Below are 113,347 nucleotides of genomic sequence, written 5' to 3' on the forward strand. Positions count from 1 at the left end.
GTTACAGTTTAACATCCCTTGTTACAGTGCTTTAGGATCCCTGGTTACATTGGTGTAGGATCCCTGGTTACAGTGGTTTAGGATCCCTGGTTTCAGTGGTTTAGGATCCCTGGTTACAGTGGTTTTGGATCCCTGGTTTCAGTGGAACCCCCCTTGTGCTCCCTGGTGTCTCCCCCCAGCCCCAGCCCCTTTTCCCGCAGTGGGGACACAGAGGCCAGGCCTGGCTGTGGCACCAGAGGGCAGGGCCAGAGGGCTGCCCTGTGTGTGCCCTGTGCCAGCCCTGCAGGGCAGCAGTGCCCAGAGATGCCCTGACATCCCCAGCACCCAGCCAGCTCTGCTCCTGCTGCCATCCCAGGGAGCTCCATCTGCTCCTCCAGACAGCTCAACCCAGGGTTCCTCCCAAGGGTTTTTATATTTCTGTGGTTCTTGGTGAGCCCTGGAGTGGGAAAATCCCTGCTGAGTTTGGTCTGGGCTGCAGAGAGCCCCACAGGCCCTGCCCAGAGAGTCCCTGCCCTTTAGGTGGCTGGCAAGGAATAATTTGCTTTTTATTACACACAAGCACTTCTACAAATTCCTGAACCCAGCCTTTTGGTCAAAAGTTCCAACCTGAAACCCCTTGCAGGATTTTTTTTAAATCAAAGCAGCTACTCTGATTTTTTTAAAATTTTTTTTTCATGGCAGAAAAGGCAGCAAATCTCTAGGCTACCTGCTAGGGAAGAAAAAGCAGGCACCATATGCAATGTAGCTCTTGCTCTAGCTCAAAAATGCCGAACTCTGGGAGAGAATTCGTCCCACCAAACGCCCACTAAGCACATTTTTTAAATCTGGTTTCTCAGCCTTTCGGGAAAGGAGAAGCAAAATCTTCTTGCCTGCTGGAACTGGGCCCCATTTCATGAAATTAAATGGCTAAGGAGGGAAAAAAAAAAAAATATATCCAAGGCAAAGATGCTATTCTCAACAAAGGAAACAGTATATGCAACAGCTTCTGCAGCATTCCTGCAACATGATGTCTTTCCCTGCAGAGTCTCAGTCAGGATTGATTGTCTGAGCAGAGAATTGCTCGATTCAGGCAGGCTTAGGGCACACTTCCTGAAGTGTTTGCTGAAAGGATGAAGAGCTGGGCATCTGTGTGTTTAAATCTATAATCATGGCTTGTTCTGCCCCAGAGAGGACAGCTGGGGTTGGGGCTCTCAGGGCTGGGGATGAAGGCAGCAGTGCCCAGCTCGGGGTCAGGATTGGATGGCACAGCTCTGGAGGGACAGTCTGTGACAAAGGGGAGGTGGCATTGCTCCCAGAGGGGGAGCAGCACTCCTGCTGCCCTGATGGGCTCTCACTTGGGTGCAAGTCAGTGGGTGCCTCCCATTTGGGTTCTCTTTTATCCCAGGTGTTTTTCCAGGTGATGTGTGGGTTGTGTTTGAACTCCTGGGGTGTTTGGTGGCACTGCTGCTGTGAGCTGTCCCTGCCCCCCCAGCCCTTGCTGCCCTCCTGCTCAGGGGTGCTCTGCTGATTGGGCTGATTTGGCTGGAATTTGGGTGAATTTGCCCCACTCTGGGGGGTTCTGGAGGAAGGTGGGAGCTGGCACCAACCTCAGAGCTGAGAGGTGCTGCAGAAGGGCCCTGCGAGGAGCTGTGCTGTGACCAGGGGTCCTCTGGGAGATGCTGAGCAGGGAGGGGAGGGTCCAGGAGCCAGGTGACCTGGGGCACTGCCACTTGTGTCCCTCCTGCTCCCCAGGCAGTGGCCTTGGGGCAGCAGAAATGATGCTCTGCCTGTCCCCCTCCTAGTGCAAGCCCGAGAAACCCACAGCAGGGCCAGACCTGGAGCCCTCAGCCCCAAACCTGTTTTCTGTCAGCTGAGGCTGTGCCAGGAGGGAATGGAATCTCTTCTAGGAAAACCCCCAGAGAAAAGCTGTGAGAGCAGCTAGGAATCCCTGCAGTGCCCAAATGTGAACCCACAGCCAAGGCTGAGGGACATCCTGAGCATCTCCTGCTGCTTTGGGCTCCCTCCATAAATCCTGGGGGTGTCCAGGCAGGTATCACCGTGCCTCTGTGTCCCTGGCTCACCCCATGGGCATTTTTCCTCAGAGGTGACACACTGGGGACAGTCCTGGCATGGCAGGTGCAGCTGGGCAGAGCTGCAGGGTTTTGGTGGGCTCTGCTCTGCCCCTGGCCCGTGAGGAGCTGTCCCCCAGCCCCTCAGGCAGTGCCTTTGTGCCAGGGAGGGGCACAGGAGCACGGGCATCGCCTGGGCACGGAGCTTCTTGCTTATAAATTAACTGCAAGTCACCAAGGGTCAGCTCCTTTTTGCTCTATTGTGCATGAAAAGTTCAGGGAGGTCGAGCAAAGAGTGAGAGATGTTTTTTTCCTGGAGAGTTTTCTGCCTATCCAGTAGCCCTGTGCCCTCTCTTAGTGCTTCATTTCAAGGGAATAGCTCCTAAGTAGAGACTTAAGAAGTTGGTCCTATTTTTAGGAGGTGACAGAGGCAGTAAATGCAAGATTTGTCTTGGTTTGGTTTGGTTTGGTTTTCCCATGAGCTCCTAAAATGTAAAATATTATCAACTGCTGCATTTGCAAGTGGCCTTTCAGTCATTGCCCTGCCTGGGGAATCAGTAACAGGTGAAGGAGCTGGAAGCAGGGCCAGATGAGCTCCTCTGTTTGTGTTTCTCACTTGTCATCTGCTCCCCAAAGAGCTCCCAGAGGTCAAACTGTTCTGTCTGCCTGCTTTGTCTGCCACTGAGAGCTTTCCTGGGAAAAGCTGGGCTTTGGGCAGCCCCAGCCCTGGTTTTCTCCCCCAGATGCCTCCCAGTTCTGACAGATTTGCCTTGGCTGCTTTTCACAGGGCTCAGGAGAAACCCTCCTGCCAGCAAATGTGGGGGGGTTGTTTTTTTTTTTTTCTCTGTCATCTCTTCCTCAGAATTTTCTTCTTCCTTCTGGGGAGGATTTCTCAGTCTCCCAGAATTTGTCATGTGGTGTTTGTGTCTCATGAAATGCACTCTCCTGGCTTGTGGGAATGCTGCTGCCTCTGATCCCAGAGCTGGGGCTGTGGGAATGGGGCAAGGCAGATCAGGAATTCAGGGATTCAGGGATGGGTTTGGGAATGGTGCAGAGGCTGATCAGGGATAAAGGCGTGGGAATGGTGCAAGGCAGATCAGGGGTTCAGGGATGGGTTGGGAATGGGGCAAGGCAGATCAGGGATTCAGGGATGGGTTTGGGAATGGTGCAGAGGCTGATCAGGGATAAAGGCGTGGGAATGGTGCAAGGCAGATGTCAGGGGTTCAGGGATGGGTTTGGGAATGGGGCAAGGCAGATGAGGGGTTCAGGGATGGGTTGGGAATGGTGCAAGGCAGATGTCAGGGATTCAGGAATTCAGGGATTCAGGGGTGGGTTTGGGAATGGGCACCATCTCTCCTGCCTGCCCAGTGCCCCTTGGCTAAACATGGGTCAGTCTGTACCTCCCAGGAGCACAGGGCGTGGAAAGCCAGGGGGGTCAGGGGTAACCCTGGCAGGTGGTGCACTCTGGGTTGGTTTGTTTGGGTCTCCAGAGCAGGCTCTGATCCCAAACCTTTCCTCTCTGGGGAAGCTGATTCCGGAGTTTGAGGCCAGCCTGGAGTGGATGAGTGTCCCCAGCTCCTGGGTCACACACACTGCCACTTCCCCTGTGGTGGCTGCTCATCACCACAGGGACACTGGGAGCCTCCCCAAGGAGAAGGGGAAGGGGAGAGGAGTTTCCCCAAGTGTTTAATTTATTTATTTTATCAATATATTTCTCAGAAACAATGCTCCTTTTCCAGGGAGTCACAGTTTGCAGATCTCCAGGTTTCCTGTCAGGAATTCCTATTCACCCCCTGAAAATCCTTGTCCCCAGTGAGCCTGGCACTGGTACCCAGCACCCCGAGGCTGGATCCAGCCCTTCCCAAGATCAGCCTGTTGCACTCAAAGTCCTTCTGCTTTCCTTGCCTTACTGAAATAACAATTTGCTTTTACATAATGTTCCTAAAACCTCCTGGGTGAGCCTTAGCTGACCCTGCTGGAGGCTCAGGCCTGTGCCTGCTCTGCAGATGAAGGAGGGAGGGCAGGAGGAGGACACCAAATTTCTGAAGGTCACACAGCAAAGCAGGAGCAGAGCTCAGGCTGCAGTTCCCTCCTGCTCCTTCCCTCCCGCTCCAGGCACTGGCACACAGCTCTGAGAGTCCAAATTAAGAGATTATAATGCATAATCCACACTGGTGTGCCAAGAATTCTCTAAATCATATTACACTGTCACATAAAATGATGACTCATTTGGTAACACAGCCCACAACCAGTTCCTTTATGTTAAAATTACGTGGACAAGACTGGGTTTAAAAAGAAGAAGGAGAGCTTGTTGTGTGTGTAGTGAATGCTGAGTTATAGATGCTTTCATGGATGTTATTTTGGCTGATGCTGAAGGAGCATTTGTGAGCCTGTTTGTTGACAGTGGTGCTGGGACCAGAGATGCTGACATCCCACTAACAATAATAGGAACTGCCTCTGTTTGTTTCTAAATTGGAATTTCTTCCTTCCATGGGCCCAGCCCACCCTCCACCCCCACAGGAGGAAAGGGCACTGCTCTGGGGCTGGCAAGGGAGCATCTCCCAGCAGGGCTGGAGCTTCTGGGCTGCAGGGATGGCCCCTGGGCCATCGTGGCCAGGAGCCCCTCTCCTCCCCACACCCTGGGAAGGTGGAGAGGAAGCACCTTTGTTTGTCTAAAGCATGGAGGGTGTGGAATTAGCCCAGTTACACTTTTCCCAGGTAAAGGTTCTGTCACCAAGTCTCCCCTTTGCTGCCTCTGCTCTCCTTGTTCCTCCCTGCATCATCATCCTCGCTGCCAGCCCAGCTCCTGCCCTTGCTGGCAGCCTCTGCTGCTGTTTGGGGACTGTCATTATCCTTCCCAAAGCCACTGGGGACGTGGCTGTGAGTGACACTGAGCTGTGCTGTGCTTTCACCACTTCCTTTTCCTCTCTCTGCCTGGGCTTTAATTCCTGTAGCTGAGGAATCCGTGGCCAAATCCCTTCCTGCCAGGAATGCCCACACATTCCTCAGCTCAGAGCTACTCTGGCATCTTGTCAGAGGTGGCTTCTGCATCCCCTGTGTGGCTGGCACATGTCACAGCCTGCACCCTGAGCAGAGAACCCTGTCAGGGCGGGTGCTCGCTGCTCCTCTGGACATCTGACCACAAAATCCATCCATCCATCCATCCATCCATCCATCCATCCATCCATCCATCCATCCATCCATCCATCCATCCATCCATCCATCCATCCATCCATCCATCCATCCATCCATCCATCCATCCATCCATCCATCCATCCATCCATCCATCCATCCATCCATCCATCCCTGCAGGCTTCCCTTGCCTGGCTGCACCACATCCTGTGGGTCAGCTCTGGCCCAGCAGCACTCTGCCCTATATTCCACAAAGTGGTTTAATGTCCCACTTTTGGGTAAATAAGCCAAATCTCCAGCAGGCTCTGAGGGCAAGGATCAGGAAACAGCTTCAGCCTCTGCGTACTCAAGGCCAGTTCAAGAAGCTCCTTGCAAGATTTTCCTCCTGTTGTGCTGGAAGCTCCTGCTTCCCTTCATTTCTTAGAGGGGAAAAAAAGAGTCAGAACCAGTTTGGGAGTGTGACCTGTGGAGACCCTGAGCATCCTGTGCTGGTGCTGGGAGCAGGGGAGGGCAGGAATTGCTGTCAGCAGTCGGGAGGCGTGGGGGGCAGGAGGGCTTTGTGTGGTGCTGCAGGATGCTCTGTACATGCATCCCTCCGAAACAAATACTTCTTTAAGTGTGTGTGATGGGAATTCAAGTTTTTTTTTTCCTTTTTTTCCTCCACTCATCTCCAAGTAGGAGAGAGGCTTATTAGTACTCTCCTTCCATAGGCAAGATGCGGAGGCTGGGAAGTTGTGAGACGAGTTACATTTGCTCTGATCAGGCAAATCTGCTCTCTCCTGGACAGTCCCTTCAGCCAGAAGGAGGAGGAGAGAAAGCACAAGGTGCTGGCAGGAGCTCTAGGGAAGCTCACAGAACCACCCAGCACAGCCAGGGCAATGAACTCGTGTCAGGAGGAAGGAATTGTGTCCATGCTGAATGAGCACCTGTTGAGGAAGATGTGTTGAATGTCACTGGTGTGCATTCAGAGGAGCTGCACTCTCTTGGCCATGGTGCTGTTTGCAAGCTGGAGGGGCATTTTGGGCTGGGACAGTCCCCTGGTGTCTTTTTTAGGGCATTTTCCATCTGCAGCCTCTGAGAATTCCCAGGGAGCTCCTGCTAAGCAGGGGAAGGGAAGGGAGGTTTCAGGGTGAGGTGTGATGGAAGGGAAGGAGTTTTGGGCAGCCTCAGAGCTCCAGGCAGATGGAGCTGGAAGAGAAATGGATGCTCTGAGCATCTCCTCAGATTGAGTCACAGAGCAAGGAAAGGATCCAGAGCTGAGGGTGCAGGGTGTGAAACGGGAGCAGCTGGCAGTGCCCGGGCTGTGCAGCAGGGCTGGGCACAGCTCTGCCAGCAGGAATCTGCTCTTTGGGAAGGACAGGTAACTCTGGGAGCTGCCCAGGATTTCCCTGTGAACGGGACCGGGCTGGCCAGCTGGAGAGTGGAGGAGCAGAGCTGTGTTTGTGGAGGCAGCCGGGAGCAGGGCTCTGCTGGCCAGGGAAGGTGATCCCACCCTGAACTGGGATCTGGGACAGAGGAGACTCCCCTGGAGGGCAGGAGGGCTCCCTGACCCACAGACAGACGGATTTCTCGGGGTTTTATCTCGCTGTTGCTGGAGGAGCCGAGCCTGTCATTATTTACTGCCATCTGCTAGAGACACGAGTGGCAGCTGCTCCCAGTGATACCTTACAGCTCACAGCGGCTCTCAGCCCCCAAAACTCGAGCCCCCGGGGGATTTACAAAGACAATGAAACCCATCTGATGCCGTAAGGAGAGTTACTCCTCGGGCTGGTAACAATCAGAGGAAATTTAGCTGTTCCTTGCAAACTATTTGCATGTCTGGGAACATTACATTTATACAAACGTGTTTATATCACTGCTAATATTTCCCTCTCTGAGAGGCCTGGCCTGTGTGGGTGCTTAGAGGAGGGTTTGTGTCAGATTCCTGTCTGCGACAAACCTCAAGTGGAATTCATCACATTTTTGATTCAGGAAGAAATTTGTCTCTCTTTTCCTTTTTTTTTTTGGTCCATTTTGAAAGGCCTGGGTACACACCCTGCACAGTGAGATTTAGAAGTGATTACAGTGAGCTGGGAAGCAGCTGTCTGACATCAGTGGGATACAGAAAGCCTCCCAAAGACTTTTTCCTTTGCATAACATTATCCTGATCAGACTCCACTGATCCCACTAAGATGAATTTGTTCTGGAGAGCAATAGAAAATGCAGAGGGAGAAGCCACTAAAATGTGGGTAGCTAAAAGTATCCAGTCCTGCATGCTGGATCCAGCTCGGTTTTGTGGCTGCTCCAGAGCTCTGCTCCCCATGGCCAAGCTGTGACCTTGTACAAATCTCCTGGGTTCTCTGTGGCTTGGTTTCATCCCTCAGGAAATAAGGATATTGTCACTCACCTTATCTGCAAAACGGTTTGAGGTCTAGTGGTGAGCATTGCTGGGCAGGAGCTTAGGTGAGATTACAGATTTGTATTTCTGGGAGTGCAGAGAGCAGAGCAGATGCCAGCTGTGTGTGTGTGCAGGTCAGGCTGTGCCAGGCAGGGAAGGGGATTGCTCCAGAGGCACACAGAGGAGATTGCTCAGGTGTGTTGTGATCAAAAGTTATCAAAACTTGCTGGAGCAGAAAGAATCTTAAAATGCTAATGAGCTTTTGTCTGTGGAGCCTTGCTTGGGGCAGTTTCTGCTCTTCTCCAGGCTGACTTGGCAGTGCTGCTCAGGCCCTGCTCAGTGCCCAGTCCTGGCTCTCTTTTCCTCTCTCTTTCTGGGGAGGGTGAAAATCCTCCTTGCTGAACCATTCCCCAGGAGTGTTGTTTTGCACTGTAAGAAGAAAGTTATTTTAACAAACTCTCAATTTTTACAATGCCAGGAGCAGGAGCGCTGCTTGCACTCCTGCAGGCAACCTCCATGTCCCAAGGATGTGCATTTCCATTTTATTGTCTTCTATTTTTACCCCGTTTTGGGCAGGAGGAAGGGCCGGGCCGCCCTTGGGACGGGCAGTGTGTGGGCTGGTGTGGCCGGGGTGTGGCAGGAGGGACAGGGACAGGGACAGGGAGGTGGCACCCAGCCCGCACATGGCACACACATGAGCAGCCCCCGGCTGTGCGGAACCGGCTGCTGCCGCCGGCTTTGAAGGCGAACTGAAGCCCTAAAATAACAAGTGCCACTCCCTGCTGAGGGAAAGCAGCCGCGATTAGCGAAGCCTCCCATTGCCCGCTGTCTGGTGACACCAGGACTTTCCCCTCTGTGGCAAGAGGGTGACATTGCCGCCCTCCCCTTGTCCCCGAAGAGGAGCACTGGGCTCCTGCTGCCCTCTGAGAGCTCCTGCAGCAAAGGGAGTGGGAGACATGTGCTAACCTAAGGAGACAGCAGATGGGTGCAGGCGCTTTTAAGAACAGCTGCTGGTGTCTCACTCAATAATCCCATTTTTAACAAATCCCTATGATAGCGAAAAAATGCTGGAAATTGGGTTTTTCTGTCCTCTCTCATCTCTCGAGCCACACTTGACCTGTTCAACATGATCTAGGGATTAAAGGCTTGTTATTTTAGCTTCTCTATAATAGATCAGAGGCTGATCTCTGTCGGGCTATTGAGCTACTATTCCTTGGCTCGCCCCCTCTTCCCACTTTTCCTTTTGTGTGCCAGGTTCTGTGACAGTCCAGAGATGTGACTCCTGCTAGAGGACACTTTTGCCCAACCCTGTGCACCGTGCCATCAGCCAAGGTGCTGCCTGCAGATCATTTTGGAGCTCTGAGGCTCCCAATTCTGAAGTCTTAAAACTCTGGCAGCTGGGCAGGGAGGGAAGGCTTGGCACCCTCACTTGTCAGCATCCTCACCCCTCGGGCCAGGAGGAGGGAGGGGTGGGGAATGAGCCTTGCTCTGCTCCGGGGGGGCTCCAGACGTGTTTTTGTGTCTGAGATCCGAAGGAGGGAGGCTGTGGAGCCGATGTTGTCGGTGCTGAGCTGTCGGCTGTGGGCTGAGGTGTCCTTCGTCACCGCGGTACCGCCGTGCTTCAAACTAATCACGCCTTTGCCGACACAACACTGCTGCTAATTCCCTCGGCTCCCGGGTGGGGAAGCCGTGTCACCGAGATGCAAAGTGGCTTATCCAAGGTCACCGCAAGGAAATGGCACGGAGAGGGAGAGAGCTCGGGTTTATCGGCTCCCAGTGCTCCCCAGTGCAGCTGGTGCCCTTCGGGAAGGTGTTGCTGATGGACAGGTGTGCTTGTGCCACGGGAGAAAGAGGATTCTTGATTCTTTTTTTTTTTTCCCCTAGGAGGGAGAGGCAAAACGTCCGTCGGGGGTCTCTGGGGGCTCCGGGGGAGAGCCGGGCCCTTGTTTGCCCAAATTCCGGCTGGCAGCTCCTCGGACAGGTGCCAGTGGGTGCGGCCCGGAGAGCACACCCCCGGAATGGCACCGGGACAGGGATGGGGGCAGAGCGGGACATCCCGGAGAGACACCGGGGCAGGAGCAGCGATGGGGGCAGAGCAGGACAGCCCCGGAATGGCACCGGGACAGGAGCAGCGATGGGGGCAGAGCAGCACACCCCCGGAATGGCACCGGGACAGGGATGGGGGCAGAGCGGCACATCCTGGAAAGACACCGGGGCAGGGACAGGGGGCAGAGCGTCACATCCCGGAGAGGCACCGGGGCAGCAGCAGCAGCGATGGGGGCAGAGCGGCGGCATCCGCGGCTCGGGCGGGGCGGCTCCGCGGGGCGGGGCGGGGGCGGGCGCGGAGCGGCGGCGGGAGGCGGGCGCTGTCCATGGCCCTGCGGAGCTCCGGGCGGCCCCGGGCTCCGCCGCGCCGCCGAGCGAGCGAGCGAGCGATGGGCAACACGGTGCACAAGACGCTGGCAGGTACCGGCGGGGTGCGGGGCTGCGGGCGGGGGGCGCGTCCTGCCCCGGGGATGCTGCGGGCGAGCGGCGCCGGCTGTGTCGCCCCTCTCCGGTCCGAGGCTCCCGGGGAGAAGCCGAGCGTGCCGGCAATGCCCGGAGAACCGGGCGTTTCAGGGGTTTTTCCGAGCCGCTCGCTGCCGGCGATGCGAGGCGGGCGGGGATGCTGAGCGCGGGGTGAAGCGGGGCTGATCCCGCAGCTGGAGCGGCGCTTCCCAGCCCTCGCAGCCAGTCCTTGCAGGGGATTTCTGCTTCATTTCCCCTTCTCGTTGTATTTTTTTTTTTTTAATACAACTTTTTAATGGGAAGAGAGGTTAGTAGTTCGGAGTGGCCGGGTGAAAACTGCAGCGAGGTCTGAAATGCTCGGTGGGCTGCCCTGGCTTTAAAACTGCCTTCTTAGCCAATTCTGCACTTAGACAAGAGATGTACAGATTCTTTTCCTTTGCAAGTTCGTAATGTGGGGCTCTCTCCCCCCTCGGGGAATCTGTGCATAATAAAAGCAGTTGGTCTCTATAGAATCAACAGTGTTGAATTACTGAGCCCTTGCCAGGCTGTATCTTCAGCTACTTTGCTTTTCTTCTCTTTTCTGCTCTTGCAGAGCTCCTGCATTGCATCCTTTGTACTTCAGGCTCCCATAAATAAAAAGGGTATTATTAAACTTATTTAAAGAAGCAGGAGGACCTATTGAACACATACACGTCTGCCTGTAATCAGCCAGGGAGCTGAATATAGAAATAAAGAGAGGAATAGATTAGCATTTGGATGTGCCATATATTGTCTTTGCAAAGAGAGGGTGCCTGGGACCTTCAGGGCACAAAAGAAAGCTGCTAAGCTCGTGGTTTAGCTATGAAGCAGCGATTAGATTTCTAGTTGCATCTCCTCTCGTTCTCTTTACATTTAAATGGGACATTAGCTCCTCTCACAATAAGGAAGTTTTCATTTTTTTCAATACTTCACTAACTGGCAAATAAAGGCACCGTGAGGAGTGCATGACCTTGGAGGAAATTTATTTTGCTGGTTGGCTTTTCAGCTGGGGGCACATGCAAAAAAAACTGGGAGGGGGAAAAAAAAAAAAAAAGTCAGGCTTTGGGTCAGCAGAGGTTACCCCGGTCAGGCTGGAACTTCCCGAAGGAAAAATATCTGTACCTGCCGGGCCGCGGGATCTTGCTGGGAGCTCTGTTGCAGAAGGCTGGGAGTTGTACCAGCCCTTCTGCCTGGTGCTAGAACAGTCTCTCCTGAGCAGCCTCCACATGCTCAGCCCTCCACACGTGAATTTAAAAAAAGGGATGACATCAGCTGCACCGCAGCTCCGTGATTCAGGACTTCCTCGCGGTGCTTTCAAAAGGAGTTGTTAAAGAGGAAAAGTTTGATGGGGGGATAAAAATGAAGGCTTGATTTATGGAGACCTCCCAGCTCAAACGTTTGTTCTGGTGGCCTAGAAAATCTCGGTCGTGTCCCTCCAGGTGGAGGCTGTCTGGGAGGATTGCACCGCTGGGGATGGTCCATTTGCAAACATTTGTCAAATTGCGCAAGGCAGAGCTATGCAGGACACTCGAATGCCTCTGCCGAGCGCTGGATGATGCTGGAAATGTGTCTTTTCCCCAAATTCGGTTTGCCTTTTACAAGAGCAATGACAGCCCAAAGGAGCTGTTAACCTGTGGCTGCAGAGGAGCTTTTGGATGTTTGCAGTTGGGAAGTTTATGAATGTTATGAATGTCTTTTGTCGGGTTGGACCCCATTCAGCAATTTTTCATATGAAATTGAATTTTGGATGGATTGTTTGTCTTTCATGATCCAAATGGCATTGCGGAGGGAAGCAGGTTTAGAACTGTTCTTGGAACAGTCCTTTTGAAAATTAGAAAGTTTTTCCGGAAGACTGAATGCTTGGATGAAGTCCTATTTATAAATGTGAGGGCTGTTTAGAATTACTCAACGATAATCAGTCAGAATTAAGTCTTTCCTTTTCTTGGTCCAAAATGCACCTCTTTCTTCACCCTGCAGACTGAGCAAGGCACTTTCACTCTCATTGTGACAAACAGAGGAATTGTTCTCTGTCCCATGGGCTGAAGAAACTCCTTTAAAAAACCCAAACAATCGAACAGAACATCTTCAAACTGAAATTTGTGCTAAATTGATTCAGTGCAGAATCACTTTGGTCGTTCTGTTTACCATAAATAGCTTAAGGCAGAAAAAGCCTTTTCAATGCAATCAAATGTAGAGGGAATGTGGAGGGACCTGGCTCCTGGAAAAGCCAAGCAAGCAGCAATTCAGGTTTTATACAGAAATAGCAATGCTCTTCTCAAAGAGCAGAATTCAATTGTAAATCCTATTGGAGACATCTCATTTTTATACCCGGCTTTGTCCAAATGTGCTCGAACGAACCGTTCCTGTTGCATCTCCAAACCCTCGCCCAGCCTCATCCGCGTCTCTGCACATTTCCGCGGAGCGATGCAAGAGCACACGCTATCGGTGCCCGAGGAATTCGCGCAGGCAGCTCGGGAACCTCGTGTTTGCCAAGTATCCGATGGTTCGCACGCAGTGGGCCCGGGCTGTGTCAGATTAGCAGCGAGGTTCCGAGCGGAGCGGCACCCAAACGAGTGGTGAGGCTGTGGCTAAGGAGGCAGCTCCAGAGGAGGCATGCCGAGGGAAGGGAGCTGCGATGTGTCAGATGCGCTCAACAACAGGCCTGAGGTGCTGCTGGAAGTGTCTGCTCTCTGGGTGACAGCTAAATGACACCCGACACACGCGGGTGCTGCCCCGGAGCCCTCGGGATGCTCCGGGAGCAGCTCCCGCATCTCCCGCAGGAGCAGCTCCGGCACAGGCTGGGCATGGATGTCGCTGTTTCCCTGCTCCCCTCGCCTCCCTGCCCATGGCCCGAGGTGATTTGCGGGCAGGTGGGTGAGGCACGAGTTGGTTTTGGAGGCACGGTGTTGTCCTGGCTCCTGCAGGTGATGGGCAGCGCCTGGGCTGGCCTGCAGAGCGGGCTGGCAGCTGCTGGGTCTGTGGGATTTGTGGCTCTGTGCCTGGTTTTCTGCAGGGAATCGCTCTGGAGGGGGGGGTGAGAGAGGCAGGGAGCAGCACGGAGCACCCTGGTGTCATGGATGGGGCTCCTTTCTCCAGGGGGCTCCTTCTGCAGGCTCAGGAAAGGGTTAATAACCAGTGGGAGCCGGGACGCAGCAGGGCAGGCTTGGGAGAGGGGAAAATTCCTGTGATGCAGGGAAAGCCTTGTGAGGAGCAGTGTCTGGGAGCCCGTGGTGACAGGGGAAGGTGGGCAGCTGCTGGGACACTGCAGGCAGCCAGCAGCCCAGGCACGAGTGAAGGACTTTCCACTTGGGATCCAGCTGTTGGTCCTGACCCAAATAGGGGCATTGGTATTTCACAAAGGAGCCAAATTCCCTTTTTAGAATCTGGCTGGGATCTGATTGCTGTGCTTCTCCCACAGCCTTCCTCACAACTGTGAGGAATACCAAGTATGAGTGGCATTTGTGTCTGGTAAACAGAGGGAGAATGGGGCTTGTTCTGGCACAAGTGACTTCGGTGCAAGGAATTATTTTGTATTCTTAAGGAAAAGGCTTCTCATCATTGAACCAGCCCCAACAAGGCAGAAATCCCAAGTTTAGACCTTCACCAGGCTGGTGCTCCCATCTGCCAGGCCAAACAGGGATGGTTGGAGGGTCCTGGTTACGGCAGAGCAGCAGGAATTTACTGCATGGGGGTTAAAAAAGACATTTCTGTGTATGCCTTTCCAAAATACTGATTCAGTTCTCCTCTAAGAAATGAGGAGTGAAGTCTATGCAGTGGGAAAAGATCTCTCTGCCTTTTCCAGGGGCTACAATCTCACTTGAAGGAGCACTTTTGTTTAGATTTGTTTTCTGGTCCCTCCTCCTTCAGCTGCTAGTGATGCACTGTGGGAGGAGTTCTTGTTATTGTCAGGAGTTCAGTAAATTGTTTGATTTGGCTCCAGTCTGACTTCAAGAAAACTACAAAAAAAGAAAAAAAAAAAAAACCCACTTCAGGTTGTTCTGGTTTGAGTGAAAAAGGTGCCTGTTCAGACCAGTTTTTGGTTTGGGTTTGGTTCAGTGCTGATCAACAGGGACTGCAGGTGTTCATCCAGCCCAACTTTGCCTGTTTTTCTGCATCCTTCAGGCTGGGAGTTGAGGTTCAGAGAGTCTATCACTGATTTTGATGACTCCCTGTGTGACCTTTGAGCAAGTGGCTTTATCACAGGATTGCTTTGAATGTAAGGAAGGTAGGAAACCCTGGCTCACATGGGGCTACAAGAGTTAATTAATTATGAAGCATCTCCTGGAAGAAGGTCACAGAAGTGGAAAAAAAAAATAGAAAAAACAAGATTAATTCACTGCTTTCTTAGCAGCTTTCTGCTTTTCTTCTGAAGGAAAGCTGTGAGGCTGCTCAGCCTTCTGCGGGATTTAGAGCAGGAGCAGGTGGATTGTGCACTGAGGGCTCTCTTTAACCACTGTACATGCCCCAAACTGTGCTGCAGCCAACTGGCACAATTAATTCAGCCTTTGGCACCTCGGCTCTGGGGGCTGGAGGAACAACTGTGCTCCGATCCAGGTAGGCATCCCCTCCCAGGCTGGTGTTAAATGGAGCTGTGTCGTGCCCCGTGGCCCACGGGCTGTCACACACGCTGTGCCAAGTGTGTCATTAAAGCCAGAGCTTTCCCTGCCCTCCACTGGGCACTGCTGGGCAGGTGCCCTCTCTCTTTTTTTTTTTTTTAATTTTAATTATTTATGCTCCAGAGGGGAATTGCTTTGCTGGGAATCCTGCAGCACTTTCCTTCCCCGCTTTTATTTCTTTTTATTTCTTTGGATGATTGCTGCAGGCCAGGAGGGGCTGTGTGTGTCAGCAGCTCAGCCTCCTGCAAAGGCTGAAAATCCCACCCCAGGGTCTGTCTGTGAAGGCAAAAAACCCTGGGAGAGCCCTCCCTGCAGGCAGAGGAAATCGCAGCTCCTCTCATCCGACAGCCTGTGCGAGTGCTCGGGGGTGTTCAAGGTGTTTGACTGCAGGCAGGTCTGGATGTGCGGGCATTGGTGTTTGTTTGACGGGGGAAGGCAGGCTGAGTCACTGCCAGCCTTGGGCCGGGTTTCTCTGCTCTGCCGGTCCTGCTGAGGATCCTCTCGGTGTCACATCCCTGCCTTTTCCATCAGCAATGCCAATCAGCCCCTCTGAGCTCGGGGGGATTTCACCTCCGAGGGGGGCAGCCGTGTTCTGCCGCAGGGTTTGCCTTGAAAGGAAACATTTTCCTGCTGGGCAGCATCCCGCTGTTTACAGAGCCCATCGCAGCTCCTCGGCTGCTAAATTAGGAGCAGCCTTTCCTGAGGTGGAGCTGCCCGTCCCCCTGATGGATGGGGTGGGCTCGGGAGAGGAGCAGGGAGGGACATGGGCACAGGAGAGCCCTTGAGGAGCTGCTGGCTTCGTGTGCTGCTCCATGAGATTCCCTGGAACGCAGCAGATCCCACCTGGAAGGTGTGTGGGATCCTCCAGCTCTTCCCTCTGCCTTTCCTTGGGGATGGATTTGCATGGTGGTGTGAGTTAGAACATCTGTGTTGTCTCAGCCTTCTCATGAGGCTGGAAATAGAATAAAAGTTTTTGAAATGCCCCTCAGTTACCCCATCTCCGAGTCATAATTTCCATGTTATTACCCGTGTTTATCTCCCTTCCCCTGCCCAGGGCAGTTTTTGGGGAGCAGTTTGGAGTCCTGTGCCCTGCACAGCAGCCAGACCACGGGGCTGACTCAGGACCTGCACCTTCCCCGCTCCTCAGGAGCTCCTGGGACACTTCTGGGACTCCCTGGCACCCAAATTCTCCAGACTTACCCAGAGGGCAGAGGTGCCCAGGAGTGGGGAAGGGCTCTGGGGAAGGGCCTGGCTCTGTGGCACAGCTCAGGGAAGTTCCTCTGCCTGCAGCAGCTGCAGGAAGTTTTGCTGGAGGAGGATTTCCACACTTTGTTCTGTCCTCTCCTTCAGGCAGCTCCTCCACCCTTGTCTGGTGTCACTGGCCTGTGTCCTGGAGGGCACAGAGCCTGGGCCAGTGGTTTTTGGGTGCCCTTAGTGAGGTTCTACCCCTTCTCCTTCCCACCCCACCTCTGTCCCCAGAGGGGCAGACCCTCCCAAGGCTCCCCCAGATGAGATCTGTGCCCATGGGAGGACTTTTTTTGGTGGGAAGGAGATGCTGTTTGCTCTGTGTTCTTCCCTGTCCTGGTGATGGCTGTGTTTCTTTTCCCTGTGCATGATAAAAAGAATGAATCACTGGCCCTGAGAGCTTTATTTCAGCTTACCTGTGCCAGCTTTTCCCTTCAGACCTGGGTGTCCTGTTGTCTCAATTCCTGAGTGCTGGAACATGAATTCCTGGTGTCTGAGCAGTTGGACTGGGGCTTTCGGGAGGAGGGAGGGAGGAGAAAGTGATTTCTTGCTTGTTAATTTGTTTTCCCCTCTGTGTCCAGGGAGATCTCCTCCTCTGCTTTGTGTAAGCAGGGCTTGCTTTCCACCCAGGAGGTTTTTTCTCCCTGGGTTCTTTCAGACCTCTGGCAATGGAGCAGCTCAGGAATCTCCTGCTGAGAGGATCTGACCCCAATCCTTCCCCCTCTCCAGCAAAACCATGTCTTTTTTTTCCTTTCTGCTCCCTTCTTCTGTTAGGAAACCAAATCAGAAGATAAAAAATGATTTATTGCTTCAATTGGACAGGAAGATTCCTTAAAGACAAAACCATCCAACTGCACTTCAAAGCCTTCCCAGTGCAGCTGGGAAATCACATTTAGGATTTTTTTAAGAGCTGCTGATGCTTTGAGGGGAGAAGGATGGATGGAGTTGTGTTTGTAGGGTTGTTGGCTGGATGGTTGCATGTAACAGGTTTTGTTTCTGAACTTTGCTGGTTTTACTGTGGATTTTTACATAATAATGATAATTCTGTACTTTAGGAATTCTCCTATTTTAACCATTTTCCTTTGATTGCACTCCTGATAGAAAAATGTCTAATGGTTATGTGGGAGAAATAAATAGACACATAAAAGTAAAGCTCTGGTTTTTGTTGGCTCTGTGGCAACACAGGGAAAACAATCAGTCAAGAAAGAATTCCCTCGAGCAAAAGTTTTCCATCAGGTTTCCAAATGCCAGGGAATAAAGATTTTTGATTTTTGCCCTCCTCCATAACTCAAACATTGAATCCTCCAGGCCCTGCCTGGAGAAGCCAAAGATAAAAGATAGAATATCCCATTTGGCAGCAGAAATGAAATCATTTCATTCAGGTTTATCTTGCTCTGCTCAGAGGTAGCTGGCACTGTGGCACAGCTTTCCTCAGCCTGTTATCTGCTCTGGTCCCATCGGGACACCAGCTGCTCAGCTTGATGTCTTCTGCAATTTATGGAGTGCAGTTCAGAAGTTATCTCCTCAGCTTGAAAGCACAATTCCTAATGAGGGAAAATTGCTCTTTCTTGGGGTCTCACACTTGACACGGTCGGATGGGGCTTTTTTATTTCCCTGGGAACACAAAACTCCACTCGAGGTCTGCCTGGTGTAATGTCCTGGGGTGGCTAAAATTCTGCTAAGGGGAGCAGCTCAGAGGCTGCAGTGAATTTTGGGGAGAAGGCAGGACCAGGAGTTTTGAGCATGTGCTCTCCAGAGTGCAGCCAGGCAGGTTAGCACCGATGCAAAGCCTTGGTGGAATACAATAAATAAGAGTAGTTCTATCACTGGAGATCTTAAAGAACAAGTTATTTTTATTTGTCATTCATCAGCTAGGCATGGAATGAGTAGAACTGGGCTACCAGGGCTACCAGTGGGTTTGATAATCCCTGTAGGCTCCTGGCAAAAAGCTGTGTCCCCTTGTGACCTCTTCAGGGGCTGTTCTGTGCTGGTCCTTTCCTCAGGACACCTGCAAAAACTCTTGATTGTTTTGTCCTGCCAAGTGAAAGGGTTTCCAAGAATGAGAACAGAAATCATTTCCAAGCTGGCTGTTGCTCGTAGAGATAAAGAGCCTCTTCCCCTGGTGGGTATTTCAGAATTCCAGGGGTTTTGGTGCTCTCTCCTGGATTGGAGGTGGCCTCTGCAGGGTGTCTGACCCCAGGATGCTTTTCCCACCCTGAGCTGGGCTGGGGACCTCGGATGGATGCAGGAAAACTTCACCCTGCCTTCCTCAATGATTTTAAGAGATCTTCTCCAGCCTAAACTCTGCCTCATGCCTTCAGACATATGACAAGTGCTTTATGTAAGACCTTTCAGATCCGTGGAGTTGTGCAGGGAGAGGGATTTATTTTATTTTATTTTATTTTATTTTATTTTATTTTATTTTATTTATTTTATTTTATTTTATTTTATTTTATTTATTTTATTTTATTTTATTTATTTTATTTTATTTTATTTATTTTATTTATTTTTTATTTTATTTTAGTTAATTTTATTTTATTTTATTTTAGTTAATTTATTTTATGATTTTTTTCTGGAATAAGAATTGCCTTCTTCCAAATTAGCTTAGTCTGCTGCTGACGTCACCCGCTGTGCCAGGGCCTGTGAGCTTGCCAAATTCCAGCAAGCACAGAGATGTGGCAACCAGGGATCTGCTGGCCCTGGGCACCCTGCCTGCTGCCAGAACTTCCATGTCTAGACAAAGGATGCAGCTCACCTGCAGGGCTCAGCCATCCCCTCTGTTTGTTTTGCTAGAGCACAGTCATTAAGAGATGAATTTATATTAAAGGCTTCCAAGAAATGCCTCTGCAACCCCAATGTTTATGTAAGGGAGACCGAGAAATTCATAATTTATTGAATTTGTGTGTGTTCTGCTTGGGATTATTCATTGGAGGAACATACTAAGTGATTTTTTGTATCCTAGTAACCAACTGCAGTTGCTTTTCCGTGAATAATCTTTCTAGTTTAACTTGACCAGTCAAATCTAGAAGGGAAAACTCAAATTAAATTTTCAAGGCTCAGATAGCTCTTGCAGGTGAGAGAGAACACATTTTTTTCCCCCTCATTTAACCACATAATGATCAGATTGACAGATGCTGTCTGGAGAGTTGGATTTTCCTGAGCAGAATAACAGTGGAAGTTTGACTCGTTATAAACTGAGCTTCAAAGCTTTGATTTCTTTAATATTACTAATTAATGAATTGGTTAAAATAGTCCTTTCCTCTCTCAATCTGATGGTTTCCAGGGCAGATTTTTAATAGCAATGAAGATTATTTCCCTTTTGTGGGCAGCCCAGCATTGGGGGTCTCCCATCAGCTCATGAGGACACTCTGATGGTTAATTAATAAAATGATTTGTGAATTATTTCTGCCTGCCTTGCCAGCCCTGTGTGGAACAGCTGGAGTTTATAACTTAGGAGGAGTGTGTTCACATTTTTCTTCTTCAAAATTTATTTGGATGCAAAATGAGCCCCTTTTCAAGGCCATGTTTCGAGGGGCTGTGTTTCTTTCAAAATGCCTTTTAATATTTCTCGCTCTTAGAAATGTTGAAAGCTACTTTGAGAAGCAAAACAAAAATAGGAATTTCCTTCCCAGCTCCCTGGGCGAGCTCCTCGTTGCTCCCACCCTCGTGGAGCTCCCAGCTGACCATCTCCAAGCACAGGGACATTCCTCCCTGAGAGGTCAACACCACTTCTCATTTTAAACCAAACTCTTTCCAAGGCCTCTTTTTGTACACATTCCTATTTAGTCAATGTTTACAGCCCCCTGCTAATTAACTGCACTCCTGTAAATACCAGAGTCCATGGGCATGCTGGAGGAATCCTCTCCAAACCACGTCAAGCAGCCCCAACCACTGGCTCAGATTTTCCTTGGAGATGAGATTAATGGTGTGACCAAGTTCCAGGAGGAGGGAGAAGCTTTCCCTGTGTGCCTCTGGACTGTGACTGTGCTTTCCCCCTCCCTGGTTTGCCCCTGCCTCCTTGTCTTGGACACGTGGAGCAGTCCTGCTTTCCTTGAAATGTTGGGTAGGGCAGTGCTGAGGATGGTTCTGTGCCCATTCCTGCATTTCCCTGTTCTGTGCCCATTCCTTCATTTCCCCTTTCTGTTCCCATTCCTTCATTTCCCCTTTCTGTCCCCATTCCTTCATTTCCCCTTTCTGTTCCCATTCCTTCATTTCCCTTTCTGTCCCCATTCCTTCATTTCTCCCTTTCTGTTCCCATTCCTTCATTCCCTTTCTGTTCCCATTCCTCATTTCCCTTGCTGTTCCCATTCCTTTCATTTCCCGTTCTGTTCCCATTCCTTCATTTACCCTTTCTGTTCCCATTCCTTCATTTCCCTTTCTGTTCCCATTCCTCATTTCCCCTTTTCTGCCCCATTCCCTTCATTTCCCTTTCTGTTCCCATTCCTTCATTTCTTTTCCCTTTCTGTTCCCATTCCTTCATTTCCCTTTCTGTTCCCATTCCTTCATTTCCCCTTTCTGTTCCCATTCCTTCATTTCCCTTTCTGTTCCCATTCCTGCATTTCCCTTTCTGTTCCCATTCCTTCATTTCCCTTTCTGTTCCCATTCCTTCATTTCCCTTTCTGTTCCCATTCCTGCATTTCCCTTTCTGTTCCCATTCCTTCATTTCCCCTTTCTGTTCCCATTCCTTCATTTCCCTTTCTGTGCCCATTCCTGCATTTCCCTTTCTGTTCCCATTCCTGCATTTCCCCTTTCTGCCCCCATTCCTGCATTTCCCCTTTCTGTCCCCATTCCTTCATTTCCCCTTTCTGCCCCCATTCCTGCATTTCCCTTTCTGTTCCCATTCCTTCATTTCCCTTTCTGTTCCCATTCCTTCATTTCCCTTTCTGTTCCCATTCCTTCATTTCCCCTTTCTGTTCCCATTCCTTCATTTCCCTTTCTGTTCCCATTCCTTCATTTCCCTTCTGTTCCATTCCTTCATTTCCCTTTCTGTTCCCATTCCTTCATTTCCCTTTCTGTTCCCATTCCTTCATTCCCTTTCGGTTCCCATTCCTTCATTTCCCTTTCTGTTCCCATCCTTCATTTCCCTTTCTGTTCCCATTCCTCATTTCCCCGTTCTGTTCCCATTCCTTCATTTCCCTTTCTGTTCCCATTCCTTCATTTCCCCTTTCTGTTCCCATTCCTTCATTTCCCTTTCTGTTCCCATTCCTTCATTTCCCTTTCTGTTCCCATTCCTGCATTTCCCTTTCCCATTCCTGCATTTCCCCTTTCTGTTCCCATTCCTTCATTTCCCTTTCTGTTCCCATCCTTCATTTCCCTTTCTGTCCCATTCCTTCATTTCCCTTTCTGTTCCATTCCTTCATTTCCCTTTCTGTGCCCATTCCTTCATTTCCTTTCTGTTCCCATTCCTTCTGCATTTCCCCTTTCTGCCCCCAATTCCTGCCATTTCCCCTTTCTGTCCCCATTCCTGCATTTCCCCTTTCTGCCCCCATTCCTGCATTTCCCCTTTCTGCCCCCATTCCTGCATTTCCCTTTCTATGCCCATTCCTGCATTTCCCTTTCTGTGCCCATTCCTGCATTTCCCCTTTCTTCCCCCATTCCTGCATTTCCCTTTCTATGCCCATTCCTGCATTTCCCTTTCTGTTCCCATTCCTGCATTTCCCCTTTCTGCCCCCATTCCTGCATTTCCCCTTTCTGTCCCCATTCCTGCATTTCCCCTTTCTGCCCCCATTCCTGCATTTCCCCTTTCTGTCCCCATTCCTGCATTTCCCCTTTCTGTCCCCATTCCTGCATTTCCCTTTCTGTGCCCATTCCTGCATTTCCCTTTCTGTGCCCATTCCTGTATCCTTTGTATCCTGGCTCTGTTGGGTATCTCCAGCTGTCCCTCATCACCACACTCTCAGCATCTCAGATCTCCATCCTACCCAGCCAAGGCTCTTCCCAAGCTCTCCCTGTCTTTTGGCTGACCCTGGGCTTCACAGTGGTAGTGGGAGCACTGTTAAGAATCCTCAGATTCTGGAGAGGAAGGTGCTGCTTGAACCTGAATCCCCAGCAGCAATGGGAACAAATCCTGCCTCCCAGCTCCTCATAGATCTCATTTTAAGTTCCATGAGGAGCTGCTGAGGGAGCTGGGAAGGGTCTGGAGCCCCAGGAGAGGCTGAGGGAGCTGGGAAGGGGCTCAGCCTGGAGAAAAGGAGGCTCAGGGGGATCTTCTGGCTCTGTACAGCTCCCTGACAGGAGGGGACAGCCAGGTGGGCATCCAGGAGGAGAGGGAACGGCCTCAGGCTGGGCCAGGGCAGGCTCAGGGTGGGCACAGCAGGAATTTCCCCATGGAAAGGGTGCTCAGGCACTGGAACTGCCCAGGGAGGGTTGGATCCCCATCCCTGGAGGTGGCACTCGGTGCTCTGAGCTGGGGACAGGGTGGGGATCAGGCACAGCTTGGATTTGATGATCCAGGAGGGCTTTTGCAACCAAAATGATTCTGGGATTCTTTCCTGGTTTTCCTGCAGCTCTGCTCTGATCTGGCATTTCAAAATGCTCCATGAGCAGTGAAAGCCACCACACCCAGTGTCTGATGGATTTGGAACCAGGGAAGTCCCTGCTGTGGTAACTTCAGGCTCCCTGTACATTTGGAATGCCCTTCCCAGCTCAGGATCCCAGGAAGATGATGCAAATGGGAGCTTCTGGGTGTCCTGAATTTCAAAGAACAGGAGGGACAGTGTGGAGTTGTGTTTTATTGTGGCCAGAACCCACAGAGGCTGTGAGCTGTCAACACATAATTGTGCATTTTGTGTTTGGTAGTAAAAGTTTGTTCTCCCAAAAAAAGAACAAAAAGAACTGCCCAAAGAGGAACAAATTCTTTCTCTCTTTGCAGCTTTTCAGATGTGATTTATAGGTGTGTTTTTCCAAGTAAGTCCAAACAAGGCCAGTGAATAGCTCTGAATTAGTTTGATTCTCTTAATTGGAACAAGAGACATCTGGGTGGAAATGGGAGGTTTCAGCAGCTCCTTTTTTTGTTTCATGTGGGATTTCTAATATTCCCAGTTCCACAGTTCCCGAGGAGTGCTGTTGGACTGTGCACTGGGGTTTAGAGGTGGAAATGATCAAAAAACCCCAAACCAGCTGTAACAATAACAGCTGGCAGCTCTGCAGTGAGCTGTTTGGAAGGTATTGACCAAAGGAGTTCTGCTGAACAACAGCCCAAGCTCCACATTAAAAAATGAGAAAACAGGGTGTAAATTAGGGCTTGGTACTGCCTGGACCTGGCCATTGCAGTGCTGTTTGCTCTAAAATTCACACCTTCACCCCAAGGATTCTTCCCTCTGGGGCAGGGAACAAAACAAAAAATTGTTTTTGTCATTCTCTGGCTTTTCAACAACGCAAGGAGTTGTGTCTCAACTCCTGATTGTTTTTGGTTCACCTGCCTCCATCATATTTTGGCTGTGATACCACAAAGACAGAAAGAATAAAGGGAGAAAAATGCTGATGTTGATTTAGGTGTGCTGGGTTCAAACCCCACTGGAATTAAGGTTGACACAGAGGCTTAAAAATAAACCTCTCTTGCTCAAATCCTCCTTGTGTTGAAATAACTGAGGACATTTGAGATGAAGGAAGGGGTCATGGTGTGTCCAGTAATGGTATGACTGTATTTATTTATTTTTTTTGTTTGGACAGTTTAATGTCTTGAAGTGGGTCTTGTTTCCTCTTATTATTTCCTGCAAATATCATGGAAAAGGATCTCAGAGCTGAGCCAAGTGTTGCACAACCACCTGCCTCTCAGATTGCCTTCACAGCTTAGCAGAGAAATCTGCATTTTTAAAAACCTCAGCTACGGAAAAGAGGGATGTATCTTTTTTTAGTGGGATGTTTTCCTGTCTTTCTGGACCAGAATGCTACTCTTTTTTTTTTCCTTGCTTTTTTTCTTTTTCCCTTTAAGTGTTTTTTTTTTTTTTATTATTTCTTTCTGAAGTATTTAGAAAAAAGCCCCAGCTTGTTTGCCTGAATATTTACTAAAACAGCCAACAAAATATGTGATGTTATTGTACAGGTTGGACTGTGCACGAGTTGAGTGAGGTCATCAGAAAGAGAGTTTGACCAGATTAAATTTCCTTGAAATCTCCCTGCTGGGACAGTGCTGGTTTGAGGCACCAGCCCACCAGTACAGCCCCAGGAGAGCTCCCAGTCCCACCAGTCCCACTCTCCCTCAGCCATTCCTCCAGGGAAACCAGCCTGGCAGAGGGGCAGAGCTGTGCTGTGCCCCTGATTTAATGATAACCAGTTATTGCTGTTGTTTTGCCCTGTTTTGGATTCTTTACATATTGTTTTGGAAAAGCTTAGTGGGATCGCAGCCTTTGTATATATAAAATATAGGATGATTGAGGAGCTGGCCACTGCTTTATTTAGCTTCCTCAGCCATGCATTCCTCCCCAAGTATTCTCCCCTCCTGCTGCCAGATCACTGTTTAAATTGTGTGTAAATAGAAAAGGAGCTGTGGATGCAGTTAACAAATGCTGGAAGAGAGATTTACTGGAAGAACACCTTCCCCCCTTTTCCTGGGAATTTTGGCTCCTAGGGCAGATCTAAAGCCCTCTCTGGGTGGCACTGTTAAATCTGATGGCTCTCTGGTTATCCATCCCTGTTTGGTCTGGAATAGCTCCACTGGTTTTTTCTTTTCAACTGAATTCTTTGGAGTGTAGAGAAGTTGTTATTAGGAGGAGAAAAAAAAGGGGACTCTTAGAACCACTGTGAAGAGAGATAAAGACAAAAGAAACTTCTGTAAAAGTGAGGAAGCAAGGGAAAAGAGCAGGTTTGTTCCTTTTATCTTGAGGGTTTTTTAGGGAAAAGCTGAAGGTGGAGTGAATGGCCAGGCTCTCCTTCCTGCACCTGCAGCATCGCTCCAAGTGCTGATCTCACCCTTCACAGAATCCCAGAATGGTTTGGGTTGGAAGAGAATGAAAATCACCTCATCCCACCGCCCTGCCATGAAAGGGACACCTTCACTAGCCCAGGTGCTCCTCATCTGCAGCTTTTCTTCCTCCCCAGCCCCGGAGCTGGAGGATTCCTGTGCTCTGGGGGAAGGTTTTGGTGTTTTCAGGGAGCGTGGAAATCGCAGCTCCTGGTGGAGCCTCACACGCCCCACCTGAGTCATCCACTGAACCTACCAGCCCAGCTCACGGCCTGGCCTTGCTCCAAACATGCTTTTGGGAGGTGGGGAAGGCGTGTGCATTGTGTACAGCCCAAATCCAGAGGGATGAAGATAAGGTAAACACAGCTTTTCAGGGCTTTTTTGGAGAACAATGCGTGGAAAGTGAAGCTCAGTTGCCACTATCGCTCTTCAAATCTTCTTTTTTTTAAAATTTTCCCTGTGTCACGAGCTGCCCTCGTGGTGCAGTGCCTGTCTGTAGGGGATGGGTGGGTTTCCTGCATCAGGGAGACAACGAAATTATTTCCCTTTTTGTGTTCCTGTCCAGAGGAACACATGGATGGGCTGTGGGAAGGATGTGCTGAGTCCCAGAGCCCTTTCCATCAGCGCTGCAGTGAAACCATGGCATGGAGCAGAACTGCAGCTCCGAGGATGTTCAGAGGGAATGCATGCCATCCTTCACTTTCATTAGAAGCCATTAACATTGGAATGACATGGTCACTGTTTATAAATCCCTGGAGCAGATGGCTTGGTGCTGCTGGCCAGGAGAAAAGGCTCAATGGAAAGAGGGAGGTTATTGGCATTAATGGTCCTTACGGGCTGCTCTGGCACAGGAGGAGGCTGAGGGCATGGACCATTTCAAAGTCAGGGATTATGGCAGGCACAAGCTCTTGTAACTCTTCAACAAATCCCAGTCCTGACTGGAGAAGGAGAGCACCAGAATGGAGCTTTTGAACCAGTGTGGTGGTTTGAAAACCTGAGCTGTTTATCCTCTCTGTGGGGCAGGAGCTGTCTTGGAAGTGAGAAATGAATGGGGAGGAGCTGGGGGCAAGGAGACCAAGGCAGGTTTTTTAATCTGTGAGGAATTCTCTGTGATCTTTGCTGTGCAGAGGGACCAGTCAGGAGCAGGGGATGGGTCTCAGAGAGAGCCCTGTGGTGGCCTCGAGGGGCCAGCAGCACTTCCTGACACAGGAGCTTTTTGGGGTCCCTTGGGTTGCTCTTAGGCTGGGTCTGCACTCTCACCTTGGACCCTATTTCTGTATGAATTTAGTAAATCTAAGCAGAGCCCAACCACCCCAGAGAACACGAGGGTTTTGTTCACATCTCTGCTCCTCTCTTCCCATCCTGGGGTCTCCAGCTGTGATCATTCCTCCCAGACCAGTCTTTCCAGCCTCAAGGGTTACATATCTTAATGCTCTCTCTGCTTTCTAGTGCACGTTGCCTGTTTCTAGAAAACAACAAAACCAATAAATCGCAGAAACAAATGCTTTAATGCCTGACTGACAATCACCAAGCATTTAGATTTGGAAAATATTCAGTCTTCCAACCTAGGAATGACCATTTCCAACCTAGCATTCCTCAGAAACCATTTGTGGAGTTGCTTTAAGAGCCATCAGTTGCTCCCTTCTCGCTAGGTTTGGTCACCTCCCAAAACTCCGTGATGGACTCAGAGAAGATAAAGTGAGCTGAGCAGGCCTCTGCTCTCCTCCACTTTCTAAAGAAGGTAACAGTTTTGCAGAGCCATAATACATCAAGTCAGGGGCAGGGGTTTGCTTTGCTGGTGTGTGTTGCACATGCAGCTGGTTAGTGAGAGCACGGCCCAAAAATCCCCACTCAGAGCTACGAGGAGAGTGGCTGACTGATCATTTCTGACAGGATGTTTTTATCTTTAGCCAGTAGCCAAGAGTTCCAGCGAGTTCTGCAGGATGGCTTTCACATCCCTGCCATGTCTGGGCGCTGTCTGGCTCGGGAGCGCGGCTCTGGGAGCCACACGAGCCAGGACTTGGGTGTCGAGCCCTGGAGCAGCCCGGGAGGAGCTGTGCCATTTCCAGGGCTCCTCATCCATCACACAGCTGCTTTCATCGCTTGCACTGGAGGATTTAAGCAGGGATTACAGCAGGAACCCTGCCTTCCCCCCATCCCGCTCGCTCTGTCTCGCATTAACCAGCTCGAAGAATTTCTTACGCGAGTTGCAGACTCATTGACCCAGATTCCCTAATAATACAGGGAAGAGGAGATTTTTTTTTTTTCCCGTGCTTAATCGCTGGCTTCTGTGTACACTGAGTGCTATTTATATGCAGGAGGACTAAAAGCCTGTAATAAAGATGGGGCCAACTCTGCAGCAAAATTGCTGCGTGCCCAGAGCAGGAGGCACAACAGGAGAGAGGCAGAGGTGAGTGTGGGTGGATGTTCCCATCCTTGCAGACCCAGCAGTTCTTTTTTGGGAGCAGCCCTTCCTTTTACAGCCTGATCCATCGGTATTGGTTTAGCTCAGGGCTCCCCCCTTTGCTCTGGAAATGCCTCTCCATTGAAGTCATGCACTGGCTTTCCTTGCGGGCAAAAGGGGAGGGCTCACCACCAAAAGGCAAAGCCAAGCAGAAAGAAGAGGAGAGGAGAGAGAAGGAGAGGAGAGGAGAGGAGAGGAGAGGAGAGGAGAAGGAGAGGAGAGGAGAGGAGAGGAGAGGAGAGGAGAGGAGAGGGAGTGAGAGGAGAGGAGAGGAGAGGAGGAGGAGAGGAGAGGAGGAGAGAGGCGATGAGAGGAGAGGAGAGGAGGAGGAGAGGAGAGGAGAGGAGAGGGGGAGAGGGAAGAGAGGGGCGAGGCGAGGGGAGGAGGGAGGGGGAGGAGGGCGGAGGTTACGGGGAGGCATGGGAGGAGGGAAGACCGGAGAGAGAGAAGGGTAGTGAAGAAAGGGAGGCAAAGGAGAAGAGAAGAGACGATAAGAGAAGAGAAGAGGAGAAGATAAGGAGAAGAGGATGAGGGAGGAAAGGAGAAGGAGAAAGACGAGGGAGAAGCGTAGAGGGGAAGAGAAGAGAGGGGGGAGAAGAGAGCGAGAGAGAGAGAGAGAGAGGCGGAGAGTGAGAGAGAGAGAGAAGAGAAGAGAGAGAGAGAGAGCAGAGTATATATATATATAATATATATATGGAGAGAATAATATATATATATATATAGATATATATATATGTTTATATATATATGGGAGAATATTCCTGCCAGGCTTTCCTCAGCCTCTGGGGCTCTCTAGCTTGTGGAGGATTTGCCATCAGCACTTCCCATCCTCAGAGCAGAGCTTCTGTCATGGTTTATTTTCTGCCCTGAGCCAGCTGGTGGTTCCTGGGAGAGACATGTCAGAGTTTCAGCTGCACTCCCCATCTTCTGGCTTCAATGCTGCTGCCATGAGGAGATGTTGGGATAACCAGGAGAGTTAAGGCTTGGTCTTGGCTTTGTTTCCAGGGCATCCATTTTTTTATGGGATGTGGCTGAGCTTTGGTGTGAGCTCCTCCCTGCAAGAAAAGGGTTTAAGTTGAAAGGAGCAGCAGTGCAGGAGCTCTTTTCCTGAGGACACACAGGAGGTGGAGCAGCCTGGAGAATACAGTGGGAAATGGGAGGTGGAACAAGCTGGAAATTACTGCAAGGTCCTGCTGGAGTTGCCTTTGCTGGTTTGAGAAAAAGGATCAGAACAAAAGGATTTTGCCTAATGCTGTTGGCAAATACCTCTCTGTTTTCATGGAGGTACACCTAGAAGTCCAGAATAAATATGTCATTAGCCCCTGCCTGTGAAAAAAATGGATTTTAGCATTTAGAAAAAAATCCCTCATAAAATGTTTGATTTGAAGCATTAGAGGGTTTTCTTGTGGAGACAGGCACAACTTGATTTTGTGAGCTAAAGTCAGCCCCTGTTCTCTGCCAGGGATTTTTCTGAGCTGTTCTGCAGTGAGAAATGATGTATGTCCGTGAGATATTTGCCTTGAGAGTTACCTCAGTGCCACAACACAGCTTCTTTTAATGAAAAAGTGACTTTTCTCTGGTTTTTTTCCTCCCCTCCTTCACAAGCATTTCTTCAGAAATTTCGCATTTCCTGTAATTCATCACAGGCTCTTCAGTGTCCCCTTAACACCTCAATTTCTGTGTCACTCTCTTGCAAATGAACCTTTTCTGAATTCCCTGGAAGTTTCTTTCGGGTTAGAAGACATTACATCAGAACAGGCCTCCAGACTGGTTGTGCAAACCACAGGAATTTACACAGGGGGGTTTATTAATTGAATTTTCCAGTGTTTGAGCCAGCAGGACATTCAGAAATGAGGCAGATTTTTTTTTTTTTTTTTTGTTGGATTTGGTAGCCCAGCTTTCCAAATCCACACCACTGAGAGTGGAATAGGCCACCCCAGTGCTTCCCACAGAGCTCCCTGACACATTTTCTGTATTAAAAAAAAAATGAAAGAAATGTCTAGACAGCTCACTAAATTTATATGTGAGCAGATTTGTATCTCTTGTCCTCAGAAGATAAGATTGTGTTGGAGCAGAATCCTGTTTGGTGCTGCTGGGGATGTTTGGTATTTGCAGTAACAGCCTCCCCTGCCTCTTCCAGCCTCCCAGTGGCTCCAGCAGTGGAGATGCTGAGCTGATGCCTCACGTTTCAGCTTTTATATTTTCCCATTCTGTGCTGCTTTAGTGTGCAGGTCTGAGCTTCACATCAGGGCATGGTGAGCTCTGTGCACAGAGCAGACAAAACAATTCCTGCTCCAGCTGGGCACCAAGGACAAATGATCCCAATCTCAGCCCAGGAGCACAAACCCCGTGGGCTGGAGAGAGAAAAACAAGGGTGGGACTGCCTGGGCTAAAGCTGGGCTGGGACAATGAACTGCAAGGTGGGAATGGAGCAGAGCTGATCCCAGGGAGAGACCCCGTGCCCGGCCGGGCATTTTGGGGCCATTTTGGGTCATCTTGGGTGCAGCCCTGGCTGGGCTCTGGTGCTGCCCAAGGTGGATCCATGAAGGAGATCCTTGCAATAAATCCCTGATTTATTCTGGAACTCTGTCCGGCCTCTGCTCTAGCTCAGCCTTCCCAAGGCATCAGTGGGATGAGGTCTTTGAGGATGTGCTTTGACTGGAGCACAGTGGGATTGACTGGGATTGTTTCCACCCCTCGCTGTCACGCTGTGAACTCACCTTTCCTGTCCCCACCTGTTGGGGTTTTCCTGCCACAAAGCAAAAGCCACCTGCCCCTGTCTGCAGACACTTTGTTCAGTGTGCAGCAGCAGCAGCAGCCACCTGAGCACCTGCAGGGATAGGAAGAGGTTCAGTGCAGCAGATAAAGCAGAGCCCATAAAGAAAAGCCGTGGGTGTGTTTGGTGGATTCCCTTTCGCCGGGCACGAGGCTCCAGAGATGGATTTCAGGCTGCATGCTGCAGCTTCTCAGCCTCTCTCCTGAACCTCTCAGCCTTTCTCTGAACCTTTCAGCTTTTCTCTGAACCTCTCAGCCTTTCTCTGAACCTCTCAGCCTCTCTCCTGAACCTCTCAGCCTTTCTCTGAACCTCTCAGCCTTTCTCTGCCCAAGGGCAGACCGTGCTCCCACAGCATGAGCCGTGTCTGCTGCCAGCTGTGGATGGTCCCAGTCATTTCCCCTCTCTGTGTCCACAGCCCTGTTTGGTACCAAACTGCTCCCTGGGATCCAGTGGGTCTTTTGTCATGGATTCACTTGGGAAAGGCCCTCAGGAACAGGCTGTGGGAGCCAGGGAATGTCTCTGGTGCAGACCATGGATTTACGGGTGACGCATGAGGACGCAGTGCTCTCCTCCTCCTCCTCCTCCTCCTGCTCCTGTCAGGCTGCTCTCGCTGTAGCTCTGCTCTTCTTCAGCATTATTCCCTTCTCCCCCGTTTTAGGGGTATTATTCCTGCCTGGCTTGTCAGGGCAAGTGAAGACAGGATGGATCTGGCTCGAGGTCACTCCCCAGCTGAGCAGCCTCCTCCATCCCACGCCCCAGGGAGAGCAGCAGCCTCACACAGGGCTCTGAAGCTGAATTTTGTCTGCTGCTGTCAGTGGGATTACAGTGCCACTGCAAACAAATGGATGAAAAAAAATGTTTATTTTTAGAACTGGAACCATGATAAATATGTGGAATTTGTCCAGCGTCTGCCTGCTGTACCTTTTTGAAATGCAAAGTGCATGTCTGTTAAAATACCTCTCCAAAGGTCAGCATAACCCCTGGAATGAGTGTGCTGGCCTTTTGGAAAGCAGGTGAAGCTTCAGATGAGAGCACGGCCCCCAGAACCCAAATCTGCCTCGGTGTCATCTGACACCACAAGGATATAGATGGAAATGCTGCCTTGCCAAAAGGGTTTATCCTTCAGGTTTCAGTGAAGAGCCTCTGACCATTCTTCACCTTTCACTTCAGCTTTTCCTTCCATTTTCCTGCCCTTTATATTTGCTGGTGTGTTTGAGGGACGTGCTGTGAGTGTCATGTTTGAAACTGGTGAGAGTAGGGATGAAAAACGGAAAACTGGAATAAAAAGAGGGATGGAAGCTCAAGGCATCCCTCAGTGGGTTTGTGTCCCTGGTGGTGATGCAGCCAAGCTCGCAGGGCTCAGGGGTTGAAATATTTGAGAACCTTACATTTTTCCATCCTTTTAGCTGCCCATGAGGTGGAGGAATGTTGTTACTCTCTTTTAGAGAGGGAAGTGAGGCAGAAAGAGAAGAAATTACTTGCTCCCAAGAGTTGTAGGAATCTCACAGCTGAAGGGAAAAAAAAAAAAAAGAGTTGGCGTAGCTCTTCACTGCCTGTCAGGCACCCTGGGTAGGGTGGCACTTGTGCCACGAGCTTGGCTGTCGTCATCCCACTTTTGGGTGGGAATGCACAGCCGGGAGAGGAGAGGCTCTGGAGCAATAGCAGAGGGAATAAACTCGAGCCAAACCCGTGGAAGCCAAGCTGCAAATTAGGGCAATTCAAAGGCACAATTGAAAGGCACAAACATCCTGTTGAGCTTGGAGTCCCCGGCAGCCCCTAATGAGTAAAGCACATGCCACAGCTCAGCCCCAGGCGTGTTTCAGTGGGAAAACTCTGCCTCCGTGCCTCGGGTTGTGGCAGGCTTTATTCCACAGACAGGTGTTCATGAGAATGGGGGACAGAGTTATAAATAAATTATCCCTTCATTTCCGTCCCAGCGTTTCCTATTGTTCAGCCACAATGTGCTTTCCTGTTGTTCTAAAAACAAAACAAAACGAAACAAAAAGCGCCAGACCCCGACCCCGAGTCCCCCTCTGGAAGGGTGGACCCAAAGCTGTGTTTGAAGTGGGTGCCAGTGTCCTCGCTGTCCTGTCACTCGTGCTGGTGGCACTGGCACTGCCACCTTGGTCCTCTGTGCCTTCTGAGAGGGGCAGGAGAAGAACCTGCCTGGGAGCAGTGCCAGGGGCATCACATCCCTGGCAGGAGCCTTTTCTCCATCAGGGGCTGTGGGAGAAGGCGGGTGCTGCACTGGGAGTGGGAAAGGGGATTTTGGGGATAGCAGAGAGGAGAACAAGGTCTGTCTGCCCTCCTTCCTCCTCCTGGCCAGTGTGGGGCATTGAGGCCATGGCCCTTGCCACAACAGGGGGGTTGTTTGTAACCATTTTACAAACAAGAAGCAGCTCAGTGGGTTATAAAATGGGGGTTTCTCTGCCCAGCCAGGCAGGGTGTGAGGTGGCACAGAGCCCACCCAGTCCTGCAGGAGCCCCTTGGGATCCATCCCAGCTCTGCTGGAGCCAGGTCCCACCTGCAGGGCACACATTCCATGTGTGAATGCACATGGAAAAAGGGGTGCTGTGTGGGGAGAGGCCAGGAGAGGCTTCACCCTGCCCTGTGCTGGCTGGGTCCCTGCCTGGAGCCCCCAGACCCTGGTGCCTTGGCAGCAGCTCCGTTTGTCAGGAGTGCTGACAGGCACACACACGGAGCAGCACCCACATGAGCACGGGTGGGCTGTGCTGGGAGCAGCCATTTCTGCATTTTAGCTCTTCAGCAGGCAAGGAAGGAGATTTCTCCTGGAAATACAGAAAGAAATGTCCCTTCCTGGGGAGCCCTGCTGAGCTGGGGCCTGGCCTGCAGTGCTGCTGGGAGCAGAGGTGCTGTGCTGGGCAGGGGGATTGAGCACCTGGGGAGGATTTTCCCTTCCCCATCTGCTCCAGGGCTCTTTTCCACAGCCCTAGCATGGAACTGGCACCCTCCCCTCACTGGCTGAGAGCGAGGATGTATTAATTTCCACTGGTGTTTGACAGGATTAACCATTGCACAGCGACTGTCACGTGCAGGACAGACCAAGAGACCAAACACCTTTTGATTGTTATTTATATCTTACTGCAAACAGGAGCTTTTTGCCTTTGTTGGCCTTTGACTCCTGTTCCAGATGCCTGATTTGAAGGGCTAATCCTGTGCTCAGATCTTGCTGCAACCTCTCTTCTCTTTGCTCAGTGCCTTAGTGCAGGTCCCAGCCTCTCGCTGCCCTGTCTGCTCTGGTTTTGCTCCAAAAAAAAAGCTGCCACCACTGCAGCCCTCCTGCCAGCTCGCCCAGCTGAGCTCCCAGGATCTTCTGGTGGGTTTTTTCCAACAGAGAGAAATGACAGAAAATCCTTCCCTTGTCAGGAAGCAAAGCCTGGGGTTACACACAGGGAGGGAGCAGCTTGAAGGAAGGGCCTGGCAGGTGGCTGCTAAAGCTTCAATGGCAAAAGTGTTCAGAACAATTGTGAGCATGTGATGGGGTTTTATATTTAAAAGGGTGGCTTTGGGCATTCAGGATGTGTTCCATTTTTGCTTTAAACATCTACCAAGCCAGGTGCAGAGACAGGAGGAGAGGTGGAGTGGGTGGGGAGTGGGGAGACCAAATTCCCTGGAACACCATGGTGGTGGTGGGAGCCCAGGACCTGGAGCAAGTCCCCATGTGCTCAGGGATATGCACAAGACATTGTCTCCACCTCAGGGAGCTTCTACCTAAGGTTCAGGATTCAAAGTTGAGCTTTCTTTCATTTCTGCTTCATGCCTGTGTGAAGCTCACTTTAGGTCCCAAATCTGCTTTTTTTGAAGTCAATCTCAGAATTGCTATTGACTTTAAATGCTGCAAGATCTCACCCATCAATTCTCCTTCTCCCATCTGTAGAACGAGGATGGCAGGATTTCTGTGCCATCTGCGGTGCTGTGAAGCTGAAAACAATCATCATTTATAAAGTGCTTTGAGCTCAGATGGGAGCTTCTGGGTAAAGGCAAGGATGAGATGTTCCTGAATGTGCCAGTTGCATCTGGTATCTGAGCCAGGGGCTGAGTTGAAGGTTTAGGAGGAACAGTTTGGTGTTGCAGAGGTGCTCCAGCTGCTGAATGTCTTGGAGAATTTGTGCTGGTCAGAAGTTCCTGTTAATCTTTACAAAATCAGGGCACAGAGGAGCTGGTGGCTTCATGTCCCACAAAAATCTAAAATCCATGCTGACCTTGAGCATCTGTGATTTTTAACAGCCACAATCCTCAGAGCTCCTGTCTGTGGCCACCACGTGAGTTAAAAGCACGTGCACTGCAAGGAGGAAACTCGGAGCTGCAGATGTTGGGCTTTTCTGAGGGAAATAGGAAGCATCTGATGGGAACAAAGGATGTTCCTTCCTCTCCAGCCTTGCAGGGAAGCTGCCTAACCTTGCTTGACACTTTTTTGCAGAAAGCTGAGGGCCAAACTGGGACAGCAAAGAGCAGCTTGTGGCTAAGCATGCTGTGTTAAGGTGAAATATTGAGGGGCTTGGAACACAAGCCCTGTGAGGAACAACTGAGGGAGCTTGGGGGTGTTTAGTTTGGAGAAAAGGAGATTTAGAGGTGACCTCATCACTCTCTGCAACTCCCTGAAAGGTGCCTGTGCTCAGCTGGGGTTGGGCTCTTTCTCCAGGCACAACCAGAGGACACAGTCTGAAGCTGCACCAAGGGAAATATAAGTTGGATATTAGGAAAAAGCTTTTTACAGAAAGGGTGATAAAGCTCTGGAATGTTCTACCTGGGGAGGTGGTGGAGTCCCCATCCCTGGGTGTGTTTAACAAAGCCTGGATGTGGCACTGGGTCCAGGGTTTGGGTGAGGTGCTGGGGCTGGGTTGGACTCGATGATCTCGAAGGTCTCTTCCAACCCAGTGATTCTGTGAATTCTGTGTGATTCTGTGTGAGATTCTGTGAGATTCTGATTCTGTGATTCTGTGTGATTCTGTGAATTTTATGTGATTCTGTGAATTCTGTGAGATTCTGTGATTCCGTGAGATCCTGTGAGATATTCCAGCTCTTGGCAGAGTGGTGCAAATCCCACCCAAGCTGAGCCAAACCCCGGCTGACAAAGATGTGCTCTGTCCTTTTGCAGACACGAGCCACCAGGCGCGCTCGGTGTCCAACCGGCCCTACTACAGCCTGCCCAACAGCAGCCATGAGCGGCGCTCGGTGCTGGCCGTGGCGGAGCCGCCGCGCTTCCACTCGCAGGCCAAGGGCAAGAACGTGCGGCTGGACGCGCACTCGCGCAGGGCCACGCGCAGGAACAGCTTCTGCAACGGCGTCACCTTCACCAACCGGCCCATCCACCTCTACGAGAAGGTGCGCCTCAAGCTGGTGGCCGTGCACCACGGCTGGAGCGGCGCCCTGCGCTTCGGCTTCACCATCCACGACCCCTCGCAGATGAGCTCCGAGGAGATACCAAAGTACGCCTGCCCCGACCTCGTCACCCGCCCCGGCTACTGGGCCAAGGCTCTGCCCGAGAGGTTTGCGGTCAGGGACAATATCTTGGCCTTCTGGGTGGACCGGCATGGCAGAGTCTTCTACAGTATTAACGATGAGGAGCCCATCTTGTTTCACTGTGGTATTAAAGTTTCCGGGCCTCTTTGGGCGCTCATAGACGTCTATGGGATTACCCACGAAGTGCAAATTCTAGGTGAGTGTGTCTTTGTGGCCTTTGGGCTGCTCTTCTGCTTGCTCTTTCTGGTGCTGTAGGGAAGATGCATGATCTGTGTGAGCATTTCTGTGGGACACTTAAGAAAATTAATTTGCTGTTGGTTTTGTACCGCCAATTAATCATTTTTCCTCTGCCAGCAGCAGCAATATATTCCAGAGATGGCAGTGATGGAAAGTCCTAAGGCTGCACATTATGGGAAGGGATAAATGGAAATCTTTACCTGTAATTCCACTCAGCTTTCCCTGAGCTGGATGTGCTGCTTTGGCATGGAAAAACATGGAGCAAGGTGCCAGGGACAGAGGAGACAAAAAGGGCCAGTTGTGATTTTGTTTATTCTTTCCCAGCTACCAGTTACTGCCAGTCCATTGGAGAACTTTGAGTAATTGCCCAAGAGTTTCCTGGAGCCCTTCCCCAGCCCCTCTCTCTGCTCTTGGCCGTGGTCCCACCCAGGCTGGCAGTTTGAGAGGCTGTGTTGGCACTGTGACCCTTCCCTGGCTCAGGGACATCACTCAGACCCCTGGAATCAGGTGGAGTCTGGCTGGTTTACAGCCTCTTCCTTAGGGAGGGCTGCGAGAGGGGACAAATCTGTTCCCATTAGCAAGCCCAGCTGATGGCCAGGGAATGATTTTCCTTTCGTGGCTTTTGCAGCATTGAAATTTCTAATTAATTCAGCGTTAGATGGAGTGTTTGAACTGGGCTGCACCACAGGGAACGCTTTTAAAATCCAAGAGAGTTGCCCTTTCCCAGAGGCTCCTCGGAGCTGATGGAGTTTTAACAGCCCAAGGCAGCTGCACCTGCCCCAGGGGATGGTGCTGCCAGCCTGGCATGGAGCAGGCACCAGGGATGAGCTGTGGAATGGTGAGTCCAGAGGGCAGGCAGCTCCATCACACATCCTTCTGAGCAGTGCCAATTATTTTACAGGCAAGAAGGCCACACATAAACAAGGCTTTTCCCTGTCTGCTGTGCCTCCAATGTGTAATTAAACCTCACCAGCAGCTTGTCCTGTAATTGCAGTTGTGACACACTCCAGCCTCTGGTGCTCGTCACAGAGGAGAAGGAGTGTTTGCTGTATTGGCCAAGGCAGCTGCTTCACCAGAGCTTTCCTTTCTCCTCATTAAATTGGAGTTTGAAAAATAAAATGCAGCTTCTTTCTGCTCCCCACCTCCAGTCCTGCCTGCAGCATGCAAGAGTTCCCAGTGAAAGACTCAGGCTGAGCGCACCTGTACTCTGCTGGGAGGTTTTCTTTAATAAAATACCAAACCCCCACACTGCCCCAGGAATCAGGGCCATGCTCAGCCTCCTGGGGCACCAGGGGACCTGAGTTCCTTGCTTGAGGATGTGCTTTTCTCTGCCTTGTCCTCCCAAAATGTTGTGAGTTGAGAAAATGGTGAAATACAAGTTCTGAGGCATAAAATGCATCTTTCAGGATCATGAATCACAGAATTCAGGTTTGGGCTGAAAGGGATCTTAGAGATCATCTCATTCCAGCCCCCTACCACGGGCAAGGACCCCTTCCACTATCCCAGGCTGTTCCAAGCCCTGTCCAACCTGGCCTTGGACACTTCCAGGAATGGGACATCCATCATGAAGCTTGAAAGTGTCTGACTGCTCTGTGGGGGCATTTCTTGCCATGCAAGCTGCGCTGGCTGAGAAGGAGCTGCTCCAGCCATCAGCCCACCCCAGTGGCCTCTCCTTCCTGGGTTTCTGAATGAGGCAGGTTCTGCTCTGTAGCTGCTGGGTGGATCTGGGTGTTTTTTCCTTTTTTGCCATGAGCCTGGGGATTCTCTCCACCAGGGAGAAGGCAGTGCTGGTGCTGGGCTGCTTCACCCCTCTCCATCTCTGGGTAGACCAGGAGTCATTCACCAGACACTTAAATTGCACATGCTCTGACTTTGCTCAGTGCATTAAACCTTTCAGAGTGACGTGTCCAGGCTGCCCCAGCAGGGCTGGAGGCAGCAGGGAGAATGCTCCCAAACTTTCCCACACCTTTACATCACCCCCAAGCCTGGCATGGCTCAAGTGAAAACCTGGAAAATTAATTAAGGATCAACATCCTGACTTTCCCTTTGCTGTGAATAGGGGAAAACAACCTTCTGCTTGTAAAAGCTTTCTAACACCTGCAGGAAGTAGCTTTTGTGACAAGCTCTCCATTCAAAACCTCTGCAGGGCTGTGAACACCCCTGAGATATGAGGCTTGAAATGACCTCTCTGGGACACACCTGTGCTGGACACAGGTGTAAGGCAATGCCAAGGAGTGTGGAAAGAATATCCATTCATCCTTGAGTTCATCACTTGGGGACCTGTCTTGCACAAGACCTTGGGACACCAAAATATTGAGGTTTATTTAAAAATAGTGTAACCTCAGAGCTATCAGATCCTTCTCCTCAGAAAGCTGTAGGATCACACTGGTTTACAGCTTTTCCCCATTTCCCAGTCCAGGGAGCTCCCAGATCACACAGGTGCTTTGGAACACTTGTTTTTCCTGGCTGGTGCCAGATGCAGCCACTCTGCCTGCTCCACGTGTGACTCTGCACCAGGAGCTGTTCATTAGTGGTTGACCCGTGGCTGATTTTTCCTTATGGAGTCTGTAGGCTGCAATAACAACTGTAAGCATAAAAGCAGGCAGTTTTCTCTTGACTGAAGCCTCTGTGCCTGGGTTTCTCTCACAGACAGCATGTTTGCAGAGACCATGACCACTGCCCGGCTCAGCACCGCCCGGCTCAGCACCTGCCTTCCCCAGAGCAACCACGACTCGGCCAACTTCAACAACAACGAGCTCGAGAACAACCAAGTGGTGGCCAAAATTGCAAACCTAAACCTAAGCCGGGTACCAGGACTTGGGACTGACAACCACATCATCCCCTGCTGCCCCAGCCGGAGGCAGCACGCCCAGGGAGTCCCGGCCTTCCTGGACACCGACCTGCGGTTCCACCCCACCCGTGGCCCCGACATCACCTTCTCCCAGGACAGGATGGTGGCCTGCACCAACTGGCAGGAGAGCAATAGGACTTTGGTGTTTTCTGACCGGCCTTTGCACATCGGGGAGAGCCTCTTTGTGGAAGTAGGACACCTGGGGCTGCCCTACTACGGGGCCCTCTCGTTCGGCATCACCTCTTGTGATCCGAGCACTTTGCGGACAAACGAGCTCCCGGCGGATCCGGACTTCCTCCTGGACCGTAAGGAGTACTGGGTGGTTTACAGGGCCTTCCCAGTGCTCAACAGTGGGGACATCCTCAGCTTCATGGTCCTGCCCAACGGAGAGGTGCACCACGGGGTCAACGGGGCCAGCCGGGGCATGCTCATGTGCGTGGACACCTCGCAGTCCCTCTGGGTGTTTTTTACCATCCACGGGGTGATCAACCAGCTCAAAATCCTGGGTAAGTGCAGCCAGCGGGGCACCTGGCTGGAGAAGGTTCCTGGGCCAGAAGCAGAGCTCTGGGTTTGCACTCACAGTGTTCGCTGATGGGAGGATGCAGCTCCTTGTGTTTGCAAACAAGAGTGACAAAGCACGGTGTCTGTCACAGAGATGTGTGCAGCCTCTGTGATTCCCCCAGGAAAGGATGAGGCTTGAGAGATAAAACAAGCAGCAGGCAGGGAGGCAGAGATGGCTGTGGGGGGCAGCTTTTTCTTTCAGTGGGTTGGTTTTTGAAGGGAGTCTTTATAAACAGAGGTGGTTGTGGGGGGCAGCTTCTTTTTCAGTGGATTTGTTTTAGAAGGGATTCTTTATAAACTCCCTATTCCAGCCAACAGGTATTAAACTTCTGCCTTGGTAAGGATGGTGATTTTTATGGGCACAGCTCTGGTTTAAGGCTGGACAGTAATTGCTCCTGAAGCACTGCCACAGCTCAGGGATCAGCTGGCCCTTCTGATCCATTGCTGGTGGCCAGTTCTTGCCTTTCTCCTTTCCTTCTGTGAAGGATTCCACCAGAAAAGTAGATGTTAATGACTTTGTAAATCAGGTTTTCTTCATCCAAAGCAATGGCTTTTCCCAGCTAACAGTGTGACAGCCACAGCTGGAGCCCACTGCTGCTGGGGAGAGTGGGACTGTGGGGAAATGGAAAGGCAAATATTGCATGACCTGGTGCTTGCTTCTCTGAAGCTGAACAGGCATCATACACAGGCATAACGAGGTCCAGACCCTGGGCTCACATCCAGAGTCTTGCCCTGTGTCATTACCAAGGGGCAGCATTAACTCAGCAGCTGGACTCGCCCTGAAGTGCTGTGCAGGTGGGGTGGGAGCAGCTCAGCAGGCTGAGGGGGTTTGGCCAGGCTCGGGGTGTCCCTGTGTGGGCTCAGCTCTCTCCTGTGTTCCCAGGCACGGTGCAGTCCAGCCCAGGGACGGTGTCTCCCTCAGGATCCCCCGGTGGCTCCCAGTACGACAGCGACTCAGACATGGCCTTCAGTGTCAACAGGTCCTCATCAGCCTCCGAGTCCTCGCTGGGTAAGGACAGCCAGCCCTCTGCCACAGGGGGTTACCTCTCCTGCCAGGCCAACAGAAGGAATGGGAAGGAACACAGTGCTGGGAAGGTTTTCATAGCCTGGAGAGGGGCTGTGCATCGGTTGTATCAGCCCCAGTGTGGCCAGCAGGAGTAGGGCAGGGACTGTCCCCTGTGCTGGGCACTGCTGAGGCTGCACCTCGAACCTTGCGTCCAGTTCTGGGCCACTCGAGATGAGAAAGACATGGAGGGGCTGGAGCGTGTCCAGGAGAGGGAAGGGGCTCAGCCTGGAGAAAAAGAGGCTCAGGAAGGACCTTCTGGCTCTGCACAACTCTCTGACAGGAGGGGACAGCCGGGGTGGGGAGGGGGGGAGTTGGGCTGTGCTGCCAGGGAACAGGGACAGGATGGGAGGAAACAGCATCTAGTTGCACCAGGAGTGGTTTGATTTAAATCTAAGGAATACTCTCTTTATAGAAAGGGTGGTCAGGTATTGAACAAGCATCCCAGGGAGATGGTGGAATCAGCATCCCTACAAATGTGTGGATGTGGTGCCTGCCCCCTGTGCAGAAAAGGGCTAACAGGCTCTGCCCAGAGCTGTGACTGCTGCAGGCTGGAATACACTGGGACTCAACTGGCCAAAGAACCAGGCAACGACCAAGGACATCCTTAAAACCTGCCTTAAGCGTGCCACACAGTGTCAGCTTTGCCCCATCCCGGTTGACCAAACAACCTCATTCCCCCCTTTTCTTTTGCAGTGACTGCCCCCAGCTCCCCTTTGAGCCCCCCCATCTCTCCTGTCTTCTCCCCTCCGGAGCCATCGAGCAGCAAGAACGGGGAGTGCACCGTGTGCTTTGACAGCGAGGTGGACACGGTGATCTACACCTGCGGACACATGTGCCTCTGCAACACCTGTGGTCTTAAGCTGAAGAAGCAGCTCAATGCCTGCTGCCCCATTTGCCGACGGGTCATCAAAGATGTGATTAAAATCTACCGTCCGTAGCGCCCGCCAGGGCTGCAGGAAGGGGGAGCGCCGCTAGCAAACCACGCCTTTCCGTCCCTGCTTATGGGTTATCGTGCTGGTCAGTCGTTATCCAGTGGCTCGTTATCTGTGTTTCCTTATTTGACTGCTAGGGCACAATTCAGGGAGCAAAGCTGAGGATTGTGTGGGGCCCGCCACCCGAGCCAGCTGCAAATGAGAAATTTCCCCTGCAAAGGCTCTTTTTTGCCTCCTCCTGCTGCGGGGGAGACTTGCTGGGCTGCGGGTCCGAATGGGGAGGTTGCCACTTGGGCAGTGCCAGGTGCCACTGGGCTTCCTGACCCTAAAACCCCACAGCTCTGGGCTGCTGCCAGGGGCTTGTGTTGTGGTGGAGCAAAACTGGGACAAGGCCCAGCAGGAGGGTTTCAAAGTGGACAGAAGTGATCTGGAAATGTCATGTAAGGAGAAGCAGCTCAGGCCAAATAGTGGCACAGCCAGGCTGTCACTTACTGGGGTTCTGTCCTCATGAACATGGGGCTCACAGGGACGTGGAGGAGCTGGTCTGGGCTTAGATAATGCAGATTTTTCTTTCTGTGGCAGAACAGGGACTTCTGGCCATGGAGGCTGAGAGCCAGGGAGCTGCCCTGGGGTGGCAGTGAGGGGCATGAGCCCACACAGAGCCCCTGCAGTGATGGAGCTGCAGGGAGCTGTGAGGGGCAGCTCGGGCACAGCTCTGCTGCCTTCTGAAGCCATAAACTGCACCCTCTGGGTGACAGGGGTGTGTGGATGGGCACACTGCAATCCTGGCTTGGGACACTGCAGTGCAGGGCTTTGTCACCTGCAGGCACATACCCCTGCACCTTGCTCTGCCCTCCTGGCAGGTGGCACAGCTGCCGTGTCACCAATCCTGACTGTCACCTGTGCTAGACCTTCCCCTGCAGCCAGTGCCGTGGCAGGGCTCAGCCTTCCTCCCGCCCCACCATGGGGATTCTTTGGAGGCTCTGGTGAGAAATTAATTTCTGACCTAGTCCCATCAGGCTCACCTTTATTTCTGGGGACTGTATATGCTGATTTTACCTGTTCTTTCTTTCCCAGCACAGCTCCCAGCTGCCTGCACGCTGGGTCTCAACTCTGCCTGAGACCTTATTGAGAAAAACAGGGACTATCTCACTTGGCTTTACTGAGGAGGAAAGAAAAAGGCTCTGAGGCTGAATTAGATGGTGGGAATTCAAAGGTCAATGGGTTTTGGGTGTGAGGTCAGCTGCAGGCAGCACCTGATTGTTCAGTACCAGGGCTGGTGTGAGGAGCTCAGCATCCTCCTCCCTGCTGTTCCAGCAGGAGCTGCCCTCCAGTCTCCATCCTTTGCCCATTTGCACAGCCCCTATCCTGTCCTTCAGCCCCAGCCTGGCCACTTTCCAGCTGCTTCAGGCTCATAAAGAGGGAAAAAAGATGGAAATGGGAGGATGAGAGGAGCTGTGTCCCTGCAGCTCGGTGACCGTGTGCTACCAAGTGCACAAGAACAGCTTTTCAGAAAGGTGCAATTACCACATTTTAGTCTGGAAAAAGGGAAAAAATGGAATAATAACTCCTGTGCATTTTAAGAGCTTCTGGGCACAGAGGGAGCCTGAGGGATGTCTGGCTATTCCCTCTCTCCCCCAAGGCTGTGGGTGCGTGGTGCTGCTGCCCATGCCGGGGCTTGGCTGTGCCAGGAGAGCTGGGTTTGGCTACTGGCCTGTGCCAGCCCTGTGCCAGCCCTGTGCCAGCCCTGTGCCAGCCTGTGCCATGCTGCCATCAGGGAGGGCACTGCCAGGGAGCAGCTCATCCTCCTCCTGCAGTGGGCTGTGCTCACAGGGCACCCAGAAACCTTTTGTTTTTTCCTTGGAGTGCTGATGACCATTTTTATTGAGTGTATCAAGGAGAGGCTGCTGTGACCCCTCAGCCATGGCCCTGCACGAGGGCCCAACAGCTTTGCAGAGCCCTTTTTGGAGACCTTTTTGGTGCCACTGGCTGTGCCACCACCCTCAGCAGAGCCACTGCACCTTTGACTCCCACCTTTCCCCGAGGAGGAGCCAGGGCACATTCCCTGCATCTGGAGCTTTTCTGGACCTCCCAGCTGTCGTCCAGCCCAGGGAGCAGAGGCTCTGCATTCCCTGGGATGTCCCAGCCCCACGTTGGCAGATCCAGGTCCAGCTGTGGGCAGTGGGCACAGCGGTGCCAGGGTGTGTCAGCCTGCCTGGGCACTGCCAGCCGTGGGAAGCCTTTCCCTGGGGAGGAATTCAAGGAGAGCTGTTGGAATGCCCAGCCTGGATCAAGTCTGGGCCATGCCCAGGGTGCTGTCCCAGCCCAGGGGTGCCCTTGGGTCACTGCTCACAGTGACACCAGTGCCATGAGCCCCCTTGCTCGGTGCCACCTCAGGGCCTGCATCAGCAGGGTGGCTGCAGCCTGGGTGGGGTTGTTTTGGTGTAGCTCTGTTTTGTATTTTTAAGCCAGCAAGGAGAAACACCGAATCCACCCCAGGAGCTCTTCAGGACACTTTGCAGAGGCTGAATTTTTGCTGTAGCAGCCAAAACCAGTTTGTAAGAAGGGGCAGCACCCAGTGAGGCCAGCAAGGAACCAAGAGGGATGGGAGAGCAGTGGACCTGTGGCCCTGCCTATCCAAGAGCAACAGGAATTTTCCAAAATAGGCCTCAAAAAAAAAAAAAAAAAAAAAGATTTCCAGGAAAAGGTAGCCTCTTACAGATTTCATTGTTAGTATTCGTATTGCTATTTTTTTTAAACAGTCCAATGATATATGATTTGTACAGAAGATCTGTTTGTGCCTTATAAGGGTGTCTGTGCACTTTTTATCCTTTTTAAAGCAAATTTTAAAAAGAAAAAAAAAAAAAAGATGGGGGGAGAAAACCAACACAGATCAATGGTAGTTTTATAGAATTTTGTGTTCACTGAGAATCCTGCTTTATATATATATATGTGTGTGTGTATACATATATATATATATATATAGGAGTGAAAAAGTGTTTATTTCCATGGATTTTCCCCTCCTCTCCTCCTTAACCTTGTTTAAAAATTTAAGGAAAAAAGGAAGAAAGGAAAGAGATGGGGGAACTCTTTTACCTCTCCCCCTTTCCGAGGCAGTTCCTCTCTTGTTGTTACCTTTATGATTCAATACTGTGACCTGTATTATCTTGTTGAAGCTGAATCAGATTTTGGACCTCTGTATTAGGCTTTTCAAGCAAAATTTTGGGGGGCCTGGGGAGGGAGGGCATCGCACGAGGGAGGGAGCTGCACCTCTACATGTCAGTGCTCTATAGTGTTCAGTGCTGTGTGTTTTCCTTTTGTCCATTTACCTGTTTTCCATGAATATAATTTGAGACTTGTTTATGAAACAAATAAACCTTTGGCTTGTACAGAGTGCTCTGGAGTGCTTCAAAGAGTTTGAGCTGGGTGGGGTGTGAGACAGCCTTCATTTGCAAAGTGAGGAAAGACTGGTCCAGAGGGGCAGAGGTTTCCAAAATAATAAAAAAAAGAGCTTTACAAACCTTTCCTGAGCTTTGCTTTGCTCCTGGGAGTCACTGCCCAGGGGCTGCTCACTCCCTTCATGGGCTGGGAGGCTTTGCTGGGTCATTGAACACTGCAAGTCCTTGGAAGTTTTGAGGACAAGGGAGAATTTTGGGGCTACAGAGGTGGAAGGGTTTAGTGGCCCTCACAAAGAGGCCCGAATTTCTTATCCAATCTCCAGCCTGGCCCCCTCCTATGCCCTGCTGGGGCTGTGGCAGCCAGGGGTGATGCAGACACAGCAGGAGGGTTGATTTTCATTTTCTTTTTTTTTTTTTCATTTTCCTTTTCTCCTTTTCCATTTCCTGTTTCCTTTTCCTCTTCCCTTTCCTTTTCCCCTTCCCTTTTCCTGTTTCCTTTTCCACTAGCCTTTTCCTTTCCCTTTGCCTGTTTCCTTTCCCCTTTTCCCTTTTCTTTTTCTCTTCATATGGAGTGGAAAAATTCATCCACAACTGCCCTGCCAGAGCTGAGTGTTCACACAAACCCCTCGCTCGCTCTGGGTGCAGAAGGAGCTGACAATTTATGCCAAAATGCCTTTTTAGACACTCTGCTGCCTCAGTTTACCCCCAGAACTCATCCCTGGCCACCCAAAACCCCTCAGCACTGGCAATGCCTCCTTCTGCCTCTGCATCTTCCCAAAATCACCAAACTCTGCTGGTCTGAGCCCACAGTAAAAACTTCCACACTCCACTGCCCCATTTGGTGGGATATAAATGGGATATAAAGTCTGGGCACCAAGGAAGACACAAGGAGCTGTCAGGGTCCCCATGAGCCTCCCTGCTCAGGATGGACAGACAGACAGACCCCAAACCAGCCCTGGACACGAGAGCAGCACCCCAGAATTCCATCAGCCATACACACAGGTTCACCAGGGTGCTTGAAACCAGTCAAGCAGTTTATTTTTATTTCTTAAAAAAAAAAAAAAAAAAAAGAAAACAAAGAAAAAAAATAAAACAACCCCAAACCCAGAAAATAAAAAAAAAATCCATCCCTTAAAGGTGAAGGTATAGACAGGGCATGGACACAGCTACATCTACCTTCTGCTGCCCCCCACCCACCCACAGTAATGGAGATTTATACACATTACATAATATAGAGACACATGGACAAACAAATGGGCTTTAGGAGCCTGGCAGGAGCTGGGCACTGCAGGGCTGATGCCCACCCAGGATGTGCCCACCCTGGCCTGTCCCCACATTCCAGCTCCTGGGTCCCAAGCCATGGCAGTGCCCCCCTTGGCACAGCCCCTGCTCAGGGAGGCTGGGCTGTGCATGGTGGGGGGCTGCCCCCGAGTTTGGGGTGCTTTTGGCCACCCTCCTCCTCCTCACGAGGTAGGCAGGGAGGTACAGGGAGGAGAGGCAGCCTGGCTTGGGGCACAGGTGGCTGCAGGACCGGGGGCACAAACCAGAGGAGATGCCAGCCCAGAGGCTCCTGGCATCTTCCCCACAGGAGCCTGGGCAGCCACGGCCCCTTGGCAGACAGGAGAGTGGAAAAGGGGTAAGGCTGCAGGTGTGGGCACCTCCTGAGGGGGATCCCACCGGGGCACTCCCTCTTGGAAGCTCTTTGGGAAGAAGGGAGAGCTCCTGCTCAGCGAGCCAATACAGTACTTGTGTCAGGAAAATGGAGCACGACCAGTTCTGAGGCTCAGGCTGGGAGGGGAGAGGGAACAGCCCTCTTCAGAGAGGAGACCACACAAATAGCACAGCCCTCTCTGAGGAGAGCCAGGGCACGAGATCTCTGAGACAGAGCTGAGATGAAAAGGCCATTCAGCAAAGGCAGGGCAAGGACACAGTGCCTGGGAAAAGGACACACAGCCCTTGCACCCTGTGTCAAGAGCAGGGATACAGGTCCAGCCCTTCCCAGATACCGTGGGAGCTGGATTTGGCTGTGGAGCAGCTCTGCTTTAACTCCTCCTGTCCCCACTCCTTTCCAAAGCAGAAGGGGTTGAGTGGAGCCAGGCAGAGCCAAGGCAGAGCTGTCCCAGCCCACCCCGGAGCACATCAACACCTCCCGCTGTGCCAGCGAGCAGCTTTGTTATTGCACTGCCTTGCAAACGCGGTGCTTTTTGCCAGCTCAGGTGAGTCAGCCTGGAGAAAACCGCAGGTGGGAGGGAGAGGAATCAGCCACACACCGGGGTGCCTGAATTCCCATGGCTAAAAATGAATTCTGGAGCTTCTGGGTATGAGGATGGTCAGGGTTTCTCTATGGGATCAAAGTGCCCCACTGCCCTCCCAGAATGATCCTGGGACCACTGCTTTCTTCTGTGTGCAGAGGGATCTTCACATTCCCAGGGTGGAAAATATGGACAGAGAAGGAAGTGAGCATCTGGGGGAGTGGAGAACGCTCCTTCAATTCAGAGGAGCGTTCTCCATTCTCCAATGTCATTATTTTCAGCAGCAAAACAATGTGGCTGCATTGCTCACACCTGCAATTAGACCAGAGAGGGCAACAGAGCTTGGTCAACACCAAACCTGACTCTGCCTTGGCAGGGATGCTGGACTGGATGATCTCCAGAGGTCTCTTCCAGCCCCAACAATTCTGTGACTCTGTGAAACCCACAAACATCTGGGTTTAAAGCTCTTCTGGAGAGAAATGTGGCCCTGGAGCTGCAAATAGCCAAGGACAGAAAGGAAGAAAGCAGCACTGGGGAATGACAGCTCCTCCTCCTGCTAGGATAAGCAGCAAGGCAGGAATGTCAGCATGGAAAAAGCCCAGGCTCTGCTTGCCCAGAGGCCCCTCCAAGCCAACCTGGCCCACAGGGTGAAATGCAAGAACCTGGAGGACGGGCAGGAGGCATGACAAACAAGGCAAGCAGCCCCTGAGCACCAGACACACCTCAGAACTGGTGGTGATGAGGAGCTGAGCTCCCACATTCTGGATTGCACTTGATAATGTCAGCACCGAGGGAAGGACCCAGCTCCCGGCTGCTGCCCGCCAGCCCGGGGAGCTCCGTGGGTCCTGGGAAGGGGTGGTCCCCTCCTAGTCCAACAGGCAGGGCAGTCTGTGTGGGGAGGAGAGCAAAGCATCCCTTTTCCAGGGGTTTTGGGGTCGTTCTGGTCCTCTGTGCCTTGCATAGAATTCCTCAGCTCCGGAAGCAAAACCCCTCTGATGTTTGGTTGCAGTACTGCAGGGGAGAAGCCTGAGAGCTGTCCTGGAGCAGCACAGCAGGACCTGGTAAATGAGGGTGTATTTTTCCCTATTTTTTTCCACCAGGAGGATGTTGAAGTTAACACTTGTCATCGTAGAGCGGGGAAGGACCAAGGGATGATCCCTGTGCAGGGGGAGCATGGCACTGCCCTTAACCAGAGACAGAGCTACAGGAACCTGTTCTTAGCAATCATTTCATCCTTTCTGCCACATTCCTCGTGGCTGTGCTACAGCCCTGGACTAAGCAACGTGACCTGCAACTCTTGGCCGTGACCCTGAGCTCCAGGGAAAGGCAAATCCTTCTGTGATTTCCTGCATTGGTACCACTCCACCTGGCTGCCGCTGGGCTTCTCTCCAGTTCACCACGGAGGTGGCAAAATGTCACTCAAGGTCCATCACCCCAGCACAGAGAACCACGGGAGCCAAGTCCTTTGGGGAACGTGAGGAGAAGGGTGGGTACAGGGAGCACGGGGGTGAGGAGGGGAGGCTGAGCTGCTTCCTCCAGCTGCTGCCAAGGGGCTCCAGCTGGGAGGCATGGGATCTCAAATTATTCTCTTTTCTTTTAAAGCCAGCCTTACAGAAAACTATAAATTAATCTGCTCATTAAATACTCAGGTGAGAGACCAGGGAGCCTCCAGCCATGGAGCAGCTACGGCTTCTTCCTCAGGTAATTGGAAGGGATCCAGCCCTCCCAGCACGGCCCCCCAGCCAGGACCCTGCAGAACCACCAGCCACTGCTGTTCTTCTCACGAACTTCAAACAAAGTCCCTTCTCTGAAGCTGTTGGTCTCCTCGTCACCTTCAAAATCCGCCACTGCCACGTACAGAGCTTCCCTGGAGATGTCGGGCCCGGGCGCTGAGGGCCTCTCCTTAGCCTCCCCTCTCTCCACGGGCCTGGAGATGACCTTTGGGGTGATGCTGCTTCTGGCTTTGGCTTCGTCTGACATGCAGGCCGAGAGGAAGGGCTTGGCTTTGGGAGGGACCAGCATGGGCCTACCCGGCACTGCCGAGGGCCTGGCCTCGGGAGCCTCCCGTGCCGGGGCCCTGGGCTCGGCGGGCACGGCGGCAGGAGCCCCCATCTTCTTGGGAGGGGGCGGCCTGCGCGGGGGCACCACGGGGCGCTGAGGGGCGTCCCGGGCACAGGGGGGGCTCGCAGGGCCCAGGGGAGATTTGGGCAGTGCCTCTTTGGGGGCAATGTCCAGCTTGGGCAGGGCTTTGCTCTCTGGAAAGCGCCCGCAAGGCTCCGAGGAGAGCGTGGCATTGCTGAAGGAGCTTTCCCCCGCAGCGGGGTCCTGCTCTGAGGGCTTCTCTGGGCACTTGGCAGGTCTCAGCTTGCTCCGCAGGCTGCAAATGTCCAGTCTGTCATCGGCTGGGGGTGGCTCGGGCCGGGGGGACGCGGCGGGTTTCGGCCTGATCTGAGGTCTTGACTTCAAGAACGGGTTCTGGGCGATGGGCTCAGGTTTGTCCTCCACGGGCTCAGCTTTTGGCTTGGTTGGCTTGACAATGGGCCGGAGGTTTGGCTTCTTCACCTCCTTGGCCGACACCTTGTGTCCACACTCCAGCCCCATTTCGTTCTTCAGCTGGAAGAGTTTGCCCTTCTCCGCTTTGAGCTCCGGCTTCTTGCTGTCCTTCGGGGCTGCCGACTGCTTGGGGGGGATCATGGGCAAAATCATGCCTGGGGGCTTGGGGGGAGGCCTCTGCCTCTCTAGTAACTCTCCTTCTGACTTAATGATGGACTCCTTCCTGGGTGGGAGGCTGGGCTTCTCCTCCGTGTCGCGGTCCGAGATCTCCTCGTAGCCCCCGGCGAAGGACAGGTCCCCGCTGTCAGGAGGCTCCTTCCCCTTCCAGTCCTTGCCCCACCTCCCAGTGCAGTCCATGCCGTTGGGAGGAGCCTCTGGCAGGGGTCGGCAGGGCCCTGTCACCTCCTCGCTGGCGCTGCCATCGGCGTCACCGAGCCGCAGCTGCGCCATCTCGTTGGGAAGGGGAGCCAGGAAATTGGGCCTGGAGGCGTTGCTGGTCTTCTTGTACTTATCAATGAAGGTGGCAGGGGCCCAGCCCTCCTTCTCCTCGATCTGGATGTACCACCAGCCGCTCAGGTTCTTCTCAATAACCTGCCAGGGGAAAAGGAGACCTCAGACAGCCACTCTGCGCTCAGGGGTCTCAGAAATGATGGCAGGGTGACACATGGCCTTGTGCTGCTCCAGCCAAAAGCTGTGGGATCCCAGGAGTGCCATCCTAAGGGGAGGGACAGCTGGTCCTGGCTGCCAGGGAAGGAAGAGGGCTGAGGAAGAGCTGCTGAGCTGCCTGTCCCTCCCGGAGCTGGCAGTGGCCACAGCGTGGCACTGTTGGAGCAGTGAAGCAGCAGCAGCAGCGATCCCATGTGGATCCCACCCTACCCAGCCTGTCTGCAGCTCCAGGAGCGGGGCTGGGGCCTGGCAGGGGCTGAGTGGGGCAGCCCTGAAGGAAAAATCCTCTTAGAGAGGCGTAAATCACATCCTCACACGGAGAAAGCGAAATCCCATCTGCAGGAGGGGTTCTGCCAGCAAAGAGGGTGTGCCAGGAATTCTGGAAGGGCTTTTAACTTTACACCTGGCCTAACTAAGAGGAAAATCTCCCATCTCCAATGCCATTGGTGGTGTGGGTTTATTTTCCATTTGCTCAAACAGAGCACTCACCCTTGGGGCACAGGAGGCCACCAGGAACGGTGTGGGGACAGAGTCTCCTGAGCTCCTACAGGTTTTTATGGCACTCTCAGAGTCTGGAATGCTAACAGACACAAAACCATGCCTGGTTTGCACCCAGAGCACCATGGGGAGCAGATCTCCCTGGCCTGGAAGGGGAGCTCCTGCCTGAAAGGTGCCAGGGCAATGGGAGCCAGTGACAGTGTGTGCAGGGAAGGTGACAGTCTCACCTCTACTTTCATTCCTGCCTGGAAGCTGATGCCATCAGGGATGGTGGTCTGGAAGTCAGCAATGGTGTAATATTCCTCTTCCACTTGAGGGGGGACAGGAGGCTTAGGCAGGTTCAGACCACGGGGCTGGGACAGAAAAACAGAAAAGCCATCAGTGTGTTTGCAGAGCAGGTGTGACACCACATCCAGGCACGGGGACAAGATCCCAACCGGCCACCAGAGCTCCTTGCAGTGCTCCCTTCCCTCCCCCTGTGCCACTGCTGCCCTCCCACACCAGCTGGCACTTACTATGGTGAGGTCTCGGCGAGGAGGTGGCCTCTGCCTCATCTTTGGGGACTCTGTGGAGGAACAATTCCAGATGCTGTTGAGTTTCCTGGCTTTTGAGCACGTGTTCAGGAAAGACAAGTGAGAGACAGAACAGAAAGGCAAGGAATAAACCTGTCCCAGAGAAAGGAACCTGAAGGAGGAAGCCATCAGCCCAGAATCCTGAGTGGCACAGGTCTCCCAGGTCTCAAGGCTATCCCAGCTTTCAGGTTCTCCTGGGAAATGCAGCTGAGGTGACCACGTGAAATTCCTTTTGCATTGCAGGACTGACCCAGAAGACCTGGCCTGCAGAGGGGTTATGATCCCAGAATCTCAGAATCATGGAATTGCCTGGGAAGACCTCAAATCCCATCCCATTCCACCCCTTGCCATGGCAGGGACACCTTCCACTGTCCCAGGCTGCTCCAAGCCCTGTCCAGCCTGGCCTTGGACACTTCCAGGGATGCAGGGCCTGCCCACCCTCACAGGGAAGGATTTCTTCCCAATATTCCACCTAAACCTGCTCACTGTCAGTGTGAAGCCATTCTCCCTTTTTCTGTAGAACATCCTCTCAATCTTTCTGGCAGGCTCCCTTTAGCTGCCCCCAGTTTCTGAGAGGAGAACATCTCCAGCTGACCCTACAGCCTGGCAGGAGATCCCCAGCCTGGGAGGGGATGCCCATCCCACCTGCTGCCCCTCAGCAGGTCCCTGTGCCCCAGTGTGTGTGCCACGATCTCCTGACCTTGCTGCAGAACCCACAGGCCCTGCCAGTCTGTCAGCTCACAGCCTCTTACATTGCTCAAAATCTGTGGGGAAGGCTGTGTTTGGAGCTCACCTGAGGCCATGTTTGACCCCACCTGAGGCCATGTTTGACCCCACCTGAGGCCTGTTTTGAGCCCACTCAAGGCCGTGTTTCAAGCCCACCTGAGGCCATGTTGGAGCCCACTGAGGCTGTGTTGGAGCCCACCTGAGGCTGTGTTTGGAGCTCTCCTGAAGATCTGTTTGGAGCCCATCTGAGGCCGTGCTTGGAGCCCACCTGAAGATGTGTCTCAAGCCCTCCTGAGGCTGCATGGAGCCCACCTGAGGCTCTGTTTGGAGCCCACCTGAGGCCCTGTGTGACCCCACCTGAGGCCCTGTGTGAGCCCACCTGAGGCTCTGTTTGGAGCCCACCTGAGGCCCTGTGTGACCCCACTTGAGGCTCTGTTAGGAGCCTGAGGCCGTGTTGGAGCCCACCTGCCCTGCCCAGCACTCACTGCGGCGGATGTCGGCGCTGGGCAGGGCCCGGCTCTCCAGCCTGCTGTCCCTCTGGCCCCCCAGCCCGTCCTTGTCCCTGCTGGCCAGCAGCTGCTGCCTGGAGATGCCATCCAGATCCAGGGCACTGGAGTGAGCCGAGGAGCCCGAGCCCAGCTTCGGTGGGAAGCCATCTCCGTTGCCCTTCCTGAGGTAGGAGGCAGGGGCCCAGCCCTCCTGGCCCTGGTACCTGTGGGGACAAGGACAGCAGGGTCACTGCGCAGAGCCCCGGGACACGCCAGGCACCTGAGCCCAGAGCTCAGCACACACCTTGGCTGAAGGCACTGCTGCCAGCTCTGGGCAACAGGAGCTCGCCAGGTTCTCCATGGCACCAGCAGAGCTCCCTCATGGTAATGCTCCCACACAAGCTGGCCCCAGCCAGGGCCAAGGGCTGGGAATGCTGTGAAGCCCAGTTTGCACCTCAGCAATGGCACCAGTTCAGGAGTGAAGAGCTCTGGCAGGGAAAGCAGAGGGAAAACCAAGAGTGCTGCTGCTGGGATTGATGTACCTGGTCTTTGGAGGGAGCACGAGCCCTCTCCCTGCTGGCAGCCTGGATCCCCTCCCTGCTCTAAATCTGTTTAGGAGAGAAACCAGCCCCGTGCCCTGACTGAAAAACCACATGCACAGCACCCCTGCCATGCCAGACCCTCCCTGCTGGCTGGGCTGCAGCCACCTCGTTCAGATGGCACCAACTACCGAGCCTGTAATTGCCTTTCAGCTCCTGTGGCAGCCCTCTGTGCCTCAAAGGGCAGTGGGTGTGTTTCTGGGGCTGTGCTGCTGCCAGAGCACAGGTTCAGTGTGAGGTTATGAAAACTGCAGCATGTGCTCCCACCCTGAGCAAGCCCGGCCCTTTGCTCAACCACAGAGAAGAGAAATGAGCTTCCAGCAGAAAACAAGCCTAGCTGGGGATGGGCTGGGGCCTTTGGCTCAGCACACCCTGCACACAGCAGAGCTGGCCCAGACCTGGCCATTCCCTGCAGGAGCCTCCAACAGAGCCAGGGGATGCAGCCAGCCCTGGGACATTCCTGGGTTTTCCCACCAGCAGGATGTGAGACCCACTAAAGCTCTGCTGGAGGACACAGCCACCTCCCAGCACAGGAAAACTGGGCAGTTCAAAGATTTTCAGCCAAAGCTGTGCTTGAACATCAAATCTGTCAGGATGGAGAGAAATGAGTTCTGGAAGTCTGCCCTCCCCAGCTCACAGACTTGCCTTGGGACTGGACATCCCACAGCCCCAGCTGCAGTGCCTGGGCCAGTACCTGATTTTCCACCAGCCCTCCAGGTTCTTCTGGGTCACCACCACCACGGCCCCTCTGTCCAGGTTCATCTCATCCTGGTCTCTTGCAGTGTAGGGGTAAATCACCGTGTACTTCTCCTCTGTTGGAAAGGAAGAGCAGCTTCACTGAGGAGCTGCTTGATGGAAGCCTGGCCTCAGCTGGACAATGGCTATGAAGTGCTTCATACAAATGATAATTCTTGTAATTTAGGTGCAAACACACAGAGATACACGACCATTCAAAGGGAAATGACAGTGAAATGTATTTGGAATTGTAAACCTTGCTGAGTTGCTCTGGCCCAAGAAGTTCTCTAAAACAGTTTCTCCTCTCCCTTAGGACTAAAGACTTTTCACATCTCATCACAGAGGCTCTTCCATGCATCCATTTCAGCTCAAATTTCATTCTCAGGGTCTTTAAAGAGGAACTGTCCTCTGCAAGGGGTGAGAAATCCCACAGGCATGAGGGGGCAGCCCCATGCACACAGAGGTGCCCTCAAACTGCTCCAGAGCAGGAGATCTGCAGGAACATCACCATTTAACCCCCAGGACAGTGGTCAAAGCCATGTGGGGAGCCTGGAGAAGAACCTCATGTCCTGTCCACCAGAACAAGGGATGGTAAGCAGGAATGTGAACGTTCTTCCCTTCAGGAGGAAGGAGAAACATCCTAAAAGCCATGCAGCCATGTCAGACAAAGGGGTCCATCCATCCTCCCCTCCCTCAGCTCCCTCTCTGGAAGAAACACAGGGAAATAATTGCCTGTGCTTAAGCAGTGCCTTCACAACAGGGTGAAGGCCTTTTGGGGAAAAATCTGCCTCCAAAATCCACCCCTCTGGACATCCCTACATCCCCACCATGCAGCTTTCCTGGATTTGTCCTCTGGGAGTGGCACAGCTCTGGAAGGGTCTGATTTCCCACACCCTTCATGCAGGGGAGACAAGCAGAGAATGTCCTGTCACATCCAGCAGGACCTTCTCCTCCTGACCCCACCTGGAAGCACCAACCCAGGTTACTGCAGGAACTGAGGCAGCAGCTGCAAGAATTCTGCACGTGTGTGCTGGGGGAAAGCAGGAACTGCAGTTTCTGAGCCCAAAACAAGACGTGAGAAGGAAGAGCTGAGAGAGGAGAGGGAGTGCAGGCTGAGGAGCAGGGGTGGCACGCTCGGAGGGCTGACACATGCACAGCAAACCAACATGCACACAAGGCTCCAACACAACACAGGGGCAGCCAAGAAAGTCTCTGTGTGCTCCACCTTGAGCCCATCCAGGGGTGTACAAGTCCCCGAGGGTCCGGCGGCGGCCAAGGTGCCTGGGCAGAGACCAGTACCTCCATGGCACTGGGAGCAGCACGGGGGGAAGCAGGAGAAGGACAAGAGAGGACGTAAGGAGGTGGCACTTCAGGTCCAGGAGGAGACAGGGCTGGCACAGAGATTCTGCTCACCTGGAGCCCTCCCCAGGCTGAGCCCCCCTCCATCTGCAGCTGCCCAGACGAGGGGCTGAGCCAGCTACTGCTCTGCCTTGGGCACACGGAGGCACTGGCAAGGATCTGTTATCCAGGGGCACTTGGGATTTGCTCCAAGGACAAGCTGGAACCTTGCCTTTCCCACACTGGGTGCTTTGTTCTGCACATGCACTGCCCAAGGACCTGGGCTTTGCTCCTCCTCCAGGGCAGGTAAAACAGCTCCCTGGGCTGAAAGGAGGCACTGGGGTGAGCATTTCTGGGAGGTGGCACCTCTGTGGAGGAGCAGAGAGGCCAGTGGATGCACCACTAGTGTCCAGCTGCCCCAGCTGTGCTGCAGCACCGGGCAGGCAGGACCATTCCTGGGGTTTTGTCCCTTTTCCCAGGTTTTGTTCCTGGGTTTTGCCTCCCCCAGGCTCGTGCCCTGCCCCACTCAGGGAGCGTGATGCAGTGCTTCCAGCAGAGGAAGCTGGGGCAGATGCCTCCAGCAGCTTCTTACCTTCATCAGGCTGCATTGAGAACTCATCCTGGACTCCATCCTGGGCCTCCAGGCAGGTGGCTGGCACCCAGCCTTGCTCCTCCAACGTGCTCACAAACCACCAGCCTGAGGAGAAAACAGCAGGAGGCTCAGCCAAGGGCTCACACCAGCCAAAAACTCCCTCCCTCCCTCCAAACCATGTGCCTGGGGGGCTGTGACCCCTTTCTTGCATCTCCATGGGAAGCTGGGGTGACCCCAAAGCAACAGAGCCAAGCACAGGGGAACTGCAGCTGAGTGACCTCTAAAAGTACAATTCCCTCCCCAGGAAAACCAGGAGAGGCTCTGAGAGTTTTTTCTGCCCCTTCATGGTTCATTTTCCCTCAGTGTGGGTCAGCAAGCCTGGGCTAATTAGCAGAGATGAATACCCTGTGTGTGAATCGATGGCTGAGTCCTGCTGCGCTCGCCTTCTCTACGTTTGGGGAAGCAGCAGAACTGAAAAGCCAGGAGCAAATGCAGGATTTAAAACATCAGCTCTCCCAGTGGAAGCCCAGCCAGCTCCAGAGAGGCCACAAGCAATTCTGGCCCCCCTGTGTGCCCAATCAAAACCAACGCTTGCTGCTCGTTATTAAAAGCACAATTTGTGTCTTTAGGGGGGAAAACAAAGACTGAGTATTACCCTCAGAACCCCCCCAGTGAGTCATTTAGAAAGACAACTAGATTGTCAGGGAGGGAATCAGCTACCTGCATGGGAGGGAAAAGCAGGGCTGACCTTTAATAAATAAATGATTTTCCACAGCTTTTGAGCTGGCTGTGCTAATCGTTTCATTTGCTTCAGGGTTGCTTTTATTTCTCTCGTTCTCAAACAGAGCTGCTGGTGCAACTGATCCTCTGGCAACCAGCTCTCCAGAGCTGTTAAAATCTATTCTCATTTAACTCCCCCCAACAAACAACTTCTGTAAGCTCCAGGGAATAAATTCTCCGTGACATGGCTCAGTCCCTTTGCAGAGGTTAGGAGCAAGTTTAAGTTTTGAAGCAAGCAAAGAGCTCGGCTGCTGCCCACAGGAATTGTGAATGCACTAAGGGGGCTCTCATGGCCACCTCGAGATTGTCCCCCTCTGTCACTCACTAAAACCAGCCTGCCAAGCCCAGGGATGGCTTTTGTCCTCAGCACACATCAGCCAAGTTTTCCAGCACCAAGAAGCACCAAGGAGAGACTGACGAAGGGGGACGGCGCCGGGCGCTCGGCACGGGGGAATCAGCCCTGAGAGAGAGCCCTGCAGCCTCGTCCACACTCACAGACCAGAGCTGCTTCCTGCACATCCCACCTCAGCTCACCATGCCCGTGGCATGCCTGGGGGCTGTTCTGCTTGAGGAGAACCCTGACAAGCCCAGGACTGCTCCTGTGCAGCCCCACAGCCTGCGCAGAGCCCAGCTCCCTGTACCTGATTCGTTCTTCTCAATGATATCCACCACCTGGCCCACGCACAGGCTGATCTCCGAGCTCTCCTGCTTCTGGTAGTCGGCCACCACGACATACTGCTCCAGCACCAGGGGCTCAGCCGAGGCACAGTCAGCTCCTGCACAGGGAGGGGGACAAAACCGACCCGTGTGCCAGGTCAGCACTGTCCCCAGGGCACGGCCACCGCCACCCAGCAGCTCCGGGACGCCTGGGGACCCCAGCGTGAGAGGGGTGAGCCAGAGGTTTGGGCAGAGTGAGGGGGACAGAGATCAAACCAGCAGCCAGGTGAGGTGGGGACAGCCAGGTGAGACCTGCTGCTGCCCACCAGAGCCATCCAAGCAACCTCCACCAGCCACCACCAGCACAGGAGCTCACAGCAGCCTGGACCTGCCTGGGGTTTTGGGGACCCTCCTGTGCACAAGGAGGGTTCTCCTCCCCAAAACTCCTGCCCCAAAACACAGAGCCTGCAGCGGGTTCTGCTGGGCTGAGGAGCCCCAGAACCCCTCCCAGAGGTGTTTGTAGGATGGAGGTGTTTGTAGGACAGGGCACATCCCCTGTCCTCCCAGCCCCGCTGGGCTCAGCCCCTCGGTCTGCTCTGCTCCCTGCCCAGCTGCACATCCCGGTCTCCTGGCAAAAAAGGGGGAAAAATCCCCCGAGGAGGGGCAGAGGGGGCAGAACACAGCGGGAACAAAGCGCTCCTGCGGCCAGCAGGAGGAGAGCCGGGCGGTGCCGTGGAACGGAGCTGGACCGGCGGCAGGTGGCACTGCGGGATAAGCCGGGATAACGAGGGACAGCCGGGACAGCGGGATAACCATGGGACAACCATGGGACAACCAGCAGCACTGCGGAACAACCGGGACACCAGGAGCACTGTAGGATAACCCGGACACCAGGAAAAGAAAAAGAACTTCAGAAAGGAATTGCTAAGCATGTCAGGATCTGCTGTTGTACCTGGAACTCCTGCTGGACCCAGAATTGTGTTTCCTAGCAGACATGGGAATTTCTCTGTCTGATTTAAATGTAATGCCAAAGGGGGAACAGTTGTTCAAATGCTCTTTTGCTAAGGGGGAGAGATGAGCAGGTGCATTTTATTCAACCACTACTGGTGAATGTTATGTGAGGTCAGGGGAGGCCCTGGTATGGGTTCCTTGAGGTCATTTGGGGTTCCTTAAGGTTATTTGGGATTACTAGAGGTCACTGGAGTCCCTGTGAGGCATTGTTTTAGTTCATTTGGGGTTACTGGAGGTCATTAGAGTATTTTTTAATTGATCCAGGGGTTACTTAAGGTCACAGGGGTTACTTGAGGTCAGTGGAGTATTTTTTAATTGATCTTTTAAATTGCTCTCTAATGCCCCAGAGATTTGGACTTCTCAACTGGAAGAAAAGGCTGGGAGACCTTGGCTATCAGGAGCCATCTACAAGGATTACTGGGCTAGTATGAACTCCCCTTGTCTGCTTTATTCTCTGTATTTACCTGCCACACCTGGTGCAGAGACCAGGAAAAGTCAGGAGGGGGTGTTTCAAATGTTCCAGGTTGTTAAAAAGTAGAGTTTGTAAAGACAAATTGAGAGATGAGAGGAGGGGTTGAGAGGAAAGACGTGTGCTAAGGTGCCATCCTCATCCTGCAGGAGCAGGACAAGATCTAGGAGGTCCTCAGGACTCCCAGGATCTTCTGCTGCCTCCTGGAGATGTTCACAAGGTCACAGACTCTCCCAACTGCTTCTGAGAATGCCAGACCACAGGCAAGATTGAAACGAACCACGTGTCTGCAGGGCAGTGATATTTCAAGGAAAAGGAAGGAAACTGTCTGTGTCCATAAAGAGCACTCTGCAGAGCTCCAGGTGAGAGAGGATCTGTTCCTGCTCAGGAAAGCTTCCTCCACCCCAAAACCCAAAGGTGGGGCAGCAGGCAGAGCTACAAATAGCCCTCCAAAGTGAATGGTGGATGCTGGGACTATCTCTTCTAGCAGCTCAATTAAAGGCTTGTGCTTAAAGGGATCTGAGGATCTACCCAGCCCCTGAGAGAAGAATAACAACTGCAGGAAGAGATAATACTCCCCTGTCTGCCTCCCTCCTGTAATTACACCCGTGCCTCTGAGGTTATTTGTAGTTCCAGCAGCCAATTCTGGATGCTCCAATGTACCCATTAAACCAGAAGAGAAGTGGTAAACCGAGCTTGGAGGAAGAGGTAGGCGTTAATTTCGGGAGCATTTCACCTGCCCTAACCATCCTCAACCACAAAAACACAGCCTGGAGTGAGCAAAGCATCCTGAGCACAGCCAGAGCTGGGCTCCTCAAAACAGCACCTGTGTGAAGCTGCCCAGGGAGGTGGGAGACAGCAGCAGAGCTCTGAGCTGGGCAGGGGAGGAGGAATTCATCCCCCAGAGAGGGGTTTGCAGGCAGCTCAGGCAGGAGCTGGGCATCCTCAGATGTGACAATGACACAAATGTGACCTAGGGAAGTGGAATCCATGGAGTCAAGGGACCATGAGGCCTTGGGCTGGGCTTGCAGAAGTGATGCTCGCCCTGGATGAAGGAGAGGCACTCAGCACATCCCAGAGCCAAGCCAGGGCTGCTCAGAACAGTGACCTCACCCTCAGCCAGCCCAAAAATCCTTGCAGGTTTTGTTTGGCCAGAAACTTGGCCTTTCACCCAAGGGTTGGGATGTACAAACCCGGCAGGAAATCTCACAGATAGGGGGAGATGCTTATGATCTTTTTCCTTTCCCCTTTCCCTTTTCTTTTTCCTTTCCTTTTTCCTTTCCTTTCCCCTGGCTTTTCACATGCCAAAAGTGAGGAGCTTCTGACAGAGCTTGGCCACTGGTGTTCCCAGAGGGAAACAGAGAGCTCAGTACTGAATTAGGGGCACAGGTATTTGGGTTTGAAGGCTGATGTACACTCCAGCCTTTGCCTAATGCATCTCCCAAAAATGCCATTCTTTGGATAAAGTCCCTTCCTCCTCTGCCTGTGTGGGTCAGATTCAGAGCTCTCAGGACAGCCCCTCTTCTCCCTGACCTGAGGGGTTTGGGATGATCAGTCCTGCAAGGGGGATGGACCTTCCCCCTGCTCTCACTGAAATGGGCACTGAAGGCTCTGCTGAATTCTTTGCAAACCCTCTCATCTCCCCAGGGATTCTTCCAGAATGTGGAAAACAATCACATGGAAATACCATCCACCAGTGGGGTTTCAGACAGCTCCCCTGAGGCTCCTTCACTGCCTCTCCTCAGCCCAAACACTGCAGGGACGTTCCTCAGCACTGCAAAAGGGACGTGGGCACACAAGAAAGCAGCTAAAAGCAAACTGGCAAAGGGGCATTTGAGGTCTCTGCCAGCCTCCTTGCCTGCTCCACCCAAATATAAACTCTGGAGGCAGTTTCAGGCTCGCCTGCACCATCCATGGCTCTCCATCTGTGCCTTCTGTGAGAGGCAGAGAGAACAGAAACGCTCCTACAGTCAGGGCACTGATGGCATGGCTGCTTTTAGACAAACCTAAATCAGGGGCCCAGGCAGAGCCCCAAATCTGGGATAATCCACCCCCTGCAAGCTGTGCAGAGCCCACGCCTCAGGCTCAGCCAGGTGGGATTACAAGTGCTCTACAGAAAGCTAAGCAAAGAAAGCAGATTTTATTTCCAGTGCTCACACACACCGGGCCCTCCACCAAACTCCAAGTGTCACCTGAGTCTCGTGGTCACCACAGGAGCAGCACTTTAACCCACTCTGCATCCCAGTGTTTGCTCAAATCCCATTTCCAATCCCAGCACCTCAGAGCTCTTTCCAGCACTACTCAAGAGCAGTCCACCCCCTCTCAGGCAATTGGGAAATGGCTTTTTGGACAAGCCTCGTGATTTTTGTTTGTTAGCAGCTGTTGGATGACCCCTCCTCAGGGACATCCTGGATTGAAGGAGTATTTTTTGTGCCTTGCTGCACATTTGCTACCTCAAAGCAGGCCTGGCCTGAAGACCCAATGAGCCACCAGGGATTTCCTCAAGGTTTAGAAGGAGTTGGGGTGACAGCAGCTGAACCAAATTCTGTTTCTGCTGCCAGGAAATGCAAGACAGAGAGATGAATCTCTGAGCACGTCTGGCACGAGGCATCAACCCTGTGTAAGGTTACTGGGAGCAAACACCTTTCCCTGGTGGCTGCTGCCAGGGCCAGAACAGCACATCCTGCCCTGCCAGAGCAGGCTCTGCCTTGGATGTTATCCAAACTCTTTCTCCTCAGTGGAGAACTCCTGCTTCTCTAACAGGCAGCGTCCTTAAATTGAATTTTGCCCTCATTGAACTGAGTTATGCAGCAGAAGTTTTTTTCCTCTTCTCAACCCTACTCTTGTCCCCAGCACTTCAGAACAGAGCCAGGTTGTGCTGGAAAATGGTTCATGAGGGTTTAAAATGCCCATCCCAATGTCCTGCTTGGGCAGAGAGCAGTCAGAGATTGAGCAGAAAATGCTGTCCAAAGGCTTTACCAGGTTAAAACTCTGTGAGCCCCACAGGAGAGCACTCAGCCCATGAGAACAGATCAAACCCAGGAGCCACCAACCACACCAGAGCTTCCCACCTGCATCCTACCAGCAGCCCCAGTGAAAACATCAGCTCCTGGAGGAGGGATGACCTGCAGCTCCCCTGGAAAAGGAACTGGAGTCTTTGAGTCCCTGCTGGGCCTCTCCTCCCTCCTGCAAGAGGAACCCACTCACCCACCAGTGGGTTTGCTCACACAGGCGATGGCAGTGCCAGTCCTCTGGCCAGAATCCTTCCCACCACTGATTTCAGCAGGATCTCCACGCAGCCAAAGCTCAGACCTTCCTTCCCAAAGAATTTCACATCATTTTCATTCCTTCTGCAGCTCCAGGAGCTGAAAGATGCCTCCTCAACCCACAGATCAAAGGCTCTTCCACTCCTCTCTCCTGCTCTTTTTGGGAAGCTCAAATAACCCTAAGCCACACCAACAAGGGGGTCTTTCAGAGATGTCCCCCTCTCCTGAGGAGCAAGGGTAGAGCATCCCAGACCCAACCACCTTCCCAAGGCTCCCAGCTGGTGCCATGGAGAAGGAGAGCATCCTGCTGCACCAGGAGACTTCCAGCCCCACGCTGCCCCCCAGACAGCTCAGACGTTCCCCTGAACTCCTGAAACATTTCATCCCCAGCCCTGCAGATCTTCAGCAGGACCTGGGGCACGTCCCCTGCCCGTGGAGCTGCACCAGAGCCAAGCCCCAGCCCCTGTGCCACCACCCCGTGTCCACCAGCCACCACAGAAAGCCACAGGGGATGTGACAGCTTCTGGCAAGGGTGACAAGCTTCCTGCCCCCCAGGTGAGCAGGTGTCCCCTGAGAAAGGCAGAGCAGAGCAAGGGCAGGAGCAGCTGTTAGTACCTCTGTGCAGGAAAGAGGCCGTTCTCTGGACAATCCCTGAGAGGAACAAAAGGATGGGAGACAAGGCATGAGGCAGGGAGGGGATGGACTGGGGGTCCAGCAGTGCTCACAGCACCTCCAGGGCAGTGCTGGGAGCTGTGGGCATCTGACCCACCTTGGGGAGCACCACAGAGGCTCAGGGGATATGGGATGGGGGCCTGGGTGGCAATGGGGTGGGACCTTGCCCCACAGCAGGAGAGCTGGCCTGTGGGTGGGAGGAGGAGTTGGTGTGACCAGCAGAGAGGAAAGGAGTCCTTACCAGACCTCTTCTTCCCAATGGGCTCCCTGAAAAAGAGAAGGAAGAGTGTCAGCAGAGCAAGGGGACAGCTGGGGTGCTGGCCAAGTGACAAACCCACCCAGGAGCGCACCCAGTGCTGGCTCTGGTGGGGCCACTGACCTCCCTCAATCAGCCATTCTCTCCATGGTCATCAGCCACCTGCAAACAGCCCCTGCCCCCTCCTTTCATTCCATAATTTCATGTTTTGTCCTTCCCAGGCTGAGCTTGGCTGCTGGCCTGGCCTTACAACTTCCACCAAGGAACTTGGTACCACCTCGGGCACTCATCCATGGAAGAGCCAATAAAATGAAATAAAATGAAATGAAATGCAGCTAAGATGGAGTGGAAACAAACAGGACATTGTCACAGAAACTGGAGCCTGTTGAGCTCAGAGACCACAGTCTGTGCAGAGACCTGAACACCACGTCCCAGGTGCAGAGACCAACAGGGGAATCTGGGACAGAGCATCCCAAAGATTTCTCAACAGAGGCAGCACTGCAGAACTAAATCAGAGTTAATTAATAAGCCCCATTAAAACTGCCCCAGTTCAGAGGTGCCACAGGGAAGGGAGGCAAACCAAGGCTGGAGATGGGAATAACTGGAGTTCCTGCCCTGCCTTCTGCTAAAGCCATCACTGTAACTCATCCCCTGCTTCCCTTCCCTGGCTGCTCCCTCTGAGTGAGGGGGCAAGGCAGGAGCTGCAATTCCACTTTGCTGCTGGGATGTTCCTGGCAGGGACACAAAGAGCTGCAGGTCTGAAGAGCAGCAGCCCTGGCTCAAGCACCTCAGAGGGGACAGGAGCTCAGACAAGACAGGAAACAGTAATGAACTCCTGGCAGCATCTCCTCCTCCTCAGATCCCCGTGGAGCAGAGAAGGGCAGAGCAGAGCTCACATGCACAGCTCCCTGGAAACTCATGGCTCCAGCAGAAGGGAAGGAAAAAGCACTCTGCCTTCCACTGCAAATCTCATTTAGCTCCAGCCCCCCAGCAGCCACAGCACAGCTACAAAGCCCCAATGCCCAGCTGGGACAGGGGGACACCAACCAGCCCCACAGAGGTGGAAAAAGCCAGGGATGCTCCTCCAGCTGCTCCCCAGAGTGCTGAAGGCAAGGGTTGATGTGTGACTGGAGCCTCACTTAGAGCTCTGAGCCAGCACCACAGCCTCAGGGGGCTCAGCTCAGTGTCCTTCAAGAACCTCATAATCCCCTGAAAGGAAACTTGGACACATGGAGAACTCCTAGCACATTCAATGCCACTTGTTTTAGGAACAGAGAGTCAGGTTTCTCAAGCATCTTCTCTAGGCAGCATCCCTGAGGATCCAGGGGTGGGAAGGAGTGAGATGGGGAGCACAGAGATTGAGCAGACTTTAAAAATAAATTAAAAACAAAGAGGCTGCTTTTCAACAACCTGTAAGACAACTGAAATTCTTCATGGACTCACAGGGTCATCATTCAGGCAAGAAATGTTAATTAAAAGTCATTAATTCTAAAGCCAGGTCTAAAGAAGAGTTGTTACAAGCTGGCTTAAGTTTGTAAACTCTTTCCTAAGGCACATTTGGTGGCTGCTGGGCCAGGCAGGTCCCAGAGCTGCAGGGAGGTGGCCCTGAGGTTGTCACCCAGAAAAACCCAGCTTGCAGTGGGACTCACAGGAGAAAAGTGCCCCCAAATGTGGCTTTGGGGACCTCAGCACTGGCCCTGCTGCCACAGCCAGCTGGTGGAAAAGGTGAAGGACTGAAGAGGCAACACAAGAAAACAACTGCAGCTGCTGCAAACCCAAGAGCCACATCAAACAGGATGGATCTGAGGTCAGCATTCCAAGAAAACATCTCCCTCATATAAAAAAAACCCAGCCTCTCCTGTAAAAAAACAAAAAGTCCTGCTGTAACACAGTAATGCCACCAAAATAGCTGTCAGGAGGGGCTTCATCTCCTAAGCATTCAGCCAGCATGGAGATGTTTGCAGGATTTATGGAGGCAAGGAACAGGGTACAAGGGAGCCCTTGTTTGGGAGAAGTGATGTTTAGCAAATGCTCCAGCAGCACTGAAAGGAGCCCCTGTCCTGTCCCCACACTCCAGGGCACTGCAGAGTTGGCCAAGCTGAGCCCTCAGGCTCAGGACCTGCCCTGGTAGCTCAGAAAAGCCAGTGCTCTGTCCAGGAGCTGGCACACAGCAGGGCTCTGCAGAGTTTGGTGTTTCTGTCTGCTGTCATCCAGGACAGCCAGCTCTCACAGAAAGGGAAGGAGGAGGCTGTTCTGGAGCTGGGATCCAGCCTGAGCTCCTGGTGAACGTGGGGATCAGCAGAAATGCAGAACAAAGAACTCTGTGTACAAGCTGTGATCTGTCTGCAGAGCAGGACACGACCCCAGAGCCACAAGCCAGCAAGAATCCTTGTCCAAACCAACATCCACCAACTCATGGGTCTCTGGTCCATCAGCAGAAGCTCCTGGAGTGGCTCCCTGCAGCCCCTCCATCCTAGGGCAGGGACAAAGCTCAAAGCAACAGCTTTTGTAGGTGTTTTATACTGGATGGGCTGCCCAGCTCCCCAGAAAACCCAGAGAAAGATGCTTTTCATTGAAGAGGTTTCTCATGGCCAGGGGTGGGAACAGCACCACAACAGCTCCTCCCCCACCACATCCCACTTGTAACTGTGGGCAGTGAATAAATAACTGCTTGGTAATACTAATAACTAGTTAATCAATAATATTAATAATTTATTAATGACTATTAGGGCCTTGTTTCTGTTAACATGAGGGAGCCCAGGTTAATTCTGTTAACCTGGGCTCCCTCATGTCCCAGAGCTGAAACTGAGCTGGAGGAGAGAGCAGCTGAATGCCTTGACTCAGCAGTGGCTCTGTGCCCAGCCCCTCAGACCTCCCCAGCCTCATTCCAGCCCCTCTGCTGTGGTTAAAACCAGCTCTGAGCTGCAAAGGGCTGGGGGGAGCTGAGGGGTGCACACAGCAACCTCCCACCTCAGCATCCTGTGCTGCTCAGACCTGCTGAGAGACGTGGGGAGCAGGAATTTGATGACTTCTGTTCTTTGAAGCTGCAGGGCTTCCATCCAACACTGAGGAGAAAAATCCCACATCCCCCAGATTGCTAACTTTCCAGAGGTTTCTTTTTCCATAAGCATTTCTCTTCTCCTCCTTCCCTCACTGCTCTTCACAAACTCCTCTGGATTCAGCCTCGTTCTGCCCCACACTGGGCAGCCCTAGGAGTTGGAAGCAGTGGGGTTGGAATTCCAGCCCAGAGCTGCTGCACAGGGATCCACATCACAAAAGCCACCAGCTGTCACTGCCAGTAGAAACCCTGCCACCTCCCCCTGCCCTGCTGTTTGATGTGGTCTCTCCAGGACACAGGAATATCTGGGGACAAGAGGGGATGGAGGGAGGGCTTCACCTTCCTCTTCCACCCACCAAAGGCTGGTGGGTCCTGTCTCACCTCCCCTCCTGGCTGTGACACCCTGCCCAGCCGGGAGCAGTGGTGGAAGGAGGAGGAATAAAGTCAGAGTTTGACCCTTTTCCTCTCCCTGGGACAGGCTGGGGCTTGGAGAGCAGGGGGAGGTTGGGAAGGGCTGAGGAGTGCTCGTGTTGTTCAGCACAGAGCTGCTGAAGGGAGCAGGAAAAGCAGGAGAGCCCTGGCTCAGCCCTGGGAGAGCTCCAGCTCTGGGGAAAACAGCACCACAGGGGCCTGCAGAGAAATGCTTGGGCTGTCCAACCTCCTCTTTCCATTCCCAAACACTGCCAGAACCAAGGACTGAATTCACCCTTTGCAGTTAAACCAGAGCTCCACAGACTGCAGTTAAATCAGAATTCCATGACTTACAGTTAAACCAGAGCTCCAAGAACTGCAGTTAAACCAGAATTCCACGAACTGCAGTTAAATCAGAGCTCCATGAACTTCAGTTAAATCAGAATTTCACAAACTGCAGTTCAAACCAGGATTTCAAGGACTGCAGTTAAACCAGAATTCCATGACTTGCAGTTAAAGCAAAATTCCATGAGCTGCAGTTAAACCAGAGCTCCACAAACTGCAATTAAACCAGAATTCCAAGGATTGAATTTAAACCAGAGCTCCAAGGGCTGCAGCCAGCTGTGGCCCAGGCAGGGTCTGACATCCTGGGGTGCAGTGAGTTGGGTGGAGCCTCACCTGCACCCAGACAGAACAAGCACAGGTGGATCCAACAGCACTCACTGTCCCCTTCACTGCCAGCAGCTGCCACCCTCGTGGGCAGGGGTGGGCAGAGGTGTCAGCCAGGGAAGCCAAGGGAAGGGACAGGGAGCAGCAGGGCTCCATGAGAGTGGCTGACCAGCCCTTTTCCTCTCCCTCATTCCCACCTTTCAGCCACCCAGCAGAAAAATCTCCTCCTTTTTTTCCCTTTCCCCCACTCTGCTGATCCCTGGCTCCCTTTCAGATTGCCAGAGCAGAATATTCCTGTGCTGGATGAGGGATGACATCCAGCCCAGCCCAGACACGCCGTCACGTCTGAGCCAGCCCCGCCGTCTATCACAGCTCCCATCTCCTTAGTGCTGAGCTGGCAGCACTCCAGGCCTTGGGAATGGGCTCCCAAGCCCTCCAGAGGACAGAGTCAAGGACTTGGATTAATTAGCATTTTGAATTGTAGCTCATAAATACCCCTCTGGCATTCAGAATGGGATGGGGGACACAACGGGGATGTCCTTGAGATCAGGGTTTGGCTGCTGGAGGCAAAGGTTCAAGGGGCACCCACTGGGTCCCTCTGTGTGCTGCAAGCTTGGATCTCCTCCTGGAGAGGAGAAAGGGAACCAGCACATTCCCCACGGAGAGAGGAGAAAGGGAACCAGCACATTCCCCATGGAGAGAGGAGAAAGGGAACCAGCACATTCCCCACGGAGAGAGGAGAAAGGGAACCAGCACATTCCCCATGGAGAGAGGAGAAAGGGAACCAGCACATTGCCCATGGAGAGGGGCAGGCAGGAGAAGCAACACAACCACCTCAGCATCACCTGCTTGCCCTGCAGTGGCCAAAACTCACAAACTCACAGAATTCTGCACCCAGGACCCCTGTGGATTGTCCAACCATAAAATCAGGTTTGGGACTCGGCTCCAGGCAGTCCCTTGTCTCTCAGACCCAAAGCAGGGAGGTGACAGAGGACTGGCACTGATGGCTGCAAGGACAGAGGGCTGGGAGCTCCAGCAGCTCACAGGGCTGCCCCACTCAGCAGCCAAAGGTCTGCCCCCACACCCAAATGCTCTGGCCACAGTGCCCACCCTGCCTCACTTCTGGCTCAGCCCAAAGAACAAAATAAAGGTGAAGAGAGCAGGTACAAGACTGAAGCTGCCCTTCCATCCCCCATGGCTGAAGGTCCCTCACTGCAGGCAGCTCCAAGACCTGACTCCTACTGCAGAGCAGCTCCTCCCCCTCATGCAGGGCTCCAAGATCCCTGCACAGACATCCCAAAACAGCCCCATCCTATGATACCCCACCCCTCTGATGCCCTTGCAAGCTCATCTTGTCCTGGTGTCCCTTGCTTGTCCTTGACCTGAGCCTTCCCTGAGGGATGATGACCCATGGAGCAGCAGGTTAAGTGGTGAGCAATAGCTGGGCAGGACAGATGAGAGCATCAGAGACAGCAAGCAATTAGTTAATGGGCTCTGGGGCTCTCAGACCAATCTCATCAGTGACCACGAGCTGCAGGAGAAATGATGACAGGCCAAGGAACAGAAACAGGAGCCAAAGGAGGAAAGCAGGGATGGGGGAAGGGGGAATTAAGAGAAGGAATGAAAATAATCAAAAAGCCAGGGAGAAGATGTAGTCCACACAAGTACTGAGCTGGAGACCTGACAGGCTCAGCTGCTGCTCAGGGGAGAAAAACAAAATCCCTTTATCTACCTCCACACCCTTCCAATAGAGAGTGGTGTCAAATCAATTGATTGCCTTTCCCCTGACAGTCCATCAGGCTCCTGCAGTGCTCAGGAGCCGTGTCACAGCTGCAGGGAAAGGGAGAGCAGCAGAGCAGGACACGGAGGCGGCTGCTCAGATTGCTGCTGCTCGTGACCAGCAGGAGATGGGTGGCTCCTGGCCAGAGCAGCTCACAGTCACAAGACTCAGAACCACACTGGGTTGTGTAAGGTTCCCTGCAAACCTTGCTGGGTTTGCATGGAGAGGCTCTGGAGTGGTGCTATGGATGGGGCTCGTGGATATGGGGAGGGAAAATACCCTCCCAACAAGGCAGAGGTTGGTGCCAATGTGTGAAGGGAGGCTCTTCAGGCTGGTCATGTTCCTGAGAGTGGTGTTGGCAAGCAGAAAGAGGCTCAGGAAGAGACCAGCACTTCACAGGGCCCCAGAGAATGGTTCCACTTCCCCACTGGAGAAGTGTCCACACTGAGCTGCAGAGCCTCTGCACCAAAGTAGCCAAATCCCAGATCTGTGACTCGCAAGGGAATGGCTCATGAACACCAGAGTGCTGGACATCAGCAAGCCCAAGGCACTTTGTGTCTCACCACATCCCAGTTTGTGTCTTTCACCATCCCAGTTTGTATCTTATCACATCCCAGTTTGTGTCTTTCACCATCCCAGTTTGTGTCTCACCACCATCCCAGTTTGTGTCTCACCACCATCCCAGTTTGTATCTCACCACCATCCCAGTTTGTATCTTATCACATCCCAGTTTGTGTCTTTCACCATCCCAGTTTGTATCTCTCCACCATCCCAGTTTATGTCTCACCACCATCCCAGTTTGTGTCTCACCACCATCCCAGTTTGTGTCTCACCACCATCCCAGTTTGTGTCTCACCACCATCCCAGTTTGTGTCTCACCACCATCCCAGTTTGTCCCCCCCCATCCCAGTTTGCCCCCCCCAGTTGGTGCCCCCCAGCAGTGGCACACCCACCCACTCACTCTTTGGGGGGGCTCAGGTCGTCGGGCCGTGTCTCGAAGAACTGCAGCACCTCCTCACACTGGGAGATGTAGGGGGGCAGCTGGATCAGAGCCTGGGGAGCAAACACACACACACACACTGCTGCTGGCAGCACCCAAACCGTGCAAGGAGCCCAGGGAGCACTCCTGGCAGTGCAGGGACCTGGGACAGCAGTGCCACCCCAGGGGTTCCCAGCACAGGCTGGGGGAACCAGAGCAGAGCCAGAGAGCCCCTGTCCCACCCAGCCCCACACCCTGCTGCAGTCAGACCAAAGCAGAGCAAGCAGAGACTGCCCAGGCCCTGCTCAGCCACCTCCAGCCTTCTGGGCAGAGCTGTGCCAGAGGCTGGGAGCCCCAGGGTGCCCGTGCAGCCTCCCAGCTCCCTGGCAAAGGCTGGGCACTTCACACGTGGCAGACTCTCAGTGCCACCCCAGCACAGCCTAAAAATGCTCCCCTGGGCAATGGCAGCTTGGGAAGGGGCAGGGAGAGAAGCAAGGGAGGCAAGAGCACAGACACCAGGGCTGGGAGGCTGCTGTGCTGCTGTGGAACAGCAAGAGATGTAAAATTCCCTCTGCTTCTTTCCCTTCAAGGAATCTGTTGTAAAAAAGCTTCAGCAGTGGGACCTGCAGGGTGAGAGGGCCTGGCTGGGAGAGCAGTGGAAAAAGGGAATATTTAAGCTCAGGGAGCAGAGCTGCAGGCTGAGCTGGAGCAGATTTATAACCAGTTTTCTGTACAATTCCCCCTCCCCTCTGCTGTCCCAGCAGTCCCGTGACAGCAGCGTGGGCAAAGCAAACCTCCCCTCATTTCTCTCCTGGAGACAAAACCACAGCTGCAGAGCCTCGGGGTGACCACAGAGATCAGATGTGGCTCCTTACTGCCCCAAGTGCTGGCCCCAAAGCCCTTCCAGCCACTGAGCAGCAGTGCCAGCACAGCAGACTGTCAGACCACTAATCATGGGCCAGACTGAACAGGATCATGTGAGACACAGCAGAGAGAAAACCACTCCCTCCACGGCTTCTGGGCCCAGGGAAGGGCTATTCAAATATCAGGTTTTGCAGGGATGCCATTCCCATGTGGTCCCACCCCCCAGCTCCAGCACCCCATGATCTAAGTGATTTCCCCTTGCCAAAATCCCTGGGATTTTCTGGCCTGGAGAAGGAGGGGATGATCCCAGAGAACACCCTGGGCTGGAAGGAGGAGACACAAGAGCCTACAGCTCATGTCCCAGCACTTCTGGAAGGAAACCCACCTAGAGCTGGCTCTGCTGAGCCAAGCAGGCCACCCCACTGTCCCCACTGTGGCCATCACATCAGAGGCACAAGCAGCCTGATGTCTGTCCCACCTCTGGCCCTGCCAGCCAAAGCAGGACACAGCTTTGGTGTTGGAGCCACAGCAAAGTCACCTCTCCCATCCTTCCTGCAGGCCTGAGGAGAAAGGACCAAAGACAGGGGATCCTTGCTGGATTAAAATCCATTTTGCAGGCAGTGAGGAAGGATTTCCTTGTCTTTCTCAGGGCAGCAATATTCCCAGTGGGCCACCCAGACTCTTTGGGGTAGAGCATCACCACTCCTTCATCAATCCCCCTCTGACACTTTCCCAAAATCCCTCAGACAGGAGGAAGGCAGATCCCACACCACAAGAAAGGCCACAGAGAATAAACTGGAGCAATGGGAAGACATTTCAGCCTCTGCTCCCTCTCCTTGCCAATCCCACGGCTGTCTGAAGTCTCATTTAGCAAGTCACTGCTCTTACCAGTTTGCTCTGATTCCTTCACTGTTTTTCCTGCACTTTACCCTAAATTGCCACATTTTCCAGCACAACAGGAGTTGGAACAGAGCCCTGTGAAAGCAGTGGCTCCCCCCCTGCCCCTGCTTCCACCCCAAATCTCACCCATCCTCTTTGCAGGGCTCTCCCAGGGATTGAAAACACCCAACTTCCCCCAGAGGAGATGGCAATAAAGAAAAACCTCCTCACAGCTTCCTCCTGCTAATCCCTGGCTCATTTTCCATCTCTGCAGCCCCTGCTCAGCCCCACAGGCACCTCAGCCCAGCTGCTTTCCGGGTAAGGAGCAGCAGCTCAAGGCCAGGAGGGAGAGCTGGGGGCTCCTGGGTGATGCATTAACGGGAGGAGGAGAGCACAGCTCCCTGAGTGGGTCATGGAACATCAGCCATTACCTTCCTCTTGTGAAGTCAAATGGCTTCATTATATTTTATGCCACTAATGGCATTGCTCTGAAAGAGGCAGCTGCAGCATTTCATCACTGAGGGACGTTTTCTTCCCCAAAATGGAATTTATGGCTGTGTCTGTCTGTGCAGGGACACAGCTCAGTGGCCAAGCACCATCAGCTTCCCCCAGGACAGCTCAGAGCACACCTTGTACCACACCTCCAGCACTCTGCCCTCACCTGCCCTCCTGGCCTGCAGGGATTCTCACCTGCAGCCCCTCTGCAGAGCTGTCAGGATGCATTTCCCAGCCCATCTCCATCCCTGGAGCTGTAATTCCTCCCTGCCAGGGGCCTGGCTGAGCCCCAAACCCCACAGCCTCCCCCCACCACGCAGAGGCACTGCCACAGCTCCCTCACCCAAGGGATGGCATGGGGATTTTACCATTTCCTTATCTCCTCCCGTGGGTTTTACAGGCTTGGCATAAATCTCCATCAAGATTCAGACTGGATTTTGGAGGTGCCAGTCCTACCATGGCTGCTGCAAGCACTAAAGCATGATTTTGACATGATGAGACCTGACACACTGGATTTGTGTGAAAATAGTTCATCGTGGACTTCAGAATTTTGTTTCCCTGCCAAAAAAAATCTGCCCTAAAATCATAATTTCCCTTACACTTCAGCCCAGTTTTATATCTTTCAAGAGTATGGAGCAAATTGTCTCAGCCTCCTCTCTGTTCCAATAATTTTCTGAGGTACAAGTCATCTTACCCTGGTTTTGTAACCAGTAACTGGAGTCTGCATCCCAGTTTGGAGCCACCCTGCCATCCCACAGCCTCAGGTGCTGTCTGACACATCAAACAGGAGGCCTTTTCCCAAAAGATGGGAAGGAAAGGCTCTGAGGAGCTGAGTCCTTCAAACCAAGTCCTGCACGGAACCATTTCACTGCACCCTGTGGTGATGGACACAGCCAGGTCCTGTCCAGCCCCTCCAGAGCTGGTTCTGCTTTGCAGCTGGAGAAGGGGCAGGAGGGAGGCAAAGCCCAGCAGAAAGGTGCAAACTGGAGTGGGGCTGGGCACCTCTGCCCCTGCAAGGCCAGGCCTCCAAACCCCCAGCATGAAGCACGAGGAGAGAAAAGCTAAACCATGGGTGGGTTTTAATCCAAAAAGGGACTGACAGCAGGGGCTGAGCCACACTCTCCCCGTGCTCTTCATGCCTTCACTTTGAGCTTTGCTATTTCCCAGACTCTGCCTTGGTGAATAACTCTGAACTCCCTAGAAAGTGTCAGCAAGGTCTCCTCCCAGCTCAGTCCCACAGAACAATCCTTGTCCAGCCCCAGCACCAAGGACACCGCTGCAGCTTCAGCCCAAAGAGTGCAAACAGCAGGGAATGGAGGAGAGCAACCTGGGAGGGTGGGACTGCATCCCCTGGAGCTGGGACTGGACACTGAACCCCAGCATGGAAATGGAGCCAAACCTATCCAAGGGGGAGAACTCATGGCCAGGAGTCCATCTGGGGTGGAGCCAGGGCCGGGCTCTGGCACTGCCCAAGGTGTGCCCTGTGAAGGGATTTCCATAAAAACCTATTTATTGCTGTAACTCTGCCCAGCCTCTGCTCCAGGCAGCCTCTGAAGGCATCAGGGCAGCACTGGCACACCAGGAGATGCTGTCAGTCCATCAGGATGGAGCTGGGCCAAGCTGGGATTGTCCTTGGTGGGTGTCCAAGGATAGGGAGCTTGGTGTGCTCAGCCTGGAGAAAAGGAGACTCAGGGGTGCCCTCATCCCTCTCACAGCTCCTGAAAGGTGCCTGTGCTCAGCTGGGGCTGGGCTCTGTCTCCAGCAGCACTGACACAACCAGAGCTCACAGCCTCCAGCTGTGCCAAGGGAAATACAGGTTGGATATTAGGAAAAGGTTTTTTACAGAAAGGGTGATAAAGTTTCGGAATGGCTGCCCAGGGAGGTGGTGGAGTCCCCATCCCTGGGTGAGTTTAACAAAGCCTGGATGTGGCACAGGGTGCCAGGGTTTGGGTGAGCTGTTGGGGCTGGGTTGGACTCGATGATCTCAAAGGTCTTGTCCAACCTGGTGATTCTGTGAATCTGTGAGTGATTCTGTGAATCTGTGTGTGAATCTGTGAGTGATCCTGTGTGTGATTGTCTGTGATCCTGTGTGTTTCTGTGAGCTGGGAGCCCCCTCACCTTGCAGTACTCATCGATGGGGATCAGCCGTTTCACCGCCACGTCGCGGATGTGGCTCCGGCGGAAGAGGATCTTCCCTGGAACACGAGAGGAGAGAGGGACACAGGGGCAGGTCAGCTCAGCACTCTTTGGGACCACTCTCTCAGAACCTTTTCCCCACACCCCCTCTTGTTCCCAAAAGCACCATACCCAAGAAAAGGCCATTTCTGATATGGATTGAACCCCTCACCAGAATCAGGCACAGTTCCATGGGCAGGGACACGCCAGGGGAGAGAAGAGGAAACAGCTCCCAGCAAACTGCATCCCCTGGTCTCTCACCAAGGAGGAGGAGCAGCCCCACCAGAGCACATCTCTGCAAGTCTGGGCTGGGCAAAATCCCAGGCAAACGCTGCAGGACATCCAGGACATCCCTTGTCCCATTGTCCAGGGTGTCCAGGTCCAGGGTGGGCAGCAGCCAAGGCAGAGGGTTTTTCCCTGGGCAGCTCCTGGAAGCCACAGTGGCTGCAGCTCTGAGTCAGACCTATAGAATTCTCCTTCCTGTCTGGGGTTTATTTTTGTTCTCCATTAAGGAGATCCTCTTGCCACTCCGTTTCCTCCCCTCTGGTTATGGTACAGGCCCCTTGCCTTTGAAGCCTAATGAGTCCTAAATGCTTCAAGCTGCTCCCTCAGAGAACAGCTTCTCTGCTTTAAGGAGACAAAAGCCATTAGCAGAGAGCGAAACTGATCCCTGATCAAAAGGGTTGGTGCTGGCAGGATTTCAGAGCACTTCCCAAAGCTCCAGGAACTGGCACTGCTCTGTGACACCACCACCTGCAAAACTGAGGTTTGGGGGGGGTGACTGGCAAGGAAGTTCCCTCAAGTTCCTCCTGGCAGTTCCAATACCACAGGAAAGTCTTTTCTGTGCCTGCTTGGGTTTCCAATCCCATCCCTGAACCCAAACTCCCCTCACTCCACCCTTGCAAACCACATGAGAGCAGGGAAAAAGCCCTTGGGGAGCCACACCACGGCTTTGTCCCTTTGTCCCTTTCCCCCTGGAATCACTGAAGCCAGGGGCTGGATGCTACTAAGAGCAGGGCACAGGAAAATGGTCACATGATTCTGGCAATTTTAAACCCAGGGCTGAGTCATTGATCAGAATCCTAACTGCAGGCTGGGTGATTTATCCCAGCTTGCAATCCAGGGCTGGGTCACCCCCTGTGCCTCTCCCTGACTTGGCCAGGAGCTGCATCACGGGTGACTCGTGCAAGCTGCCAGTGCATTTTTGAAGCAGAGCTGAACTAAAGCCAAGCCAACTTCAGCTCACAAAGAGCACGAGCAAGAACCTTCTGGAGGAGCCAAATCTCCTGGCAGGCTCAGTTAATGCTCTGGAACAGGACTGAATCCACCCAGAGGCAGCTCCAGCCTTGCCCTGCAGGGGAAGGGAGGGGGTCAGGCAGCTCAGCCCGGGATTGCTCCTCATTTCTGGGCCCTTGGCAGCAGGGCTGGGACACTGATGGTGGGAATGCTGTGCCCTGCAGTGCACTCACTCTGAGTGAGCAGCCTTTGTGACAGAGTGAGAACAAAACCCTCTCCATTCCATCTTCTCCTGTTTTGAGGGTGAATAACCTGGGAAGACTGGGAGCAGCACCCAGGCTGGAGCTCCACTCATCGCCCTGAGCAATGATTTCCCATCTGACAAGAGAATGATCAAGTTCTGCCTTTGCAGCAGCAATCCCAGTGTGTTTGCTGCTGAGGGCTCTGTCTGAATGGTGATTGCTGGAAAGATGAATGGGTCCCAGCAGTTCTGCTGGCAGAGGGAAGGAATGGCTGCTCTGGTTCTAGGTCTGCCAGAGTGAAATCACTGCTGGGTGGGGAGCTTACAAATGGCTGAAATAATAAGCTCTGGGTGTGGGAATATTGAAATGTTTAACAAACATATGCTAGTGAGTAATAATAAAAAGGATACAGTTTGGGGGAATAAATTCATCACAAGTGATCTTAAATTAGCCCAGGCATGGAGCATGTGAGCCAGCAGGAAATCCAGCTCCTCTCTCCATTTGCTCTAGATCTGGTATTTTTCAACAAGGAAGCTTATTTTCTAACAAAAAGCTGATTTTAACCAAAAAGCCTAATTCACAGAATTGCAGCCCCTTCAGTGCTGCCAAACCCAGCAAGAGAAGCCCTTGAGCTGACAGGCAGGAGAGAGCAGGAAACCACCTCCCTCCTGGAAGGGAGAGGTGGGCAACCTGCAGCATGGCCCTGGGCAGGTTTCCAGACCTAAAGCTGGGAATTTAGGCAGGAATTTCAGCAGAAATTCCAGTGGGAATCTCTCTCCAGTGGGGCTTTTCCCACGGCCCAAGACAACAGAGCCCAAGGGGAGCACAGGAGGCTGAGGGGTGCAGAGAGCACCTGAACAATGCTGCAGCTCCAGGGAATGGCTCCCAGCTCCTCATTCCCAGCTCCCTCTGCCTGGTGCTCTTCTGTCTGCTCCCAGAAGCTGTAAGGATCCTCAGGCAGGTCCTGGCAGTGCCCAAGGCCAGGCTGGACAGGGCTTGGAGCACCCTGGGCCAGTGGAGGTGCCCTGCCATGGCAGGGGGGGCTGAGGTGACCTTTAAGGTCCCTTCCAACCCAAACCATCCCATGGCTCCACGATTCCAAACCCATTTTCCCCATCCCAGCGCTGCTCCTGCCTCAGGATGGGGAACACCAAGGACAAGAGAGGTGAAGGGGGCAGCTCTGCTGGTGATGGGGTTTCCACCAGCTGCCATCAGAGGTCAGAGCTGCTGCAGGCTCCATTTGCCCAGCTTCTCTCTCCTGTCACAATGCCAGGACTCAGAGATAATTAGATTTTCTTATTTACATAGATAACGTTATGCATGAGCAATGAGCAATGAGCAGGGAGGCTCCATCCTGCTGGCACCAGGAATTCCCTCCAGCAGGAAGTGGGCTAAAATACACTAAAAATACCCTGCAAATGCACTGTCCTTTGCACAAACAAACAAAGCTGAGAGAATTTATCAGCCAGGAATGTGTCAAACAAGTTGATTTTGGAAAAAGACAGCTGAGATAAGGCTCTAACACACGATGGCTGCCCTGGCTGTGCAGGCACCCACGCTCCAGGATGTGCTGCCTGCTTTTTCTGGACTTTAAAAATCTGTTAATCCCTACAAAGGAAAAAAAAAAATCTCTACTGAAGGGATTCTGTCTGGCCATGAAAATTCCTCTGGTGCCAGAAAGGATCTGCTCCCCAGGAGTGGAAGAGCCAAACTCCTCTGTGGGTAATCAAGGCTGATTTGCTTTATCTGATTGAGCCAGAGCAAAAATTGATGGAGCAGCTGCCGAAGTGGGGGGCTGGAAAAAAATGCAGCCAGGCCCCCAGTGCCTCAGGCTTTCCTTGGGACTGAGCAGTGTCAGGAGCCTTGGGGGAAAGGCTGGGAAGGAATTTGGGTCTCCAGCAGTGTGAGCCAGAGCAGGCAGGCCACAGGAGGGGTTAATCTCTCCAAACACACAGAACCAGGGACACAGGGCTCTGCAAATTGTTCCCTCCTGGGGGAATTCTCCAGGCAGAGCTGGAGCTGTACTGGGAGCTGGGGAAAAAAAAAACCAAACCAAAAAAAAACCCCAAAAATCAGGCAGAGGGACCTCAAGTAGCAAAACTGTGGAGCCAAGGGCTGGATGTGCAGCAAGCTGAGAACCCCAAACACACACACACATCCCCCTGGGCAGCCCAGCTGTGAGCCAAGCAGGGCTCCAGGAGTGGAAAAGCAGCTGTGCCTCCTGCTCTGCCCTGAAGGAGATCCCCCCCTGCCCCCTGCCCACGGCCTCGGAAAGAATTCCCTGCTCTGCACCTTCCAAATCACATCCAGACCTCCCCCAGCACGGGTTCCAAGCTCACTTCAGAGAAAAGGCAGCCCTGAATGTACCTGTAATTAATCCCAGCCCCTGGAGCAGCCTGCTATTCCTGGGATGGGGGTCAGGCGTGGGAGGTGGGGTGTGCAGGGCTCAGCCTGCCCTCCCAACCTGCTGCAGCAGAGATCCCATCTCATCAGAGCACAAACCAACAGCTCCAGCCCACAGGACTGAGCAAAGCCAGGCACCAGAGCTGGAAAATGGATGAGGTTCCCTCACTGCTAAAGCACCCTCAGAAAAACCCCAATTTGTGGGGGGCACTGATGCCCACAGCCAACAGGCTGGTGGGCTGGGGAGGGAGCAGAAAGCTAATCCTGCTTTTCCAAACAACCCCCCCAAACCCCCTTGGTCCTGCTCCCTTCGCTCAGGGCTTCACTGCTAACCCTTCCTAAAAAGCAATTTTACAGCCAGAGTGAGCTCAGCCTCAGGCAACCCCTCCTTGCTGGGGCTCACGTTTCCAGCCAGGCAGGAGAACTGGCCAGGAGCTGCTCCAGGCCCCTGGGGCTGCAGGAGCTTGGAAAGCTCCACGTTCCTCAGAAAAGCTGTTTCCTGAAGGATCTGGCACAGCCCTCCCCAGCTGAGCTCATTTGTTTGCTCTGCTCCCTCTTTCTTTCTTTCTTTCTTTCTTTCTTTCCTGGGCTCTCCATCTGCCCTGGGCAGGGTGGGACCCCGGTGGGGATGTCCCAGCTGGGCACCAGCAGGGCTCTGCCCCTCTGCAGCTGCCCCAGAGCCCTGCCAGGGCCACAGCTGGTGCCAGCCACGGGCTGGGTGCTGCCACAGCTGCTCCAGCACCACAGGAAAGCTCTGCCAGGGGCTCAAGGCCAGCTAAGAGAGCTCAAAAAGCACTTCAAATTCCCCTCAAGAGCTTTTCAGGCACAGGGCAGGAGCACTGCCAGGAAAATCCAAACCCCACCAGGCTCTGCTGCGGGATGAAGGTGGTGCCAACACCCAGAGAGGGACAAGCCCTGGCCCCAAAGCTCAGAGCTCTGGTCCCAAAGTTTAGAGCTCTGGTCCCAAAGCTCAGAGCTCCAGCCCTGACCCCAAAGCTCAAGGCCTGGCCCCAAAGCTCCAGCCCTGGCCCCAAAGCTCAGAGCTCTGGTCCTAAAGCTCAGAGCTCCAGCCCTGGCCCCAAAGCTCAGAGCTCTGGTCCCAAAGCTCAGAGCTCCAGCCCTGGCCCCAAAGCTCAGAGCTCCAGCCCTGGCCCCAAAGCTCCAGAGCAGCTGCTCTGCTTTGGAGCACCCAGCTCTGTGGCTCCACAAGAGCTCAGTGGGCTGAAGGATTTTTGCACTTCCCAAAGCCCCTCCTGACAGCATCAAAGACCTGCTCAGAGAGGCCAGAGCCTCCAGAAATTTCCCATAAAAAGTCAAATCCTGAAAGCAGTCCCTGAGTACAAAGCCAGCAGGGTTGCTGTGGGCTGGGTGTGGGATGTGGGGCAGTCCTGGAGCTGTTCCCCATTCCAGGACCCCAGCCTGGCACACTCTGGGGTTTGCTGAGCTGCAGGAGGCATTTGGGAGAGCTGCAGTGGCCCCAGGGCTGGGGCTGCTCTGCAAGGGCTGCCCAGCAGGCACAGGGCTGGCAGCAAACCACAGCAGCCAGAGCTCCCTGCTAATGAAATTCAGCTGCACCAAATGGGACTGGGAACAAACTCCAGGATTCCCAGAAGCTGCACAAAATCAAAACCCCAGCAAGTGTGGGGAGACAGAACCACATCTGTGCAGAACAGCAGTCCCAGGCTCACCTGGGCTGAGGGAGACAAACCCAGGGCTCAGCTGGGACAAAACTTCTTGTCATCCCAAACTGGGAAAAGATTCCAGAAAGGAACTGGGCTCCAGGGCAGCCAGCAAATCCTGAAGGAGCCTTCCTCACCCCCAGGTGAAATCCTCTTCCCACTCTGTCCCTGGGGAGGCTGTGGCTCTCTGAGCTGCTCCAGGGCCAGCCAGCAGCTCCTGACTGCCCCAGCAGCCTGCAGGGCAAGGGCACCACAATTCCCAGCCCAGAAACCTTCCCCAAGCACAGGGTCTGGAGCTGGCCCAGCCTTTCTTTTCCAGCAATTTCCACCCCCTTTTTTCCCACAGTGGAAATCCCAGTACATGTTTCCGAGCAAAGGGAAACCATTCCAACACCAGGGAGGAACAAATGCTGGTGACTGTGAGCAGCAGAGCTCTGACCAGGCCTCCCTCCCAAAAACAGCAGAGTTTTGGTGGGAATTTTCTGCAAGTGCAGCACGGCCAAAGCACAAATCCAATTTTTCCAAGTGATGCCCGTTGCCAATTTGGCTTCCACCTCTCCCTGCTGGCAGGAGCACTTGTACAGCAAGAGCTTTGCTGCCCTAACCCCAGGTGAGCTTTGCTGCCCTAACCCCAGGTGAGCTTTGCTGCTGAGCTTTGCTTTTGCTGATGTTACAACGCCAGGACAAGCCAGAATCAGAAACCCAGACCAGATTCTGTTGCTCAGAAAGGGGTGGAAATTATTTTCTATTTTTTCCCCACAGCACTCAGAGCAAAGCAAAGCCCACAAAGGCCTTTATGTTTCCAGAAGAGCCAGGAGGCAGAGCACAGCACAAAGGGCTGCACTAAACAGACCTGACAGCCACTGGAAGTGATTATGGTGCTGTGACATTCCTAAATATCCTCATTAGCTGCTCAGGGGTGGGGCTGAAGACAACTCTGTGGCCACAGAGACTCCCCACAGGTTGCTTCTTTTCCCAAGGCACATTAGGGCTCTTCCCCACCCCAGCAGCAATCCCCCACCCCACAAAGTGCCAGGGATTATCACATCTGGTCCCTGGGCATAAAAGCACTGGGGCTGGGCATGGCACAGAGCTCCTGGCTTTGAGCAGTGCCCCCAAAGAGCCGGGCAGGAAGCCAAGGCTGTCCATCAGCCTGAATCCCACTGCTCTTCCCTCCTCTCTGATGTCCCCTGGAGCTGCACAGGACAGGGAAAGCAGCGTGGGAGCAGTTTTGGGGAGCCTCAGCCCTGTGCCTGTGGGGTTCTTGGGCTTCCACTCTACACTTCTGGGGGTTCAGAGGAATCCTGGGGGCTTTAACACCCACTGGGCACACTGCTGACAAACCCAGGGCTTCCAAAGGACACACTGCAGCCAAGAACTCTGTGGTGCTCAGCTGGTGCAGCAGCAGAGAGCTAAAATCTGTGTGTGCTCCCAGTCCCACAGGCTGGGAAGGAGCTCCTGCCGTGCCAAATCCAGCCGGGATCCTGCTGGGACCCCTGTCCTACCTGGCAGGAAGGGGATGATCCTCTGCTTGGGGTCCTTCTGGCCTCCTTCCATGGGGAACTTGTCCAGCATCTGCATCTGGGAGAGGAAATGCAGGAGAGGTGAGGAAAGGCAGGGATGCACTGGCAGGACACAAAGCCACCCTGCCCAGGAGAGAGACAGAGCACACCAGGGACATCCCACAGCCCTCCTTTGGGAGGAGGAGGAGGGAGATGCAAACCCTGCTTTGGTTTCCCCAGGGCTTGGATCTGAAATCTGCCAGGATTTCTGCAGCTCCCAGGGTACTGAAATGGGTCTGGCTGTGTCTGTTGGAGCTCCCTGCCCAAAGAACTCCCATTTATGGAAGCTCTGCAGACAACCTGCCCAGCGAGTGTCCTGAGCACCTGGGAAGTCCAACCAGCCCTCTGCACTGGCAGCAGCTACACCTGCAGGATGGGGATGCAGCACAGGCTGTCCCACTGCTCTGCCAAGGAAAGCCAGGGAAAGCAGCTCCAGCTCTGGGAAAGGGATGGGGAAAGGGTGGCAGGGCAGGAACCCCACAAACGCTGGGGAGGGACACAGGGACAGGCACAGAGGGTGGTCTGCAGCTGTGGGAGGCAGGAGGGAGCCACGGGGGCACTGCCACAGCCCCTCTTGGCAGCAAGGGCTGCCCTCCAAGCCCCAGACAGGGCTGCTGACATCCCATCCCAGAGGGGCCAGCCAGGCTCCCAGGGAGAGGGGCAGACAGGGAGCAGAGATGCAGCCAGACAGCAAACACAGGGGAGCACAGAGGGGCCAAGTCCTGCTCTCAGCACTGCACCCAGCCAGCTCAGGGAGAAAAATGAAGGGAAAAAAACAACCCAGCAACAATAATCTATTGTTTCTCCCCTTCCAAGATAATTTTTAAGTGTTTGTGACAGAGAAGGAGAAAGAAAAAGGCTGGAGTGGATGCAGTTTGAAGAATTGTGGTGTCTGTTATGAGAAGGAAGCTGTTGTGTCCCACTCTGTACTGACCCCTTTGCAGCAGGGAGAGGGATCCCAGCTTCCCTGGAACACAGAAACCCCCATGGGGGACCCAGCCCGGGCTTCCCACACCAGCACAGGGCACATTTACCCACATTTATCTCCACCACCAACTAATCTTATCAGTTGGCTGTTTTCCTTACCCAGGAATGTCTGGAGTGAGGCAGACTGTGAGAACTCCCTGTCCCCACCAACAGGGAAATACAGGAAAAACAAACCAGGATAACCCCCCCCAGGGATGGCAGCCTTGGAAAAGCAGCTTTGAACCAGCAGGCTGGCAGAGAGCTGCTTCATGGACAGGAAAGCCCTAAGACAATCTCCTAATTAGAGCAATTAGCAGAGGGCAATGTCCCTGCCCAGCAGCACGGCTGGCAGGCAGAGGGCTGTGCCCAGAAAGGAGCAGTGCTGCAGTGCCAGGGGGATTACAGCATGCACACAGGGTGACCCCAGGGACCTGGCTGCTGCAGGGCACAGCCCAGGTGTGCTGCAAGCAGGACATGTCACTTCCCAGCTGCTGGAATTCAGGACATCCCTCTGGCTGGCCTGCACTGCCAGAACCCTGCCAGGGGGCTCAGAGACCCTGGCACAGAGCCCAAGCCCCCTGTGGGTTTGATTGTGACCCATGGAGCAAATTACCAACCTTAGGTGAGGATCTGCAAGCCTCGACAGTTTGAGTAGAAGGAGAGTGAATTTATCACAGGGTGAAAAAAATAGATTTTAGGGTTTTTAGAATGGGGGTTCAGGGGGCAAGATGGAGGAATCTGGGCAAGTCCAGCCTTTCTCCTCCTTCTGCTCAGCCTCCTGCTGTGATGGTGGCACTTCTGGATTGGTTTAGAGTAGGTCAGAACCCAGGAAATTCCTCTGGCTGCCCTGGAGGACTCCAGCCCCTGCCCAGGGGTCTCAGAGCCCTTGGCACAGAGCCCCAGACCCCTGGGCCTTTGATCTAGCCCTTGGAAAAAACAATTCCCAACCTTGTATGAAGGACTACAAGCCACAAAAATTTAAATAGAACAACAGTGAATTTATCACAGGGTGAAAAATAGATTTTGGGGTTTTCAGAATGGGGGTTCAAGAGGCAAGATGGAGGAATCTGGGCAAGTCCAGCCTTTCTCCTCCTTCTTCCTCTCCTTGTCCTCCACCTTCTGCTGTGATGGTGGCACTTTTGGATGGGTTTAGAGTAGAAGCTCACTGTCTAACATAGCTGACTGGTATTGGAAATGGTAAATATGGCACAAGCAGTTTTTAGTATAAAGAGATAACACAGCCCCAGGGCAGGCAGAGTCCTCTGTCTGTCTTGCTGAGCAGACCTCAGCAGGTCAGAGGAAAGAACTTTACAGAAAAGAAACAACAAACAACCTTGAGACAGAGAAATGAAGAGCTCTGCCTCCTTCTTGGGCCGGACCAAGGGACTTTGTGACACATCTCGGGTCACTGTGAGCAGCAGAGACCCCGAGGCCCAGCTGGGAACAGCCTGGAGAAATCCCTGCCCAAAGGCCAAGGGCCAGCAGGGTGTGCCAAGCTCTGCTGCTGCTCTGATCTCCACTGCAGGGCAGGAGCTGCTCCTCAGCAAGAGCTTTTGTGGAATGAGACCAGAGGAACGGGCAGGAGCTGATGCCCAGGAAGCTCCACCTGAACAAAGGGAAGAACTTCTGAAAGAGAACTTCTTCCCTGCTCAGGGAGCAGAGACCACAGAGGGCATGGGGTCTCCTCCCTGGGGACATTCCAGAGCTGTCCCTGTGGCACCAGTGACCCTCTGTGGTCACAATCCACCCTGGGATTGCGGGATTTGCTCTGCTTGGCTGGCAGAGGCTCAGCCTCAAACCACACTGCTCCTGTGTGCTCCAGCAGGAGAGAGCTGCCCCAATCCCTGCCTCCCTCCCACAGACTGCCCTGTTACCCAGAGGGCAGCCAGCAGGGAAAAGGGGAAGAGAGGGAGTTCAACCAGAGGCTTCCCAGCCTGTGGCAGAACCACAAGAGGCTCTTTGTGACAAGGACAGCAGCAGCAGCAGCCTGCTGTGGGGCAGGGGGGAGCTGGGCCAGGGCTGCTCCCTCCCTCCCCAGCCCCCCACAGCCCACCCTGCAGGGCAGGGAGTGCCCCGGGGTGGGGGGATCCAGAGGGGACATCCCTGCACTGTCCCCCTGAGCCCAGCTGGCCACCAGAGCCCTGCACAGACCGGGGCCACCAGTGTCCCACCGGTGAGGTGGGAAAGGGACACAGGTCCTGCCAGGGGGACACAGCTCCAGGCTGGGAACCAGGGGCTTCTCAAAGTGTTCCTGCAGATCAAAGCACTGGGATCAGCTGGTTTGGGAAACCTCTGCCAAGCAACAGTCTGGGAAAGAGAAATCTGGCAGCAGCTCACAGGCTCCTGGTGTTTAGTCTCTCTGAGATCCTACAAGAGATCCTTCCCTGCATCCTCAAGGGCTGTCTGAACAAACAGGGGGTGGAAAATACCCCACAGCAGCCCAGAAAACAGAGGGACTGACAAGGAGCAAGCTCAGATCCCAAATGTTTTGAATGAGGTAAGAGAAATGGGCAGGAACTGATGGCCAGGAAGTTCCACCTGAAGCCAGGGAAGAACATCCCTGGTCAGTGCCCAGGATGGCAGTCCTGGGGAAGGGCTCCAGTGGTGCCACAGCATTCCCAGGGCATGCCAAGGGGAGCTGGGTGCTCACAGCAGCAGGAGCTGCCCCAGCTGAGCAGGGGGAAGGGCAGCCCCAGTGCATTTCACCCACAGGAACTGAGCAGGGTGAGCACATGTCACCCACAGGAGCTGCCCCAGGTGAGCAGGGTGAACACATGTCACCCACAGGAGCTGCCCCAGCTGAGCAGAGTGAGCTCATTCACCCACAGGAGCTGCCCCAGGTGAGCAGGGTGAGCACATGTCACCCACAGGAGCTGCCCCAGGTGAGCAGGGTGAGCACATGTCACCCACAGGAGCTGCCACAGGTGCCCCAGGTGAGCAGGGTGAGCACATGTCACCCACAGGAGCTGCCCCAGCAGGGCAGGGTGAACACATGTCACCCACAGGAGCTGAGCAAGGTGAGCAAGGTGAGCACATGTCACCCAGAGGAGCTGAGCAGGGGGAGCAGGGTGAGCACACTTCACTCAGCAGCAGGAGGGACAAGCCCGAGCTCCCCAGCACCGGGAAATGGCATCACACAGCTGGATTGTGAAAACCTCATGGAAAACTTGAAGCATTGCTCAGCAATCAAAAAAAAAAGAATTAACTGAGGTCAGAGGGGGGAGAAAAAGGCCACACAGATTGTCAGCAGCTGGCAGTGCAGGAGAGAGTTCCTGTGAAGTCCCAGGAGGATCAGGCACACGCTGGTGCCTGGGCACAGCTCCTGGCACGGGGAGCACTGGGGTGGGCAGGACTCTCCCTCCACCCCTGGGAGCCAGCACTGAGCCACCAGCAGCTCTGTGTCACCTTCCAGCACGTGGGACAGAGCCAGGAGCTGGGGGGCTCTGCCTGCACCCGGGCACGGGGCAGCTTCACTCCCCCAGGTTTGGGCTGAGGTTAACTGAGCCCAAAGGCAACTGGGCAAAAAGCTTGCACTGCCCAGGGCAGATGTGGAAAAATGCAGATTTGGCACAGAACTCAGCCCAAAGTGCTGGCCCTGAGCTGCACCTGCCTTCTCAGGATCCAAGGAGGACAAGCAAAACCCCTCAGGAGCACAAAGGCCCCCACAGTGTCACCTCACACAGGGACACACAGAGAGCAAATCTGCAAAGCCTCTGGCCAAATCCACTGCCTGCTAAAATCCCAGCACAATTCTGGGGCTGAAAGCAGCCACCTGTTAGGAGGTGCAAAGCTGTCACCCCCAAATGGGAACCTCAGAGCTCCTGGGACCTTTCCAAGGGGACTTTTTCACTTCCTGGAGGTGGAGGAGAGCTGGAAAATGCTGATTTGCCAAGAAGAAAGATCAGCAGGTGAGGATTCATTACAATTAACGTTTCAGTCTGAGCTGCTGAAATTAAAAGAATTTTTTTTCCTTAATGTTTTAAGTGACTCATCAAGGGGAAAACATTTTTTTGGAATATTAACAGTGAAAAAAAAACCCAAGAGAACGTTTTACACAGGCTGAACTGAGCTTCTTCCCTTGCTTTCCACTTCCTCTTGCCCATCCCAGCCATGGGAAGGTCCCTGCAGCACAGCTGGGGCTGTGTCACACAGGACGTGCCCCTTGGGAAGAGCTGCTGCCAAAACCCACAGAGCCACCAGGAAAGCTGCACAGGTGAGTCCTGCTCACCCACATCCCCCTCTCCAGCAGCTCCAAACATCTCAAACCAGCATCTTCCCACACAGGTGAGTCCTGCTCACCCACATCCCCCTCTCCAGCAGCTCCAAACATCTCAAACCAGCATCTTCCCAAAGGATGGAATGTCACAGACATATTTCCTGAAAAATCCTTTGCTAAGATTTTTTTCATCTCCTGAGAAGCTGAGAAGCCTCAGGAAAAGAAAAGCAATAATTACCTGCTGCTGTGGAATGCAACAAATGCATCTTTGATTGGTCTCTGTGAGTTGTTTCTACGTGATGACCAGTCCCAGTTCAGCTGTGTTTAAACTCTGGTCAGTCACAAGATTTTGTTATCATTCCTTTCTATTCCTTTCAAGCCTTCTGGTGAACTCCTTTCTTCTATTCTTTTAGTATAGTGTTAGTATATAATTTTCTTTTAATATAACATATATCATATATCATAAAATAATAAATCAGCCTTCTGAATCGTGGAGTCAAGATTCTCATCTGTTCCCTCCTCCTGGGACCCCTGGGAACAGCGGCTCAATGGAAGACTGGGAATGCATCAGATTTTAGTTTGTGCTGTGGAAATGAGAGCATGTGGAGAAACACCAACACCTGCCCTATTTCATGGGCCAGGGCTGTACTCACACCTCACTCCAGCCAGGTGAGTTTCACACTCCAGCCAGGTGAGTTTCACACCTCACCCTGCTCCACACCCCACCCAACCCCTGAAGGGTTCCAGGCTCACAGAGAGACCCCAAAGCTCAGCCTGACCCGTGCCCAGCTGCTCCCCCAGGCACTCCTGCTGTGGTTCCTCCTCCTCCCTCCCTGCTCAGGGTGAGGAGCAGCAGAGCTGTGTGCATTCCTTCCCTGTGTGCATTCCTTCCCTGAAATCCGTGCCCAGTTCCCACCTGTGGCAGGCCCAGACAGGACAAGGCAGGGTCAGAGCTGAGCCCAAGCTCAGGGCAGGAGCAGCAGCCTCATGACCCCTCCTTGCATCACACACACCCTCACCACCCAAAGCATCCATTCCTCCTGCTGCTCCTTCCCCAGGCACAGCCCCAGAGCCAACACTGAGGGATTTCTGTCCCCACACCAGGGAGGAGCTCACAGTGCTGTCACCAAGAGCAGCCCCAGGGCAATGAGGGATGGGAAAAGGGGCACTGCAGACCCAGGGGTCTACACAGAACAAACCTGGCATGGCCAGGGTCCTTCCTGCCCTCTCCCAGCTGACAACAAAGCCCTGGCAGAGACAGAGCCCCCAGGGACCAGCCCAGCATCCCCACAGCTCCTTCTGCACCTCCTGAGCTGAGCAGAGCTCAGGGCAGGAGCAGCAGCCTCTTCTGCATCACACAGCAACTGCAAACTGCTGATGTGCCAAGGAGAAAGATCAGCAGGTGAGGATTCATTACAATTAAAGCTTCAGGGTGAGCTGCTGGAATTAAATGGCGCTTTTTTTTTAATGTTTTAAGTGACTCATCAAGGGGAAAGCTTTTCTTAAGAATATTAGAAATTGCAGGTCCTTCCACCAGCACTCTGGCTGTGTCAGATTGATTAAAAGCACGTGGAGATGCTGGGTCTCACTCAGCCCAGACCCACAAAACCTCAGCAAACCCCCGGGGCACAGGCAGGCTCCTCCCCATGGCAGGGGCCACCAGGGCCTGGCAGGAGGGAGGAGCTGAATTTCCAGAGCTTCTCCAGTAATGGATGCTGGGGAGTGCAAGGGCATCAGCTCACCCTGGCTCAGGGAGAGAGGGAACAGGAAAACCTTCCACCATTGCATTACCCAAGGGCTCCCCCCAAAACTCCACACTGGATTGTCAGCACAAGCCCCCAGCTCCATCCCCAAGGGATGGAACTTTTATCCCTCCCATCTTTTTGGCTCCTTGCACTCAGGCTCCTCCCGGATCAGAGCCTGCCACGCTTCCCCTGGGATGTGCTTCCCCTGGGATGTGCCTCCCCTGGGATGTGCTGCCCCCTGGGATGTGCTACCCCCTGGGATGTGCCTGCCCCCTGGGATGTGCTGCCCCCTGGGATGTGCTACCCCTGGGGATGTGCTTCCCCAGGGCTGGCAGGGCTGTCCTGCAGCTGCTCTGCCAAGGCTCCAGAGGGAAGGAGACCTGGGGTGCCAGGAGGGATGAAAGAGCAGAGAACAGGCTCAGAGCCAGCCCTCCCTTGCCCTGGGGGCAGCTGGGAACAAGGAACCATCCCAAGGGAACAGGAGGAGAGGGACCCACAGCAAACAGGGCTGCACTGGGAGGGAGATGGGCTTGGAACAAACCAAGGAGAGCTGCTCCCAACCTGGAATAAACCAAGGGCCAAGGAGAGCTGCTCCCAACCTGGAATAAACCAAGGGCCAAGGAGAGCTGCTCCCAACCTGGAATGAACCAAGGGCCAAGGAGAGCTGCTCCCAACCTGGAATGAGCCATGGAATCCTGTTCCCAGCCTGGAACAAACCAAGGACCAAGGAGAGCTGCTCCCAACCTGGAATATGGCACGGAGTCCTATTCCCAACCTGGAATGGGCCATGGAATCCTGTTCCCAGTCTGGATTAAGTCAGGAACCATGGAGAGCTGCTCCCAGCCTAGAATGAGCCATGGAGAGCTGTTCCCAACCAGGAATAAATCAGGGGTCATGGAGAGCTGTTCCCAGTCTAGAATAAGCAATGGAGAGCTGCTCCCAGCCTGGAATGAGCCATGGAGAGCTGTTCCCAACCTGGAATAAATCAGGAACCACAGAGAGCTGTTCCCAACCTGGAATAAGCCATCCCAGCACTGCTCCAGACAGGCTTTAGCTCAGGCTCTGCAGCTGGTCCCTCCTGCCCAGCACTGCAGTGTGTCCCAGCTGAGTGCTGGCCTGGGAGGGCTCACCCAGCACCAGCCAGGGAGCCCAGGCTGCTGATGCCAGGGCAGGCCCAGCTTTGTCTGCCAGGCACAGGAGGTGCCAGCTCAGCCCATGCTGAGTGCCTGACCTGCCCTGGCTCTGGGAATGTGCTGGCTGCTGCTGCCAAGGGCTGGAGAGCTATAAATGGGAGACATTTGGAGACAGAAAACACAAAGGAGCCAACTTTTAACTAGGCTGGAGTGCATTGGGCTGTGCATGTTCCTTGTGGAGGGAGGGAGAGAGGAGGAGAGGGATGAAGGTCTTTGAGGCACTGCTGGAAAAACACTGGCTGCTCTTCCTGCAAGCAGAAGGAGCCCTTATTTAATGGGAGGTGTTTTCTCCTGAGCTCCAGGATGGGAATTCACTGTTCCTACACTTCTGCAAGGGCTGTGTGAGCCCGTGGCTCTGGCTGCAGCCTGGGCACAGAGCACAAAGCAGCTGCTGGTGCTCTGCACAGGAACCTGGCTGGAGGAAGCTGTGGGTTCTTGCCTGTCCTCAGTCACGCAGGGCCTGCCTTCCCTGATCCAACTGCCTGAGAGAGAGAGAGAGAGAGAGATCCTGCTGATTTATTTCTGTGGGAGGCTGAAACCACGAAGCTCATTGCACAAGCAACTGCTCAGAATTTTGCTGAACTCCATAAAGCCTGGAGGGGAAAAAAAAAAAAAAAAGAAATCCCCAAAGTGTTGAAATAAGATTCCTGTTACGAAAGAACTCTTGAGAGAGCCCTGTTTACCATCCCTGGACACACAAAACCCTGCTGGCTGAGCTGCCTCAGGGCTTTGCCAGCAAAGAGCAGGCATCAGCCAGGAGAGGGGGGATCCAGGCTGGCATTCCCACCTGCTGGAGCCCAGGAGGGTTAGGAAAACACTCACTGCACCTCTGAGCACTCCTGCCAGGAGCCTGGCTTAAATAATGGAGGAGGAGGAGGAGAAAAAAGTGGAGGAAGGGAAGGAGACAGAGGAAGGCAAGCTCTGAGCTCACAGTAATGGAAGCAAGAGGCTCATTTTAACTTTTCAAGCCTCCAACTGCCTGAAACAAGCTGATGAGAACAATTCCTCTTTGTGTGCCAGCTCCAGTCCTCAGAGCCCATTCTGTGTGCTGGATTGTTCAGAGCCTCTCTGACTCCCTGGGACACAGACTTTCCCCTCTCCCTGCCTCTGCCTGGCGCCTGTGTGCACACACCAGGTGAGGAACCCCCTCCAGAAGGAGCAGCCTCTGTTCCACATGGAGATGGCAGGCACAGGCCACTGCCTGCTGCCAATTTTCTCCTGGAAGTAGGCACCACTTCAACAGACTATTTATTTTTCGGTGTTGCACACAAAGCTGCTGGCCCCAGGGCTGCAGGACTCCCTCCAAGATGACACAGCTCCAGGTGGGTCAAAGCTGAGAGCTTCCAGCAAAGAACCTGAAGGAGTTGTTAAACATATGGACAAACAAGAGAGCTGGGAACACACTGGATGCACAGACAGACAGGAATGGGAGGGAGAGCCAGAGCCAATTTTAAAGTTGCTCACACTCCCAGTTTTTCTGTCCCTGGATTGTGCAGGGAGCACGTTTAGCCCAGCCTGGGCTGTGTCTCCAGCCCTGGCCTCAGAGTGAAAGCTCTGAGCAGAGAAGCAGCCACAGAGCATCAACACCCTCTGCTGCAGCCCAGGGGGACCAGGACTGAAGGATCTGACTGCGAGGGGAAAAGCCTTGTGCCAAAGAGGGGAACCCCTGAAAACGTGCCAGGGGACAGCCAGGGGGGCCAGGCTCTGCTCCAGGGAACAGGGACAGGAGGAGAGGGAACCTGAGGGAGCCTCAGGGTGGGCACAGCAGGAATTTCCCCTTGGAAAGGGTGCTCAGGCATTGGAACTGCCCAGGGAGGGTTGGATCCCCATCCCTGGAGGTGGCACTGGGTGCTCTGGGCTGGGGACAGGGTGGGGATGGGGCACAGCTGGGATTTGATGGTCTCAGAGATGTTTTTCCAACCTCAGTAATTCTGGGATTCTGAGAATGTGGCTGCAGCCAAAAGGCAGAAGATGCTGAGGACCTGGAGTGGGGCTCCATGGGGACACACAGGGGCTGGCAGCAGCAGGAAAGGTGTGAAAGGGTTGGGTTTGGGGTGTTTTAGGAGAGCAGCAAGACAGCAGTGACTTTGGTCACATGAAGAGCTGGAGTGACTGCCAGCCCTGCCTGCTGAACTCAGAATGACAAAGGGGGGAAAAATGTTTCTTTCTGGGGGTTTCCACAAGAAACCACAAGAGACCAGCCAGAATCTGTTCTCCAAGCAGCAGTGGCACTCCTTGCAGCCAGTGGTTTCAGGAGGATCCTTCCAAGGAACTCCTCAGGCTCCTCCCATGGGCAGCATCCCACAAGGGAGCCCTGAGGCACTGCACAGCTTCTGCACCTCGGGCAGGGCTGGCAGCCCCTCCCAGGCAGGATCAGACCCTGATCCTCTCCCTCTGCCCACCAGAAAAGCCCCTCCTGTGCCTGATCACCCTCCACGCCAGCTGACAGTCCCAGCACCCCTGCAAGCACCAGTCCCACTCCTTTGTTTCTCAGGAACAGCATCCAGCTGCTGCCAGCAGCTCACATCTGGAATAGTGAGTGTTGAGAACGAGCCTCGGTCCTGTTGGAAGGAAATTATTCCTCCAGCCAAGGGATTTATGCAGAACTGAGTTTAGCATTTGGAGCTACAAATTCACTGCAAATCCTACAGTTACACCAGGTTTTAAACTTCAGAACTACAATTTTATCTCCCTTCATTCCTAAAAAGCTGCCCTCGTGTAAACTGCCACCTGACAGAAAATATTCATGGAGCAAAGGAGGAGAGGCAGAGGATCTGCAGAGCAAATGCTCCCCTCCTGAGCCCTGCTCAGCTCCCTGAGCTCCTGCAGAGCACCAGGCTGAGCTGGTCCCCAGCCCCAGAATTCCCACCCTGATCTCAGCACTGGGGGGTGACCCCAGGGCAGGAAAAGGCACGGCCTGAGCCCTTCCCAAGGGATGGGAGCCACCACTGCCTCTGCCTGAACTGCTGGCCTGGCTCCAGGAGGAAGCAGCTGAGCTCAGCTGAGGGGTGAGCAGGGGTCACCAGCCCTCAGAGAGAGGTGACAGCTCCTGTGGGACACTGGGTGGCCCTGGGGTGTGGCACAGGGACTGGGAACAGGCGAGCAGGCAGAAAAAGGAGGTCCTGCCACCCTTGGAAGAGAAGGGCAGGGTGGTGGTGCTTGGAAAGGCTGCTGCAGCCACCAGCTGGGAACCTGGAATGCTGCAGGACAGGGCCAGGCTGGGGCACCAAGGACAGAGAAGGGAAGGGCTCTGCAAGGCCATGGGGCTCAGGCAGAGCTGGGACCTGTGGCATCCCTGTGACCAGCAAGGTGGCTCCTGACACTGCTCACCCCAGCGTGGGGAACGGCTCTGATGGCTCCCAGGCAAAGGAATTCCCACATGGAAAGGGTGCCAGGCACTGGAGCTGCCCAGGGGGGGTTGGAGAGCCCATCCCTGGAGGTGGCACCTGGAGGTGGCACTCAGAGCTCTTGGGGACAAGGTGGGGATGGGCACAGCTGGACTCTGACCTTGGGGCTGTTTTCCAGCCTCAGGGATCCTGTGGAGTCCAGCAGGCTCCAGGCTTCACTCCAGGCTCAGTTTGTGTCTGGAGTGTCCCTCCTGCCTGCCTGGGGAGGGGAGGGGAGCACACCCTGCCCCTGGCTCTGCCCTCTGCACTCACCCTGCTCCTGTCTGCCCTGGCCCTGCTCCCGAAATAATTGTTTAACCACGATGGAAGGTGACAAATGATTCAGCTGTGCCCCACTGGGACAACCAGGAGGAACTCCCCAGCCACTCCCACGGGGCTGCAGCATCTCCTCAGCCCCACCAAGCTCCTCTCTCCCACTTGGATCCAGAGGGTTCCACGTCCCTGCCAAGGAACAGCCTGACAGCCAAGGAGGGTGCACCAACCTCCTCCCTGCTCTTGACAAAAACAAACCCTGCTCAGCCCCTGACAGGAGCATGGAAAGGGCAGCCAGAGCCACTGGGAACACTGGTGTTAAATGGACAAACACCCTGACCCAAACATGCATGTTCTGGGGGTGCTCAAGGCTGTGAGCAGGAATCAATCTGGATGGATTTTCCCTGGATCACACCACAGACAGATTCTTGACACAGAGCTCACCTGCAACTCAAATTTCCAATTCTTCCTCCAGCACATCAAAAAGATCATCAGAACTGGACCTAGGAAAAATATTTTCCCCTCCTGCTGTTTTCAGAAGCAGCTGAACCGTTTCAGTCCCACACTCATTTTCTGGGGGGCCGCGTGGAATTTTCCCCTTTTTTTTTTTTTTTTTAAATAACCAGAGGCAGGAATAATTTCCAGCATGGAAAACTTCTGCCTGAAGAGCTAAAATTGGCACAGAATCATGCAAGAGTCACACAAGGAAGGCCTCCAGCAATGGCCCCAGTCATGCCACCGAGCCTACCTAGAGCATTTTTTTCCACTGTGCTCAGAGGATCTGTTTCACTCCTCACCTCTCAATCCAATTTCCACAGTCCTGCAGCACAAGTTTAAAATAAGGACACCAGGAAGCATGTGTGATAAGGGGGAAGGAAGGGAAAAACCACAGCTCCTTTCATTCTTTCAACAGAGCCAAAAAGGAGTGGCTGGTATAATATTTTTTTTTTCGTTTTTTTTAAAGAAAAAGCTGCAGGGAACAGCGAAGGGAGGAGATGTTTGCTTTAAACTTCCCCACCTCCACCACGATCCATCTCTGCATGCATTTATAAAGCACATAAACTGCTTCTAAAGGCGTTTTGCAGAGTGCCTGGTGCCACTGATGGCATTTTCCACCCCAGGATTGTGCACAGCTCCAGCCAGGATGGAGGGGAGGGAGCACAGCAGGATTCCCCACAGCCCTTCCCCAGCCCAGGGGACCAGAACAGACACCCCAAAAGGGCTCTGGGGGCACAGACACCCCAAAATCTGTGCCCACCCTAGAGCAGACAGAGGAATGAGCTTGGAGCACCCTGAAGAGGAGATGCTGCAGAGAAGGAAGCACGAGTTCCATTTCCTTCCAGCCCTGGCTGCTGCCCAACAGCTGTTCCTTATTTATTTACTTTAATATTTCCTTGGTTACACAAGCAGCTGCTCACAGCTTAACCCCTGCCTGCACCAACCCTGCTGGGCCACCCTCCCTGGGCCGGGGCAGGGTGACAGCAGGGACAGCCAGCCCCCTGTGTGTCACCCCAGCGTGCTGACAGCCACAGCTCGGTGTCCTGCTGGGCAGGGGACAGGCTGAGAGCAGCATCTGCCCCGGGCCCAGACTGTGCAGGAGCCAGCTGAACCTGGGAAAGCCATCTGCGAGCCCAGGGCTGGCTCTGCTGGGCAGGCTGGAATTCCAGCAGGGTGTTTGTGTCTGGAGGCAGAGGAATCCAGCCCAGGGTGATGCTCAGCCCCACCTGAGGGGGCTCTGGGGGCAGGGGGTGCCCAGCTCCCCGCTGGAAGGGCATTCCAGTGGCAGATCCCTCTGTGCATTTTCTTTTCTCCTCTTTCCAGCAGCCCCAGTTTGTGTTTTGGCTCATAAAGCCCAGCCAGACCCCTTGGCTCATCTCCACCAAGGAGGAGGTGGAAAACACCCTCTGCCTGCTCACCCAGAGCCCTGCTTTGGGTTTTCTGCAGCCCAGCCTGTCCCAATTGCCTTTCCAGCCTCCTCTCCCCCACTTCCATTTCCCTCCTGGCTCCCTGCTGCACCAGGAGGGAATTAAATCAGAATAATGGCATGGCCTGGCTTGGAAGGGACCTTCCAGATCATTTAGTTCCAACACCCTGCCATGGGCAGGGACATCTTCTACCACAGCAGCTTGTCCAGAGCTCCATCCAGCCTCTCCTTGGACACTTCCAGGGATGCAGGGGCAGCCCCAGCTGCTCTGGGCACCCTGTGCCATCTCACAGGGAGGATTTTCCCCTGATATCTGCTCTTAACCCACTCTCTCAGTCCGAAGCTTGTCCTGTCACTTCATGCTTGTGTAAAAAGCCTCTCTCCATCTTTCCTCTTGGCTGCCTTCAGGTGCCAAAGCAGCTGCTGCCAGCTGCCCTCAGGGCTGCCAGGGGAGTGGGCACTTCCCCAGGCCCTGCTCCAGGGAATCAAATCTTCCCCAGGGCAGCTCTCAGCCCTGCTTTGCTGTGACAGCAGCTGGGAAAGCCACAGGAAGGGAATTTGGACCTAATTCTGCCAAAACCCTCCCCAAAAGCAAACAAACCCCTGCAATAACAACCCCAGCAATGGCACAGGTAAAGCAGAAGCCAGCAGCTGGAGTGAGCTCAGACTGTCACCCCACCTAGGGCTGCAGCACTCCCAGCACTCCTGTCACCCCCCAGGACTCCTGTCACCCCCCCCCAGCACTCCTGTTACCCCCCCCAGGGCTGGAGCACTCCCAGCACTCCTGTCACCCCCCAGGACTCCTGTCACACCCCCCAGCACTCCTGTTACCCCCCCCCAGGGCTGGAGCACTCCCAGCACTCCTGTCACCCCCCAGCACTCCTGTCACACCCCCAGGACTGGAGCACTCCCAGCACTCCTGTCACACTCCCCAGCACTCCTGTCACCCCCCCAGCACTCCTGTCACCCCCCAGCACTCCTGTCACCCCCCCCAGCCCTCCTGTCACCCCCCCAGGATTTCCCACCTGCAGGTCGAAGAACTTGCTGTACCGTCGGTAAATGACCTCGGTGGCTCCATTGGACCAGGTGACCTTGATGATGTACACCTGGAGGGAAGAGAGGCACAAATCAGAGTGAGGCACCCAAAAAACCCCACCACAACCCAAAAGAGCTGCCAGTGCAGCCCCCACAGCTGGGTGACAGCCAGGGGAAAGCTTCAGATCAATTCAGCCACACCACAAGAGAGGTGAGGCAGAATTACTGAGCCCCACTGCTGCAGCCTGACCCAGGGCTTGTGTCTGAGCTCTGTGGGCCTGGAGAGGGGCACACATGGAGTCTGAGGTGACCCTGCTGTGTCCAGGCACAGCACAAACCCCTCCAGACACAGCAGGGGCTGATATCTGAGCCCTGGGCACCCCACTCAGAGCTGCAGCCCCAAAGCTGCTGCTGGCATCCAAGGGCAGCACCTGCCCCAGCCTGGCTGCTGCAGCTGGGACTGCAACAGCTCTGAAACCACACCTGCTTGGCTTTGGGTTTCTCACACCTGCAGGGGTGGAAATCAGTGTCCTGATCCCCAAAATGCCACAGGATCAGCCCCAGTCACTGCAGGTCACTCACAGACCCCATGACCAGGCTCCAGCTGGTGATGAATGCAAAACAAAACACCAAACCCAGCCCATTTCAGCACGAATTCTGCTGTGAAGGACAACAAGCACGTCCCAGAATGAGGCAATTACTGATCTAATGTGCTCTCTGTGTTTCTCAGAAAGCAGAGATAACCCTTGGTGAGGTGCCAGTGCAACACCCAAGTGATACAAATCTCAGATTGAGAGCAGATTGACCCAGCAGAACCCAGGGTATTTTCTTTTTCCCCCTAACTCAAGTCCTTATTTCCACCAGAAATTCAAGCATCAATTCCTTGAAGAAGGACCAAAGTGTTCAGAAGCCCAGGTGCAGGGACCTGCTGGAACTTCTGCTAGCAAAATCAAGCATCAAGGCTCTTAAAAGCTGATGTTTTGGTATTTAAAAGAGAATCCCTCAGGAGTTTCACAAGGTTTCCCCACTGAGATGGCCATTTGTCCACATTCTGGAACGAGACCAACACCCTCAACCAGCACCCAAACTCAAACACCCCGACAGCACAGCACTCAGTTATTTGAGTTTATCAAAGCTACTCAAATCCTGCACTGAAAATCCACCTCAAATCTCACTCTGCTGCTCAGAGGGCTGGCCCAGCCTGAGCCACCAAGGTGAGGTCACTCCTGAGGGTGACAAACTCTTCCCAGTGCACTCACAAACGAGGCAGCAGGAGGGATCAGGTTCTCACTGCTAAAACAAAGAACTGCCCTACTATCAAACCAGTAATTCAAGGTTCACTTTTGTAGAATTTGGGTTAGAAGGGACCTTAAAGATCACCCAGTGCCACCCCCTGCCATGGCAGGGACACCTCCCACTGTCCCAGGGCGATCCCACACCTGGCCTTGGGCACTGCCAGGGATGCAGGGGCAGCCCCAGCTCCTCTGGGCCCCCAATATCCCACCTAAACCCAGTCCCTCAGTCTGGAGCATTCCCTGCTCTGCTTTCACTCCCCAACTCTTATTTTGAGATGAAGGACCCACACTCCCTCCCTGTGAACTCAAGGAACACAGACGGATTCTCCAAGACAACATCTGCTCCAGCTGTGGAGGCCTGCAAGGACCAGGCTGAGCTCCAAGGGAGGAGCAGCCCTGCAGCACACCAGGGGTTAACCTGGGGCTAGCACAGGCTCAGACTCCTGTAGCCTCTCCCAGGCCTTGCTGCTGGTCCAGCATGAGCTCACAGGGCTGGAGGCTGAGCTGATCTCCCAGCTCTGCCTCTCGGCAGTGCCCAGCACTCCTCGGGGTTATATCACTGCTGGCTGCCTGCCCCACAGAGCCTTCCACGGGGAAGGCAGCAGGAGGAGCCAGCTCCTCCTCATTGTTTATTCCTACCCTGCCTTCATTTGGAGTCAACAGCTCATTAGGCTGGGGTTTTAATCAGGATGTGCAGAGACTGGGGCCAAAGTCATTCAGAGCTCCTCAGGGCAATGAAGGCACGAGGTCTGAGGGCACCCCAGGCTGCCCCGTGGTCTCTGCAGCAATTCTACTCACTGATGAGCTCACTGCTGTTCTGCTGAAATGCACATCTCCCAGGGCTCAGGGGAAGAGTTTCCTGCACATCCCTTCCCAGCAGCAGAAAGGTCTCCAGGGGAATCTCCTCAACCTGCTCATGGAGAGCAGAGAGGATGGGGGAGCCCACAGGAGCTACTCAGCATCTACAGAGCCTGGGGAAAACCAGCTTCTCTCTCCTGGTGGATATTCCTCGTCCTTCCAACAGCCCCAGCTCAGATCTTGCTCTTTCCCAATATCTAATCCAGTCCCTGATGTCTCAGGAATAAAAGAAATCCAGCAGAAAACACAACTGTGGTGCTCCCCTCATCCAACAAGAGGAAAGGTTTGAGCAGTGCACTCACCCATGAGCATTTCCACAGGACAGGAGGCACTAAGCTCCCACAGACCCCAAAATCCCTTCCTCAGGTGCTTTTGGAAGGTCCTTTCAAGGACCAAGACAGCTTTCAAACCACTGCCCTTGCTCTGAAGTTTCCCCTCCTGTCCTGCCAGGAGCAGCCACCACGAAGCAGCAACCCAAATAACCCAGATTTTGCCCCAGCAGGAGCCAAGCCACCCATCAGCTGCTCCAAGAGGCTTTTTCCCAGCCCAGGACCTGTGGAAGCAGTTATCCCATGGGTCTCTTTCTCTGAGGAACCACCTGCAGGGCTTTTCCATGGAGAGGAGAGGAGAGGGGACCCCCAGGGCTGTGCCCCCTCAGGGATGGGGCTGGCACTTGGGTCCTCTCCAGGGATCCCTGAGGTTGGATCCAGGAGGGCTTGGCCAAAACCAACAGCTGAGCTGTCCAAATCCCAAACTTCCAAATACCTGCAGCCCTTCCTGGGCCAGCTGGGGGGTCTGACCAGGGAAGGGAAGGAGCTGAGTCTGTGAGACCCAGGAAGGGTGGCTGCCCTTCTCCCTCGCTCTGGAAAGGACCCTGCCCTTCTCCCAGCCCTGGGAGCCTCTGTGCTGGCAAGCACAAAGGCACAGGGACCATTTTTGAGGTGCAGCTGGATCTTGTTCAGTGCCAGGCCAGAGGAGAATTTCTCATGAGCACCAAACCCCCTCTGTGCTCCCATCCCTTGGAGAGCAGAGATGGAACAGATCCCTCACAGAAAATGGAAACTTGCAGATGCAGAAGGCAGAGTACAACAGACTCCACTGGAACTGGGCTCCCAAACTCCCTGGGATCCCTCAGCACAAGGAAATGGTCACAAACCAAGTATTTAAAAGTGACTCATTGAGCACTGTGACATCAGGACCACCAACCACTGCCCAAGGCTCTCCTTGGTCACACAAAATGCCCTACATGGAAATATAACATGAAAAAAAGGCCCAGGGGATCCTGCAGCGAGCTTGGTCCCCTCCATCATCACCCAGCATCTGTCACTGCTGTCCCCTCCCCAGCACCTCTCTCGGGGGGAGAACAGCCCGTGGAAAACGGGGCTGAAAACCTTGGGAAGGGAACTGTCAGAAAAATGGCAGCTTGCTGCAAGAAATGCAGCTGGCCAAGGGTACCAGAGCTGTCAGTGGAGCCCAGGGGAACACTCTGAGAGCCAGGGGGATCCAGGACATCCCTCCTGGGCAGGGAGGGAGCTCCTGGGAGCCAGCTCAGACCCATCCAGAGCCACGGGAGTCACGGGGACAGAGGGAATGAGAAGCCAGTGCGAATCTGAAAAGGGCAGCCAGAGATTTCAGGCTGTTTTCTTTCTTTCTTTCTTTTCCTCCTGAAGAAATGAAGCAGTGAGCCCTGGGGGCAGCCAGCCCAGAAGTGTTTTTGCAGGGACTGCTGGAAATCCTTGGTGCTGCACCCAGCAGTGGCTCCTGGTGACTTCCCCTGCCCAGGGGGACCAAGGAGCCATTCCCAAATCCTCCATCCTGCCCTGCCCAAAGAGGCACAAAGTCCCTCACAACAGCACGGGGAGAGAGAGGAGCTGATTCAAACTGCTGACTCGGGGCAAGGAAATTAAGAACAGATACTGAGGAAAAAAAAGAAATGAAATAACAGAACCAGTTTCCCGTTCTTAAACACGAGGCCGTGTGACCTCGCAGAGGAATCACTGCTGGACTCCCTGCATAAACACGCCAGGACAAGCTGGGAAGCTGCCTGGACTGCTTAAATGTGAGCAGGAAAAAGGCAGGGGGAAGGTGAGGAAAACCTAGAGCCGCACTTTCAGCTTCTCTCCCCTCCTACAGGAGGTTTTCCAAAGTTTTTCACGGAGATTTGCACAGTGTCCTGGCTGGGGGGGACACCCAAAAACCCCACAAGAAAGGACTGGGAGAAGGCAGCTGCTGGGAGCTCTGCCTGGTACCAGGCAGCATCCAGGATGCAGGTGGAGCAGCTCAGCCACCCCAGCACCAGCTCTGAAGATCCCAGAGCTCCCCGGGGATCCCTGTGCCCAGAGCTCCTCCACACACACACGGCCAGGCTGGAGAGCAGCCCCATGGTCACTTGGAATGACATCTCCAGGCAGAGCAGGGACAGCAGAGAAGGTCCCAGCCTCCAGCAGAGCTCCTGCAGCAGCTCCAGACACAGCAGCCTGCAGCAGGGGCTGAGCTGTCTGCAGAGCTGTTTCCAAGGGCTCAGAGCCTGTGTGGTCTCAGGTCCAGGGAGACTCTGCACAATAAACCTCTCTGTGGAAAACTCCACATATTTAAAGCATCTTTCACCAGCAAAGAGGAAAAGCATCAGTCAAAGGCATCAGGCTTTTGATTTCACCCACGCTCCCCCTGAAACGAGGGGAGATGGGAGAGCCTCACCTTCCTTTGGGAGCCCAAAGGGGCAGAGAAACCAAAGGAGCTGAGCAATCCAGCCAAGCCAGAGTGGGTTTAACACAGAAAAGGGAGTGGGAAATGGTAAGAGGAAAAGAGAAAAAAAAAAAAAAAAAAAAAAGGAGGGAGGTGGCTGGAAACAAAGAAAGTTCTTGGCACCAAGCTGCTGTGCTTGGCCCCTCTCCATCAGCCCTCACTGCTGCAGGCCTGCGGGGCTGCGGAGGGGACAGGGGGGCTCCTGTGCCAGGGGATGCCAAAGCTGGGAGCAGGAGAGGGACAGCCAAGCCCCAGCTCAGTGGGCAGACAGCTCCTGACCCCCCACTGTTGCTTTGTGCCTGGGGAACTGGGAGGAGGGTCACGCTGGCATGAGAAGGAATTCCAGCTGCAGGGCACCAGGGATGCTGCCCTGGGCTCCCTGGCACAGGGGAGGCAGAACAGCAAGGCAGGGCTGGTACCAGGGCTGGGGGAAGAGCAGGGCAGGCAGGGCTGGTACCAGGGCTGGGGGAAGAGCAGGGCAAGCAGATCCTCACCCCCAGCCAAGGCAGGGCTGGTACCAGGGCTGGGGGAAGAGCAGGGCAGGCAGATGCTCACCCCCAGCCAAGGCAGCCTGAGCACACAGCCAGCCCTGCAGAGCAGCCACCTCCCCTGGCCCCAGCTGATCCCTCTGATTTTTGATCTGTACCCTGCTCCCCCCAGGCTGCTGTACAGCCTGGCAGGGCACAGCACTGCTGGGAGGGCAAGGGCACAGCCACCAGGCTGGGAGCCCCAGGGACAGCCCAGCAGAGCCTGCTCAGAGCCCTCGGGCACGCAGCACATGCAGCCAGCCTGCCCCAGCCCTGCTGGAGGTCACACAGATGGATTCTCCTGCTTCCTGTCTCCCCTGCCACAGGAAGACAGAGATACCCTCCAAAGCAAAGCTGGGGGGATCCAGGTCAGAGAGCTGGGGGCAGGCAGAGGCCAGGGATGGCCCCAGAGCTGCTGGAACTGAGTGTGAGCATCAGCTTCTCCCACGGAGCTGCTCCTGCCTCAGCAGCCAAGGGCCAGGCAGCATTGGGCCCTTCCACATTCAAGCTTTCCAACAGCCTTGAGGAACGTGGCTGGGGAAGAAAACCAAAGGAGAGTTTGAGTCTGAGTGCTGGTTTTCATCCCCAAAGATAAGAGTGCTCCATGCTCAGCTCTGCTGAGAGGTGAGGAGGAAAGCCTGGTGAGCTCTGTGGAGCAGGGCCAGGCATGAGGACAGGGCAAAATTCCTCCCAAGTTCCCTGCCTGGCTGGGACAGCATCATCCAGCTGACAGGAAATGGGATGAGACAAGGCACAACCACAGGATACAGCAGCAAACCACCACTGGGGATGCTGAGAAAGCCCTCAAAGCCTTAGAGGCCACCAGGAGTCAGACTGCAGCTTGCCCTGGCTCTCTCCCACTCCTAGTTTGGTTATCTGGGGACACCACAGTGCATAGATTTCACACTACTCATGCCAACCTCCTCCTTCCTCACTCAGCTCCCCGGGCTGCCCACAGGACATTCCCACATTCCAAGGGCATGGCCACCCTTCCATGAGACAGCACAGGGAGAAGTCATCCCTGACACCCCTTGGAAGGCAAACAAGCAGGATGATCCACAAGGGCAGAAAGAACTTCCAAAGTCCAGGGGAACAGCTCAGCTGCACAAGGGGACACCGTGCCAGGGGCCACCGAGCTCTGCCCCAGCTGGGACCACCAAACAGCAGCCATGGGGCACGTGCTCCTCAGAAATACCTTCAGCTCCATGAATATGAGGCACCAAAGAAGCTGCAGACTGGCAGCTCTGTCCTCCTGTCACTCACACACTCCATAATCAGTTCCAGATAAGCTCAGCAGGGCTGGGCTACCCCAGGAATGAAACCACAAATGGCCTCAGCACAGCCAGGAACAGAGAGGACACCTACACCACCACATCACAAATTCCACACCAAAACCAGAACAGCACCTTCACTTTTCCAACGTGGCTCTCCTCAAATTTGTTTTCAAGCACCTGTAGATCCCACTGGCCAGATCCCACCACGCACTGGTAATTACTTTCACAACCCAGCTGCCACTAATGAGGTCTTCACCTTGTTTCAAGCTTTGCCACCTTGTTCACAAAACAAATGTATGCTGCACACTTTGTTTAAATACCCCATTTCCAGGGATACACGGAGGCTGGGAATGGAAGTCCTGAGAGAACATAACCCAGCTTTCCCAAAAACCTGACCCACCCAAACAGCATGCTGTTGAATGGATATATATAATTTTGGATGGTGCTCCAGAGCAGCTATTTAAACTTACATAACTATGGAAATGTTCCTGGTAGGCAGAAATGGAGCTGGGATTCAACTGCATTGCTATTAACACATAGAAAACACACACATTGCAGCTGGAACAAAATGAAACATCCTGAAGCTTGCCCAAGGGAAAGAAAACCCAATCTGGATTTGGTAGGAAAAAGCTTTCTTTTAGGGCTTCTGCTTGAGAATAACAAACACAATACTATAAAAAGGTCCTGAGTGAAGTCCTTTAAAGGAAAATCCAGTCTGTTTCTACTATGGCTTTGTTTTGGGTCTTTTCTGAGTAAACATTCATTTATCAGAGACTTGGCCAGACCAGAGAAATGACAGTCTGCTCCTCAGTCTCTCACAATGATTATTTTTAAACCTTCCTCTTGGACTTTGCCTGCTCAGATTTGCAGGGTGGCCCCACTGGCAGCACCCCTGAGCTGTGACCACTTCACACAGGACCCTGTGGGAGATGGCACTGAAAATGTCACCCCAGCCACTGCCCGGAGGCTGGAGTCCCCTTTTCACTTGGAAAATGGGCTGCCACGAGCCAGAGCATCCTGCAACAAACACCTGCACAAGGATCAACCCTCAATGCTCCTGCCAGGTGCTGCCCATGAAGAAAAGTTTAAAAACACAGGTGGAGTTTGAGGGCACAGGGCTGTGCTGAGCCCTAACTCAGCTCAGCACCTGCACCCAGCTACTCAAACCCTGCCCAGCCCCTTGCTGGGTCCTTGCCCTGCCATTTGGGGAAATATTGTGCATCCTGCTTCAGCAGAGCTGCAAAACAACCAACTTTTTGTCTCAGGCATTGCAATTCCTGTCGTATCAATTGCCCAGGTGAAAAGCCATCCACAGCAGCCTGAATAGAGCCAGCCCTCCCCACTGCAGGTGCAACAAGGACTTTGAAGCACTGCCTTGAGCTCACTTTTCTGGGAAAGTGGAATTCATAACTTTGTGCTGTGGCCTCATCTTGAGCAGCACAATCACACCTTTGTCCAGCAAAGGGAAACCTCTGGCTGGGGCAGAGGAGCCCGAGCAGGGCAGGTCATCACAGAGGCAACAGGAGGAAAAGGCAGCGTGGTCCCCCAGCCTCCTCAGGGACAGGAGAGCTGCCCCAGGGCTGGGGCAGAGCACATCTCTGTGATGGGAGAAGGCAGAGGGCAAAGGTTGCACACGGACACTCGGTGGTTGCCTTGGATTCACGCTGTGCCAGCAGCCACTGCCTACAGACGATTCAGCCATGATTTGCTGCCTCTCCTTCTCTTTGCAGGAGAAAACAGGGAAGAATAAAAAAGGTCTGGTTTCATATAATTAACTGGCTTTGTGAATCTGCCTGGTTCTATCGATTCCTCCAGCAAGGCGAGCGCTCCCATTCACTCCAGCGTTGCTCGGGGGAGGCAGCTGCCTGCAGGCTGCCGGCCCCTCCCTGGCTCAGCCCTGGGCGAGCCACGCTGGCTCCCGCTGCCGGCTTTCGGTCCAAGCCCGGTGCAGGGGGAGGCTGGAGGCAGAGGGATGGGCTGGGCTGGGCTGGGCAGGCCGGGGCTCACGGCTGTCACCGCCGCCCCACCCGGAGCTCCTGCTCCCCGTCCCCACCCACCGCCCTGCCATCCCGCTCTCTCCTCAGAAAACATCGCCGGCCCAGTTTCGCAGCCTCCCAGGGGTTATTTGGGCCATGCCCAACTCCAGCCGGCTCTCCGCAAAGGGCGGGGGGCGAGCGGGGACAGCGCGCAAGGCAGAGCGTGTGTGCGGCACCGGGTGCGCGTCCGTGCCGCGGGGACACTGCTCCCCAGGGGCACGGCAGGGACAGCAGAGCCATCTCACAGCCATCCCACAGCCATCCCACGGCCATCCCAGCCCGGCTCGTTCCGGGACACGGCGGCGAAGCCCCGGATCCGCCAAGACAAACAGCGGCGCACAAAGCCCCGCACGGCTCCGGAGCCGCACGGCACGGCCGCGGCGATGAGTACGGCTGCGATGGACACGATGGCAGGAAAAGAGCACATCTGGAGCCGGTTCCAGGCTCCGCCAGGGCTGCCAAAGCTCCAGGCAGGGCAGCAGGAAGAAGGGGAGATAAGGGGGTGGGTGGCAGCGGCCACGCCGCATGCCTGATGCGAGGAGAGACCCCGCTGCCCTCGCCTCCTGCCCTCAGCTTTCCTCCAATTGTTGCTCAATGCCACGAACCAGCCGAGGGGACCTGGAGAAGCCCTTGATCTCCCCAGAGCTCTGAAAGCCTGGCTCTTGTGACAACTGACTCCAGCCAGAGCAAACAGCACATCTGCACAGCCCAGATGTGCCCCGAGCAGGGTGTCACTGGGTCACCCTGGGCTACGGCAAAACGGGAGGGAAGAACATTTCGGTCTTTGTTTTACGCCTGTTGCCAGGATTCACCCACAAGCTCTCCACGGGTGTCTGGAAACACACCAAAGTTTAAATCATAAAAAAAAAAAAAGAAAAAAAATAATAAAACCACCCTCAAAAACAGTCAAACCCACAACAGTTTGGAAGATGCCCCGGAGCACGCAGGAAGGCTGGGCAGGATGCAGGGGACACGAGGGATCATTCCTAGGCACCGAGCGCTACCCAGGGAGCCGAAAGGAGGAGCCGGGGGGTCCCTTTGCCCCGGGACTCCGCGACCAACAGGTCCCACGGCCCCGGCGCCAGCTGCAGGAGCGGGGACGCTTCCCCGCGGTGCCCGTGGCCGCTGCCCGGTGCGCGCAACCCCCGCCCGCATCCCCGGGCATCCCCCGCGGGGCCGGGGGCAGCGGCGGGGCATCCCCAGGCTGGCAGGGGGCACCGCGGGACCCCCCCGGCACACCCGTGAGAGGCACCCCCGGCAGCGCTGCCGCCCTCTTTCTCTTTCTCCTCCTCCTCCTCCTCCTCCGTCCTCCCTTCCCGGAGCTCGGCGCGGGAGCGGGGCCGGCAGCGCCCGGCCTTTGTTCGCCCAGGGCCGGGCTGGGGCACTCACATAGTGCTTGTTGGGGATGCGCCGCTTCTGCACGTCCAGCACCTTCACCTCGGCGATGCTCCGCCTGGGCATCGCCGCTGCCGTGCCCCTCGGGGAGCGGGGACGCTCTGGCGCTCGCCGCCGGCACCGGAGGCTGCAGCGCGGCCGAGCCTCCCCGCGCCGCCCGCTCCGGGGGCGGGAGGCGGCCCCGGCCCGGCCCGGCCTATCCCGGCCGGCGGGGCGGCCCCACCGCCGCCCGCTTAAAGGGCCGGCCGGCCCAGGGTGCCCGTTCCGTGCCCGGCCCGGAGATGGTTGGCAGGGCGCGGTGCCCCTGCCGGGAACGGGTCCCGTTTGTCCCTCGTACCTGAGCGTGGCTCTGCTCCCGTCGCAGCAGTGCCCGCGGGTGGCCGGCGGCAGCCAGGTCCCTGCAGGAGGCAGGGAGTGAGCGGGGAAGTCTGTCGGGGTCAGGTCAGAGCTGTCCTGCCCGGGACAAGCCGCATACCTGCGCGGAGAGGCTGCTTCGAGGGCGTGCAGTGACAGGAGTGGAGGAATGGCTCCAGACTGAGAGCAGGCTGAGATTAGATATCAGGAAGGAATTCTTCACCGTGAGCGTGGTGAGGCCCGGCACAGGTTGTCCAGGGAAGTTCCATCCCTGGCAGTGTCCAAGGCCAGGCTGGAGCAGCCTGGGATAGTGGAAGGTGTCCCTGCCCATGGAGTGGGACGATCTTTAAGGTCCCTTCCAGCCCAAACCAGTCCATGATTCTATCCCTGTGAGCCAGGAGCTGTCTCCCCCTGCGCCCACCTCTCCTCCTGGCAGCCCCCCCTCTGTGCCCAGCTGTGCCCTTGTGCCAAGAGAGGAGCCAGGACAGTGCCCAGGCACTTCTCTGCATCAGCACTTAGCCGTGCCCTCCGTGCTCCCAGCAGCTCCTCAACACGTGGCATAACCACAGCTCTCTCCCCCGTTGGGCTTTTAATTACATTATAAAGTTACTCAAGGCTTACACTGGCAGGTCATTAGTTTTCATATGAATTTAATTTAATCATAAACAACTCATCTCACTCCTTAGCGGCTCCTTAAATGTGGCTCTTTTTAATACTATTAACTTTGCTGCAGCCACCCCAGAGAATTAATGGAGGTGCAGGCAGTTTGCCAGGGCTTTATTACCCCTCCCCAAGGGCTCCTCTTCATCCTCCTCCCCCTCAGCAAAGCCCCCAGCCCCTGCAGAGGTGGCTGCAGAAGGGTTGTGGGCTGTCTGGAGGGGACATCAGGCCACTGGTGACAGCACTGGATTACTGCACATCACCCCCACTCGTGCCCCAGTCCCCACTGCTCAGTCAGTTGTGTTCTGAAGGCAGGAGGATGTGGAGATGAGCCATAGAATCCTCCCTTCCTTCTGTCATTGTGACATTCATGTGGGATGCAGGGGCTGGAAGTGCTCATGAAGAGCCTGGGACAGCACCAACATCTGGAACTGCAGCTCCTGGTGTTGTGTGGGGTGTCCAGGCTGGAGCAGAGGAAGTTTTCCGGTTTAAAAGCCCTGAGAGATGGACAAATCCTCCAGAGGATGGAGAGGAAAACACCCAGAGCAGCTGCTAAGAGAGGGAGTGTACACTGAGATGTGGAGCAAGAAAGCTGCTGGAGAGAGGAATGAAACAATTTCTGGTCTTCACATGCTGAAAAGAAGAGTTGAGGTAGAGAAGCACTTAGGCATCAGCACTGTCTTCCCCCCTGAGGTGCTGAGGGGATTCCATCACTCCTCACAGCTCATGAGCACCCAGGAACCAGCAGGGCTTGGAGAGAATCTCAGCTCAGGCTGCAAAATGGCTCCTGTGCTTAATTAACAAGTCTAATGAGGGCTGTAGAGAGGAGTGGGGAGTGGCTTTGCACGCTGACCAGATCACCTCCCCTGGGAGATAACTCTGGGAATCGATTGTGGAGAGGCAGAGCCTGCCTGGGGCTCTGCTGTGCCCTGGGCATTGCCCAAGGAATCTGCCAGGGCTTTGTAAGGGAGCCCAGACGAGGGCTTTGGGGCTTTGTCAGCGGCCTCAGAGCCCTGTGCTCAGCCCACACCTCTGGGGATGCTGCTGCAGGACAGCAGAGATGTGGCAGCAGCACATCCCACAGAAAGGTTGGGTGGTGCAGGGGCAGTGAGGGGAGTCTCAGGATAAACACTCATCCCCTGCTGCCCTGACCACAGGCTGAAGCTCCATGAAGCCAAATAAAATAAAATAACTACACAGGAGAGGTCATGACCCACACCAGAGTCAGGCTCATGCACTCTCCCTCGTCCCTGTCAGGATCAGCTGAGCAATTTAAAACAAGAGGGCAAACGACTTCTGAAAAACCATCCCTCAGCTCCCATGGACAAATGGGTTTCTGCACAGCTGTGAGTGGGCTCCAGCTGTTTGGGCACAGCTGGGCAGTCCCTGAGGTGTCAGGGAGGGAGTGGAATGAGAAGGCAGTGCCTCACCATCAGCCCAGACTGCAGAGGGAACGCTGACTGCAGCCATCCTGGCATGGAGAGCCTCTGCTGCTGCTGCTCACTTGTCCATTCCAGAACTGGGAGGTTGTTCCAGGTGCCCGAATGTCCTGGTCCTCCCTGTGTGCAGAACAAATGCATGCATCCATCCATCCTCCCTGAGCCACCTCACAAAAATCAGTCCAAAATGCTGCTCCTACCCCCACAGAGGACACATCCCTGCAGCCCAGCCCAGCCCAGCCCAGCAGAGATTTCCCATTTCACACCAGGGCTGGATCTCTGAATCTCAGCTGTCAGCAGAAATGATTTTCCACTGCTGTGACCCCTGACTTGCAGGGTTTAGGTGCCACCCACGAGAGCCAGGCTGGCAGCAGGCAGCACCCATCCTGCCCAGGGAGAGCAGAACCCTCCCAGGGGATGCTGAGCCCTCAGATGGGGGAGCACAGGGAAACTCCTGAGGACCACGCTGGAAGAAGAGAGGCAGAGATCTGGTGGAAGGGATGTCACAGAGAGTGCCAAACGCAGGGGAAGGAGCCGGAGAGCCCTTCAGGAGCTCCAGGGTGATGCCATCTAGTGAGCGAGAGGAAGAGCAGCGAGCATCCAGCTCCTCCAGCCTGGGATCGGCTCCGGGGAGTGCAGGATGGGCTGCCAGGGCAAAGTGCCCCCCAAAATCCAGCCCCATCCCAGGCAGGAGAGCAAACAGCAGCAGCGAGGCAGGGCCAGCACCTCCAGGGAGGCTTGGACTGCTCGAGCTGGGGGGAGTTTATTTGGAGAATAAAGCAGTGGCCACTGGGGCAGCATTTGGCTCCAGAGGGTGCAGAGGACTCTCAAGGAGTCCTGCAGAGACCCAGGGAGCAGGGATGCGGCCGTGGGAGCAGAACACTCAGGCACAAGCCCGAGACCCTCCCTGCCTGCCCTGCTTTTCTTCCCCCAGAGAATTCCAGCATCAGCAGCTGCCAAAGCCCTTGGGCAGCCCAGAGGAGTTGGGAGCCCAGCTGTGACAGGACCTGAACCACAGGGGATGCTGCAGCTGCTGCAGCACCAGGAACCGCTCAGGGCTGTCAGCTCTGGTTTTAAAATTGAAGAAATATTTTTACTTTCTCTCTGTTTTCAGCCCAGCACCCGGATGAAATGGTAGTTAACAGTTATTTCTGGAATATACAGTACTTATAGATATATTTATATATATGTTAAACCCTCGTGGTTGAAGCTCCCCTCAGGCACTGCCAAGGACATGCAGATGAAGTTAAATATTCCCAGGAGATCTCCTGCTTCCCTGGGATCCACTGAGACCGGTGCAGTCCTGCTAGACATAAACAAAATGATTAATTAGGTGTCCTCAGCTACTCCATTCCTTACCATCCTGTGGAGCAAGGAGACAGGAACCCTCAGGCTCTGCTCATTTAGAACCTCACCAGCACCACCTCACCCTCCCAATTCCATCTCCTTTTCAGCACCTCACCTGAACTCAGGTCCTGCACTTACCTGGGGTGGACACTGCCAGCCAGGCCATTTCCTGCAGGAAATCCAAGGTTAAATTGGCAGCTTCTGGCACACCCAGGATTGAGGGTAAACCCACAGCAGCTCCATGGGCTGGTGTCAGAGGTGCCCGAATTGAATGTGGGTTCCTTGAGAGGAGTCAGTGAATAATAATAATAAAAACCTGTGACTCCTCAGAGCCTCACCACAGCTGGACCACGATTGGTCATTAAATTAAAGCAATTCACATGGAACTAATCAAACAATCTTACCTGTTGGTAAACAATGTCCAAGCCACATCCCAAAGCAGCAAACACAGCAGCAGCAATCAGATCATTATTGTTTCCATTCCTCTCTGAGGCTTCTCAGCTTCCCAGGAGAAAATCCTGGGCAAAGAGGATTTTTCAGAAAATGTCACGGTGACACAGGGGGCGTTTGGGTTCTGTGGTGAGAGCTTTCCTGAGCAGCCCAGGGGATGAGGCAGAGATCTCCCCCTGCTCCCACAGGGCAAAACATGATGTTTATTTTCTCTTCCTGAGCAGAGGAGAGCATGGGAAGGGACAGGGAGGCATCTCCTTGGGAGAGCTGAGCTGAAGGGAACAGAGGTGTTGGTGTGACATTCCCGTTAATGGAAAAGGAGCAGGACCCTGCAGAAATGCTTTGCTCTCGGTGCAGTTCTCACTCCGGAGTTGGTGTGACATTCCCGTTAATGGAAAAGGAGCAGGACCCTGCAGAAGTGCTTTGCTCTCGGTGCAGTACTCACTGCGGAGTTGCTGTGACATTCCCATTAATGGAAAAGGAGCAGGATCCTGCAGAAATGCTTTGCTCTCGGTGCAGTACTCACTGCGGAGTTGCTGTGAGATTCCCATTATAAAAGGAGCGGGACCTGCAGAAATGTTTGCTCTCAGTGCAGTACTCACTCCGGAGTTGGTGTGACATTCCCGTTAATGGAAAAGGAGCAGGATCCTGCAGAAGTGCTTTGCTCTCGGGTGCAGTTCTCACTCCGGAGTTGGTGTGAACGATTCCGTTAAGGGACAAGGAGGGGACTGCGAAGTGCTTTGCTTGGGTGCAGTTCTCATCGGAGTTGGTGTGAGATTCCGTTGGGGAATCCCGGTATGAAAGGAGCTGGGACCTGCAAAGTGCTTTGCTCTCGGTGCAGTTCTCACTCCGGAGTTGGTGTGAGATTCCCGTTAATGGAAAAGGAGCGGGACCCTGCAGAAGTGCTTTGCTCTCGGTGCAGTACTCACTCCGGAGTTGGTGTGACATTCCCGTTAATGGAAAAGGAGCGGGACCCTGCAGAAGTGCTTTGCTCTTGGTGCAGTTCTCACTCCAGTGTTGGTGTGACATTCCCGTTAATGGAAAAGGAGCAGGACCCTGCAGAAGTGCTTTGCTCTCGGTGCAGTACTCACTCCGGAGTTGGTGTGAGATTCCCGTTAATTAAAAAGGAGCGGGACCCTGCAGAAATGCTTTGCTCTCGGTGCAGTACTCACTCCGGAGTTGGTGTGACATTCCCGTTAATGGAAAAGGAGCAGGACCCTGCAGAAGTGCTTTGCTCTCGGTGCAGTACTCACTCCGGAGTTGGTGTGAGATTCCCGTTAATGGAAAAGGAGCAGGACCCTGCAGAAATGCTTTGCTCTCGGTGCAGTACTCACTGCGGAGTTGCTGTGACATTCCCATTAATGGAAAAGGAGCAGGATCCTGCAGAAATGCTTTGCTCTCGGTGCAGTTCTCACTCCGGAGTTGCTGTGAGATTCCCGTTAATGGAAAAGGAGCGGGACCCTGCAGAAGTGCTTTGCTCTCGGGTGCAGTACTCACTCCGGAGTTGGTGTGAGATTCCCGTTAATGGAAAAGGAGCAGGACCCTGCAGAAGTGCTTTGCTCTCGGTGCAGTACTCACTCCGGAGTTGCTGTGACATTCCCATTAATGGAAAAGGAGCAGGATCCTGCAGAAATGCTTTGCTCTCGGTGCAGTTCTCACTCCGGAGTTGCTGTGACATTCCCGTTAATGGAAAAGGAGCAGGACCCTGCAGAAGTGCTTTGCTCTAGGTGCAGTACTCACTCCGGAGTTGGTGTGACATTCCCGTTAATGGAAAAGGAGCGGGACCCTGCAGAAATGCTTTGCTCTCGGTGCAGTTCTCACTCCAGTGTTGGTGTGACATTCCCGTTAATGGAAAAGGAGCGGGACCCTGCAGAAGTGCTTTGCTCTAGGTGCAGTACTCACTCCGGAGTTGGTGTGACATTCCCGTTAATGGAAAAGGAGCAGGACCCTGCAGAAGTGCTTTGCTCTCGGGTGCAGTACTCACTCCAGAGTTGGTGTGAGATTCCCGTTAATGGAAAAGGAGCAGGACCCTGCAGAAGTGCTTTGCTCTCGGTGCAGTACTCACTCCAGTGTTGGTGTGAGATTCCCGTTAATTAAAAAGGAGCAGGACCCTGCAGAAGTGCTTTGCTCTCGGTGCAGTACTCACTCCAGAGTTGGTGTGAGATTCCCGTTAATGGAAAAGGAGCAGGACCCTGCAGAAGTGCTTTGCTCTTGGTGCAGTACTCACTCCGGAGTTGGTGTGAGATTCCCGTTAATGGAAAAGGAGCAGGATCCTGCAGAAGTGCTTTGCTCTCGGTGCAGTACTCACTCCGGAGTTGGTGTGACATTCCCGTTAATGGAAAAGGAGCGGGACCCTGCAGAAATGCTTTGCTCTCGGTGCAGTACTCACTCCAGTGTTGGTGTGACATTCCCGTTAATGGAAAAGGAGCGGGACCCTGCAGAAATGCTTTGCTCTCGGTGCAGTACTCACTCCAGTGTTGGTGTGACATTCCCGTTAATGGAAAAGGAGCAGGACCCTGCAGAAGTGCTTTGCTCTTGGTGCAGTACTCACTCCGGAGTTGGTGTGACATTCCCGTTAATGGAAAAGGAGCGGGACCCTGCAGAAATGCTTTGCTCTCGGTGCAGTTCTCACTCCGTGTTGTGTGACATTCCCGTTAATGAAAAGGAGCGGGACCCTGCAGAAATGCTTTGCTCTCGGTGCAGTACTCACTCCGGAGTTGGTGTGACATTCCCGTTAATGAAAAGGAGCAGGATCCTGCAGAAGTGCTTTGCTCTCGGTGCAGTACTCACTCCAGTGTTGGTGTGACATTCCCGTTAATGGAAAAGGAGCAGGACCCTGCAGAAGTGCTTTGCTCTCGGTGCAGTACTCACTCCGGAGTTGGTGTGACATTCCCGTTAAAGGAAAAGGAGCAGGACCCTGCAGAAGTGCTTTGCTCTCGGGTGCAGTACTCACTCCGGAGTTGGTGTGACATTCCCGTTAAAGGAAAAGGAGCAGGACCCTGCAGAAGTGCTTTGCTCTCGGGTGCAGTACTCACTCCTCACCGAGCAGCGT

The 113,347-nt window shown here is 53.9% G+C and overlaps 2 protein-coding genes across 3 annotated transcripts; one reads left to right on the forward strand and one right to left on the reverse strand.

The window, feature by feature from the left end:
• The first annotated feature begins 9,951 nt into the window (after positions 1-9,951).
• Positions 9,952-44,613, forward strand: NEURL1B (neuralized E3 ubiquitin protein ligase 1B). Its single transcript, XM_050979585.1, has 5 exons — positions 9,952-10,023; positions 35,206-35,766; positions 38,457-39,164; positions 40,103-40,228; positions 40,979-44,613. Exons 1-5 carry the CDS (start codon positions 9,993-9,995, stop codon positions 41,221-41,223), a joined length of 1,671 nt encoding a protein of 556 aa, XP_050835542.1. The 5' UTR covers positions 9,952-9,992; the 3' UTR covers positions 41,224-44,613.
• Positions 44,614-45,628: 1,015 nt separating this feature from the next.
• SH3PXD2B (SH3 and PX domains 2B) lies at positions 45,629-106,180 on the reverse strand. 2 transcript variants are annotated; one of them, XM_030229284.2, is made up of 14 exons: positions 106,040-106,180; positions 95,906-95,986; positions 81,121-81,196; positions 73,999-74,075; positions 69,625-69,716; positions 62,731-62,756; positions 62,433-62,468; positions 57,056-57,190; positions 55,635-55,739; positions 53,664-53,781; positions 52,368-52,594; positions 51,100-51,149; positions 50,812-50,937; positions 45,629-50,011 (listed from the first exon to the last, which is right to left on the reverse strand). In XM_030229284.2, the coding sequence occupies exons 1-14, from the start codon at positions 106,109-106,111 to the stop codon at positions 48,551-48,553; spliced, it is 2,682 nt and encodes an 893-aa protein (XP_030085144.2). In that variant the 5' UTR covers positions 106,112-106,180; the 3' UTR covers positions 45,629-48,550. The 2 variants fall into 2 exon arrangements, with proteins under 2 accessions (XP_030085144.2, XP_009089787.2); XM_009091539.4 differs by lacking the exon at positions 62,433-62,468.
• Between the last annotated feature and the right edge of the window lie 7,167 nt (positions 106,181-113,347).

Source organism: Serinus canaria, chromosome 13 (assembly GCF_022539315.1).
Source record: "Serinus canaria isolate serCan28SL12 chromosome 13, serCan2020, whole genome shotgun sequence".
Lineage (NCBI taxonomy): Eukaryota > Metazoa > Chordata > Aves > Passeriformes > Fringillidae > Serinus > Serinus canaria.

Excerpts from the sequence above, each read along its gene's own strand:
- NEURL1B (XM_050979585.1), top strand. The coding sequence starts at position 9,993 with ATGGGCAACACGGTGCACAAGACGCTGGCAG. Across the intron at positions 35,767-38,456 it reads CCACGAAGTGCAAATTCTAG|ACAGCATGTTTGCAGAGACC; the intron begins GTGAGTGTGTCT and ends TTTCTCTCACAG. Across the intron at positions 40,229-40,978 it reads AGCCTCCGAGTCCTCGCTGG|TGACTGCCCCCAGCTCCCCT; the intron begins GTAAGGACAGCC and ends TTTCTTTTGCAG.
- SH3PXD2B (XM_030229284.2), bottom strand. The coding sequence starts at position 106,111 with ATGCCCAGGCGGAGCATCGCCGAGGTGAAGGTGCTGGACGTGCAGAAG. Across the intron at positions 81,197-95,905 it reads GCAAGTTCTTCGACCTGCAG|ATGCAGATGCTGGACAAGTT; the intron begins GTGGGAAATCCT and ends TTCCTCTCCCAG. Across the intron at positions 74,076-81,120 it reads GATCATCCCCTTCCTGCCAG|GGAAGATCCTCTTCCGCCGG; the intron begins GTAGGACAGGGG and ends CTCGTGTTCCAG.